Source organism: Paramisgurnus dabryanus, chromosome 21, assembly GCF_030506205.2.
Source record: "Paramisgurnus dabryanus chromosome 21, PD_genome_1.1, whole genome shotgun sequence".
NCBI classification, from domain to species: Eukaryota; Metazoa; Chordata; class Actinopteri; order Cypriniformes; family Cobitidae; genus Paramisgurnus; species Paramisgurnus dabryanus.
Window position 1 is genome coordinate 6,845,655 of NC_133357.1, and position 144,179 is coordinate 6,989,833.

At 39.6% G+C, this 144,179-nt stretch overlaps 4 protein-coding genes and 4 long non-coding RNA genes across 11 annotated transcripts; 6 read left to right on the forward strand and 2 right to left on the reverse strand.

Moving 5' to 3' along the window:
* The first annotated feature begins 10,793 nt into the window (after positions 1-10,793).
* Positions 10,794-19,629, forward strand: LOC135750273 (interferon-induced very large GTPase 1-like). Its single transcript, XM_065269065.1, has 2 exons — positions 10,794-12,362; positions 14,681-19,629. Exons 1-2 carry the CDS (start codon positions 10,923-10,925, stop codon positions 19,340-19,342), a joined length of 6,102 nt encoding a protein of 2,033 aa, XP_065125137.1. The 5' UTR covers positions 10,794-10,922; the 3' UTR covers positions 19,343-19,629.
* A 13,436-nt stretch (positions 19,630-33,065) lies between these two features.
* On the reverse strand, positions 33,066-38,447 carry LOC135750280 (uncharacterized). Its single transcript, XR_010532678.1, has 4 exons — positions 38,343-38,447; positions 35,746-36,071; positions 33,617-33,670; positions 33,066-33,505 (listed from the first exon to the last, which is right to left on the reverse strand). It is a non-coding gene; the product is annotated as an uncharacterized lncRNA (long non-coding RNA).
* An 11,892-nt stretch (positions 38,448-50,339) lies between these two features.
* On the forward strand, positions 50,340-93,498 carry LOC135750272 (interferon-induced very large GTPase 1-like). Its single transcript, XM_065269064.1, has 3 exons — positions 50,340-50,397; positions 73,743-76,306; positions 88,394-93,498. The coding sequence occupies exons 1-3, from the start codon at positions 50,382-50,384 to the stop codon at positions 93,053-93,055; spliced, it is 7,242 nt and encodes a 2,413-aa protein (XP_065125136.1). The 5' UTR covers positions 50,340-50,381; the 3' UTR covers positions 93,056-93,498.
* LOC135750306 (uncharacterized) lies at positions 60,342-63,089 on the forward strand. The gene has a single exon (XM_073813061.1). It carries the CDS (start codon positions 61,137-61,139, stop codon positions 62,853-62,855), a length of 1,719 nt encoding a protein of 572 aa, XP_073669162.1. The 5' UTR covers positions 60,342-61,136; the 3' UTR covers positions 62,856-63,089.
* Positions 77,143-78,547, forward strand: LOC141281358 (uncharacterized). Its single transcript, XM_073813045.1, has one exon. It carries the CDS (start codon positions 77,180-77,182, stop codon positions 78,545-78,547), a length of 1,368 nt encoding a protein of 455 aa, XP_073669146.1. The 5' UTR covers positions 77,143-77,179.
* A 10,089-nt stretch (positions 93,499-103,587) lies between the features above and the next one.
* Positions 103,588-109,994, forward strand: LOC135750296 (uncharacterized). The gene is made up of 5 exons (XR_010532684.2): positions 103,588-103,765; positions 104,561-104,607; positions 106,051-106,097; positions 108,486-108,622; positions 109,851-109,994. It is a non-coding gene; the product is annotated as an uncharacterized lncRNA (long non-coding RNA).
* Positions 109,995-112,185: 2,191 nt separating this feature from the next.
* Positions 112,186-121,072, reverse strand: LOC135750259 (uncharacterized). 3 transcript variants are annotated; one of them, XR_012335610.1, is made up of 9 exons: positions 120,935-121,072; positions 116,444-118,079; positions 116,129-116,212; positions 115,938-116,024; positions 114,882-115,109; positions 114,641-114,704; positions 114,409-114,511; positions 114,207-114,328; positions 112,186-112,806 (listed from the first exon to the last, which is right to left on the reverse strand). It is a non-coding gene; the product is annotated as an uncharacterized lncRNA (long non-coding RNA). The 3 variants fall into 3 exon arrangements; XR_012335611.1 differs by lacking the exon at positions 120,935-121,072 and having other exon boundaries at positions 116,444-117,579; positions 117,692-117,829; XR_012335612.1 differs by lacking the exon at positions 120,935-121,072 and having other exon boundaries at positions 116,444-117,001; positions 117,503-117,626.
* Positions 117,964-121,837, forward strand: LOC141281346 (uncharacterized). Of its 2 annotated transcripts, none has more exons than XR_012335613.1 (3): positions 117,964-118,101; positions 118,478-119,523; positions 120,963-121,837. It is a non-coding gene; the product is annotated as an uncharacterized lncRNA (long non-coding RNA). The 2 variants fall into 2 exon arrangements; XR_012335614.1 differs by having other exon boundaries at positions 120,966-121,837.
* The last annotated feature ends 22,342 nt before the right edge of the window (positions 121,838-144,179 follow it).

The following is a 144,179-nucleotide window of genomic DNA, read 5'->3' on the forward strand; positions in this document are numbered from 1 at the left end:
CAGCGAAATCAGGCCAGATTCATCACAGGTGTGCAAAGGAGGCAGAGATTATTGACTGGGCGGGTGATGTGATTAATGCAGACTTAAAAGACGGGCTGCAGAAGGAGTTGGATTTCGGGCGAGTGAACTTCCGCTTTGGGCAACACAGCAAACACCAGCCTCCGAAGAGTTTGCAGGCTCCGCTGATCCGGGGACCGCTAGAAAGCGGGCAGAAAGAGTGCGGGGCTGGTCCGGGCGAAAGGATGGCGTGGTCGTGTGAAGGAAGTTCACTTGCTGCTGGTTTGACCCGTTCGCTGTTCTATCATTCAGGCTGAGCTGGCGTGGCTGTGTGGGGACAAACAAACCGTGAGAGCTGGGAGACAACAGGAAATCGTCGGGACTGAAACGAAGCAGAAGGAAAAGCAGAGTTAGCATGAGTAGTCGCCTTATACAGTAGGAAGGAACCCCTCGTCGGGTATTGTTGGAACTGTTTACCTGTGTGTAGGAAGAGGAGAACATCGGAAAGGATTGTACAGCGACTGTGAGTATGCAATATTATTGTGGCCACACTGTGTGCTAACTCGTTCTGTGTTGTGAGACTCCAGTGAAGGGAGCGGCGGCCCTGCCACGGAGCAGAGTGGTGGGAGAGCCGGAGGAAGACGAGTTGGGCCCGCTACAGCGACGTGGACGTTACTGGCCCGTATTAACAACGCCAACGGGCTCCGGTGGAGTGGAGGAAGACGGGGGCGTCCTAAGTGTTCACATTGAGTGCTGCGGGTGAGTCTGTGTTTGCTGTGAAAGTACACTTTGAAGAGGTGCAGTGTGGCGCTGTGTGTGTATTGTCAGAAAACTCCCGCCTCTACCAACCTCGCCGTGGGAGAACGCAAGGCTGCGGGTACCAGTCATTTCAAACCTTTGTATATGCTGCGTGCGAGCCTAGCCAGCCGCCTGTGGAGAGATAAACTTGAACACCTTACCTGAACCGTACTTATTGTACGTCGTCCCAAGCTGGAAAGGTGAGAGTCAATACCAGTGGTTATTAACCGACCTTTTGTGCCCCAGTCAGCAGCCTGTGGAGAGAAAGCAGCCTGAATACGTTACCTGAGGGTTGATAGCCTGTGAAGAGAGAGAACCGAACACCTTACCTAAGCAGTACTTACTGTACGACGTCCCAAGCTGGAGAGGTGAGAGAGTCATTATCAATGGTTATTAACCGATCTTCTGTGCCCCAGCCAGCAGCCTGTGGAGAGAGAGAAACCTGAATACCTCACCTGAGAGTGGACCGCCTGTAAAGAGAGAGAGCGAACTTGAATACCTTACCTGAACCGTACTTACTGTACGTCGCCCCAAGCTGGAGAGGTGAGCGTCAATACCAGTGGTGATTAACCGAGCTTCTGTGTTCTAGCCAGCAGCCTGTTAGGAGAAAAAGTAGAATACCTTATTTGGAGAGCACCAACTGTATACCACCCCAGCATAATGTATAGGAGAGCCCCAGTCGTCGTCCAGCAAAAGGGTACGTCAGGGAAACAGTATTTCACACAGCACTTCTCTCAGTCGTTTTAATCTGCTCCAGGAGGAAAAGGAGGGCGCCACGAGATCATAAAGCAAGGCGGAGGAGCCCGAGCCGCACACCCCCACAGAGTCTTGGACCCCGGACATCTGGCCCCGTCTCCCCCCCCTTTCCCTTTTCCGATCACGGCCCACCTGGAGGGCAGGACAAGAACCCTTAGTTTTAAAACTCTTCCCCATTCCCCCATCTATTTTAATTAAATTAAATAAAATTCTATTTTTTTATACTTACGTGCACTTGTGTTGTCTGGTCATTGGGTTGGCTTTGGGACCTCCTCGAGGTGGAAACTAAGAAGGGGCGTAGCTTGGTTACACTAGTGGCCAGCCCCGACTTGTGACATACTCCTCTGCCATGGCGATCTGGTAGTAGCCACTATGTAAATCAAGGACAGAAAATGATTTGCTTCCACTTAAACAATCTAACGCATTGTCTATGCGAGGAGTCTTGTACTGGTCTGGAATTGTATGCCTATTAAGGGTCCTATAGTCAACGCACATTCTGATTTGCCCAGTCTTCTTTCTGGCTATCACAATTGGTGATGCATAATGGCTATGTGACTCCTTAATTATACCAGCCTTCGTCAAACATCGTCAATATCTGGTGGAGCTAAACGTCTTAAGGGTTCTTTCAATGGCTTTGCATCGGTCATCCTGATATGGTGTTCCACATCCTTTGCCAGACCAATATCCCACTCATGCAAAAAGAATACGTTTGCTCGCTCACATAACTTTTGACGGAGTCGTGCTTTCCATTGTGATGGTATGGGTGAATCGCCAAACTGGATCAGTTGAGGGTCTAACTCTGTTGGTACAGTCACTGCCTCAGTTTCAACTTTCAGAGATGGAACGACTGGATCAACGTGACACAGCTGGCCTAAGACAGTCCAAATGGAATGACGGTGTCTTTCATGGACTCATTCTGGATAAGGACAGTGATGTGATCATCCACTGCAGTACCATGCACGACCATAGGCTGCAACAGTACTCCAGATGGTAATGGAGAGGTGGGTGAGGCCTCAACCATCAACATGTCTTTACCCAAAGGCTTCTTTAACTCCACTTCACAGATGGCACAGCATTCACCACCAGACGTTAAGGTAAGGTTAGCCTGGACCCATCCACTTCACACATGCAACTTCATCCTCTTCATTCTCAAAGGTTGGTTGGTCGGTGTGAAAAATAGAGTTCTTTCTAGGCAATGTCCACTCCTGTGGTCTACCGACATAGCATGGACAGTCTCTGGAACAGGTTTGCATTTGTGCCTAGGATCACTGGGGTCTTTTCAGGACATTTTGAATTTGGGCAAATCAGAGCAAGGACGGAAAGTGTCTCCGTTGCACCGGTGTCCTTCTCGGGAAATTCCATCTCCACTACGACATATCACAGGTAAGGGTAACTGGTTTCGCTTAAACCCCATTTCGCCAACCCTGACACTGGCTGGATTGGGACATCAGGTAAGTGGTGCTTATACCAGGGCTCAGAAATAATTGTGATTTGAGAGCGACTAGAGTTTGAACTTTACAAGCATCAGGACTGACCTCTGGATCAGCAGTCCGCACAGCCTTTACAACAGCTAGCGCAGGACCTTTCAGATTTTCCATGATACGTCCATCAGGCGTGCATGTTTCAACCAATGCTCAAGAGACTCTTCTCCAACTGGAGTTGGCAAGGTACCTGAAAACACTCTCAATGGTTTTCCCATCTTAGTCAACAAATCACCCACCACTCAAATAATAGACTCTTCCGAGCCACTCTCTGGAAATTCTTCCAATGGGCTAGAAGGATCAGGACTTTCAGACGCAATAATAATCATCAATTTTTTAATCTTGGCCTCTGGCAACAGTTCAGGAGGGACTTTGGTGGGGTCCATCTTCTCTTTACACTCGCATAGCACCCTGTGGGTATCCATCTTCAGACTAACTGTCCATCCTCTTACTTGCACTCGCCCTAAAGCTTTGATAGTTCTGAGGGCTTCTTCAATCTGGGCATTCCAACGTCTTCTGGAATAAGTACCATGAGGGAATGGGCATCATCCAACTCTTCTCTTCTGCACCAGCCTTTGAGCTCTTTAACTAAATCTGCAGTGTTACACTTAGTCTCCATTTTCTTTTAGGATTTTAACTTAAACTATTTGACTTTTCTTGAAGAAGCTAATAACAAATTACAAGTTAATTGTTAACAGACATTAACTTTAATTAGAATAGTTTTTTTAGCTTCTCAGTACCCCAAGACTTAATTCCTTTAAGAAACTAGCAACTTTTTAACAACTATGTCCTGTAACATGCTTATAACCAGTATTGGGAAAGTTCACTTTCAACATGAACTAGTTCAGTTCCCTTTCAGTCGGTCACTACGACATCACGTCGTGACCGACGAATTGGGAACCGCTCCGCGGGTGACCTATCTACTTCGAGAAACTATAAAAACGCCAATGAACTTGGCATGCAGGTATTTGCATAATGCCGGCGCCGCCCCGCCAGGTGCGTATATAAGCCGCAGGTGCACAATACCAAATTAGCTTTATTGCTTCGAAGCCGGCAGACATCTGCTCTCGAGAAGCTTTCTATCTGATCTTCGTAGATCCTGTTCTGGAAGGGAAGAAAATAAGATCTCAGCTTGCTGAAGTTGGTTGGGCAAAGACACCTCAGCGGAGGCTCGCAGTGTTTTTTCTCCACCCTTTCTCTCTCTCTCTCTGTCTCTTTAATTTAGGACTTGAGTTCGAGTGAGTGCGTTGCCTCTCCCTGTGTGTTTCACCAGCTCGCACAAAAGAGTGATTTCCCTAAAAGAGCAGCACGTTTGAGCTTTGTGTCTTTTTAAAGACAGCCACTCATTCGTGTCACGGTCGGGGTCGTCTTTTTAAAGATGGATTTCCGTCCGTGTTCGGTTTCTGGATGCGGTGTGTTCATCGCCCCCCGGGATGGCCACCAGCGTTGTCTTTCGTGTCTGGGGCTCCAGCACGCAGAGGCAGCGTTGCGTGATAGTTCATGCTCCATCTGTGAGGGCATGACTATGGCGGATTTGCGGAGACGGGTGTCGTTTCTCCGAGAACGGCGCCCGCCTTCCAAGTCTGGTGCTGCTAAGAGCGCAGCTACCAGACTTGCGAAGGATGATCTCCGTATAACGGTGCTGGGTCGGTCTGCTGGTTCATCCAGCAGCTCCCAGCGCCCTGATCCGTTGCCAGCGGAGGTCCCGATGGAGACGAGCGGCCCGTGTTCTACGGTGTCCTCGCGCTTTGTCGAGCCTCCACCCGACGCGATGTCCACCGTAACATTGGAAGGGGGGTTGTCAGCCTCGGACGTCGATCCGGATCCGCTCCCGCCTTCGGGCCAGGTTGCGGCTTCTGTGTTCGACCCCGAGATGGCAGCCATGCTCGCTCGGGCGGCGGAGGCGGTCGGCTTGGAGTGGACTAAACCTCCCCCACCTGAACCGTCCCTCCTCGATGATTGGTTCTTCGGGGGTGCCAGGGCTTCTCAGTCCTCGCCCCCGGTGCCTTTCTTCCCCGAGGTGCATGAAGAGCTGACGCGGTCGTGGAAAACCCCGTTTTCCGCCCGGAACCGACCGTTTCAGCCTTCACCCCTCACCTCTCTCGAGGGTGGAGATGCCAAGGGGTACACTGGTATCCCGTCAGTGGAGCGGCCGGTCGCGATGCAGTTGTGTCCGGCCAGTGTCCCTTCCTCCTGGCGGGACCAGCCTACTCTCCCCTCACGGGCCTGTAAGCAGTCTTCGGCGCTGCTTACAAGGCTTGTGGGGAGGCAGCCTCTGCCCTGCATGCCATGGCATTGCTGCAGGTCCACCAGGCTAAGGCTCTGAGGGACCTGCACGCGGGAGGTCACGACTCGGCGGAGTTCTCTGAACTGCGTGCAGCTACGGATCTGGCGCTTCGTGCGACCAAGGTCGCCGCACGCGCCGTCGGGCGTGCGATGTCTACCCTGGTAGTCCAGGAACGCCATCTCTGGCTGTGTCTGGCGGACATGAAGGATGCTGATAAGACCCGGCTCCTGAATGCTCCGGTTTCCCAGACCGGCCTGTTCGGCGAGACGGTCGAGGAGTTTGCCCAGCAATTCTCCGCGGCCAAAAAGCAGACTGAGGCCATCGCTCAGATCATGCCACGTCGGAAGCGTCCTGCGCCTGCCCCGTCCACGTCGGCACCTCAGCCTGCTCCTCGCCGAGGGCGTCCTGCGGCGGCCGCCTCCGTTCCTCCCCGGGGCTCTTCTAAGAAGCGAGGAACCGGTCGTCAGCAGCCCGCCCCGCCCGCTCAGCCCGCTTCAAAGGGTGGAAAAAGAAAATCGAAGCGGCCCTGAGACGGGCGACCTAGAGATGGAGGGGATCGCTCTTCGGGAGATGGTGAAGGCACCACTCCCCCCACCGGAGGAGGGCCGGTTGGGGAATCCTTTGTTTCAATTTTCTGTTCCGCCGACTTTTCAGTCGGCACCCACAATTCCAAAAAAAGAGCGAATTCCACTTCCATCTCTAGGTCTTCAGATGAGCGCCGGAGACACGAGCGGGCTCATAACCCCCCCTCGTTCTCCGACTCATCAGAGGAGTACGAGAGCAACGCACGGGCTCATAACCCCTCCGCGCTCTCTGTCTTCTCAGGGGAGAGAAGACAATCACGGGCTCATAACCCATCGTCTTCCTCCCCCTTCGCCAGAGGGTGCATCGAGTGGCGTGAGGTGTCTCCAGCAGAGCCTCCCTTACTCACCCACCCAGCAGTGGACTCAGGTGAGTGTTATCATGCACAACACTGCTGTCGGTGCGGCCAATACGCACACACCGGCGATCACCTCCGTTGCGCCCGCCGCGGGTACACCGATCGTGCCTTTAGTCTCTCTCGCACGGTGTCTGGGGGCGTGGGAACAGCTTCCCAGCCCGTCGCGTTGGCTTTTACACACGATTCGTCTCGGCTACGCGATCCAATTTGCCCGGCGTCCCCCCAAATTCTCCGGCGTTCGTTTCACTGCGGTGAGAGCTGCCGATGCGCACGTCCTCCGTGCGGAGATCGCTGTCCTACTGGCGAAGGACGCGATCGAGCCGGTCCCTCCAGCCGAGATGAGGTCGGGGTTTTACAGCCCTTACTTTATTGTACCCAAGAAAAGCGGCGGCTTGCGACCGATCCTGGACCTGCGTTCGCTGAACCGTGCACTTCACAGAATGCCGTTCAAGATGCTGACGCCCAAGCGCATATTTCCATGCATTCGTCCAAACCATTGGTTCGCATCCATCGACCTGAAGGACGCGTACTTCCACGTATCGATTCTCCCCCGGCACAGGCCGTTTCTCCGCTTTGCGTTCGAGGGGCGAGCATACCAGTACAAAGTCCTCCCATTCGGGCTCTCTCTGTCTCCCCGTGTATTCACCAAAGTAGTGGAGGGGGCTTTAAAACCCCTGAGAGAGAATGGTGTGCGCATTCTCGCGTATTTAGACGATTGGCTCATAATAGCTCAAACGTGTCAGACGCTGTTCGATCACAGAGATTTAACTCTAAAACACCTCGCTCGTTTGGGTCTTCGGGTCAACTGGGAAAAGAGCAAGCTTTGCCCCGTGCAGAGAATCTCTTTTCTCGGGATGGAACTGGACTCGATCGATTTGACAGCTCGTCTAACAGAAGCGCGTGTACAGTCGATTCTGACTTGCCTGAATACATTCAAGAGCAAGAGCGCGGTCCCGCTGAAACAATTTCAGAAGCTCCTGGGGCATATGGCAGCAGCTGCAGCTGTAACTCCGCTCGGACTGCTTCATATGCGACCGCTTCAGCATTGGCTTCACGATCGAGTCCCGAGGAGAGCGTGGCTGCGCGGCATTCACCGTGTTATCATTACACCTGCGTGTCGTCGCACTTTCACTCCGTGGTCAGACCGTGCGTTTCTCCGAGCCGGTGTGCCTCTGAGACAGGTCTCCAGGCATGCAATAGTATGCACAGATGCTTCGGACACGGGGTGGGGGGCCACATACGATGGGCTTGCGGCTTCGGGGGTCTGGACGGCACCCCAGCTGCATTGGCACATAAATTGCCGAGAAATGTGGGCTGTATATCTTGCGCTCGTCCGTTTCAGCAACGAGTTACGGGGCAAAGATGTATTAGTTTGCACAGACAACACTGCGACCGTGGCGTACATCAATCGTCAAGGCGGTTTACGCTCGCGTCACCTGTCGCATCTCGCCCGTCATCTCCTCACTTGGAGTCAGAAGAATTTGAGGTCTCTTCGTGCCATTTACATCCCGGGCACGCTCAATGTAGAGGCGGATGCGCTCTCTCGGGCTGCGCATCCCGGCGAATGGCGACTCCACCCCATTGCGGTTCAGCAGATTTGGAGACGTTTCGGCAAAGCGCAGATAGATCTGTTTGCTTCCCCAGAGACGACCCATTGTCGCCTGTTCTATTCACTAGCCGACGACTCGCTCGGCGTGGATGCATTGGCACACAGCTGGCCGCGAAACATGCGCAAATACGCGTTCCCTCCGGTGAGCCTCATTGCGCAAACCCTATGCAAAATCCGGGAGGACGAGGAGAGCGTGCTGTTGGTGGCACCGTATTGGACAACCAGGAGTTGGTTTACAGAACTCTCTCTCCTCGCGACAGCCCCTCCTTGGAAGATTCCCCTGAGGAAGGACCTTCTTTCTCAACAAGAGGGCACATTATGGCACCCGCGCCCCGACCTGTGGAACCTCCATGTGTGGTCTCTGGACGGGGCACGGAGGATTTGAGTGATTTACCGCAAGAGGTATCTAACACTATTGCTGCAGCGCGAGCGCCGTCTACGAGACAGGCTTACGCGCTTAAATGGAACCTGTTTGTCGACTGGTGTTCTTCCCAAAGTGAAAACTCCCGAGAATGCCCGATTAGTGTTGTGCTTTTGTATCTCCAGCGTCGTTTGGAGAATAGGCTGTCACCATCCACTATTAAGGTCGATATAGCTGCGATATCAGCTCACCATTCACCCGTAAACGGTAGGACAGTGGGTCAGCACGACCTGGTCATTAGATTTCTTAGAGGCGCTCGAAGACTGAATCCTTCGCGTCCTCCCTCTATTCCTCCGTGGGACCTGTCCTTGGTGCTGAAATCACTCCAGGAAGCCCCATTTGAGCCTCTGCATAGTGTGAGTGTTACATTTCTTACTATGAAGACATTAACTCTCCTCGCTTTGGCTTCTGTTAAGAGGATAGGGGATATTCATGCATTTTCGGTCGACGATTCGTGCCTCCAGTTCGGGCCGGCTGCATCCAGACGATTCGTGCCTCCAGTTCGGGCCGGCTGCATCCAGCGTAACACTGAGACCCCGGCCCGGCTTTGTGCCCAAAGTTCCCACCACTCCTTTCAGAGATCAAGTGGTGAACCTGCAAGCGCTGCCTTTGGAGCAGGCAGACCCAGCCATGGCTTTGTTATGCCCTGTTCGTGCACTACGTGTGTATATAGACAGGACGCAAAGCTTTAGGACCTCAGATCAGCTCTTTGTTTGTTACGGTGGTCAGCAGAAAGGAAAAAGTGTCACCAAGCAGAGGATGTCCCATTGGATTGTGGATACTATAGCCCTTGCATATCAAAAGCAGAATGTGCCTTGTCCGTTTAATTTACGTGCCCACTCTACACGCAGTGTGGCATCATCTTGGGGACTGGCTCGCGGTTCCTCGCTAACAGATATTTGTAGAGCTGCAGGCTGGGCGACACCTAATACGTTCACAAGATTCTATAGTGTTCGTGTCGAACCGGTTTCCACTCGGGTTCTTTCTACTAACTAGTTAAGAATGCCGAGGGTCGGCTCGTGTGTCGGCTTGGAGCCTCTATTTTGGTGCTGCACATCTGCACCAATATGGAAGGCCATCGGGGCAAAAACGTCTCAAAAACTGTTTTTGCCTCTCCTCCACCGCCCTGATAGCTGGTGTTGCGGAGCATCCGCTGTCAACCTATCACTGATGTATTCTCTGTAAACCTGTGTAGGCTAGGCGTCCACATTTGTCCCCTACGTGGGGTTCATTTGTGTGTATACTCCGTGGGGTACTAATCCTCCACGTTTTCCTTAGCAGAGCCTGCTCTGCATCTCTCTGCATACTATGTTTTGTTCAGAGACTTTTTATGAGCAACCTATCGGTTGTTTCATATTTTATGTCATCCATTCAACCTTCTTAGGGGATGGCTTCCGCAGTGTTCTAGCTCCGCTCAGTTTAGACGCTTCCCCAGTTTGCTATCGTGGGTTAAGGAACAGGTAGTGACCGGCCTTCTGCATTTCGCCTTAGGTTCCGCCCCCTATGTGGAGGGCGGAGGGCTTTTACAGACACTGGAAGGGTTCAGCGGCAGTGGCGTTTTGGTAGGGATTCCCAATTCGTCGGTCATCACATGACGTCGTAGTGACCGACTGAAAGGGAACGTCTCGGTTACGTATGTAACCCTCGTTCCCTGAAGGAAGGGAACGGAGACGTCACGTCCCGTCGCCACAGTTTGCTGTTCCATTGCTGTTTTCAGGCCGGGCACTGTTGCTCGGCTTCTCAGCAATAATATAGCTAATTTGGTGCACCTGCGGCTTATATACGCACCTGGCGGGGCGGCGCCGGCATTATGCAAATACCTGCATGCCAAGTTCATTGGCGTTTTTATAGTTTCTCGAAGTAGATAGGTCACCCGCGGAGCGGTTCCCAATTCGTCGGTCACGACGTGACGTCTCCGTTCCCTTCCTTCAGGGAACGAGGGTTACATACGTAACCGAGACGTTCACAGTTCACAAATTTTAAAATGAACTTTAAAATTCTCCTGGTTCTCCCGATTACCCACCCCGGGATCACCCGCACCTCAGCTCTGCTTATTCGTGACCCTGAACTAATTTGCGCTGCTCTTAGTAGATTGCATTGGTAATTTTGCAAATCAGCTGTTGCGTCTGTGTGATTTAATTTGTGCCTTTTTAGTAAATAATCCGCAGATATTTCCACTCCTTTCGGCGCGTTTTTGGAATTATGCCCTCGCACCAATGTCGTCTCATTTAATAAATCTGTATTTTTGTGAAATTTTCTAGAATATAATGTTTTACTATAAATATTTTCTTTGTGCTATACAATTAAACATTTAAGCTGAATTCATTTAGCATTAGAACAGATTCAGTTTGTCGTCTTGTATTGTTATATTGTATATCTAATGCAGTTTTTTCTTTGCAGATGTTAGAGTTGGTTCAGATGATGTGAGGATTGTCCTGCTGGGAAAAACTGGAGTTGGGAAGAGTACAACAGGAAACACAATCTTAGGGAGAAAAGCGTTTATATCGGATGTATCTCACAAGTCCATTACTAAAGAGTGTCAGAGAGAAACAGCTGAAGTTAACAGCAGACGCATCACTGTGATTGATACTCCAGGACTGTTTGATACTGAACATGAAGAGATTCAGAGAGAAATGACCGAATGTATCTCAATGACACTGCCAGGACCTCATGTGTTTATTATTGTACTGAGTTTAGCTCAACGCTTCACAAAAGAGGAGGAAGAATCAGTGAAGATTATTCAAGAGATGTTTGGTGAAAACTCTTTAATGTACACCATGATACTCTTCACCAGAGGAGAGGAGCTTAAAGATGAAACCATTGAAAAGTTTTTAGGAAAACCTGGATCTCCTTTAATGAATCTCATTGAACAGTGTGGAAACATATATCATGTGTTTAATAATAATGAGACTGAAGATCACACACAAGTTTCTGCTTTACTGGAGAAAATAGACGACATGGTGACCAGAAATGGAGGGAGTTATTACTCATCTAAAATATTCAGAGAGATGGAGCGAGAAAAACATGAGAAAGAAATGAAGGGACTGGAGGACACAATAGAACAACTGAGCAGAGAGAAAGAAGAGGAGAGAGAGAGAATGAAGATGATGATGGAGGAAGAAAAACAGAAACACGAGCAAGAGAGACAGAAAAGAGAAGAAGAATTTATAGAGAGAGAAGAAAGATATAAAAAAGAAATGAAGGAGCAAGAAAAACAGCTGCGAGACGAGATGAGAAGAGAACGAGAGACATTAAAAAATGAAATAAAGGAAAGAATCAACGAAAACAAAGATCTCCAGATCAAATTTACAACACAAATAGACAAACTGATGAATACAATAGAGACTGAACGACAGAATAATGAAAAAGAGAGAAAGAGAAGAGAAGATGAGTTTAGAAAGACAGAAGAAAGATATAAAAGAGAAATAATGGAGCAAAAGAGACAGATGGAAGATGAGCTGAGAAGAGAAAGAGAAAAAAGTGAAATGAAGCAAAAGCGAGAGATGCAAAAAGAGATGAGAATGGAAAGAGACAGCTATGAGAGAGAGAAACCAGATGAAAAAATGAGAAAAGAAGAAGAGGATCAGAAAAGAAAAGAGAGAGAACAAATGATTTTGGACCATGAGAAAATAAAAAAAGAGAAAGAGAGAACAGAAAGAGAAAGAGAAGACCTTCAATTAAAACACAACACAGAGATGGAGAGGATGAAGATGACAATGGAGGAAGAAAGACAGAAACATGAACGAGAGAAGATAAACAGAGAAGAAGAATACAAAGAAAAGATGAAAGAAATAGAGAGAAAAACACAGAAACAGATTCAAGATTATGAAAGAAGGAGAGACGAAGAAAAACAAAGCTGGAGAGAAGAACAGAAGATGCTTGAAGAAAAAATCCAGAATGAGAAACATCTGAGAGAAGAAGAAAGAAAAATTCATGAAGATAAAATTCATCTGATTGATCAACAGTGTGAAGATAAACTCATGAGAGTAAAAACAGAGGAGTATGAAGAAGACACAAGAAGAGAAATAGAGAGAATTACAATCTCCTGCTCTCAAACAGACTCAAGTCATCTGGTAAGTAGGGCTGTGCAAATTTTTATTCAAACAATCACAAAAACAAGATATTTGTTACTTAATACACTTACTTAATTAAAAGGTTAAATAAATGCAAGTTTTCAAAGTAAAGGAGTAATCGTGTGTTAAATAATCATAATTATGATTTTGCCCATAATCGAGCAGCCCTACTGGTAAGTCATGAATAAAAATCATCATGAGTCAGATTTACTCTGTAGATCATATTCTGATATATTCAGTGTTTTAAGGGTTTCTCTATTATAAACTGTAAATAATATGATGTTTATACAACACACTGTCACTATTTATCTTTGTTTATTATTTATGCTTTTGGTAACACTTTATATAAAGAATTGAATTCATTAATTATATTTTGCTGTTAAAATTGAAGTTTCATCATTAGAGAGAAACTGAGGAAGCAGAAAGAGGAATGAAAGCATGGTAACACTTTATAATAAGGTTTATTAGTTAAAATTAGTTAACAACATTAGTTAACATGTTAGTTAACTAATAATGAACTGCACTTATACAGCATTTATTAATCTTTGTTAATGTTAATTTCAACAATTACTAATACTTCATTAAAATTTTGTTAACGTCAGTTAATGCACTGTGAACTAACATGAACCAACAATTAAAGCTTTATTTCTATTAACTAACATTAACAAAGATTAATAAATACTGTAACTAATTGTATTGCCCATGGTTTGTTCATGTTAGTTAGTACATTATCTAATGTTAACGGCAATGTTGTAGTACTCGAGACTCAGACTCGGTCTTGGACTCGGTCTCGAGACCTTATTTTAATGGTCTTGGTCTTGTCATAGACTCGTGAGCATTTTGACTCGATCTCGACTAGTACTCGAATACATTACGAGTCCCTTTTAAAATATATATTAATGTTTCTTTAAACTAATGTAAGATTGACACGAACAGTGATTGGTGATTTTTTGCGCGCATCAGACTGGCGCAAGGTCAGTCGGTCAGACCTGAGGAGGTTTTGCACTGCCACCCATCCAGTGAAATTTAAGCATTAGATAAGGCGCTGTTACCCAAAATTATAAAACGGTGGTGCTAAAGTTTTTAAGGTAAACTCCCCTTTCACTTGAGCAATAGCAGTACACTGCAGGATCTCTTAAACTTAAATAAAATTAAATCCTAATTTTAAAGAAATTAGTCTTTTTACTTCATTCTGCTCAAAAAGGCTTAAGATGTGTTTAGTGCCAAGGTCACACTAAACACCGACGGTGTATAAAGAAATTTAGTCCTGAAAATGTTTAATTTTTTTTACATATTTCCTGTATTTTCTGTTTTATAACATAGATTGAGAAATAAATATGGATGAACATTAAAACTTCTAAAACAACAAGTCTGGTGGTGGTAGCCTAAGACTTTTGCACAGTACTGTAGCTTATTAGCAATTATCTTTAGTTAATTAAAATATTATTTTGTTTCATAAATAATACATTTATTTTGTAAATTGGTATGCTGTGGTTTGTGTTACAGTGGACCTGTGTATATTGTAGGTCCTAATATTATAGAGTGGATTTCAAAATCATTCAACTGAGGGTGAGATCAAAAATGCCATAGCACAGACTACGACCTTAAGTCTTTTCTCAGACTCGGTTTTGACTCAGACCTTCTCTTGTCTCGGTCTTGACTTGGACTCAACCCTCTCTGGACTCTGTCTCGACTCGGACTCAACCCTCTCTGGACTGGGTCTCGACTCAGATTCGAATGAGCTGGTCTCTAATACAACACTCGTTAACGGTAACACTTTAGTATGGGGAACACTTATTGATTATTAATTATGACTTTTGCCTGAGTAAACTCCCAATTTACTGGTAATTAATAGCTAATGAGGTAGTTGATGTAGCTTTGGGTTAAGGGATGTACTATATGGTCATGCAGAACAAGGCATTAATATGTCCTTTATAAACACTAATAAACAGCCAATATGTAAGCTAAGAAGACACTATTTAAGAGGGAGAATTGGTCCATATACTTAAAGTGTTACCATGTTAACTAATGAACCTTATTATAAAGTGTTACCATGCTTTAATTCATCTTTCTGCTTCCTCAGTTTCTCTCCAATGATGAAACTTCAATTTTAACAGCAAAATATAATTAATGAAATCAATTCTTTATAATTAAGTTTTAACTCAAAATTCACTTATTCTACATAATCTTTAATAGAAATGTTTCTTTCCAATTGTATTGTGTATTTGAATATTTAATGCCTATACAAAACAAATATATTAATAATATAATATGTTTAATATATTGTTTAATATATATATTCATGTATGAATTTACAGATAGTTGAACCAAAAATCAGCAAACAGCCTGAGAAACTCTTCAATAGATTACATTTAACAAACAGACATCAAGATAAACTGAGAACAGAAGAATTTCTTAAAATCACAAAGTCTTCACTTCAGTCTCAGGAGCCACAGAAAGAAACTGAACTTGTGAACTCATTCCTACTTAAACTGTTGAACATGAACTACAGAGCAAGAGAAACTCACATAAAACACAGAGAAGATCAACACACACCTGCAAACTACAACCCTGAAGTTGACTTTGATATTCATGTGATGGATGTTCAGATGGCTGTGTTTCATTGTGCTGATAGTTTCCTAAAGCAGCTGATGGTCACTAAACTCTCACAGTGTCAGTTTGCTCTTCCTCTTCTCGTTCCTCATCCATTCACACAACAGATTGAGTTTCCTCTCTGGACATTCAGACAAATCCACAAGAGCTGGAAGATGAGAAATAATGACAATGAGATCATCAGTAAAGTCCAGCCTGTGTACAAAGCAGAAACTCCAATGGTGTCGTTCTTCAGGTTTGGCTCTTTGTCTTCATCAAAGTCTCAGCTGATAAACAGTTTGATCAATGAGAAACACAACACGTTCTTCCACAGAAACTGCTCAGGAAGCAGCAGAACCAGACTACTGATGGATGGAGTGGTGGAGATCGCCTGGTACTGTCCATCTGGAAAAAACACAGATACATTTACTGACTGTGTTGCCTTCTGTAATATTCACGGTGATGCAGAAGACAATGAGAAACAATATGAGATTTTAACCAGTATGTCTTCAGTCAATGTCCTTTTCTTATCTGATTTTGGACAGAAGAACCAGGATAAGAGTTTAGTGAAGTCACTCTTCAGATCTCCTCAACCTCTTATTTGTCTCCTCACAGACAATGACTGTAATAAAACTAAACCGACAGATGGAAAATTCATCTTTGGTCTTTTGAACAAAAATCAATCTGATCTATCAAATGAGATAAAAGAAACAATCAGATTCAGTCTGAAACAGCACAAGAAGACTTTTAAACTGGAAGAAGTGGCTGAACACACAGGAATTCAAGTAGATGAGAATAATGAAGAGTGTCAGAGAGGAAAAGAGACGGCGCTCCAGATGATGAGATCATTGGATGATGAAGATCCATCAACAGTTAAAGAATCAAATCTGCCCTGTCAGGGGAAACTGTGGCACGACTGGTGTAAAATAAACAAAGAACTTCGTCATCTAAGAGGAGAAAATCTAGAGGAAGATAAAAGTGCCAAACTGAAACTGATGAGAGAAATAAGAGAACAACAAGTGAAACAAGAATCAACAGAGTTTATGAGGATATTTTCTGAAGCACTGCGATCACTGAAAAATTGTGAAAAAAAGTATTTTCTGACATGGATGATAAACCTGTTGGATGGCTTCAATTCTAAAAAGCTTTGTGAACTTCATAAGGAGTATGATCAGATATGGAAGGAATTCTTAGCTATGAAACAAAAGCCAAACAAACAAGACCAACTGAAGAATAAACAAACCGAGCTTGAGGAAATATCACAACAAATCAATAAAACAACCTTTGGCTTGGAGCACATTGTAAGAGAGGGCAGTCAGATCTATGAATCATGGTCATCTGTAAAGAAAAACGATTTCTCTGATCTACCGAGTCTTGCCGCAGAGATGATGATCTCTGGATTTCCACTGGAGTTGATGGATGGAGATGCTGCTCAGGTTCCTCTCATCTGGATTAAAGCTGTTTTTGATAAACTCATCAAGAATCTGGGAGATCAGAGAGTTTTTGTGCTGTCAGTTTTAGGGATTCAGAGCTCTGGTAAATCCACTTTACTCAATGCCATGTTTGGTCTTCAGTTTTCTGTCAGTGCTGGTCGATGCACCAGAGGAGCTTTCATGCAGTTGATCAGAGTATCAGAGGAGCTGAGACCAGATCTGAAGTTTGATTTTATTCTGGTTGTTGATACTGAGGGTCTTCGTGCACCAGAAATGAGTGGAAGTTCCTCAAGAAATCATGATAATGAATTGGCCACATTTGTTGTTGGTCTTGGAAATCTGACATTGATCAACATCTTTGGAGAAAACCCATCTGAGATGCAGGAAATTCTTCAGATTGTTGTCCAGGCCTTCATGAGGATGAAGAATGTGAGACTTAATCCCAGCTGTATGTTTGTACATCAGAACGTTTCAGACCTCACAGCTGGAGAGGAAAACATGGAAGGAAGAAGACGACTGCAGGAGACACTGGATGAGATGACAAAACTCGCTGCTAAAGAAGAAGTCTGTGATGCAGAATATTTCAATGATGTCATTGCATTTGATGTTCAGAAAGATGTGAAATATTTTGCTCAGCTGTGGGAGGGAAGCCCACCAATGGCGCCACCAAACCCAAACTACTGTGAGAATGTTCTGGATCTAAAAAAATCTATTTTAACACATGCTTCAGAATCAGATGGTATAATGCTGTCACATCTAAGAGGACGTATTGAAGATCTCTGGGAGGCTTTGCTGAATGAACAGTTTGTGTTCAGCTTCAGAAATTCACTGGAAATTGCAACTTACAGGAGAATAGAGACAGAATACAGCAAGTGGAGCTGGAGTCTTCGAAGTGCCATGCTGGACATTGAAAACAAACTACACAACAGAATAAAGAATGAAGTAGTTCATGAAGTTAAGGATTCTGATCTTCAAAGAGAACTTCAGGTAAAAAGTGAGGAAGTAAAAAAGTCAATGTCTGAATTCTTTGAAAAAGACAGACATGCAGAAATACTGAATCAGTGGAAAGCTTCATTTGAAATAAAAATCAAAGAGATTCAGGAAAACATTGTGAGGGAGACAAAGAAGAAATTAAATCAGGTTCTTCAGCAGCGAGAGATGAAGAAAAAGATTGATGCTCAGCTGTCACAACATGAAAACAGTCTGTTTGAAAAGAGCAAAGATCTTGCCATGAAACTAAAAGACAAAGCAAATGATGAAAATATCATGAAAAAAGAGTTTGATTCCTTTTGGAAAGAGCAGATGGATGAGATCATCAGAGACACTCCTACAGTTAAAAACATTGACATATTAAAGGATGTGACAGATCTCCTCAGAAACACCTATGAAAGTCTCCCTGTAGACTATAAGAAAATAAGCAGTGAGTACATTGATATGCTCTCTCTGCGAAGCTATTCAGATTATGTACAGGTAAAGAGATCCAGTGGAGTTATGGGACCTTTAAAACATTTCTACAAAGGAGCTAAAAAGAAACCTAGCTTTGTTTTATCTCCAGACGATAAAGTTCAGGTAAGAACTTTAATCAATGAAATTGCCAATCAGACAGATAAAATGATTCAGTCATATAACATTGCAAAGATGGGCTACAACATTATCCACATTCAACAACTCATAGATTACATCAAGAAAAAAATATCAAAATATGAAGAAGAGCCAAGTGTGAAATATGTGTTCAAGAGAGAATTCTTCAGGGATTTGGTAGTTTGGATTTGTCAGAGAGCAAAAAAGACATTCACTGATCAACACAGATTATACAGAGAAGCAAATGATTCTGTTCTGTATTTTGACCTGAAAAGAGAGGAGTATTACAAGATTTTTCAGAAATACTTTCAAGGAGCAACATCAGCTGCCATTACTGCTGAATTTATGTGTAATAAACTTAAAGAAACCATTGAGCAGAATGTCTACAAGAAAACTGCCAGAGATTTAGCAGATGAAATGAAGACAAACCATGAATCACTGAATGGAAACAGATCAAATCTGGAGAAACACATCCTGAAGACACTGGCAAATAAAGAGGATTTTACAGCCTACATGAACTACATTGAGAATCCCAGAGATCACTTTAAAAGTTTCATCAGAGATGAAGTCAGTCAGTACATCACTGAAAGATTTGATGATAGTGTTCAACCTAAGATGGTGAATAACATTAAACAACTGCAGAAGAAGATCATAAACGCAGCACAAGAGTCCACCAAACACATTAAAGAGATCAATGGAGATCTTCATTCATGGTTGACTCATTTTACACATCTGCTGTCTGATGTTCTGGTTTTCTCTGTAAGTGACCTCACTGGAGTGAATATTGGTGATGTTGATATCACTGTCCTAGAACATGTGATAGTAAAAGAGATTCCTTCTGTAATATATGACACTCGCATTAAATTCACCACAGAAACATTTCCAGTGAAGCTGGAGAACACAGACAGACCAGATGAGCTTCTGATTGATCATCTCTGTCAGTGCTGTTGGGTTCAGTGTCCTTTCTGTGCTGCCATCTGCACCAACACCATAGAAAACCATGATGAAGATCACAGTGTCCCTTTTCATCGTAATGTTGGACTGTATGGGTGGCATTACAAAGGAACAAGAAACCTAGCTATCAACATCTGCACATCAGCAGTAGCCAGTGATCATTCATTTTATCCAGACCCAAACTCAGATGTTTTGTGCCTTTGGAAGGAATACAGAAAAGGAGGTCCTAAATATGCTAAGTGGAGCATCACCCCTGATCTCTCTGAGCTGCCCTACTGGAAATGGTTTGTGTGCAAATTTCAGAAGAATCTGGAAGAGTACTACAAGAAAACCTATAAAGGGAGCGGTAAGATTCCAGATGAATGGAGAAAATACTCTAAAGAGGAAGCCATTGAGAGTTTGGATAAATACATTTCATGAAAAACACAAAGACTTCAGGATATTGGTACACAATACAGTTTGAAATAAGTTTAATGTGAAATGTTCCAAATTAAATATAGCCACAAAACACTTACCGGAATCAGGTAAAATGTAATGTCACTGATCTATACTTTTAGATTTAGAGATTTAGATTTTAAGAGATGTTAGATGAGTATTTCAGAGTATATGTTAATATAATACTTACTATGTAAAGAAATGCAAGTCATGTTATAGTACCATATCTTCAACACAGTAATGAATAAATCTAAAGGTACAAATTATATACATAATGTCATATATAACATATTCAATTTAAAGATCAGTGATTACACATTTCAAAGTGTTGTGTTGTATTTTATTGCAGGAATAAAATAAGGAAAGGATAAACTCCAATATTTGGGGGGTTGTTTTAACCCACAATTGGGTCAAATACAGTATGGTTGTTTTATCCCATCCTAAATTCTGGGTTGTTTCAACCCATACTTGGCTAACAACAACCCAGCATAGTGTTATTTATAACCCAACAGTTGGGTTTGTCCGTATTTGAACCACTTGTGAGTTTAAAGCAGTGGCGGACGGTGACTTGTTTTTACGAGGGCGCTCAATGTGAAGTTCGTCATAACATGTATGTAGCCGTCATGTGTGTGGTTGGTAATTTCAAAATATGTGTTCTGCGCATCGAGAGATTCTGTGTGCATCACGTGTCTTGTGAAAATAAGTGCCTGCTGCAGATGCGTCTAATGGGTTTATGATAAAATCTGAGTTTATTTTTAAGGTAGTGTCTATAAACGGTTTTGACGCGTGTGCAGCAGGCACTTATTTTGACAAAACACATGATGCACATAGGATCACTCGACACACAGAGCACATATTTTGAAAACACAAGTTCAAGTTCCTTTATTTTATACCCTTAGGTAAATTAGGTTTCAGTGGCAAGTTCACAGTTCCTCACACATATAACAGACCAGTTGCATAGCTACAGGGGGGCCTGGGCCAACCCACCTGCCAGCAAGGCCTATCCAATTAGTTGCCTTACAAGGTATACACTGTAAAAAACATATTGTGAAATTCACAGTAATTAACTGGCAGCAATTGACAAGTAACTTACTTTAGAAATAGCACAGTAAGTTACTTGTCAATTGCTGCCAGTTAACTACTGTGTTTTTTTTTCTATAGTAAGTTACTTGTCAATTGCTGCCAGTTAAATACTGTGATTTTGCCTTACTGTAAGTTACTTGTCAATGGCTGCCAGTTAACTACTGTGATTTTTCCGTACAGTAAGTTACTTGTCAATTGCTGCCAGTTAACTACTGTGATTTTTCCGTACAGTAAGTTACTTGTCAATTGCTGCCAGTTAACTACTGTGATTTTTCCGTACAGTAAGTTACTTGTCAATTGCTGCCAGTTAACTACTGTGATTTTTCCGTACAGTAAGTTACTTGTCAATGGCTGCCAGTTAAATACTGTGATTTCTTTTCCACAGTAAGTTACTTGTCAATGGCTGCCAGTTAACTACTGTGATTTCTTTTCTACAGTAAATTACTATTGTCAATGGCTGCCAGGTAACTACTGTGATTTTTTTCCACAGTAATTTACTGGCAGTCATTGACAAGTAACTAAGCAGAGATTATATGTTTTTAATATATAGTTCATTGTGGTTTTCACTACAGCATTTGATTGGTTAGTTATTTTCTGTAAACATTCATCAATGTTAAAATAAAGTTGTAACGGCCAGCCTTAAAGGTTGAGTTACAATTATTTAAAAACTCAAGACTGTTAAAAGAAGGAAATACAAAAAACAAATCTAAAACAATATAAAAGTCCAAGCGTGTTAAAAGTCCAAATGTGCAAAGTTTCCACTGTGTATATAAAATCCAAGAAAGTGATATCCAAAGTCCATAAAACGTAACTGGACAGGTAAGCCCAAATACACAAACTCCACAACCCAGCAACCGCTTGTTTAAGCTATAGCGTCAGCTAACCATGTGCTCCTGCTCCTTCCTTTTATACAAAGTTCCATGTCATGTGACCCCTCACATGACAGGCAGACGAAGCAAAATAAAAGACATACACACATAAAATAGCAAAAGGATAAAATGGCTAAGAAAACACATAAAACTAATTTAAACTCAAATATACATAAGTCACAATATAATGAGTGGTAAAACATGTATCTTGTGTGATCATGTCACAACGTTAATGATCTAATTTAAATATGCTAAATTACAAAACAATACAATAAGTTTTCTGATTTGAGGGAAAATGCTACTATTTCACAGATATGTACTAAATTAAAAAAATTTTTTTACAGTCAAATACATTCAATAAATGCATGCTAACATTTGTAAAATAACATTTTAATTTGGATGAAAAAGTATGAATTCCCAAGAAATGTATCTTAAAACATCTTAAACTTTTGTTACAATCTAAAAATATCTAAATATAATTCAGTACAATCTGTAAATAAAACAAAATCATTAATTATAAATCAAAAGTACACTTCAAGTAAACTGTTAAAGTTTCCTCCAATTTTTATTAAACACAATATTACTGTGAAGTATAATAACTGAAATGCAAAACAAATTTATGTCTACAATATTTTCACTCCAAAATAAATAGTTCTAGTGCACAACACAACCATTGATTCTAAAAATGATTCTAAATTCAGAATCCTAATTTTACAGTGTATAAGTAACATTAAAATATGCCCAAAAAGGTCAGTGAAACCATACCACAACAGACAATGTTAAGAGATTGAAAAGCTGTTTTCATTTAAATTGCTAGTAATCTACTGGATCCTACAGTATGAATAAACATATTTACAAGATTTACTAAAAGTTAGAATTTATGTTTAATTCTATTCAACATGCTTAAACACATTATTGTTTAATTTACATTAAACGTGCCTGTATTGACATTTAAGTACGAAATAATATCAGCTTTGAGTGGACTAGTTATCAGATGTTTAAGTGAATCACCAAAACATGACTCCAAACAATGGACCTTTTCCAATAGATTATGTATCATATATGTGAACAAAGTTATTTATTAAGTTATTTATACACACTTCACTTTGATGAAACTGTGCAATTTTATTTCCTGTGTGCAGGTTTAGCCACTGGTAAAACTCTAATGGGCATGACTGCTCTCCATTCAGATGGCTTATGTGTTTTCATGTCTCACCAGCATATGGCCAAGATGATTTCAGTGTAATACCGTTTAAAGTATCTATTAGCCTACCATGTGTATTTTCTCTAAAATTAAATATTTTAGCAGCAAAAGAAGTCACAGAAGAAGAAGCTAAGCAAGTTAACCCACAAACGAAGAAGAAACAGCAACTTGTTGTGTATAATTTGAGAAGACCAGTAATGATGGAAGTAAATAAACATCGACTTTTGATGCAATTTAAGTTAAATCACTCCTCAACTTGGCTCATTTTTGTTTTCACCGTCACAAACGGAAATACCTATGACACAGTTTTTTTTACCTGACGGGAGGGGTTCTGGTGGACCAATCTGACGCGCTGTAGATAGACGCGCGTCAGTAGATCTGATGCGCTGTTAAAAATTTTGTGAGGTTCTCGTCAGGCTACGCAGAGCTATGCACAGGCTACGGACCTATGCACGACTATAAATCGCCCTTTAAACTGACATACTGGGTGCATCCCAATTCAGGGGCTGTGGCCTTCCAAGGCCGTATCTGAAGGCAAATGACATCACCGGGCTGTGACGAAGGCTGTCACAATTCGAAGGCTCATTCATATAAAAGCCTCTTACTGTGGCCTTTTCCCCACTGAAACCGAGTTAGGGCTGTAACGCTATAGCTTGTCCCATTATAAAGACCTGCCTGATTATGCATCAAAAATCATAATCATTCAAAATAAAACAAAATCATTCAAAATCATTCAAAATATTCTTTATTATCATGAAAATACCTGAAACTATTTGAAGAACAGCAATATAAATATTCTTGTAGACATTTCCTGGAACAGCGTTTGCAATGCTAGCCTACTTCTTCTGTGGCACAAAGTTAGTTTCTGCACGAGAGCGCCCCCTGGCTTTTGGATGTGGCGGCATTTCACTGTAATTCATGCAAATTCATTAATTGAGAAAACGCGCATTTGCACGATAAATCGTTACAGCCCTACCGAGGATCCATAGATGTATCCTTCACAGCCTTGGCTATCCCAAAATTCAATATGAAGTCTGGGTATTTTGAAATAAACATTCAAAACTGTAGTTAAATAAAATTGTATATTTTGCTAATTAAAGGTCCTTGTGTCTGTTTTACTATTATAAATGATGTTTTAGTGATGTAAATTAATATTATTGCTGCAATGTTGTGTGTTGCATTTTGCTTTTGTATATTTCTAAGGTTGGTGAATTTTACATACTGTTGGATAGTTTAATCTGCATCAATGTGTTATATTTTCTAAAGTATACAAAGAACAATTCCCGCACACTATCTGCTTGCTGAAAAAATGTATTTAATGAAAGTTGCGTTGCAACGTTTCGATCAACTGATCTTCATCAGGCAACTGATGAAGATCATGTTGCTCTTCATGTTGCCTGATGAAGATCAGTTGATCGAAACGTTGCAACGCAACTTTCATTAAATACATTTTTTCAGCAAGCAGATAGTGTGCGGGAATTGTTCTTTGTATATTTTGAGACTTTTTGTCGTCTTATCCTACGCACCCATCTATTGACTTCAGGTGTGCGACGCTAATTTGTTTGAATATTTTCTAAAGTAAAATAAAAAAATCTGCCACCATATTTATTTTTAAAAGTCTGATAGGTCTCAGCTTTTGTGTCCCAGTGACAAGCGTAGTGGGTGGGAAAAGCAAGTGATGCCCCCGTAGGCTAGACCGTCTCATTTCATTTCACTCCGTGGCGTTTAGAGGCTGCTGCCTTCAAATATTGAGCCTTGCCTTCAAAGTCCGCGGCCTTAAAAGGATCCAGACCCTGAATTGGGATGCACCCTTAGTTTGTTCAAACTAAACCAGTGCTCACACAGCAGTCATTGGCCAGTTTACTGAATGACAGTCATACAGTATTAACCAATTATACTCAAAGCAACATGACGAGTCAGCCAATACAATTTGGTAACACTTTTTTTCGATAGTCCACTTTAGACATTTTACTAATTATAAGTAACTTTGCAACTATTTATCCTACCAATCTTTACCGTATTAGTAGACTGTCTGCTTAATATCTATTCACACTTTATTGTGATGATATTGTGATAAGTATCTTTGCAGGTGCATGTCAACTTATTCCACTAACCCTAACCTCTTCCCTAACCCTAACAGTCTACTAATACTCTAAGGACAGTTACACAGTTAGTTGAGATATAGTTGCAAATTAGTGAAAGTTGGTTCACATAGTTGAAAACTTATTTATAGTTGTATAAGTATTAAGTGTAACCTACAATTTATTTCAGTGTGGTAGCATATTTAATGGAATGTTGTGTGTACCATATTGTAGACAAAACAATAATCATAGTGACTTTCTCCTTTAAAGAAATAGAAAATAAATCTAATTTGTCATTACTAGCATAATACTCAAATATAATATAATAAATATACTTTAAAAAGGAATTCCCAACAAAGATTATTGAAGAAATAATTTTCTTCAGTTTATTTTGAGTATCCTGAATAAGATTAGACATCAGCATGTTGCTAACAAAAATTGTTGTTGACTGGACTTAAATACATTTACTGTAAAATGTGCTGTAACACATCATGAAGTTTGATTTCTCAGAGTTTTTAAAAACTCAATCGGGTTTAAATGTCAGGAGTTCCTGTCGGGATGAAAGTAACACTTGTTACTCTTCTCCCACTGCCAATACTGTTGCATTATGTTGAAAATGTATATTTTTTTATTTGATTTAATTTTATTGTGTTCAAACTGTTAAAAATGTTTTTTTTTCAACAATTCAAGTTTGTACTGTCAGGTTGCTTCAGAAACATTTGATGAAACCAAAATTTAACCGAAAATACATATAAACAAGATCATAGTCATGTTTATTTACTAAAAACAAGTGTAACACAAAAATCTATCTTGTTCTGTTCTGCTTTTGAGCCACCTATGTGTTACTTTCGTCCCTGCTGACAGAGTCTAAGGCCATTTTGTTTCCAAAATTTCACCTGGAATTCATAGTCCACACTTGAGTTACTGATCACAGCAAAAATATATCTGTCTAAAACTTTATCTTTTAAAATTAAGTTTTTCTGAAAAATTGTACTTTCGCCCCTGCTCACCCCTACTGAGTCTCTACAGTACAATGTTGGTTACTGTGAGTCTCTACAGTACAATGTTGGTTACTGTGAGTATCTACAGTACATTGCTGGTTACTGTGAAACTTTGCAGGATATTTTATTTACTGTGATTTTCTACAGCACATACCTTTTTACTGTGATTTTTACAGTTTAAAAACACTACTGTGATTTCACACTGAATGCACTGTAATCCACTGTGAACTTTATTACAGTTATTTGCTGTGCATGAACACAGTTAATTACTGTAGATTTCACAAGCATTTTTTACAGTGTACTAACCCTAACCTTATGAGTAAATTATGTTGCAAAGTCCTGCAACGGGCAGATACCCCCATAATAGTGTCTAAAACGGATGGATTGTGAAATTCACGGGCGGGGATGCGGGGTATAATTAACTACGTGCGGGCGGGTAGTAGGGCGAAAGAAAATATGTGCAAAATTTGTATGTCAAGGGTTGTGCACAACAAAACATTTACACTCAGCCGAGCGCTTTTTAGCTGTGATACTTGAGCTGTGAGCCGGTTGGTTGTTGGGATAATTGTTGTGATTGGACGGCAGTGTGAGAACTGACATTGACTAATCTGAGCTTTTCACCCAAAGTTTAATCTCTTTCAACTCTCGACGCTCAGTGCAGAGCGCGGAAAAATCACAGAGCACCGGCTTATTTGAAAAACGACGAGTTTCCATTGAAATCAATTAAAAACACCCCCTAAATTACCATTACACGCGCAACATGCGTTGCAGGAGTTTCATAAAGTTTTTTCCGTTGATAGCCGGAAGCTGAACTTCTTCTATTAGAAAGCATTTCGAGACGAGACTTAGGAGCACAGCAGGGGTTTTCTTGGTCTTTTTTTATTAATAAGTCTATTTGTGTAGTTATCAGGATCCATTTGTGCCGATGGTAGGCCACTTGAATGGCGCAAAACAAAGCGTACTTTAGCCTGTTTCATTAGCCCATTTATGATGCTGTTGTGATGTTGAGAGAGGTACGAGATAAAAAATAAAGCACTTTAATTGGAAAGATTTTAGCGTGTGTGATTTATGCGTGTGCGGGTACGGGTCGGGTAACGGCCCAAATATTAACGGGTCCGGGCGGGTGCGGATTTAATTTTGATATTATCACGGGTGACGGGTCGGATCTGGTGCTGAACTGTGCGGGTACGGGCGGGAGCGGGTCTCCAATAATTGACCCGTGCAGGACTGCTATTATGATAAGGAATAAGCTAATTTTGTAAATAGTAGTGCAATAAATAGTGCATTTCGAACAACTTATTGCCACCCCGCCCCTAAATTTAGCTATTTTGGGGCAACTAAAATAGACACTGACCAACTAAAACCTGGTCTAAAGTCTTAAAGTCAATAGCGCAATATTTTTTAGCGCGTTAGTCATACGCGCCTATAAACGGGACGAAAATGCGCGTTTGCTTATCACACACATGGATGTGCAGCAGCACACAAACATTTAAAATATTAAATATCAAAGGATTAAAATGTAAAAGATTATTATTGAGTCTCTTGCACATAAATAAGGACCGATTATGAAACGTTAGAAGGTGTAAAGAGCTGCTTCACCTGTAGCCTGGTAAGTAAATAAATGTGTTGCTTTAAACAAATACAAACATTGCATTTATTTTTTTAATGCTACCCCACGGATTTATTGTATATGATGACTTGTAACTTGTACAGAGAGACTATTTTTATCCTCACTCTTTGTGTCCTGTTACTGTAGCTAAAAACTCTAAAATCCAACCCCTAAGTTATTGCTTAGTTTAAATTGTTCTGCAAGCCTACTGAGTAAAACATTTGGTTGAATTGTATTGAAGGCAGAAGAGAAATCATCAAATAACACTCTTGCATGAGTCCCGTTCCCCTCCAAATGTTTCATAAGAAAATGTATCAAAGTGACTGTTACATCCTCCACACCTCTTTAAGTTCTGTAAGATGCATTGGATCTAATAAACACTTGTCCTTAATATTTCACATTTCACAAATCTTTCTAGAATTTTCATTAAGACTGATATGAGAGCCACTGGTCTAAAATAATTTAGAATCTTGGGACAGCTCCCTTTTGGTATAGGAACAATCACTGCATCCTTCCACACACTAGGAACATGCTGTACCCTCAGACACATATAAAAATATGATGAAAAACAGGACTCAATTCTTTGGCACAGAACTTGAGAACCCGCCCACAGATATTATCAGGCCCAAAACTCTTGTTTACCCTTAAAGAGAGAAAGGCCCTTCCACGTCTCTTTGATTGATACACAAATGTTGGCTAAGAATGTGCCGTAGGTCCTGAATTTCCCCATAAAAAGCAAATGTATCAAAACGATTATAAAAACCATTTAGGCCATTTGCAAGTTCTAAATCATAGTTATACCCACCCAAGGTAATCGGATTATCATGCTTTGAAGTACCCTGCCCACTTATCATACTAGACCAGGCCGAACCCAACTTATTAGCAGCCATTTCACTCTCTAGTCTCACCTGATAATTATTCCTTGCCTGTAAAATTTCTACCTTCAGCTCCATTGTGGCTGCTTGTTTATTTAAATCAGTGGAATCACTTTGTTTAAACACCCGTCTCTTATTTTCTATTTTTTAATCTAACAGATTTGGTCACCCATGGTTTGTTATTGGGTAGACTTTAACCCTTTTACAGGGAATTATTATGTCTCTGCAAAACGCAACATAAGAACAAGTCACATCAGCCAGTTCATCCAAATCATCACCACATTTTTCTCTAAACACATTCCAGTCTGTGCATTCATAACACTCTAAGCAGAGTACAGATTCTTCAGTCCAGACTTTTACATCCTTCACTAGTACTTTCTCTCTTCTTAAAATAGTCTTATACACTCACCTAAAGGATTATTAGGAACACCATACTAATACTGTGTTTGACCCCCTTTCGCCTTCAGAACTTCCTTTATTCTACGTGGCATTGATTCAACAAGGTGCTGAAAGCATTCTTTAGAAATGTTGGCCCATATTGATAGGATATCATCTTGCAGTTGATGGAGATTTGTGGGATGCACATCCAGGGCACGAAGCTCCCGTTCCACCACATCCCAAAGATGCTGTATTGAGTTGAGATCTGGTGACTGTGGGGGAGATTTTAGTACAGTGAACTCATTGTCATGTTCAAGAAACCAATTAGAAATGATTCGCGCTTTGTGACATGGTGCATTATCCTGCTGGAAGTAGCCATCAGAGGATGTGTACATGGTGGTCATAAAGGGATGAACATGGTCAGAAACAATGCTCAGGTAGGCCGTGGCATTTAAACAATGCTCAATTGGCATTAAGGGGTCTAAAGTGTGCCAAGAAAACATCCCCACACAATTACACCACCACCACCAGCCTGCACAGTGGTAACAAGGCATGATGGATCCATGTTCTCATTCTGTTTACGTCAAATTCTGACTCTACCATCTGAATGTTTCAACAATAAATCAAGACTCATCAGACCAGGCAACATTTTTCCAGTCTTCAACTGTCCAATTTTGGTGAGCTTGTGCAAATTGTAGCCTCTTTTCCTATTTGTAGTGGAGATGAGTGGTACCCGGTGGGGTCTTCTGCTGTTGTAGCCCATCGGCCTCAATGTTGTGCGTGTTGTGGCTTCACAAATGCTTTGCTGCATACCTCGGTTGCAACGAGTGGTTATTTCAGTCAAAGTTGCTCTTCTATCAGCTTAAATCAGGCGGCCCATTCTCCACTGTCCTCTAGCATCAACAAGTCTTTTCGCCCACAGGACAGCTGCATACTGGATTTAAAGGCCTCCTTCACAGACCCATGTCTAGTGGGTCTACATACAGACAATTATCTCTAGGCTACGCATTAGGCACACCACCAGATTACATTTTTATCTACACATGACAGTTAAAAGTGAGACAGATGGGTGCATCCACTGTGGGGTGGCAGAAACAGTGGACCATGTGATTGTTCAGGATATTCTGAAAGCTCAACTTGTGGAAGAACTAAAGGAATTGAAGGTTTAATAAGCAATTAAAGATTTATTTCAGAGTGCACAGGAACATTAAACAAAATCTGAGCCTTGGCTAAATGATACGACTTGCTCTTTGAGGCGAATCTGCAGAAGGATAGACTCCAGGTTTCACTGCAAATACTCAGAGACTCACTAACTCAATATCAGAAAGCTGTAAAAACAGATAAATTAATATACTTCACTGAAAATATAAACAAGAACTAAACCACTGCTGTCTTAAGTAGCTTTACTCCTGTTACTGATAACCATTTTATAGAAATAGAGGATCACGTTAAAGCATCAGGTTCTACAACTGACATCGTGCCGGATGTGGTGGGTCCATATGTTTTGTCAATGAACTGTTTTAGCAAATTTTAGGCCCATCTCCAATTTGTTGTTCATTATAAAAAATTATAGAGAAAACAGTTTTTGATCAACTGCAATCTTTTTTAGCTGACACTATGATTTTTTAGGTTTTTCAGTCTGGTTTTAGAAAACATCACTCTGCAGAGACTGCATTGTTGAAGGTTTCAAATAATATACTATTAACATGTGACTCAGTTTTAGTGCTTTTAGATCTTAATGCCGCATTTGATACTGTCGATTATGCTGTAGTTATTGATTGATTCGAATATTGGGCAGGCATACTGGCAGTGCCTTGAAATGGTTTAAATCTTATCTTACAAATTAAACTTTTTAAGTTAAGTTGGGAGCTCATTCAGATGGATTGGATGCACTTGTGGCCTGTTTGAGTGATGTAAAGGCATGGTTGTCCCTAAACTTTTTGAAATTCAATGAGGACAAAACTAAAATGACTGTTTTTAAACCCTCTAATTCTTTGACTGTTCCAAATCCAAATCTTGGTGTACTATCATCATGTGTTAAGAAACATTTAAAAAAATGTAGGAGTGGTATTTGATGAACATATGAAATTTGATAGGCAGATAAACACTGTGGTCAAATCATCTTTTTTTCATCTTAATTTATATTATTATTATTTATTTATTTATTATGGTGAAGATTTTCCTCTAGGGGGCAGTAAAAGGCCACTTTTAAAGCACATTGAAAAGTTTTCCCAAGCCCCTTTTTCTACTGTAAATTTCCAGTAACAGGATGCACCCTTTGAATTTATATTAAGCATTATTTTTTCCAAAATCTACGTGTAATAAATACCATTGTGCGGTATCTAACTACAATGTGGGTTGCAATATATCAGATAAAAACAAATACAACACAATCTCTCTTATGGGATTGAAGGGGTGCCTATAAAACTAAACACAAAATAAAATAATGATAATAGTGTCTGATTTATCTTTGCCATCATCCTCTTCAGCTGGACACTTATGTGTACTGTACAGAAATTAAACTTTGTGAATTGATGCTCATTGCTTTCCAATTTCCCCTCACTTCTCTACTTCTACTTTAAAAACATAGAAATTTAAACAAACATACTTTATGTCATAATGCTAAAGAATCTTCTGATATTTTTGAGGCTGATAAATATCAAGCATAAGGCTTACATTTTTACAGTAACAGCATTATAAATAAAATGGTCTATGTAGTGTAAATAAGACATTTTGTTTTGTAAAAATTTTTACTGGTCAAATATAAAAAAAAAGATTGTGAGCACTAATTAGGAATTTTGCTTTGCAACAACAATAAACAAAATTAATACGAGGATGATTTGGATTGAGATGTGACTCTTGTGCCGTGTATATTTACTGGGCGGATATGTTTTGTTTGTTGTTAAAGTTGCTGCAGCTTTCCCTGATGATAAAATTGTGTCACAGAAGGTGATGGAAGGAAACAATTTCACAATTTCATTTAAACTCCCTAAACTGGATGAAGACCCCCAGTTTTTATTTACCCGTGTTAAAGGTGCTTCACATGTCCTACTCGCAGTTCACTTTTTCATTTAAAGAATTGTTTACCTGAGAACTACACACCTGAAGTTTCACTGGAGCTCAATGCAGAAAATTTTACGTTCATTCTGCTAAACATCAATCACAATCATTCTGGCTTTTACAAAGTCAAAGACCTGAGCAGCAAACAACCAAAAAACATGATTTTTAATGTTAGGGTTTATGGTAAGTGTAATACAATAACTCATCTTCTCGTCTGTGATTTTATAATGTCCTTTGGGGTTTCAGAGTCCTGTTTAAAGGTCTCATAGATTGTAAAACTGTATTTACCTCGGCATAGATGAATAATAAGAGTTGTGTTCATTCATGGTAATAATGACATCATGAGCCTCAAACACGATTGTTTCCTCCTTCAAACCTCATGCATGCAAGAGCGCTGGAAAACAGGCCGATATACAACTGTGATGTTACAGTCCAGATGAACACCCCAACATTAAAATTACACATTAAATTAATAACAATGTTGTTACTATGCTAAAAACAAAGTTGTGACTGCTGAGTTAGCGCTATAGCCTATGCTAGTTAATGCTATATGCTAGTTAATGCTATTAACAAATACAATCTTATTGTAAAGTTTTACTTCTTAAAGTTAGGATAAGATACATTTATTGGATTGTTACAAATGTGACGCTTTAGAAGTCAGAAGTCACTTTTTGTTGTTAACTACCTAAGGATAGTTTTGTAATGACTTGTTCATTGTTATAACAGTATGAAATTACTTATGGGGTACCTTGAGTAATACTTTATATTTAAAAAAATTTTAATACTTGCCTTCCACTACTAAAATCCATTAATAGAAAGACATTAAATATTTGTATTAATCTCAACATGTAATACTAATTTTAAGCTGTTGAGGGCGCCATTTCACACATTGCCAATTCCAGTGTGAATATATTACGCCATGCTTGTGGATGGTGCCCTACTTTACCAAAGTTTAATTTTCATAACTATTTGTATTCTTTGCCAAAAGACTTGAAAGATTGTAAAAACATTTTTACAAAGTTATGTTAATTTTGTGAATCTGGCCCCTGGTAACTGAGGTACAATACAGTGTTGCACATGATTATTGCTGCTTTATGTTTTTTATTACATTTATTTTTTAAATTCTGTTTGTATTCATATTTGCTCTGCTCTGGTTTGCTATTTAAGTTTAGTGTGTTGAAATGTTCAATCATAAGGTCAGAAGAGGTCTAAAACAAAACGGTTTAGGGTCCAGGAAAATGTGATAGTGTTCAAATGTAATGATGTGCTTGCGTGCATGTTTTTTGTTGTTGTTGTTGTTGTTTTATATATTTATTTATATATTTATTTCTGTTCATTTTTGTCACTTTGTTTACTGTGGGTTAAAAGCTGATTTATTTGTAAATCAGCTATATTAAATGTTTTTTTTTGTGTGTACTTTGTTAATGTACTTTGTGTAAACATTTCTTGACTAGATATGGATGAATGGATGGATGGACGGATAGACAGATATAGATCTAGATAGACAAACAGATATATAGATTGATATGGATGGATATGCTTTGTTAGTTGGTTTGCACAAGCAGCCAAACAGAACCCAACAATACAAAGAATATTTATATACATACAGATAAAAATGTATCCCAAAAGCATCTGCCAAATGTGTAAAATGTTTTAAGATCATGAAAAACATTTGTGTCAAGTGACCATAAATGTTTGAACTATAGCATACTGTGTATACACACAAACAATTTGCCTATTTTAACGTCTTGACCAGTACAGTTACTGTTAATAAGAAAAACTTTATAATGCTTTTATGTGTCATACAATTCACAGGATAAATCAGACATTTAAAAGACAATCAGATTTTTTGTGGTGTTAACAGAACTTATCACAGATATATTTATTAGCAGTGGTAAATGCTGAAGCAGTCAAGTCCCCCTTCAAATAAACCAAAAGATTTCAGATTTCACAGTACAAAAGCACCTGAAGGCAGAGAGATAAGCAAGCTATATCAGAGAGAGAGAGAGAAACAGAGCATTAGAGAAACAATAAATCCTAGATCAGTTTATCCACATACACTTTATTTCATCTCAATACAAAAAGACAGAAGATCTCACCTGGAAACTGGTGCACACTAACCAGTGAACTTGTGATGACGACAGGTACAGGAGCTTTTGGACAAGAGGACAATAACACAGTCATTTAAAGGTGCAATTTGTAAGATATTTGCAGTAAAATCTCCAAAAAACACTAGGCCAGTGTTATATATTTTGTCCAGCTGATTACTATCAATATCTGTAATGTTTTCAACTACTTGTAAATCGTGAGAAAATTTCCATTCAAAACATTGACACGGGGCAGTGCAGTCTCTTATCAATGACGTTAATATCCATGTGACCCTTTGTCAACGCCTTTACTGACGTAAACGACATGACAACAGTGGTCGAGCTCGAAAAAATAAAATGGCGGCCAAGGAAGCGGCTGGAGCACAAATGTAGTGAAAATAAACGTATATTTTCACTTTTTAAGCATTTTAATTGCATTTCTAGCGAGAAATTAGTATTGTAGTTTTCAAATATGTGATTAGTTATCACAAAGGCGCTCTCTGTTTATATTTCAAACACGCTGCCTTTGAAGTGCGTCGGAAAGCCTTTCTCTGAGCGGCCTTCAGGCCTCCGAAGCCGAAGTCATTTCCTCATGAGGCAGCGAGGCAACAAGTCCTCACTGCCTTGAGTTTTCGGACGCAGCGAGCCAGTGTTGTGGACAAATGCGGAACTATGCGATAGCGCCTGTCGGGCTACGCACTTGCTTATGAACTTATGGATATCTCTGTACCGTCTGCCGCTGGTTGTGTCAGCTCCTGTAAGCGTACGGGCCAACCAAACGACCCAAGAAGAGTTTGGAACAAAACGAGGGAGGATCAATTTGTTGTTGCATTATCTGGATGGAGAGAGCTTCACGACAACATTTAACAGACCGATATTCTGATCCTGCTTGTGTTTTACGCGATGGGTGAGTTGTTTTGATTCGTAACCCTTCAAAAAACGTATGCTATTATATTGATCACAACATTAGTGTGTAGACTGTAATCAGCGCGTCTTCCCGCGGATGATATGCACATCAAAAGGTATTGTACAGCAATCTAAATGGTCATTTTAAGACACTTCACAATAAGATTTGTACTGTCAATACATTATGTGAAAAATCATTGCAGATTGTAAGTTGAAAACTTAATTCTGTGCTGTGTTTACCATCAAATTTGGACTAATACTGTAATATATATGACTAACAATTTCGTTTTGAACATCACATATAAACTTACATAATGAAATAAACGATGTCATCATAGCAACATTTATAAGACTTGATTACCTTATCCATCAATTTGATTTCTCGTTCTCGTCTGATTGATGGCCATCAGCGGTTGAGTTAAAGACTACAAATCCCATAATTCCACGCTGCTTCAGAGCGTCGGTAAACAACATCATTGTTTTTGTTTGATCTGGCGCCATCTTGCGGCGCATAATTGCAAATTGTATCTTTAAAATCATGCGCTGTAAGGGTGTTTTCAAATCAGAAGTGAAGTGATCATCCCTATGCCCTGTTCCTTTTAAAGATCACAACTCTTGATATGTAAACTCTAGATGAAGTTTTGCAATTGTGTCTCATTGTGGCCGATTAAAATATACTTGCACTGTAAAAAGTGAAAAGTTGGATCAACTTAAAAATTAACTTAAAATTACTTAAATTGGTAAAACCTAAACATTAAACTAAATTAATCATATACGTTGGAAAAACATTTTAGGTGTTACCAATTGAAGTAGGCTATTTTTTTAAGTTGATCTAACGTTACACCCTTTGCAGTGCACAATGAAAAATTCTTGTTGCACTTAAATGTTTACATTTGAACTTGAAGTTACAATTTATTTCAACTTTTTTGACTAGTAAAGTGTTGCAAAAAATTACAAAGATTTAGTTTAATTAGCTTAAGTAATTTAAACTTTATTTATATAATTTAAACCAACTTCTGACTACTCAAAAAAGTTGAAATTAATTGCAAGTTATTGTAAACTGCATTTTCATATGCACCCTTAAAGGGGACACCAAATAAACAGTCGCTACATATAAACAGAAAGCATTGTTTTTATTGCGTTGTTCGCCATGAATCTCTGATATTAAACTCAATCCGCTGCTTGGTATATATATTTTTTGTTAAAATGTTGACAATTATGTATGTGTATCTTACCATATACATCAACTTTGTACTTCTTTTTTGTAATCCGTTTGTTGATAATTAATGCTTCATAAACTCCAGAATCATCAGTGTTGATGTTTGAGATGTTTAAAGCTCCAGTCTGTTGGTCCAGCTGTAATCTGTCAGTGAATCTTTTATCATAATGGGTGTAAATTTACCATGATGCATCTGGGCAATGCGAGAACTTTGACTGCCATTCAAAAATATCCACAGTATTTGATTTTCTTTGTTAAAAGCATAATGTCGTGGGTGGAGACTGAGGACACGTCCCTCCTCCAATTTTACTCTTTCAAAGTCAGTCATGTCACTGGAACAGACTGAAATAATATGAAGAGGTTTTGTAGATGGTGAATAAATATTTTATTGTGTATTATCAAACACTGTGTCAATCAAATAACTTGAGGTCTAGCACAAAATAATGTGTTACATCTTTAAACAATCTGCTCTTTAAATGCAAAATGCTTTAACTACAAGCACCAACACATTTGTGGGTAAACTATTCAACTAGTCAGAAAAACATGCTGAATTTGCTTAAGATTATTTTATCACCATTCAGATATTACATTATAGCAGAACAAATACTTGAACAAATATACCCTATATTGTATAAATATATATTTCTCAAAGTAAGGAATAATATTAACATGATGTAAACGTAATCGGATAAGTGTTAATATCAGATAAACATGGAAACATTTGTCTTTTGATGCTTAGAGAAACCACAAGAACAACAGTAGGAAGTCACTCTTTCTTCGAGAGTTATTTATGCATAATATTTCAAAGTGAAATCGTTTTCTTTAGAAATTTCTGATTTGTTTAATCAGTGAAGTGAGAGATTGTTTTCTTCATGAATCATTCAAAATAAACAAATTTGAATTTTAAAACCAATGCTAAAATGGAAATATGTTTCCAAGATTCATTTTCATGTTTACGAACAGTGTTTGGAATAACGCCGTTTAAAAGAACGGCGTTATGTAACGACGTTCATTTTTCAGTAACGGGCTAATCTAATTAATTACTTTTCCCGCCGTTACAACGGCGTTAACGTTACCAGACGTTAAATGCGGTGCGTTACTATGCACTGACTTAACCTGTGTGATCCAAACGCAACCCTGGCTCACACGGAGGTAGGTTAATAACGAGATAAGCGATTATGATTGGCTAAGGCAGAGTAATGTGTTTCATGGTAGCCAATCAGAGCCAGTGTTGTTATACACATGCCAGCGCACGCGACTGCGGCGACACACACACAGGGCGAATTCCAATCGAAAGTGATGATCACTATGCCCTATTCCCTTCGAAGATCAAATCTCTTGATGTATAAACTCTAGAGAAAGTTGCGCAATGTTGTCTGATAGTGTGGCTAATTAAAATACACTTGGTGGTAAAATACAGCGTCTTTTTCTGTTTATTTGGATTTTACATCCCCTTCGCGAAGTGCCCTTCAAGGGCGCACAAACGGCATTTGGAATTTACCCACACACACCGAACAGCTAAACAGAGATTCGCGGCAGCAGAAGAGATGGCGAGTCAGGAGGAGCAATCCGATGAAAAGTTGGCATTTTCAAGGTGGAGATATAAGCACTACTTCAAATTCATTATGGTCAAAGCAAGAACGTGCATGTAATGTGTACATTATGTCCGGGAGCGAAGACTTTGTCGACATCCGTTGTAAGCAACTCTAATTTAATGAATCATATTGTTAAACTGTTTACTTTTTTAATGAAGAAAACGAAATACAGCAGCCTATGTCTTCCAGACTATTTATCTCAGTTTGATTTATTTAATTTGCTACAGTTATTGCAAACACACTTTATATTATTTAACTGTTTACTTTAAAAGAAAATACCTGAAGTACAGAATGTCTACCAGACCAGTTGTCTGACATTGGGGGTTTGATTTATTTAATTAAGAATACGACTACAGAGCAAACACACTTTTTATTGTTTAAAAGTTAACTTTTTGTGAACAAAACACTTGGAAGTACAGGTTATTTACTTGACCAGTTGTCTCAGGTTGAGAGAGTTTTATTTAATTTAGTTTGCTGAAGTTAAATGCACTTTATATGGTGTAACTGTTTACTTTTCTTACAAAGATAATACTTGAAGTGTAGGATAAAACTCTTGCTGTCTGTTGACGTGCAATAAATATGGAAAGTTATGTATGAACACCTGTCTGTTCTACTCATTTCAACTGACATGTGAAAACTGCTAAAAAAATACAAATTCTTTGACATATAGCAACTTTTTTTTAACCGTAACGCAAATAGTTACTTTCCCTGGTAACGAGTTACTTTTATTATAGAGTAATTCAGTTACTAACTCAGTTACTTTTTGGAACAAGTAGTGAGTAACTATAACTAATTACTTTTTTTAAGTAACGTTCCCAACACTGTTTACGAATAACAAAAAGCAGACATTTATTTCACATATCTTCACTGGCTATTCACAAAAACATTGCCCAATTCAAGCAAGACATTTGTCTATGTGAAACAACCACATTTTAAAGTAAAACAATTTTTTTAAATCAATATAAAACAATTTCATGTTCAACATTACATAAACTGACTTATTTAAAATATGTCTTACCTATTATATTAATGAAGAACACAAAAAAGACCCAAATGATGCATTTAATGATCAACATGATGTTTCTATGAGAGATTGGAGAAAAACATTGACAGGAAGTGTAAAAGAGACGGAAAATATTCAGTTTCGTCACTCTTTGTCATTTTTTCCTCTGTTCATTTAAATTCTTTACACCTTCATTTAACATTTTTATGTAAAGTAGAGATTTTTCAGTGTTAGGGCATCTCAGTCGAGGCAGATGTATGAACTACACATTTAACTGTGAGTATTTTGTAATAAGTTTGAGATTTGAAATGAATGTGAAACAAGTTAGAGCTTATTTTGTACTTTACTCTATGGAAAAATATAGTTCAGAGAAATCACATCATGATCTATGTGTATCTTTTCTAGGCAGACTGTCAGATCTGGACTTAATAGGGACATTAAGAGACTGTAGATCTACTGAGTCAAAATTCAGTTCTTTATAGCATTTTTTTTTTTTTTTGGAACATGAACTTCAATGTTTAATTTGTGTGACTTTACCAAAGCATTTCTTTCCTCTAATCTCTCATCTTCAGCACACTTTGTAATGCATATCTTGACACCATCATTTAACCATTGAAGATAAAGTGAGAGCTTTTATGTCAGGGGTGACCAACCCTGTTCCTGGAGATCTACCCTCCTGCATATTTTAGTTCCAACCCAGCTTCAACACACCTGACTCTAATTTTTTGGTATTGATTGCCAGGTTCAGGTGTGTTTCAGGACAGTAGGGCTGTTTCTCAATTCCAAGAACACAAAGAACGGACTTGCGTTGTAAGACGCCACCCAATTGGCCCAACGTCGAAGTCCAATGCGTGGTGAAGGAATCACGTGGTCTTTCCCTCTGTAGCGCTTCTAGAATAGTAATTCCATTTATTACAGTGCATTGAAAATGCGCTGTACTGTTCTTACTGGGCTTTTTATTATTATTAGTGGTGCTTGCATTTATGCAAAGCATCACTATTACTATTGCTCAGGGATATTATTATATTTTATTCTTACATCCGGACACTTTTTTCGGCGATTAACTCGTCCCGCACGCTTTGTTGTAGACCCATGAAAGAGGGCTCAAATCGACCGGATTATTGAGGAGAGGTGTGCTATGACTTTTATAAGGGATCGGGTGCAGGATTTCCGAAAGGGGGGCGTAAAACCACCCCAAAAATCCCATTGACTTAACATTGGGCCCAACTTTGATGGGTCATAGCTCCGCTCGTGGATTTTGTAGAAACATGTGGGTTACAACATTTGAAGAGGGTGGTAGGCTCTGTAAAAACATAGATCACAATGGGGTGTAAGTTGTACCCCTGGGGTGTAAGAGGTGCCCAAAAGTGCCCCAATGAAAAGTCAATGGGGCAAAATCCCATAGACTTACCATTGCAAAAATTTTGACGGGTCATAGGTCCGAGCCAGGATTTCATAGAAACATGTGGGTTACTAAATTTGAAGAGGGTGCTAGACTCTGTCAGGACGTCCCCCACAATGGGGTGTAAGGTTACCATAGCAACCATTTTGGGCACCCTAGCAACCTATACCATAGACTGCCATTATAAAATGCCCGGATGGATATCTTTGCACCACAGTGTCATAGAGACATGGGGGTGGGCTCATTTTACTCAGGCATCCAATCAGTCTCTCAGGATCCTTACAGACTTACTAAGCCACGCCCCTAGCAACCACTTTTGAGCACCCTAGCAACATAAAATACAAACAGTTATATCTCGGCATCAGAACATCGTAGAGACACGGGGGTTGGACCGTTTTACTTGTGACTAGGGGTGTAACAATTGGGCACATCATTGGCCACTCCGAAGCCACGCCCCTAGCAACCAAATTTGAGCACCCTAGCAACCGAATAAACAAAGCCTTATATCTCCGCATCAGAACATCGTAGAGACACGGGGTTTGGACCGTTTTACTTGTGACTCGGAGTGTAATCACTGGGCACATCATTGGCCACTCCCAAGCCACGCCCCTAGCAACCAAATACAGTACCCTAGCAACAGAGTAAACAAAGCCTTATATCTCCGCATCAGAACATCGTAGAGACACGGGGGTTGGACCGTTTTACTTGTGACTCGGAGTGTAATCACTGGGCACATAATTGGCTACTCCCAAGCCACGCCCCTAGCAACCAAATACAGTACCCTAGCAACAGAGTAAACAAAGCCTTATATCTCCGCATCAGAACATCGTAGAGACTTGGGGGTTGGACCGTTTTACTTGTGACTCGGAGTGTAATCACTGGGCACATCATTGGCCACTCCCAAGCCACGCCCCTAGCAACCAAATACAGTACCCTAGCAACAGAGTAAACAAAGCCTTATATCTCCGCATCAGAACATCGTAGAGACATGGGGGTTGGACCGTTTGACTCGTGACTCAGAGTGTAATCATTATGGGATGCCAATTTTTCCCTAGCAACCAAATACAGTACCCTAGCAACAGAGTAAACAAAGCCTTATATCTCCGCATCAGAACATCGTAGAGACACGGGGGTTGGACCGTTTGACTCGTGACTCGGCGGGTAATCACTATGAGATGCCAATTTTTTCCCTAGCAACCAAATACAGTACCCTAGCAACAGAGTAAACAAAGCCTTATATCTCCGCATCAGAACATCGTAGAGACATGGGGGTTGGACCGTTTGACTCGTGACTCAGGGTGTAATCATTATGGTCTGCCAATTTTTTCCCTAGCAACCAAATATAGTACCCTAGCAACAGAGTAAACAAAGCCTTATATCTCAGCATCAGAACATCGTAGAGACACGGGGGTTGGACCGTTTGACTCGTGACTCAGATTGTAATCATTATGGGATGCCAATTTTTTCCCTAGCAACCAAATATAGTACCCTAGCAACAGAGTAAACAAAGCCTTATATCTCAGCATCAGAACATCGTAGAGACATGGGGGTTGGACCGTTTGACTCGTGACTCAGAGTGTAATCATTATGGGATGCCAATTTTTTCCCTAGCAACCAAATACAGTACCCTAGCAACAGGGTAAACAAAGCCTTATATCTCCGCATCAGAACATCGTAGAGACATGGGGGTTGGACCGTTTGACTCGTGACTCAGAGTGTAATCATTATGGGATGCCAATTTTTTCCCTAGCAACCAAATACAGTACCCTAGCAACAGAGTAAACAAAGCCTTATATCTCCGCATCAGAACATCGTAGAGACACGGGGGTTGGACCGTTTGACTCGTGACTCAGAGTGTAATCATTATGGGATGTCAAAATTTTCCCTAGCAACCAAATACAGTACCCTAGCAACCGAATAAACAAAGCCTTATATCTCTGCACCAGAACATCGTTGAGACACGGGGGTTGGACCGTATGACTCGTGACTCAGAGTGTAATCATTATGGGATGCCAAATTTTTCCCTAGCAACCAAATACAGTACCCTAGCAACCGGATAAACACAGCCTTATATCTCCACATCAGAACATCGTACAGACACGAGAGTTGGATCGTTTAACTTTTGGCTTGGAGTATAATCATATATGGTCCCCAGAATTTTGCCACGGCAAGCACCACTCACATTTTCTTCAGGAAATGTACCTATCTAGTTATTATTATTATTCTTCCAACCAAATTTCCGCAATTAATACGGCTCGAACCGCTTAACTTAGAAACTTCATTCAAACTCTCAAACGTGCGGACTATTCGGGAATAGTGTGCTATGACTTTTATAAGCGATCGGGGGTACGGTCTTTGCCCCAGGGGCGAAAAAGCAGCCGAAAAATCCCATTGACTTAACATGGAGACAAACTTTGACGAGTCGTAGCTCAGACCTAGAATTTCACAGAAACTTGTGACTTGCCACATTTGAAGAGGCTGGCAGGCTCTGTAAGAACATACCTCACAATGGGGTGTAAGTTGTACCCCTGGGGTGTAAGAGGTCCCCAAATTTCCCCATAGACTTATAATGGGGCAGGAATCATGCCCATATAAGGAACTAAAAACGTCCCGGATGGGATATCTTTGCAGCGCAGTGTCATAGAAACATGGGGGTGGGCTCATTTTACTCAGGCATCCAATCAGTCCCTTAGGATCCTTATTGAGCTATCAAGCCACGCCCCTAGCAACCATTTTGGGCACCCTAGCAACATCTCCCATAGACTGCAATTATAAAATGCCCAGATGGATATCTTTGCAGCACAGTGTCACAGAGACATGGGGGTGGGCTCATTTTACTCAGGCATCCAATCAGTCTCTCACCATCCTTATTGAGGTATTAAGCCACGCCCCTAGCAACCAAATATGAGCAGCCTAGCAACATAATAAACAAAGCCTTATATCTCTGGATCCGGACATCATAGAGACATGGGGGTTGGGTCTTTGGGTCATATTAGCTTCATGCTAGCTTCATGCTAAGTCATGCTAGCTTCGTGTTAGTTTCATGCTAGCTTTATGCTAATTTCATAATAAATCTTGCTAACTTAATGCTAAATCATGCTAGCTTCATGTTAAATCTTGTTAGCTTCATGCTAAATCATGCTAGCTTCATGCTAATCATGCTAGCATCATCTTAATCATGCTAGCATCATGCTAATAATGCTAGGATCATGCTAATTTCATGCTAAATTCATGCTAACTTCATGGTAATCATGCTAGCATCATGCTAGCTTCATGCAAATTATGCTAGCTTCATGCTAATCATGCTAGCATCGTGCTAGCTTCATGCTAATCATGCTAGCATCGTGCTAGCTTCATGCTAATCATGCTAGCATCGTGCTAGCTTCATGCTAATCATGCTAGCATCGTGCTAGCTTCATGCTAATCATGCTAGCATCGTGCTAGCTTCATGCTAATCATGCTAGCATCGTGCTAGCTTCATGCTAATCATGCTAGCATCGTGCTAGCTTCATGCTAATCATGCTAGCATCGTGCTAGCTTCATGCTAATCATGCTAGCATCGTGCTAGCTTCATGCTAATCATGCTAGCTTCATGATAATCATGCTAGCATCGTGCTAGCTTCATGCTAATCATATTAGCATCGTGCTAGCTTCATGCTAATCATGCTAGCATCGTGCTAGCTTCATGCTAATCATGCTAGCATCGTGCTAGCTTCATGCTAATCATGCTAGCTTCATGCTAATCATGCTAGCATCGTGCTAGCTTCATGCTAGCTTCATGCTAATCATGCTAGCATCGTGCTAGCTTCATGCTAATCATGCTAGCATCGTGTTAGCTTCATGCTAATCATGCTAGCTTTATGCTAATCATGCTAGCATCATGCTAATCATGCTAGCTTCATGCTAGCTTCATGCTAATCATGCTAGCATCATGCTAACGTCATGCTGAATCATGCTAATCATGCTAGCATCATATTTCATCATGATAACTTTTTTAAATCATGCTAGCTTCACACTAAAACATGTCAACAGCCAGGTAAACTACTAGACTAAATTTCTTTTACATTTCTGTCAATCAACTTTTTGCATTTTCATGCACTGGTAATTCCTTGGGAATTGCATATCTAGTTTAATTTGTTTCTTTGACCTCTGTGGTTAAATTATAATCTGACTCCAATTTTTTAGTTACCAATACTATTCTGATGCTGATCATAATTTATAAAATTATTATTATATTTATTTAGAGTGAATTATATTCACATAGGGAATAAGGTGTAATTCTGAAGGTGCTAAGGCAGTTCCATACAGCTGGGCATAGAGGCATTCTCCTTCTAACTTAAGTTAAAGTTAGAGGTTTCTCCAAACACATTGAAAATAAGAGGATCCATCTATGTTTTAGGTTGAGGTTACTCCATCTAACCTTAAAACGGGGAGGCAATTACTCCAGTAATATTTTCAATAGAGGCAATTCTCCTAATCTATGCCCCCTTCAATACATTTAACTTAAACCCTGAAAAGATAATAAAGATTTGACAAGTTTTGGAATGAATAAAGATTAACAATTTATTTTTGCCAGGCAGGTTATACTTAAATCAATCATTTGGTTATTCAAATCAACCAATCACAAATATATCAAAACATTCACTAATAGATCAGCATAGAAAAATAAACAGTACACATAAAATAAAATCATACCTGGCAATTCAAGACACACAGCAGTGCGGGAAGATCTGACTACAGAAAGCTTCCATAAGGTTTGAATACACACAGAGTGTGGGAGCTTCTGAGTACAGAATGGCTCCTCGAATGTTTTACCAGGCCACCTTTTATACACAGCTTGAGAAAACTACCAAAATCTAGTTTGACCTGTACCAAGTAATACTAAAGAACACCTGGTCAAAATCCAGTTTGACCTGTGCCAAGTGATACTAAAGAGCACCTGGTCAAACTAGCCAGGAGTATCTTGGCAACTGGTCAAACTAGCCAGAAATATCAAGGCAAAACCCCACCTCTACAAGAAATGCATCTTCTATCCAAAGTTCTAAAACCTTAATCCATCTTATCTTAGACTTATAGAAATGAGACCTTTTCACTCATCGCACCATGACCTTTAAAATAATACTAAACATTAATATAAAATTACAATCTTAGAACCACATAAAATGTATACATTACATCATATATTTCAGCAGATACTCAGTGATATGGGCCTAAAAGCTAACAGTGCCGAAGCCTTTGTGATGAAGAGATTAGGAGAACAGAGAGTTGCATATCTGTAAACAGTTTCACCTGAGAGTCAAATTTGGGTTAGCAACACCACCTGAGGTTTAATTGTTTTATAATGTCTCTTCAGAAATAAACTTAAAGTTGATTATTTAACATCCAGTATTACAGCATCCTCGTGGAGATCAAACTTGCCAGTTGACCTCGGAAGAACAAACTCAGAAGGTCACGAGAACACAGAACGCACTTATGAGAATTGAGATGTCTGCGATCTTCCTGTTGGTCACCTGACCTCTGCCATTGTTTTGCCGCAATGACTTATGGGGCGTGAAGCGATTTCAGCTCGCAAGTCTGGACTCAATGCATCCTCGATATCAAGAACACATCCGGGTATTTTCATGCGTCCTCCGTCCTTGAGAATTGGAATGAACTTCAACTGTTGATGATGACGTAGAGCAAGGACATGAGAACGCAAGATCGCTGAAGAACGCATATTGAGAAACAGCCTACATCTCCAGGAAGAGGGTTGATCACCACTGTTTTATGTTGGCATCTCTTTTAGGCCAGGGGCAGATCTAATATCTGAATATTTTAACCATGTTTTTTGTGGTAAAAGTGTAGTAACAATGACTTTTGCAAATTTGTGGTTTTACTACAGTAATTGTGTTTTGTTGTTGTTTTAACTGTAGTTAAAGCATGGTTAATTGCGTCATCACAACAGGGTGTTTAACACAACACCGTTTCTGTTTAATAAATGTTGTGCAACGTTTTGTCGTGGCTGAACGCAGCCCTGATTTGGTACTGCACCTGCCTCATGTTAAATACTTGCACGGTGGAGCGGCACCAGCAGATGCAAGTAACAGCATGCCAATTCATTGCCACTTTAATCGTTCCGCAGAGTAGATTGGTCCCCGCAAAGTGGTTCCCAATTCGTCGTAATTACCTACTGAAAGGAAACAAAATAGATTTTGTATTTCACTTTTTTTAGTAAATATACATGACTATGGCCTTAATATGTAACTGCAAACATATTTTGTCATTTTTATTTGCAAAACTAATGAAATTACATTTTTGTGAGACTCAAATTGACAACTCTTGGGCTACAAGCCACTAGACTACGATTGCCTGTTTTAGTAGGGTTTATAATTTGATAGAGTTTGTGCTAACTTGAGATCTGTAAAGTGTTTTCTGGGATATGATATGGATTAAAGGAACAATATGTAGGATTGTGGCCAAAACTGGTATTGCAATCACAAAACTTGTGGCTAAAACTGGTACTGCAATCACACAACTGGGGTGTATTCCAGAAAGCTGGTTATGTGGCTTACCCGGGTAAGTTTAGGAGTAAGTAAGCGGATAACCTCTGCTTTCGGTTCCAAAAACGGAGGTAACTTTCGGGTTATGTAAGTAACCATAGCAACTGACTCTCTGAAGATAACCTGCTCCGGAGCAGGTTATGTTGCAGGGTAAGTTCATTTTAGTTAATAAAACGAGGCTTCGGAGGAAGTCTGCGCATGCGTGCACTTATGACGAGCGTACAGCGGGCGTGGAAGCATATATTTTGCATAATATTACAATGTTAAAGCATTTATTTTATTTTATTATATTTACAGTCGCGAATATTTATTGCTGTCTTAAAAAATGTGTGATATGAATTTTTTTTAAAGAAACTATTTTTTTAATAACATGGATTGTTATTGGTGATTGGACTAATTACTATAAATTTTATTATTAATTAAATTTAATTAAAAATTTATTCATATTTGTGTTCGGACTAAATACTATACATTTAATTATGTTCATTAGTAATATATCTCCAAATATCAGTGGATGTATGAAACATAATTCCATCAGTTAATTAATGTTAACAATAAAGTACATTTCCATATCAATTTTGTCAATTCATAAATAACCTCATCTTTCACTTACTAGATAATTTGAGATGAATCTAAAGTTATAATAAATGTGTGTGCAAATACATTGTCATTAATGAATCTTAACCTATGTTACTTAAGTGACAATGTGGCAATGTTACAGTAAATGGATATAACAAATAGAAACACATGATGCCTATCATAATAATAATTACTGAGGGATAGAAGTTACCCCTGCCTGCAGTCTCTGATAGGCATGTGCATCTGACCTGGCCCACAGAATGACACCCATGAAGCACAGGCATGATTTAACACTGACCCACATAGTGACACAGGTGAAGCACAGACTTCATTAGATGAAACACCATTGAATCACAGACATGGCATAGTGGTCAGAGATTTTCTATTATATCAGTTAGAATCATGTACACAATGAAATGAAATTATAAATATATATTTCATAGTATAATATTTATTTCTTAAACATGCACTTCAGATTCTTAGCCCTCTCTCTACATTTGATCTATAGTTGGTGTTTTTCTAAATCACCTTTATTTCTTTAAAATTGACCTTTTGTAGCTGCTTTCCTGAGCTATCATTTTTGAGCAAAGGGAAATTGAGATATTTGCATATATTAGATGATACAGGACATATATTACAACATGTTACTATTGACACTAATGTAACATTTCTATTCTCCAATTCTGTCACAGCAGATCCTAATCGTCCAATGCAAATGAATGATCATTCTTAGTGTAGTGTAATCAAAAGCATTACACAACATTATTGAAAATCTGTAAGGACTGTAAGGAAGCTTTACAATTAAAAGAGGGTGCATTAATCTATCAGCTATCAGTAAATGTTAAAAAAGATGGTGACACAGTGTCATACAAGGAAAGTCCTAAAACTAAACAGGGTCACCCAAAGGAGCAGAAGTAAAATAAGTACAATATAGTGAATATTATCATAGTGCATTTTATGCCTACACAATACAATCATATCTAAAAAAAAAAATAAGCCTTTAAATAAGCCTTATGATGTATTTGCACTTTATGTGCCACAACTCTTATGAAATTAACCATGGTTTTATTGGTGTATAGTTGTAGTAACCATGTTTTTTTGTGCATTGATTACTATCAGCAGAACCATGGTTTTACTACACTAACCATCGTTTAACTATGTTTTTTTGAAAACCATGGTTATTTTGTGGTTACCATGGTTTTACTGTAACCATGTTTTTTACTGTAGTAAAACCATTGTTACTTTTCACAGGGGAAAATATATTCATAATTCATATGTTTACAATCATATATAAAATCTATGATTATTTTGACTATATTAATTATTTTAGATTGTTTTAGATTATTTTAAATAAAATTGTGTGTATTTTCGTTGAGACACATATAATATTGGACTTAAATGGGGTAAAATGGGTTCGTATTAATTATTTAATTAATTAATTTGATCTGTTTTGTAATCACGCACTTCTAAGCCGATTATAAAACGTTGATTTTGCCAGAAAATATTAGTTTATAATGTTATTTCTCATTTAAAAACTTTTAAATTCTCTGACTTTTCCATGGTGACTCGTGAAATCTGCGATCCATTGACAATGCCTTTATGTTGTTACCGTGAGCGCGCGTTAACTCTGGGTTACTTTCAGCGAGTTGATTGACCTAACTCTTAAACTGTGTTTTGGAACCGACATACCCCGAGTAAGCAAGTTTGGGGTTGATCAACCCAAAGTTCGGGGTTAATCTGATGGTAAGTTAACCCTGCTTTCTGGAATACACCCCTGGTGGCCAATACACAACATGACAACATAAACATCAGTTGAGGAATGACAATATCCTGGCCAGACCGCTGTTGTCAGTGATATAAATATTTGAAATGAAAATGATTTCTTAATGTCTAGTGACATATCAGGGCCATTTTATGATTAATTGATATACATTTCTTACATACTGTTCCTTTAAATTCAATTATGGTTTTTATTGGTATCTCTGTTCATGTTTTGTATTTAGACCATATGTACATGGAGAAAAATAATGTTTAATTAACAAACACAATATAATCACTTTGAATCTCATAAACATAAATATCTTCACATTAATAACTAGAAGGTTAAAGGGATACTTCACCGATTAAGCATTCAGCTTTGTATCTGTAGAAACCCGGCAGTATTACTGAATGACCATGTTTCCCTCCATCATTTCCCCCTGAGAGGAGAGATATCTGCATTTTGGTTCTGCAAAAAAGTCCTCCGATGATGCAAAAATCGTCATATTACATCATCGGAGGACTTTTTTGCAGAACCAAAATGCAGATATCTCTCCTCTCAGGGGGAAATGAGGGAGGGAAACATGGTCATTCAGTAATACTGCCGGGTTTCTACAGATACAAAGCTGAATGCTTAATCGGTGAAGTATCCCTTTAAATGTTGATTGTTAACTGATTAAAAAGTAACCACACAAACCACTCAAAAGGATATAATGAAAATAATATATTTTATAATATCTTTAGTTTGTATAGCGCCTTTAAAACTCCTTTATCAAAGTGCTTAACATATAAAAAAGTAAGATATATAAAATAGACATGGTGATAAAAACACATAACATAAGTATAAAACAATGGAAGTAAAAATTAATGAGAAGAATAAATAAAAGTAATAAAAAAAACAATTAAAAGTAACACTTAGAAACCATAAAATAAAACACTTAAGATACAACCATAAAAACCACAAGAGACACTATATCCTACCCAGTCTCACAAAGTTTCGTGATATAGTCACGTATTTTTTTGATTCTTTTTTCGTGCTATTATCACGAAATTTCGTGTTTTTTCGTGATCGTATAACGAATTCCTGTTTTCGTGTGATTATCACGTATTGGTTACTCAACTGCTTTTTCCTATTTTTAAACCATTGTCGCTTCGGTTTAGGGTTAGATTTGGTGCTTGCATTAGAATGTCACTTTATATATTGGTTTATACAATTTTTTATGATTTATATTTTTATATGTCGCCTGGCGTTGGGGTTAGAGTTGGGTTTGGTTAGGGATGTCATTTTATGTAAATCTAACCCTAAACCGAAGCGACAATGGTAAGAAAATAGGACAAAACAGTTGAGTAACCAATACGTGATAATCACACGAAAACAGGAATTCGTTATACGATCACGAAAAAACACGAAATTTCGTGATAATAGCACGAAAAAAGAATCAAAAAAATACGTGACTATACAACGAAATTTCGTGATGCTTCCTTAAAATAATGAGTTTTAAGGGATGTTTTAAACCTTTTCAGGGAAGCCGCATTTCTGATCTCAGAAGGCAAAGAGTTCCATAACTTTGGGGCGACAGATAAAAATGCCCTATCACCCATTGTTCTTAACCGTGTTACCTGAACAACTAAAAGACCAGCATCAGCCGAGCGAAGATCACGTGCCGGATGGACTGACCCACCATATTTAAACCACAGTTTCTCTTTCTGTTTAACAGACACACATCAGTGATATCAAGGTCACTTGAAGAGGCATCAGATGAAATTGGAGATGAAATGGCGTCAAGTTTGGGTAAATATAAAACCTAACAGAAACAAGCTAAAGATATGTTTAATTTTGTTGTATAGACATTGGTTTACTTTGTTTAGTTGAAGTTTGATTTCTTTATTCACTTTTAACATTATAAGCCTCTTGACTTCCACAGAGGGTAGACTCAAATAACAAAATATAAGTTATTGCAGATAAAAACATGAACAGCTGTAAAATCAGTAATGTGATCATTTTAATGAATCTTTTAAAAGCTTGGATATTTATAATATAATATGGCACTTTTTTAGCAAGTACAGTCAGACACAAGATTGTTTCAAATTAAAGTACTGCTAGTTTCAGGCACTTTATAGAAAGGACAACTATTTGTACATAATGAAGTGTTTACAGTTAAGTGTAAAATAATGCAAAACAATGTGGATAATAGAAAAATGCAAAAATATATATAAAATAATGAAGACAACATTTGAACTAAATAATAATAATTAGAGTAATAATAAAAGTGTGGTGGAGACTGGAGTCTGATCATCACCGTCTCTTTTGGTGGCAAAAAGACACAAACTGTATACTGTACTACTGTCACTTTTGGTTTGATTACAGGGTGTAGACACAATATCGCTTTCTGGATCTGTCACTCTGGATGAGGATGTGTTTACTAGGTCTGAACCTTGTCAAACAGGTTCTTAGTCTCTGTATACAGATAACACAATTGTCTGTTATGATACAGTATAGTACAGTCTTTATAGGGCTTTCTGGCCTTAGAAAGACAGTACTGTACATTATAAGCAGACTATTGTGTTATCTGTATATAGAGACAGGTAAAAAATTACTAAGAACCTGTTTGACAAGGTCCATACTCATTAGACACATCCCCATAAAGCAATGTTGCTTGAGTAAAAGTCTGCTTAGGGCAGATGCTGAAGGCCGCAGTAATAACGGGCGATGACTGACTTACATTTTTTGGTTTATTGTAGTATTTATGCTTTTGTTTTAGGTTTCTGTGACATAAATAAACTACAATAAGTGTAACCGTCTGCTCAGTTTTCATGAATTCAGTCAAAAATATGTGACTGTATGGCTCAAGTGGTAAAACAAGCCTCTGTTACTGCTTCTATCAAGAACCAGAAAGAACTGTTGTATAATATATGTAATATAAGAATGCTCACATTTTTAGGATATCCTGTGGTTTTGACAAGAATACAAACAGCTGTTGTAAATATACTATATTATCTGGTCAGTATTTCTAATAAATCTTATTACTTTGGATCTCATAATCAAAATAACTAATGACATCAAATAAAATGGGAGATGAAAATGTTAAAAAAAACATTTGATCCGAATGGCACAAGGCTCAAAGAGTGTGCTTCAACCAGCAACAATCAACAAATAAAGAGAAAAAAAGTTGGCACACCACAGCTCCAAACAAAACGTTTAATATGTTCTCACCACAGGTGAAGTTTCGAGCCTAATGGCTTTTCATCAGGAAACTAACAAAGTAAATACCACAAGCCATCACAAGATCGACAATGTAATCAATCACATGACCACATACCACACAAAATATAAAAAAGAAACTGAAAGTGACAACAACTATTCCATGTAAAACTAATCAAATATTATAAGACAAAACACAGCGAACACCTATATGCAAAACATATCTAAACAAAAATATTCAACATAAGATACATTATAAGAAAGTGCGTATATCATTTTTATAGGGAAAATCCTAGCCCAGGAATAAAACCTGGATCATCTCTTGAAGAAGTCTCTAAAGAGACACTGAAATAAAACAAGGCTTGTAAGTAAGTGCATGATAATATGCAGAGCTGCTACGTAAATAACGTTACTATTTTTTGCAGTATTATGATTTGTCACACATGCCAGCAAATAATAACGTTACAGAGTTTATGAAAAAGTAAACTGCACAAACCTCGATTACAGCTCTTCCTTTTGAGAGCTTTCACCCTTTCAATATCCTTTCTTGTGCCATCTTTTAGGGTAACGTAAGCGCCTCTCCATCTTCTTCCTGTTATCTGCGGTAAATACTCTGGTTCTCCATGACTCCGCAAATGGGAATAAACGTTTGCTAACGCTAAATCGCTGTCAGAATAAACGTATTTACCAATAGCTAGCTGCTTCACTATTCTTACCCTGTACTAATAGCATGCCAAAAGCTAGCTAAAGTCAGAGAATAAAACACTGACAAAGTAATAAACAAGTAATAATATTACTCCCAATAACATCGTTTTGCTGAAAAATTAACTATAAACAATTATAATTTATCTTTTAAAAGAAATCTCATTGTTTGGCACTTTATCATGTGATGAATATTATTACTGCTTAGCTAAAATGCTGAAAGTTGAAGTCAACTAAAGCATGAAATAAATGTACTATGAATCTATAAAATCTGAGTATATTCATGTGGGTTTATTATCAGTAATGAACTAATCAATGAATCATTCACACACACACACCACAGTTTGCGTTAGACTTTTTCACTTTTAAAAATCCCGTCATAGTCAATTATCCGTCATTTCATGTTTTAATGATAATAATTGTTTTTGTTCACCTGTCCATTTTTAACCATGAACTTACAAGATAAGCATTCAATATGTTTATTTATTTGTGAAGAGAACAAAAGAACAGAGACTTTGCATCACTTTACGTGTTTAACATCACATGAAGCAGATTAATGAATTAATTTTTCTCGCAGTGACAGCTGAGGTGATAAAAAACTTGAACTTTGCGCTGAACAGGCAAATATGAACAAATCAAGCAGACGTGTAAAAATCTGAATTGAATTAAACTCATGATGTTGTGTATCTGAAACCATCTTGTGTAATAAACACTTGAAGGCAGATAAATGCAGACTCTTGTCATTAGATTTTGTGTTTTTACCTCAGATAGATGACGACATACAGTTTTTGTTCTGGAGATTGATCTTGTGCATTAAACTTAGGTTAAACGCGATCTGACACACACACGCACGCATACGCACACGCACACACACACACACACACACACACATATACACACACATACACACACACACACACACACACACACACACACACACACACACACACAAACACACACACAGTAAAGTTGATGTCACGGGGTGACTGTTTGAAAGGGCAGAACGAAAAGCGGGTGAAGGTTAGTTCCGCCTGGACGCTATTCTTCAAACACCAGCCACTTCCGGGAACCCCGCAAGACCGAAATTTGGGCAGGATTGATCACAGGTGTGTTAGTAAACGTGGCGATCTATGATTGGACAATCAAGCCGGGAAGAGGAGTATAAAGGGCATAAGGAAGTCATTGTTTCCGGTAGAGTCTGAGGATTGCAGTGCTGTGCCGTGTCCCCGGCGTCTGCACTTACTCCGTTAGGCCGAGGAGGGAGATCCTGAGGGAAAGGACGGACGCTACGTCAGCAGAGATCACCTTTTTATATACGCCAGCCAGTGGCGGATGCAGAACGTGACATATGGGTGGGCATGGATTAAGTCCGGGTGGGACTGAATCTATGGGTGTCACTTTTGAATAAGAAACTATAACAAGTCTATAAAATTCGTCAAAACTTCAGGAATCACAAGCGTATTGGTGAGAACACTAATTTAACAGCATACACACACCCCCGAACTGCACGTCACATTTTTGACATTATTTATATACTTTAAATTGTAATGCAACATGACATTAATTAAGCCTTTTTGGTAAAAACAAATTATTGGGGTGTCATAGCCTACAAAAACGAACCTGCACACAGTGACAAGAAATATAAATGAACACAAAAAACCTAATACGTTTACAAATAGCCTATTACAACTGTTTAAATAAATTAAGCTACTAGATGCTTAAAATGAAGCTTCTAACATCATATTCTCTTCATGCAAATCACTAAAAATAGATTTTCGTTCTCACATATGTGACCAGTCACGGAAAGTAGGGACACAAGTCGGATCTGGGGCATTTTGAGTTATTCATAGATTCTGAAAGTGCAGTTTCTAAGCTTTCTAACGATGTGTAACACATGGAAATCTGATAAGATTTGGAGAAGTTGTGGCCGTTTGAATGTAACACATTCAAGAAAGAGAATGCTGAGAAATTTGAGAAAGAAAAAAGTTAACACTTTCCCTTTTCCCTGGCTGGAGAGACAATAGGGCTCATTTACATCTCATTTAGCTAAGACATACCCCCTGTAAAGACGTTTTGAGGTACATATGTTCTAAGCATCATATGTAGTATTTTATTACAGAAGTCCGAATGAACAACATGCAAAAATAAACAGGACTTTTACCTTTGTGGGGATCACAAGTCGAATCAGTCTGTTTCAGATGTGTGAATCATCCAATGATTTTTGTCCACAAATGGGTATAATCCGTGAAATATAGATATATAGGCTATTGTTTACATCAGATTTCGCATGAACTTCTGGTAATACAATATAATATACAATTTGAGGACTATTTACATCGTAACATGTAAGGGTATATCAGATTACACTCCGGTATTTGCGTTCCGTTAAACACATGAACCCGCCTTCAAATTTTGTATTTAAAATAGGGTCTCTGTGTAACTTATGAGTTTGACTTCATGCTGCGCTGCAAGACGTCAAAGTACCGCGAGAGCGAGTCGATATTAAACTACTCCGTAAGATTTCTTGAAGAGCTCTCGCGGTACTTTGACGTCATCCAACTGTGGCGCCCCATAAAGTCAGTGATGCGGCTGACGTACGATGCGGCTGACTGTTATTTGTTCCGCCCCAGCTTCTTTTATCTTTCTTTTGTTTTGTGCGCCCGAGCTTCATTTATAGTCTGGAGAGACGCACACTATAAGTTTGAAAAAAATAAATAAAACTAAGCAAACATGTCTGAGGAACAGGGCAGCGCGTCACTACAAGTCACGTGACTTCACCCTCGAGCCGGAAGAGAAGACAATGCTGAATAAAGTCGTAATTCTGCTATTTTTGGACCAAACTGTATTTTCGATGCTTCACCACAATCTCACTGACCCACTGATGTCACATGGACTACTTTGATGATGTTTTTATTACCTTTCTGGACATGGAAACCGTACATAGATTTTCAATGGAGGAAACAGAAAGCTCTCGGACTAAATCTAACGATAAAACATCTTAAACTGTGTTCCGAAGATGAACGGAGGTCTTCCGAGTTTAGAACGACATACGGGTAAGTCATTAATGACATTATTTTCAGTTTTGGGCGAACTATCCTTATTCAGTAGTCACGCTGTTCCCTTTGGGGGCGGAGGCGAAAACACAAGCTTATACAGTATGTAAATATACACACAGACAATGACGCCCCCCCGCTGCACGCTAGAATCTCTGGAAAAACAAGCCTATTTCAACCGCAAAATGTACGCTTTTAAATATACATAAACTGCTATCTCAAATATGGAGAGGCTTCTTCGTGATCTCAACTAACAGATTCTGCAATTAAACGAGATTCACAAATTTTGAAAAAAAAAACTTTGATTCTCATTTTCTCGAAACTTGTGCTGCCGACTTGTGCCCCTGGTTTCCGTGACGGGTCACATATTTAAGTTAACTTACTAAATAAAGAAAGGAAAAGGGAATTGCTAGAATAATGTTTGACTCTGAGGTTAAACGAAATGACAAATAAATAAACATTTAATATACTTTTTGATGAGCATAAGAGCAAGCGGGTAGCCTACTCGTGAAGAGCGGAGCCGAGGAGCGCACATATCAGACGTGAACACGAAGGGAATTATGGGTTTAATTATGCTTTCATTTCATTTCCTGACAGTTTCACTTGTTAGTCGGGATAGTAATGACTAACAAGATGACACCGAATTACATACAATATAATTACCTAACTAAATCTGAGAGAATGCAAACACATTACAATATTTTTTCCTCCGCCCGACGGGCAGGGGGCAGATACATTTTTGTAGCCCGACAGGAATTCGCCATAGCCCCGGGACATTGAGCAATTTTGCGAGCCCTGCATAGGTTTGTTTTGTAGAATGACTTTCTTTAAAGTGAATTTTGTTTTGTATAAATTGTATCTTAATATTAATCAATGTTTAATCAAACAATTGCCTTGATTTAATAAATAAGAAGCAAACCAAGAACGTCTGTGGTGTGGATTGAAGTGAACCCACTATATTTCCGCAGCCTACGTCTTTCTGCTTTTAATGCATTTCTTAAATTAATGTCTCAATTACACAGTAGGCTTATAGGTTTTTATGATAGGCTATTTGTTGCTTAAAAGCAATAGGCTATATTGTATAAAGTGTAGCAATAAACGTGGCGTGACTTATAGTGCTGAGTTAGAGAGCTGATAGGCTATCAAACAACAACAGATCTTTTCTTTCTATTTTTTACCCCGCTGTCATATTTTTTGTGTGTTTATGTTATTGAGAGGAAAGCACGCAGCACATATTGATAATGTGTTGTTATTCAAAATACGTTTTCCACTTGCTTGCAAAAAAGTTCTCAAAGTGATTATTGCTGAAAGCTGCTCGGGAATATTTTTCTCATAAGAACCATAATGTAACGCAACATTCAACTTCTTTATAATAGTTTTTAAATAGTTATCAGGCTTACTTATAATTTTACTGTTTTTAACATAACATGTAATAGATAAAATACACCATATTAAGTACTATCCATGTCTAACTATACAGAGTAGTATTTTTTTACATTTCTGATTGGGCGGGCCAGCTGTCAATCTGGGCGGGCCTAGGCCAGCAATGAGGTGAGAAAAGCACATAAAATACATCAAATAGTGTGAAGATCTGTGATTCAAAGTGATTGCTATGTGTGTGTTGACTACTGTGGAGTTCTTCTGGAAAGTGCGCCCCTGTCTAGATCTCTTGCTCTGTGGATTGAAAGAGAGGAGAGGGAAGCGTCACAACCCCTGTATCGTCAGCATACAGACCTGTGGTACATGCTACTGTTCTGAATCCACCTGGAGAGGTGGCCGCGGCCTGGTCGTGAGTATAGTTGAGTAACTGTTGACTGCTATCCTTGCAAAGTGGTGTGAAGGTTCGACATCGGCGTGGGAAATAGACCCTGGAAAAGAAGACGCCTCCTGCGAGTATCATATCTTCGCCAGTCCCCTATTCAGGTGGACGACTTTCTATGGTGGTAAGTTTTCAACAGGTAAGTGGCTCTCAGTACGTAGTACACAGGGGATGTATTCGGATGGACGACTTTCTATGGTGGGGGCTTACAGGTAGGTATCAACAGGTAAGTGGCCCTCAGTACATAGTACACAAGCTGCTTCCAACTTACGGATTTTGCTGAAGATGGATGGCGATACCTTATGGAGCGAGATATGTGTCTTTATTACATGCGATAAATTAAATGATCTGAGAGAAATAAAACTATTTGAAAGAAAAAGTTGTCACACTGATAGCAAAGAAGCTTTTCATGAGAAAAAAAATAATATTTGAGAGGAAAAGTTTTCATACCAATAGCAAAAAATAATAATATTTGAGACTAAAAAAAAGTTTTGAGAGAAAGTATTTTCTCATGATAGAACATAAAAAATATAAATTTGAAATTTTTAAAATTATTTCTGAGAAAAAAAATCTCTCAAGTATATATTTTTTGCTATATATGTGAAAACATTTTCTCTAAAAAAAAAGTGTTTTTATCAAACTCACCTGGTTTATACTATTTTAAATCAAATGCCAAATGAATGTTTTGATTTTGACTTATTTAGTGAGTAGTGATGCTAGCCTCAAAGCACCTGAAGAGTAGCTGCTTGTTCATCATATACAACCTCCTGTACAACTTTCAATCAACGTTAGTGTGCATGGAAGGTGGCAATGCCACCCGTCCCGTGAAACACGGAATCGTCCCGTATTTACAGGCAAAATGAACCGTATCAAATCAATACGGGACGCGATTTGTCCCGTATTTTACATACACTCTTAAAACGAATGTGTTAAATTGAGACATCTTTCTTATAAGGACAACACATTTAGTGTTTTATTTACATGAACTCAAAATCAACACGAAATAACACATAATGTGTTGAATAGTTTAACACACAAAAAAAAATGTGTTAAAATGAACACACCCAGTGTTGTTCCAAACATAACACATTGATGTGTTAAGGACAACACTAGCTGTGTTTCGTTTTCAGAGTAGGTCAACATTATGCATCCCATGCAAATCACCCCACCCGATTTGTGTGAAAACACGTCCTATTCTGCCCCTGACTGGGTAATACTTGCTGCCATCGTTGGTTTGATTGGTTTTGGTACAGGTACATGGGCCGTGAATCACGGCCAATAAGAGTCAGAGGAGGGCGGGACGCCATCTCGACGGTTCTTTTGGTAGTCAGAGTTTTGAAACAGCATCTCGGGGACAAGAATTACACTTAGGAGTAGGCTACTATGAAAAGTTGCCTGTTTCCATTTCTGTGTCTTTAAACGCTCGTTTTTTGAAGTCGAAAGCTTATAAAAACGTATTTGGGTTTTTTGGCTTGTTAGCTGTACATATTGTCACACAGCAGGTTTTAGGCATTATTCAGTTTTTTGGTATAAGCCAGAAATGACAAGGAGGCGGCTTCTCGCAATACAAAGTCAATGGAGACGGTTGGATTGCGCCCCCCCCCCCCCCCCGGTGGGCGTGGTTTTCAAATTTGCATAACTGTGCTCTGTCTCTATTGTTTCGGCTTCTTGTTCACACAGAGGGTTTTCCGTGTATCTGACTAGGTCCTCTTTCTGGCAACGTTCCCAGCAGATTAACGGGACGAGTTTGTGTTCACACAGACGCTTGTCTGGCAATTTTACTGGTATTTTCTAGGACCAAAGGTCTGTGTGAATGGGGTTTTACTGTGCTTTTTTCTAAAGTAAGTTACTTGTCAATGGCTGCCAGGTAATTACTGTGAATTTTACAATATGTTTTTTACAGTGTGGACTATAGTCTGTTAGTGAGGGATTAATGTAATGTACAAAAAGGAAACACCAAAAGCCTAATATATTCTAAAAATGTAATTATACTCCATGTATTTCTTTATAAAACTATACAATATCAGAACTAAACCCATTTTATTATTTTTGTTTAATTTATGAATTATTTTTAATTGTGTGATCCTAACTTAAAAACGAAAGTAAAATATGCTTGTCCGCACGGACATTGAAAATTGTGAAGTTTAATTAATATTAAATGTTGTTATAATATTATATGTTGTATGTAAATATGTTGTATGTATGTATGTATGTATATCTGAAGTTGTAACGAAAGTAATCCCCCCTGGGATTATTAAAAGTATTTCTGCTTCATATAGCGCATATATTTATCTAAAAACTGATTGTCTTTGTGTTTCAGACCCTGGCTGTGTGCACTGAAGTGTATATGACAATAAAGTAGTGAAACTCAATGTGAGGACTCTGCCATAATCTGGTTTGGTAATTATATCTAGTTGTGTATGGCAGGGTCCTGACAGTGCAATGTTTTGTGTGGGAGAGCGTGGTTTTGATATTGTCATATCGGACCACGTTTGTCCCATGTCTTGTGACTTTTCCCCGCTCCCTTGTATTCTCTTGTCATTGTGTGTTATTTTTCCCCGCTCCCTTGCATTTTCCAGTCTTTGTCTTTTGTGTCTTGTTTAGTCTAGTGTTCTGTTTTCATGTATGTATGTTTGTATGTATGTATGTATGTATATATATATATATATGTATATATATATATGTATATATGTATATATATATATATATATATATATGTGTATGTGTGTATGTGTATGTATATATGTATGTATATGGCATCCATGCATATATATGTATATGTGTATATTGTATGTATGTGTGTATATGTTTTTATATATTTGTATATATTTATATATATAAATATATTTATGGTTTTGTCTTGTTGGTACTGTGGTTGTCTTGTGTTTGTATGTGTTTTACAGGTTCACGTGTGCTTCCCTCACAGGTGTTCCTGTTCAGTGTGATTGTCTCCTCTCGTCTTCCTCACCTGTTGCTTGTTATCCTCTCGTCTGATCTGTGTATTTAATCCCTGTGTGTCTAGTGTGTCTTTGCAAGTCCGTTTGTCGATGTACTCGTCTGTACTTGTCCATGTACTCACTAGTTACTAGCTCTGCTAGTTTGAAGTCTTGTCTTGTCAATCTTTTGTCAGTTTTGCCCAGTTTATTGTTTTGTTTATTTGGCCACGCTAATCTGTGCTTTTGCTGCCCAGGATTTACTCTGAGACTCTGTGTTTTCTGACGGCTCCCTGGACTTTTGTCATCTGTTCAGACTGCTGCTCTTTCTGCCGGCTATTTAGGACTGCTATTATTATCTGCAGCAGCGGACGCTCTCTGCGGCATTGCCACTGCCCAGGAGGAGGATTCAGTTGGAGGGTCCTTCCCCACTGGAGCTGTCCAGCCTCTCCCGTCAGCACCACTAACACTCTGTCTCTCTCTCTCTGCCCGTCGCAGGATCTTTCCTCCTCGTCTGCCACGGGTGCCGGTTTGCCGGACTGTCTACGGATTTCCCTGTTGTGTCATTGTGGTCATAGACTTATTGTTGTACAGAATCTCTCCCACCGTTCGTCTGTCTGGCCGGAGCCCGAACGTGTGTGGTTCGTCGCCCCCAGTGTCTGTGTGTGTGCTCCTCGCCCCAGCCGTCTGTCTCGGAGTGGCCTTTGCGCCCAGACGTGCTTTTGTCTGTTTACATTCATTATCATTTAAATAAACATTTTCTGTTACTCTGCTCTGGGATCTCTCCGTGTGTTTATTCCTGACAGAACGGACTTGCCATAAATGGATCCCGCAGATACAGAATCTGGCTGTTCAGCGACCGCTCAGCTCTCCACTACTGCCCAGGAGGAGGATTCGGCTTTCACTGCCCACCGCAACCACCATGCCCGTTTACTCTTTGGCATGCGGCAGAGAGGAGCAGAGGTCCGGTCCTTCGCCTCCAAGTTCTTGGAGGAGGCTCGTCTTGCCGGTCTTAGCGGGAACGAGCTAAAGGTCATCTTCTATGCCTGTCTCGATGAGCCTCTCAAATCCAGTGAGGTGGAGTTGCTCAAGCCCTTAGACTTCGTTGACATGGTGAGCTACGTCATGAACAAGCCCGAACCCAAGTCCAGACCTCTGTCACCTGTCCCAGAGGGCCGCGTTGTCGGGAGGATGGTCCTGGAGAGCTCAGCACCCACCACATCTAGCTCCATAAGCTCCGCCCCGCCAGCCAGCCTTCGGGGTAGTCGTCTGGCGATAAGGGGAAGGGGCATTCAGACCGGGGCGATCAGGTTGGGGAGGTCGACTTTCATCTCTCCAGCGCCGGAGCCTACGCCCGCACCCGATCTCCTTCCTGCATTACCGGTCTCCGGACGGAGGAAGAAGAGGAAGAAGGACTCCTCCGCTCTTCAACCAGCTACCACCCCTCAGTTTTCTGAGAAGCAGCAGCCCCTGCCGTCTGCGCAGCCTCCGCTGCAGCCCCTGCCGTCTGCGCAGCCTCCGCTGCAGCCCCTGCCGTCTGCGCAGCCTCCGCTGCAGCCCCTGCCGTCTGCGCAGCCTCCGCTGCAGCCCCTGCCGTCTGCGCAGCCTCCGCTGCAGCCCCTGCCGTCTGCGCAGCCTCCGCTGCAGCCCCTGCCGTCTGCGCAGCCTCCGCTGCAGCCCCTGCCGTCTGCGCAGCCTCCGCTGCAGCCCCTGCCGTCTGCGCAGCCTCCGCTGCAGCCCCTGCCGTCTGCGCAGCCTCCGCTGCAGCCCCTGACGTCTGCGCAGCCCACAGCAGCAGCATTTATCTCTGTCCCGTCTCCGCGGCCGTCCGCAGCGGCCCCTGTCACTGCCCCTGTCTTGTCTCCGCTGCCGTCTGCAGCGGCTCCTGTGACTATTCCTGTCTCGCCTCCGCAGCCGTCAGCTGCGCCCCCTGTCACGGTCTCCATGTCGTCTCCGCCGCCGGATGCGGCGCCCCCTGTCATTGTCCCTGCCTCGTCTCCGCTGCCGTCTGCAGCGGCTCCTGTGACTATTCCTGTCTCGCCTCCGCAGCCGTCAGCTGCGCCCCCTGTCACGGTCTCCATGTCGTCTCCGCCGCCGGATGCGGCGCCCCCTGTCATTGTCCCTGCCTCGTCTCCGCTGCCGTCTGCAGCGGCTCCTGTGACTGTTCCTGTGTTGTCTCCGCTGCCGGCCACAGCGCCCCCTGTCATGTTTCCTGTTTCCCCTCAGCCTGTCAACCCTGACCTAGTTGTTCCTGCCTTGCCCCAAGCTGTTTCCTCCCCACGGAACCCTGTTAGGCCTGCCCGGCCTCCACGTACCCAACCCTCAGCTACTCCCCGGGGTCAGAAGGCTCGCCCAGTTCCCAGTCCCATCCCTCCTCCTGTGAACGTTGTTGTTCCCCCGCCCCCCCTCCCTTGTTTGTTGTTCTTGTTGTCCCACCCGAATCCTCTAGTTGTCCTGTCTTGTCTTCCCTTGTTAGTGTTTGTCATGTTTTCGTGGGTGCTGTCCAGTGTCCAGTCTGTCTTGTCCTGTGTCTCTCCTTGAGGGCCGCCAGGTGGCGTCCCTTGAGGGGAGGGTCCTGTGAGGACTCTGCCATAATCTGGTTTGGTAATTATATCTAGTTGTGTATGGCAGGGTCCTGACAGTGCAATGTTTTGTGTGGGAGAGCGTGGTTTTGATATTGTCATATCGGACCACGTTTGTCCCATGTCTTGTGACTTTTCCCCGCTCCCTTGTATTCTCTTGTCATTGTGTGTTATTTTTCCCCGCTCCCTTGCATTTTCCAGTCTTTGTCTTTTGTGTCTTGTTTAGTCTAGTGTTCTGTTTTCATGTATGTATGTTTGTATGTATGTATGTATGTATATATATATATATATATATATATATATATGTATATATATATGTATATATGTATATATATATATATATATATATATATATATATATATATATATATATATATATATATGTGTATGTGTGTATGTGTATGTATATATGTATGTATATGGCATCCATGCATATATATGTATATGTGTATATTGTATGTATGTGTGTATATGTTTTTATATATTTGTATATATTTATATATATAAATATATTTATGGTTTTGTCTTGTTGGTACTGTGGTTGTCTTGTGTTTGTATGTGTTTTACAGGTTCACGTGTGCTTCCCTCACAGGTGTTCCTGTTCAGTGTGATTGTCTCCTCTCGTCTTCCTCACCTGTTGCTTGTTATCCTCTCGTCTGATCTGTGTATTTAATCCCTGTGTGTCTAGTGTGTCTTTGCAAGTCCGTTTGTCGATGTACTCGTCTGTACTTGTCCATGTACTCACTAGTTACTAGCTCTGCTAGTTTGAAGTCTTGTCTTGTCAATCTTTTGTCAGTTTTGCCCAGTTTATTGTTTTGTTTATTTGGCCACGCTAATCTGTGCTTTTGCTGCCCAGGATTTACTCTGAGACTCTGTGTTTTCTGACGGCTCCCTGGACTTTTGTCATCTGTTCAGACTGCTGCTCTTTCTGCCGGCTATTTAGGACTGCTATTATTATCTGCAGCAGCGGACGCTCTCTGCGGCATTGCCACTGCCCAGGAGGAGGATTCAGTTGGAGGGTCCTTCCCCACTGGAGCTGTCCAGCCTCTCCCGTCAGCACCACTAACACTCTGTCTCTCTCTCTCTGCCCGTCGCAGGATCTTTCCTCCTCGTCTGCCACGGGTGCCGGTTTGCCGGACTGTCTACGGATTTCCCTGTTGTGTCATTGTGGTCATAGACTTATTGTTGTACAGAATCTCTCCCACCGTTCGTCTGTCTGGCCGGAGCCCGAACGTGTGTGGTTCGTCGCCCCCAGTGTCTGTGTGTGTGCTCCTCGCCCCAGCCGTCTGTCTCGGAGTGGCCTTTGCGCCCAGACGTGCTTTTGTCTGTTTACATTCATTATCATTTAAATAAACATTTTCTGTTACTCTGCTCTGGGATCTCTCCGTGTGTTTATTCCTGACACTCAATGTATTTATTTTTAAAATGTATTTTAAATAGGCCTATAGGCTCAGGTTTTTTGTAAAAAAAAATAATAATAATAATTCACAGCACCCCCTGTTCAAAATGACTTCCAGCGGCCCTTTGCACATAATAAAAAAAAACAAAACTGCTTTGTGGACTAGGCGTAAAAGTTTTTTCAACAAAATTAAAACATGAAACGGAACATGTTCTCTTCACATATAGTTATGGATGACTAGTGGTTCTGTCAGTGATGATGATTGATGGTGAACTGATTATTGCTTTGAGTAAAATTTTAAAGGTTACAGTCAAATCCCTGCTTACATATGGAGCTCATTCCCTGCCTCATATACCGCCCTATACACACCCATTTTTAACCATAAATAGTCAATGCAAAATCATACTTATGCTAAGGCGTAGCCGTGGTGGCATAGGTTCTGTATTGATTTTCATTTATACTTTTGCGTAGTCATCCGCGTCGACGTGCAAACACACACGCAGACCGCTGGTAGGCAGTATCCAGGTGTGTAACCACAGTAGCAGCGCGACCGTCAAAGAAGAAGAAGGTTGGCAAGTTAACCCACAAACGAAGCAGAAACAGCAACTTGTTGTGAATGATTTGAGAAGACCAGCAATGATGGAAGTAAATGAATAGCGACTTTTGTTGCAGTTTGAGTTAAATCACTTCTCAACTTGGCTCATCTTTGTTTTCACCGTCGCAAAAGGAAATACCTATGACGCAGTTTTTTACCTGATGGGAGAGGTTCTTTTGGACCAATAACAGCTCTTGCGGTCCACGTAGAACTGACGCGCCGTTAATGATTTTGCGAGGTACAAACCAATCGGAGATAGTGAAGGGCGGACCCCTCCCTCCCTCCCTCTCACTCACAAATATGAGCCGCGGTTGGGGAAAAATGTGAAGCAAAGAGAGAGCCAAAGTGCATGATAGATACAGAGTCTGTGCGTGCAAGAGAGAGAGAGAGAGAGAGAGAGAGAGAAAGAGACAAAAAGAGTGAAAGAGACCGAGTCTGTGCAAGAGAGAGAGTGAGAGAGAGAGAGAGAGAATGCGCAAGTGTGTGCGAAAGAAGGAAACCTAAATACATTGAAACACCTTGTACCTTTACCTATAACCATTATATCGACTAATATTTGATTAATACTGAATTCTCTATCGCCATATCATTTAAATTAATCTGAATTAATCTGAACATTCCTGTCATTGTCCTGCTTCTACAGCCAAAGGAATTATGAGTGTCCTTTAGCTTAAACATTTGAAATAATATAAACAATATTATATTCAAACTTTTGACTTTTTTTTAATAACTACATTTCACAATACTTGTACTTTCAGTACTTGAGTAGTATATTTTAAAATAAACTACTTGCAATACTTAAGTACAAAACATGTTTAAAGGGGACAGAGAATGAAAAACCATTTTTACCTTGTCTTTGTTGAATAATGGTAGTCTACCCACATTCACAAACATACAAAAAGTGCTAAACATGCTAAACATCTCAGTCTCATAGAAATTCCTCTTTTAGAAATATCAGCCAGAAAACGGCCCAATCTGAAAAACTGATGTTTATGACATCACAGGAGGCATGTGCAGGGGGCCCTTTACCCCTGGATGACCAAAGTGCCCTTTTTGTCAAGGCATTTTTTTGTAATTAAATGCCCTTTTGTGAAGGCCTGCCCAATCTAACTATTAGTAAAATTAATAAAAAATAATTTTGCCGTGAATAAAATTAGTCACATGATGACGTATTGACCTTTCATAGGACGTCTCTTTCGGGACGATCACTAGCTCACAGCGCTAGCGGCGCGCCGACACATGCACGACACAGTGCACAGCACAGGGAGGATCCCTCTCGAGCCGGCATTCAACCGAAGCGGTATGCTTGTTAACCTTACTTATTATTATTATTTTACAAGAACAACGTGAGGAGAGCATGCACAGCTTTTGTTTATTGCTGTCTGTGTGTATTAACATCTCTAAAACGTTAGATGGAAACAGGGCATTCGGCGTGAGACACACGCATTTCAGCCAGTTCACACGCCACACCTTGTATTTCTCACGCTGAAAATAAAAACATTCTTCCCATATAAAAACAATGGATGAGGCAAAGGCAGGGATGTTCTCTGCTGGGAGTTCATACAGGTAGCTGTCTCTAGTTTTTAGGTGTGCTCAACTTCACGCAGCACTGCAAGAACCGAAACGCACATGACATCAAAGTACCGAGAAATATTCGGGAAATCATACGGAGGAGCTATTCTAATGTCATCCACCTGTCACGCAGAGTTTGTTGGAAGAGCAAGATCCGATGAATACGGTAAAAAACTCTTTGATAAAAGACAATGGGAGCTGATGTTGGGTAATATAGCCATACTCATGCTAAATTATTAACTCAGCCAAAAATTCTCCACCAGTTTTAGTTTACCTGAAAATAAAGAAAGTACTAGAGGCTTCATGAAATGAATGAAAGGAGAGATGAATGTCATTATTATTGCCCTGTCATCAAGGCATCAAAGTGTCCAAAAACACAACACAAACACCATTCAAAAGCTGAAATATATAGGCTACTCTCTTTGTACAGAAATTCCGAACAGGATTAGAATAGAATAGAATAGAATAAATAAATATGACAATAAAAACACAACCCTGTAAACGTAATAATATCTTAATGTCACAATGCAATATATAATATCATATAATTTCAAAACTGCATACTGTTGAAACACACAAACACAAAATGTGTACATTGCAATGCACTGTAAGTCGCTTAGGATAAAAGCAGCTGTCAAATCCTATATAAATATATAATTATAAAACTCTGTCTATATAGATTTTTTTGTATCACTCTATTTGCAAGGAAAATAAAGAAAAACGTTAGACTTAAAATCGTCTTTTCTATTCTGTATTACTTTATTATTTGTTTCAATTGTGTGCTTGCGTGTCAGCGAGCAAAGTGCCCTTTTTATTCTTTGAGCGCCTGCCACTCCAATGGTCTCTGCACGGCCCTGATCACAGGCATCTAACTGCCCCTCCACTTTAAAATAATTGGCTACATTTTTTGAGTGGCAGCAAAGTCAGCCAATCAGTAATGAGATTCCAAGTTAAGCCAGTAGGGGGAGCCAAATAGGTGCAAAACCACTTGTTTAAAATCCCCCACCCTAAAAGAGCTATCTGAGAGAGGTTTTTAGGAAGCTTCTAAGGCATTACAGACCCAAACAAAAAAATTTTGTCTACATGTCACATCACAGAACAAGGATGAATACTCTGTTCAATCATTCTATGTCACCTTTAATACTTTAGTACTTCCACTTTAGTGTGGTGCTTAAGGAGCACTTCAACTTCTACTCAAGTCACTTTTTTGATAGAGCACTTGTACTTTTACTCAAGTCCAGTGGCGGCTGGTGCTAAAAAATATGGGGGGGGGGGCGCAAACACACAAAATCAAACTTTAAGTATGCAGTACTCTTAATAGCTTTATCAGGTGATGGGTATCATTAGGCTACTACTTAGCTAAAATGCTGAAAATGTTACAGTTGAAATCAAACGCACGAAATAAATGTACTATGAATCTGTAATGAACTAATATCAAGGTAATCATTCACACACAAGCACACGCACGCACGCATGCACGCACGCACACACACACGCACACACACGCACTCTGGTTTCCATGTTCCATCAAAATGTCCCCACAAGGTCACAAAAACACTGGTATTCCTATCTTTGTGGGGACAATTGGTCCCCGCAACGTGATAATTATCAGGTACACACACGCACACACACACACACACACACACACACACACACACACACACACACACACACACATGATAGACTTTTTCAATCTCCGTCGTTTTTTTGATAAACAGCGTTGTAAAGAGTCCTTCACAGTCAGTTATTATCCGTCATTTCATGTTTTAATTATTTTCATTTTCGTTCACATGTCCATTTCTAATCATAAACTTACAAGACGAGCATACAAGTCAAATGTGTTTATTCATTTGTTTAGAGAACAGATAAATGGAGACCAATGCATGAGATGGTAATGCATCACTTTACCTTCACATGAAGCAGATGAATTAACGTTTTTTCTCACAGTGACAGTGGAGGCAATAAAACACGGAGCTTTATGCTGAACAGGCAAATATGAAAAAATCAAATAACAAAATACTACTGCGATTAAAATATCAACAATGTAAAAATCTGAATTGAACTGAACTCATCTGAATCCATCTTATGTAATAAACGCATGAAGGCAGATTAATGCAGACTCATGTCATTAGATTTTGTATCTTTACCTTTGACAGGCGTCTTGTTGCATCGCTCCTGTAGTGTTTAACTTCAGCAGCCATGCGCAGACCAATCAGTGTATGACATCAAAATATCGAGCAACACACTGCCACCAACTGGACATGCCTAGGAACTACATTCTCAAGTTAAGTTGCATGGGCAATCTGCCAAAATGGCGTTCAGATTTTTCTTTATCCTGCTTAAATTTTCAAAAAGAGACACTAAAGTTGCCTAATCACAGGCTCGTACGTTTCTTTTTGCTTTTATAGCAATAGCACAAGCACATTTTTCCCTCACAGACTAAGTACATACAGTCCATCAGCACAATATGCACGGTTCGTGAAGTTTCCTTAAAAACAGTGGTTTCCTCGTGGGTGCTTTTTTAAACTCTACAACAACAAAACTAACAACAAAGTTGACCAAGCCACGGAATTATTATGAGCTCTCGCTCTCAATATGTCCACGCAACACAAGCTCAAACGCGCCACAAAAGTAATCCTTTGATTACTTTTATCCTTTGAATTAATCCTTTATTTATTCATCAATTAAATACCTTGTATAGGGTGATTTTGTAAGGATAAAAGCATATTTTCCTTCATCTCAAGATATTTCACTTGCTTTCACTGATCTGTACTGTAGCTATCAGTTAACACAGCAATCTCCAACACGGTTATGAGACTCTTCAAACGATCCAATCACAGGAGGTAAAAAACATTAAAAGCAATATTGATTCGCTTACAACATAAGTGGGAGGATTTGGGGCGCACAGTCCTGCGCCCCAGGGCGGATCCGAAACCAGCCACTTAGAGCTCAGCCTCAGGTCACATGTTTTTACCCTTTTTCCTGACCTAAATAGACACCCATTAGGGGTGTGCCCCTGACACAAAAACATGACACACACATAACGAACTCAGTTTTGATTTTTAATTGTTTTAAATAAATTATAACATGATTAACAGTGAAAAAGTACAACTTAATGATTTTATTTTGTATTAATTTGCACTATATATTTAACTTTTTGATAACATGTTAAAATAGCTGTCCTCTCTGGCCAGCTTTAAGGTGGCGGCGCCCCCTAGTGACTAGCCATCACTGCTCAAGTCTGGTCTATAGTACTTCATACATGTCTGGCCCTGGGCCATGCAATGACCTCTACAATAGTCCAGTTAAGCCTTTTTTGCCTTTTCTTGCCCATTATATCTGCTCACTATGGTGGCCCAGAGGGGCATTTTTAGTTTTTGCTTATTGTGACGGTGGCTTAGCAAAGCCATTTTTTTGTTTTTGCCCACTATAATGGTTTAGCAGTGCCAATGGTTTAGCAGGTTTTTCCTGCCCCTGTAATAAGCCATTTTTGGGTTTCTCTTGCGGTTGGAGGTAGTTGGACGCGCTGCACCTCCCAGAAGTCAGGCCTGCTGTTACTGTCCTCCCCCCACCTGGATGGTGGGTGTAACTAAAACCCCATTCACACAGACCTTTGGTCCCAGAAAATACCCTTAAAATTGCCAGACAAGTGTCTGTGTGAACACAAACATGTCTCGTAAATCTTCTGAGATTGTTGCTGGAACGAGGATCTAGTAAGATACATGGAAAACCCCCTGTGTGAACAAGAAGCCGAAACAATGGCGTAATGGGCATGTCGTAGTGAGAACGTGTGCGTCATCACAACAAAAGTTATGGTTCAGCTCTTTCAAACGAGAGATTTACATGTATATCAACATTCACCACAAGAAATGTCGCAAACTAGATTGAAGCAGTTATCAGGAAATGATAAATGAGATGCATAAACAATGACGCGTGTGTTATGGCAACATGAAATTGGTTCATCTTTTTAAAATGAGGGATTTACGTGCAATACAACATTCACGACGAGAAACCTCAGCAAACTGGACTGATGCAGATATCAGGTAAGTTAGCTTGTTAGTTCATTCAGCAGCATAAAAGAATATCGCGTCAAACGGCAAAAAAATCAAACGATCCCGGAAAAAAAATTCACGATGCATTTTCCGTGTATTTCCGGAATGTTTGTGTGAAAAGGGCTCATGTGAGCCACCTTCGGTGATGTTGTACCTCTCGAGTTGATGCATATGTGCGCTTCAGCAATGTCCTGACGACCAAATCCTATGGTGACACAGCAATACACAGAGAGTTTGTACTCTGCAGTGTGCTGCTGTTTTATCAGTCAGTCTGTGGTCAGACTCAGCTTCCGGCCCCTTGAGCGATTCTGCAGACGCAACATGGTTCTATTGATGCCTCAAGCAAGGGCTGGGGGCTGGGTGCTTCGTGCGATCTTTTCAACCTATAGTTTAGGGTGAGCATGTGTTGGTTCATCCCGACAGCATGACAACGGTAGCTCAGAGCTTTTTGAAGAATGCCTTCTCAGTGAGCCTGCTACATCTCTTCTTGCTACTCAGGGAGTGTTAAGAGCAGGTTGGCCCTTTTTTAGGTGTTAAGAGCAGGGTGACCCTCCTAGGTCTAGCCTCGTTCCCTCTTCGGACCTTTCTGATGTCCTTTTGGGCTTCCAAGGGAACCCTATGAGCCTCGTTATCAGTCGAGCTTAGCGTCCTCTCTCAGAAGACGGCCTTCCTGATCGCGCTCAAGAGATATGGGGATCTGCAAACTTGTACACAATAAATCCAGATGCATGCACAGTAATTCACAAATGTGTGCAGGAGATCCACACGCACACAAGGGAAATTCACAAATGCACGCAGAAGATTCACACACTATATTTGTTTAATATAAGAGAAAAATCCAAAGATCCATCCCAGATTATGTCATCCATCCTATTTTTTTGGTTAAAAAAGTGTGTTTACTATTTACGCGATGCACCTGTGTGTGCTAAGGAGCGCTACGTGGAGAAACAGAGAAAGTGAGAGAACAGAGATTCCAAAACAAAATATCTACTCCATTTTGGGCCACTTTAATTTTAAATGTGAAATACTGTAGATTACAAACGGTCCTTTGGAAACCCAGTGTACAATATAGCATGCAAAAAACATAGAAAATGCACAATACAGACAAGCAAACAGTATATAATATGTATGTCTAACATGTAAACATTGTATGTAAATATGCTTTTTACAATATTATACTCACATTCCAAATGGGTTATCATATTTTTGGATTTTGTTGTGTTACTTTTTTTTAGGCATTTGTGGATTTCAGTGTGTGAATTTTTTGTGTGCATTTGTGGATTTCAGTGTGTGAATTTTTTGTGTTTGCATTTGTGGATTTCAGCCTGTGAATTTTTTGTGTGCATTTATATATTTCAGTGTGTGAATTTTTTTGTGTGCATTTATGGATTTCAGTTTGTTAATTTTATTGTGTGCATTTGTGGATTTCAGTTTGAATCTCCTGTGTGCATTTGTGAATTACTCTGTGTGCATTTATATTTATTGTGTGCATTTGTGGGAGGTTTTGATACTGTTTTCATTACATATCCAAGTCCTTTCTACTGATGATGCAACTCTTTTATGTCCGGTAGGTGAACTTTGCACCTATCTGAACCATACTCAAAGTTTTAAATCTTCTTATCAGCTCTTTGTCTGTTTTGGAGGTCAGCAGGAGGGAAGGCTGTCTCCAAACAGAGGCTCGCTCATTGGTTCGGTGATGCCATCTTCTTGGCATATCGTTCCCGAAATTTGGCCTGTCCACTGTGGGTACAGGCTTATTCTGTTAGGGGCATAGTTTCCTCTTGAGCACTGCCTAATGGTGCATCTATTTCAGACATCTGCAGAGCTGCGGGTCCGACTACTCCTAATACCTTCGCAAGATTTTACAATCTGAAGGTATAAACAGTATTGTCCCGAGTGGTGTCTGCTCCAAACACCTAACCAGGTTGACGAAGTTCACTTTAACAATAAAAATGATCTTAATAGATCATTAAACAAATAAGAAAATATATAAATTAGAGGGAGTTTGTAATCTAATTTATCTGGCCAGTTTGTAGAACCCTTTAACTGATATCAACAGAGTAGCCCTTGACGCCTCTACCACGGCTGGTGTGAATGCAGAATTAGGCTACAAAAAGAAATTTTTCTATAATATCATGTTTTACTGTAAATATTTTCTTTGTGCTATACAATTAAACATTTAAGTTGAATTCAATTTGCATTATAACTGAATTCAGAGCTGGCCCAGCCACTAAACGACACTTGCAATTGCAAAGGGCCTCGTGGCCAGCAGAGGGCCCCCTAAAGTCACTTAGCTAGTGGTTGAAAAAAATCATTCATCAAAAGTAACATAAAATAAATATAAATATTCATTTTTTATTATTATGGCAATGTTAAAAAGGCTGTTACTTGTTATTATAGTTATTATGAAAGTTCGCTAATAAGATCTCTTTCTTGCCGAGATTGATTGACACACAGCATCCAGCGCAGCAGCCAATCAATGCCCGCGATCAGAACGCAATGTTGAGTTGAGCCGGATCGCTGATACAGACACGAACTTTTGCTGTTGTTTTAAGGACAATTTCTTTAATGTTATGTTTGTTTGTGCGTAAATGTGGATCTTATTTGACTTAGGTAATGACCAAACCTGTGTTCTATTTGACTTCTCTTTCTTATAAATTAAACTAGTCCTAGACTAAATATAAAAGAAGGCTAAGAGCTGTCCAAACTGAAAAAAGCTTGCACTGACATATCTTAAAATACACCAGTGCCCTTTGTTTTGCCTCAAAATGCACACAAGTAATGTTTTTAGTAAGGCATTTTTGTTAAAATTAGTTATGTTTTCTGTTTAAACTAAGGCCGAGTCTGTCTTAAGATATTCCCTGTCCGGGACCACCCCAAGGTCTTTTATTGTCATTCTGTAGGCTACATGTTGCCACATAAGAACGAAATACGTACTCAGGACCAGTAATGTAAAAAAGATCATTAACATACAGTATACATAGAATAATTCAAACATAATTTAATAGACACATTTAAAAAAAATAACATAGTAGATATAATATGTGCAGTATAGTCATAAGGTAGTCATTGCTTTTCTTTAGGCTTTACTTAAAACGGTCAAAGGGGCCCCCGACCAAATTTTGCTTAGGGCCCCCAAAGGTCTAGGGCCGGCTCTGACTGATTCAGTTTGTTGTCTTGTATTTTAAAATTTTATATATAATGCAGTTTTGTTTTTTTCTTTTGCAGATGTTAGAGATGGTTCAGATGATGTGAGGATTGTCCTTCTAGGAAAAACTGGAGTCGGGAAAAGTGCAACAGGAAACACAATCTTAGGGAGAAAAGCATTTAAATCAGCCGCATCACAGTGGTCCATTACTAAAGAGTGTCAGAGAGAAACAGCTGAAATTAACAGCAGACGCATCACTGTGATTGATACTCCAGAACTGTTTGATACTGAACATGAAGAGATTCAGAGAGAAATGACCAACTGTATCTCAATGACACTGCCAGGACCTCATGTGTTTATTATTGTACTGAGTTTAGCTCAACGCTTCAAAAAAGAGGAGGACGAATCAGTGAAGATCATTCAAGAGACTTTTGGTGAAAACTCTTTAATGTACACCATGATACTCTTCACCAGACTAAAGGAGCTTAAAGATGAAACCATTGAAGAGTTTTTGGGAAACTCAAAATCTGCTTTAATGAACCTTGCTGAACAGTGTGGAAACAGATATCATGTATTTGATAATACTGAGACTGAAGATAACACACAAGTTACTGATTTACTGGAAAAAATAGATGTCATGGTGACAACAAATGGAGGGAGTTATTACTCATCTAAAATATTCAGAGAGATGGAGCGAGAAAAACATGAAAAAGAAATGAAGATACTGATGGAGAAAATTGAACAACTGAGTGAAGAGAAAGAAGATGAGATAAAGACAATGAAGAAGATGATGGACGAAGAAAGACACAATCACGAGAAAGAGAGGAAGAAAATAGAAGCGGAATCTATAAAGACAGAAGAAAGATGTAAAAGAGAAATAATAGAGCAAAAAAAACAGATGAAAGATGAGATGAGAAGAGAACGAGAGACATTAAAAAATGAAATAAAGGAAACAAACAAAGAAAATAAAGATCTCCAGAACAAATATATGACACAAATAGACAAACTGATGAATACAATAGAGACTGAACGACAGAATCATGAGAGAGAGAGAAAGAGAAGAGAAGATGAGTTTAGCGAGAGAGAAGAAAGATATAAAAGAGAAATGAAGGAGCAGATGGAGGTCAAAATGAAAGGAGAACAAGAAAGATATGAAATAGAGAAACAAGTTGAAAGACTGAGAAAGGAAGAAGAAGATCAGAAAAGAAAAGAGAAAGAAGAAATGATGTTGGACCAGTTTGAGAAAATAAAAAACGAAAAAGAGAGAACAGAAAGAGAAAGAGATGAACATCAGTTCAGATATAGCAAAGAGATAGAGAGAATGAAGACGATGATGGAGGAAGAAAAACAAAATCATGACAAAGAGAGAAAGAAAAAAGAAGAGGATTTTCTAGAGAGAGAAGAAAGATATAAAAGAAAAATGAAGGAGCAAGAGCGAGAGATGCAAGATGAGATGAGAAGAGAAAGAGAAAGCTATGAGAGAGAAAAACAAGATGAAAAACTGAGAAAAGAAGAAGAGGATCAGAAAAGAAAAGAAGAAATGATGTTGGACCAATATGAACAAATAAAAAAAGAGAAAGAGAGGACAGAAAGAGAAAGAGAAGATCTTCAATTAAAACACAACACAGAGATGGAGAGAATGAAGTTGATGATGGAGGAAGAAAAACAGCAACATCAGAGAGAGAGACAGAAAAGAGAAGAGGAGTTCCTGGAGAGAGATAAAAGATATAAAAGAGAAATGAAGGAGATGGAAGATGAGATGAGAAGAGACCGGGAAAGATATGAGAGAGAAAAACAAGATGAAAGACTGAGAAAAGAAGAAGAAAATCAGAAAAGAAAAGATAAAGAAGAAATGATGTTGGACCAATATGAAAAAATAAAAAAAGAGAAAGAGAGGACAGAAAGAGAAAGAGAAGATCTTCAATTAAAACACAACACAGAGATGGAGAGAATGATGAAGATGATGGATGAAGAAAGACAAAATCATGAGAAAGAGAGAAAGAAAAAAGAAGAGGATTTTATAGAGAGAGAAGAAAGATATAAAAGAGAAATTAAGGATCAAAAGAAACAAATGGAAGATGAGAAGAAAATAGAACAAGAAAGCTATGAGAGAGAGAAAGAAGACGAAAAACTGAGAAAACAAGAACAAGATCAGAAAAGAAAAGAGAAAGAAGAAATGATGTTGGACCAATATGAAAAAATAAAAAAAGAGAAAGAGAGAACAGAAAAAGAAAAAGAAGATCTTCAATTAAAACACAACAAAGAGATGGAGAGAATGAAGAAGATGATAGAGGAAGAAAGAGAGAAACATGAGCGAGAGAAGAAAGACAGAGAAGAAGAATACAAAGAAAAGATGGAAGAAATCGAGACAAAAACACAGAAACAGATGCAAGATGATGAAAGGAGGAGAGAGGAAGAAAAACAAAACTGGAGAGAAAAACAGAAGATGCTTGAAGAAAAAATCCAGATTGAGAAACATCTGAGAGAAGAAGAAAGAAAAATTTATGAAGATAAAATTCATCTGATTGAAAAACAGTGTGAAGATAAACTAATGAGAGTAAAATCAGAAGATTATGAAGAAGACAGAAGAAGAGACTTAGAGAGAATTAAAATCTGCTGCTCTCAAACAGACTCAAGTCATCTGGTAAGTCATCAATAAAAATCATTCAAATTTATACTGTAGTTCATATTCTGGTATATTCAGTGTTTCTATTATAAACTGTGACCTGCTGTTTAAACAACACACTATGGGTGGGTTGCACCAACAAGGATTAAATTAAGCAGATCTTAGAGCTAATCTAGGGTTTGTTGATCTCAGTTTAATTTTAATTCGAGTTGTATTGCACCACTAAAATTTAAACACAGATTAACAAATCTTAGATTAAAACTTTAACCTGTATTAAATCCTTAAAGGAATAGTCTACTCATTTTCAATATTAAAATATGTTATTACCTTAACTAAGAACTGTTGAATCATCCCTCTGTCATCTGTGTGTGTGCACGTAAGCGCTGGAGCGCGCTGCAACGCTACGATAGCATTTAGCTTAGCCCCATTCATTCAATGGTACCATTTAGAGATAAAGTTAGAATTGACCAAACACATCAACGTTTTTCCTATTTAAGACGAGTAGTTATACGAGCAAGTTTGGTGGTACAAAATAAAACATAGCGCTTTTCTAAGCGGATTTAAAAGAGGAACTATATTGTATGGCGTAATAGCACTTTTGGGAGTACTTCGACTCGCCTGAAAAGTCCGCTCCCCTTCTCACTCTCATAATGGGAGAGGGAGGGTGTTACTGCGCCGAGTCGAAGTACTCCCAAAAGTGCTACTACGCCATAAAATATAGTTACTCTTTTAAATACTCTCTTGGTTACTCTTTTTGTACCACCAAACTTGCTCGTATAACTACTCGTCTTAAATAGGAAAAACGTTGATGTGTTTGGTCACTTCACCAGACTAAAGGAGCTTAAAGATGAAACCATTGAAGAGTTTTTGGGAAACTCAAAATCTGCTTTAATGAACCTTGCTGAACAGTGTGGAAACAGATATCATGTATTTGATAATACTGAGACTGAAGATAACACACAAGTTACTGATTTACTGGAAAAAATAGATGTCATGGTGACAACAAATGGAGGGAGTTATTACTCATCTAAAATATTCAGAGAGATGGAGCGAGAAAAACATGAAAAAGAAATGAAGATACTGATGGAGAAAATTGAACAACTGAGTGAAGAGAAAGAAGATGAGATAAAGACAATGAAGAAGATGATGGACGAAGAAAGACACAATCACGAGAAAGAGAGGAAGAAAATAGAAGCGGAATCTATAAAGACAGAAGAAAGATGTAAAAGAGAAATAATAGAGCAAAAAAAACAGATGAAAGATGAGATGAGAAGAGAACGAGAGACATTAAAAAATGAAATAAAGGAAACAAACAAAGAAAATAAAGATCTCCAGAACAAATATATGACACAAATAGACAAACTGATGAATACAATAGAGACTGAACGACAGAATCATGAGAGAGAGAGAAAGAGAAGAGAAGATGAGTTTAGCGAGAGAGAAGAAAGATATAAAAGAGAAATGAAGGAGCAGATGGAGGTCAAAATGAAAGGAGAACAAGAAAGATATGAAATAGAGAAACAAGTTGAAAGACTGAGAAAGGAAGAAGAAGATCAGAAAAGAAAAGAGAAAGAAGAAATGATGTTGGACCAGTTTGAGAAAATAAAAAACGAAAAAGAGAGAACAGAAAGAGAAAGAGATGAACATCAGTTCAGATATAGCAAAGAGATAGAGAGAATGAAGACGATGATGGAGGAAGAAAAACAAAATCATGACAAAGAGAGAAAGAAAAAAGAAGAGGATTTTCTAGAGAGAGAAGAAAGATATAAAAGAAAAATGAAGGAGCAAGAGCGAGAGATGCAAGATGAGATGAGAAGAGAAAGAGAAAGCTATGAGAGAGAAAAACAAGATGAAAAACTGAGAAAAGAAGAAGAGGATCAGAAAAGAAAAGAAGAAATGATGTTGGACCAATATGAACAAATAAAAAAAGAGAAAGAGAGGACAGAAAGAGAAAGAGAAGATCTTCAATTAAAACACAACACAGAGATGGAGAGAATGAAGTTGATGATGGAGGAAGAAAAACAGCAACATCAGAGAGAGAGACAGAAAAGAGAAGAGGAGTTCCTGGAGAGAGATAAAAGATATAAAAGAGAAATGAAGGAGATGGAAGATGAGATGAGAAGAGACCGGGAAAGATATGAGAGAGAAAAACAAGATGAAAGACTGAGAAAAGAAGAAGAAAATCAGAAAAGAAAAGATAAAGAAGAAATGATGTTGGACCAATATGAAAAAATAAAAAAAGAGAAAGAGAGGTTTTAAAAACGTTGATGTGTTTGGTCACTTCTAACTTAATCTCTAAATGGTACCATTAAATGAATGGGGCTAAGCTAAATGCTATCGTAGCGTTGCAGCGCGCTCCAGCGCTTACGTGCACACACACAGATGACAGAGGGATGATTCAACAGTTCTTAGTTAAGGTAATAACATATTTTAATATTGAAAATGAGTAGACTATTCCTTTAATCTGTGATTTATTTTGTCCGCCATGATGGATTTTCTGGTGTATTCAACAGCAACATTGTTGACATTGTCATTCAAAAAGGAAATAAACAGTTTATGCAGGCAAAGGTAATGTAATTTTTGTATTATAAATCACCTACATACATCTGTAATCTAAAGGGCTGATTCAAATTAAAACATTTGATGATCTATTAAAGCAATCTATTGTATTGATTAATGGAGCAGTGTGGCAGAAAATATTGCGAATCTCAGATATTGTGCTATAAGCAACAAGATGTAGGCTACCGATGCATTTGTCATGAAGCGTCGCCGTATGTTTATGTACTGCCCTTCAGTTTCTGACTGGAGTGCGCGTGACAGAGGAGAAGCGCATATGAGCATCGGTAGCTGTCACCGAGCTGTTAATAATTTTTTGAGCTGCCAAACTCACTCTTATTGAGATGTTATAATAAACGCATCTTTCAATTGCACCACCACGCTCGCGGTGTCTGTTTAGCCACACATTTAGTTTGAAAAAAAAAATTAAACCTCCTCATATGCAAATTTAATATTAATCCCTAACTGAGATTTAAAACAGAGTTTAAATTAATGGAGCAACAGGATTAAAGATAATCTAGATTAACTGTAAGATTTAAACCTGGATCAAAATAACAGTTTAATTTTAAACCTGTTTATTTTTAAACAAGTTTAAAGTTTGGTGCAACGGAATTATTAAATAAGCTTTGATTTAAACCAGATTTAGGCCTAATCCTTGTTGGTGCAACCCACCCTATGACTGTTACTCTGTGTTTATTATATATTGTATCCGTTAGTTTTCTTATTATTATTTTCTTATTAGCCTAGAAACCAAATTCGTCATTTTCCGTCATGAACATTTTCCCACCATTTTGAATTATTCGTAAAACCTACTTTTGCAAATTCGTCCTAGAGCTTTTGCCCGATTGTCAAGAAAATCTGTATGTAGCATCTATAGACCCTCAAGGCAAAAAGTTATGGAGTTCATGGTGATCAATCTGTTTCCGTAAAGCGTGTCAACAAAATTTACGGAGAGCGCTAAAAAACGGATTTGAGGCTGTATCTTCGCCAAACTTAAGCCTATTGACACGAGACTTGGTACTTGTGATGGTGGTCAGGACCTGAGGGTGCATGCACAGTTTCGTCACAACAACACCTAGTGGTCAGACAAATGTTTACATGCCTTTAACTTAGGCTGCGATCGACATATTTTAGTGGGATTACCTTGTAGTCCTGAACTGTTACAGAGTCCAACGATACTAAACATGCCAGGTTTTGCCTTACGCTTAGCCCTGCGCAGCAAAATAGCACTTAAAAAACACACGCGAATATCTCGGCGAGCGTTATTCCGATCCACTCGAAAACGCTATAGGAAGAACAATACATTACCTTCTGAACAAAAAGTTATATTGGCGTTATATTAAAATTTCCATCAGAAATGGACGAAATTTGCGAAAAACTAAAAATTACCTTTAAATTTTGTGTTTTTACAGACAATTGGTTATAACTTTGCACTGAAAAGAGATTTTTTCACCAGATTTGATACGCTGATGTATGACCACAGTCTGAGGCTACACAAAAAAATGTGTATGCTTGCACCACTAGTTGGCCCTATAATTAAACAAAACCTTTGAAATCAAGCAACCCTATGGTCATACAACTGTTTCTTCACTAAACTAAAGTGTATAGTCATAAAACTAACTAGATGCAACACAGTTATGATCTAAAGGTTGCATGCGCAATTTCGTCATTGCGCCACCTAGTGGTTTTGAGATAGAAATATGGTCTGTTTTGCCTAAAACTACTGCTACAATACAATTAAAACCTTGAGTCATCATGGATTAAGCCTGTAATGTTTTGAAGTATAATCATTGGTGCATTCCATTTCACTCCCTAGCAACCAATGAGAATACCTTATCAACCATTTTTGCAAGAGGTATATTTCTGCATAAGAACATCGTAGAGACATGGGGGTGGGCTCTTTTGACTCATGACACCACTGTAACATTTTGTGAGCTGAGTATTGCCACTGCAAGCACCACTCACATTTTCTTCAGTGTTGTAGTTGTCAATGCTCTTCAAGAAGAAAGGAAGAGATTACACTGAATGAAAACACAGCTTTTTTGCTGACAACTCTTATAATATTTTGTCTGAAATAAAGAGATTTTTATAGGTTCTTTAAAATGCACATCTGAACTCAACTTTACTTTCTCCTGTTCCCTTTTTGGCTTGACCGGCAATTGCTGCTTGCAGCTACATTTGTTATTGTTTTGGCGAGAGGTGAAAGTTAATAAAACTATGTTTATATACTATTGCTTTTCCATTTAATCTTAACGCATTACAAGCACTTGCTTTATTATTGGACTGTGTTCTTGGCAGTACTACATAAAACAGTATTATTATTGTCATGGATTTTCTTCAGGAGAATCAGAGACGGTTGAGATCTTTTAATTAAGCTACACTGCGTATGATCTACTCTCATATAGCGGTGAAATTCTAATGACAACCAACTGAATATTACTTTTAAAGCCTTCAGCGAATGGCCGGTTTGGACTACAGCCCTCTATTTCCTGCTTATGTCACTAGAATTTTTTTTTTGACTAAGCTTACGGCAAGCTAAGCTGCTATCGAATCACAACAAACTAAACAAACTACACAATCAGAACTAGTTACGTATTTCTGAAGGAGGGACTTCATTGAACAAGGAAGACATCAGCCTGTTTTTAAAACAGTGAAAACAGCACTATACAGATAAGTAAATTATGCTTTTTTACACGTGAAACATGAACACATGTTATATCTCACACTATAAACACAATCAAAGCTTCAAAAACACAGAAAGAACGGGACCTTTAAGATGTGTTTTTGTAGATCGGCTCACAAGTTGACGAGAGAGACAGATCAGGTTTACACTTGGTATTTAAATCAGTCTCTTTGTCCATTTTCGACCGCTTTTCACCCGATTACTGGGGGAATGGTCTGTGGATGAGCCCCTCCCTGTCATTTAAACATGAGTGGGAGTAATGACGGGTTTAAATGGATGCAAACTAATATTAGCCTATGTCAGAGTCCACTGCTTGTAGTGTAAGTAAATATGCTACACAATGTTTTGTCTGTGTATGTGTAAGAGCTTTCTCTGATATTTTAGCGCAATTGTTGAAATAAGATTGCGCAACTTCCAAACGCTTGTAAAATGAAACTAAAGAAAGACGCGCAGATCAGCCGCTTTAGTTTTATCAATGAAAGGCTAAAAATAGCGCTGTACAACATGTTTTTGCGCTTGAGGTCAGAAAAGATGTAAAACATTGATCTCAGTACCGCAGATTACATTAAATGGGCGGAGAGACCGCGTGTGGCTGTTCGAACACATTTAACCACATGCGCGTTTACATTAACAAGACGTAGTGTTATGCATAGGCATGCTACAGGTCGCATATGTCATCAAGCCTGGTTTATTTAAGTTAACTGAGCATTACATTCGCAAGTCATAAGCATATTACACCAATTTACAATTAACTAAGAATAATTGTCAGCTTTATAATTGTTAATATTCTGAAATAAGACTGTCTTGATGATGTTTGCCGCCTACACATGCAACCTCGGGAGGCTTCAGCTAGCGGCCAGTGTGAGTGCAGTCTGAAGGCACGAAAAGGAATGTCCCTCTTTGGCAAATGTATTTCAAAGGTGTAGGCACAACATGGATTCAGCCAGTCGATCGACTTGCCCGTATGTATTCTTAATAGCAGATTCTACACTTACGATAATACTTTGATTAGTAGGTGGAAGTAATTACACATGAGTGAGCACATACTTTTGAAAAAAATACATGGGTGTTTGCCAAGAATTAGCTCAAAAAACTACACAGTGTAGCTTTAAAGAATTGTGTCAGACAGCTTGAAACACAATACTGGTCATATTGTGTACATCTGCATTGGTAAAATGACAATGACAAAAACCAAAAATAAAATGACAAAATGACCCCATTCTGAGTTTATCAGTATATTATATAGTGGCCCAATAGCCCTCCCTTTCTGTCACAAGGCTCAGCAAACTTAGGCCTTCAGGCCCCATCCTCAGTGAAATTTCCCCAAACTCCTTCTCATAACAAGCTGCTTTGTGCTGTACTTCTGACTTTGTAATCTTTAAGTTGCTACACAAAAAAAAAAACATTCAATGATGCTAAAACACAGTGCCTTTGTTTTCTAACGCATCATACAGCTATCTTGCTATTCTTACCAAGGTCACACGTCCCCCATCCAGGCCTAGCTGTGGAAAACCACAGTCATGTGCAAGCAACAGAGAGAAAACCCAATTCATTTAAACCTAAACCATAAAACACACATTAAAAGTATACAATATAAAGCATTTATACTGCTCTTATTATAAAACACTCAATATTTCTCTTCCACATTATAAGTCAGAGATATGTTTATGCTTATAAATATCAGTGGTGATATCTCACAACATGTTTTAATAGTCACGTCAAGCGAAAATAAATTATCAATTGTCCCAATGTAAAAGCTGCAGTGCTTACCTGGAGTTCCAAACTGTGTTTTTACGTCCTTTTAATGGGAGGAGAGATGTGTTAAACAGATCGCTCCAGAAAAAAATATTGTTTTCATTGTTTTATTCCAAGTGTATTTTAATCATCCACATGTCGTGCACAAAAGTTTATATCCAAGAGCGCTGATCTTCGACGGGATTATCACTTCCGACTGGGATTCACAAATTCTCGAGCTAGTGAAATTATTAGACACACGAGAGTGTTTAAAAACAGTGCATGTGTCCGTGTGTGCGTGCCCTGTTAGCAGCTTTCGAGTTAAAGATGAGCGAATGGCTCCTAAAAAAGCCCCACTCACTAATACTAAAATGACCAGTAGGTGGCCGAATGATACTAACGGTGAAGCGGTTACTGTTTTGTTGTCAGTAGAATATTGCATGCCTGGGAAGAGCTCTTAGCCAGTCAGATTTGAGAACCAGAAAGAACTGTTATATAATTTATATATAATATATAATGTATAAAAATATATAATGTTTTAGTGCTGTTAGACCTTACTGCAGCCTTTGACACAGTGGACCACTCAATTCTTCTGGCACGTTTGGAGAGTTGTGTGGGAATCAAATTTACTGCGCTGAGTTGGTTTCAATCTTATCTAACTGACAGGAGCTTCTCTGTCCAACTCTGTGATTTTTTATCTGAGATGGCTCCATTTAGTTGCGGTGACCCTCAAGGTTCCGTCTTAGGCCCTATTTTATTTTCTTTGTATATGCTGCCCCTGGCCTCCATTTTTGAAAAGTACGAGGTCTCCTTTCACTGTTATGCAGACGACATCCAAGTTTATTTGCCCTTGAACGGAAAAAGCCTGCAGTCCCTGTTTGATTGTATGAAGGACATTAAAACATGGATGAATTTAAACTTTTTAAATTTAAATGAGGATAAGACAGAGATTATAGTATTTGGAAACCCTAAACCTCTTGATTCAAATTATCTTGGTCCCTTGGCTTCAAACAGTCGTTCAACTGTGAGGAGTCTTGGTGTTGTGTTAGATAGCGAATTTAAGTTTGATAAACAAATATCCGCCACTGTCAGATCATGTTTTTTCCAGTTGAGAACTATAGCCAAGGTAAAGGCATATCTCCATCCTAAAGATCTGGAAAGGGTAATAAATGCCCTTATAACCTCTCGCCTTGCCTACTGTAACTCGTTGTACGTGGGATTAGATAAGTCATCGATTCAGCGTCTACAGTTAGTCCAGAATGCGGCTGCTCGTCTCTTGAAAGGAACGAGGAAGAGGGACCATATTACACCTGTGTTGCGTCACCTCCACTGGCTCCCTGTTCATTATAGGATCGATTTTAAAATTGTATTATTTTTTTGTGATCAATTCTTGATTTATATTATAACTATGATTATGGAGATGTAGGAGGTGACAACACCACCTTTACAAGAAGGAAAAAGAAACAGAAAAAAAAAGGGGGAAACATTACAATAATTATACATCATTATCATTGAAAAAGAAGAAGAAGAAGAAAATATATATATATATATATATATATATATATATATATATATATATATATATATATATATATAATAGAGACAATGAAATATTGCTTAATGCAATGCCTGTTTCCTTCACCTCCTTATATTCTCCCCCCATACCCATCCTACCCAAGCCCACTCTCCAACCCCTGAACAAGATTAGCTCAAGGTATAGAGCCCTAAAAAAATAAAAAAAATAAAAAACACAAAGCAAAAAACAACAACAACAACACACACACACACACACACACACACATCTCTCACCCCTCTCCCCTTGCCACCCAACCATCTTCCATTTTGGAAATATCAAGTGCATCCTGTGTTCCTCCTTCACAACTATGAAATCCATACAAATCCATTCAATATTCTAAATAGTAATCACAAAGCTAAGTAGAGTGTATGTACAATATAACGATCATTTCATTTATACATGACACATAATATGCATATCCATTCCAAAGAGAAAGAAAGAAAAAAGCAAAAATAAATAAATAAATAAAATTTAGTCTTATCTACATCATTTCATTCAACTTCTCTAATAACTCTGACCAACAATCAATATTAGTAGCTTTAGCATGATGTAAACGTGCTGTTGAAAGCTCTAGCTGGACAATATCCCGGTAAGAAGAAAACCATTTCTTCACTAATAATGTATGTGGTGGTTTCCAGCGAGAGACTATCATTCTTTTAGCGGCTGTCAAACCAGCCAGAAGACGACGCCGATTGTTTATTGTTAGTTTAAGAGATGATGTGTCATTAAGCAAAAACAAACAAGGCGAAAAAGGGATAGGTTCCTTTACAATATTAGACAGAATGGATGAAATGCTATACCAAAATCTATTGACCTCTGGACATTGCCACACCATATGGTAAAAAGTAGCAACGGTATTGTCTGTACAAAAATCACAGAATGGATTATCTCTAAAATTCATTTGCTGCAATCTTCTCTAAGTTAGATAAGACCTATGGACTAATCTATAATGTATAATTTGATGGTCAGGATTCCGAGAGGATAATAATATATTTGACCAGACTGTACACCAGTCTTGGTCCTGGGAGATGTTAATATCTGTCTTCCAGAGTCTAAAAAGAGGTAATGGCTTATATGAAGCTTTTGTTATAAACTTATATAAGACTGAGACAATACCATTCATTTTACCCTTGGTATCAACAATTACATGAAGGGGATGATTCTCCAACTCAATACCCCAAGGAACACCTTGAGCACGCATCGCAGCGCGCAACTGTAAATAAAAATAAAAAGTGCCCGTTAAATTATAAGATCTCTCCAGGTCATGGAATGCACGTAGACCATATGGCAAACGAACGCAAAACAAAACACCAAGAATATCACTCAAAATTGGGCAAATTGACACCTCCTGATGATCTATGTCTTTGTAATGTAGATGCTTTGATTCTGGTTTTTTTTTTTTTTTCCATAAATAAGAGCTAATGATTCCTTGTAGCTTCTTCCAGTAACCATCCGGTGGAGCAAGGGGGATCATACTGCTTACAAAATTAATACGAGGTTGTATATTCATCTTAATTACCGAAAGTCTGGAATGAAAAGAAGTAGGAAGCATACCCCATCTATTTAGGTCCCCTTCCACATTTTTTAGAGCATTATTATAGTTTCCAGCAATTATTAAATTAAGTGAAGGAAAGATGTACACTCCCAAATATGTAAAAGTACTAACAACTGGAATATTAAGAAGAGGTCTTTGATCATTCGGTCCCCCCAACAACATTAAAGCCGATTTTGTCCAATTAATTTTGTACCCTGAGATTCTGCTAAAATGCTCAAAAATATTAAGTAAGTGTGGGAGGGATTTAGTAGGATTACTTGTAAAAATTAGAATGTCATCTGCATACAAAGAGATGCAATGTGGTGTATCATAAATAATAATTGGTTCTAAAACCTTTGACTGCCGTATTGCCTGGGCAACAGGTTCCAAAGACAGAGAAAATAAAAGTGGACATAAGGGGCAACCCTGACGAGACGATCTTGTAACTGGAAACCTAGTTGAACAGTTGCTTCCCGTTATGACCACTGCAGAAGGATTAGTATATAGTAGCTTTATCATAGAGATAAAACCATCACCAAAACCCATAAATTGGAGTACAGACCACAAATAACTAGGGGTTAAATTGGGATTTGTTATGTGGGGGGGCTCTGCGGGGAGGGGTACTTCAAGGGGTAACATGTAATACTGATGATAGCAAAGCCACTGGTGTGTTTCAATGACATTCTGGACCTCTGATAGGATTTGATAAGTTTCAGCTTTAAAGCTGTGCCAGAGGTTGACCCCAAATATTTTAAAAAGAGCATCTGAATTTTAAATGATGCAAATCTATGAGTTTGACAATTTGTTGCACATGTCATTATGCACAACTGATCAAACTTTAAAGGAAGTTAAAAGAATCAACCTCCTTGAATAATTCTAGGCATAAGATAGGGTACCCCAAAAGACTCAATTAACAAGAAAAGGTACAACACACAGTACTGTATAGCTACATGTCTTATAAATTAGCCATAGAGATTCCCTATGCTGGTCAGCAGCTAAAACAATCATATAGTTAGGTTTGATTTGTGTAATCAAGATACATTATTTTATTAAACTATACAATAGTTATATCCAGTGTTATCCAGTTAACATAATGTAATTAGATGAGTGACATACATACTTTAATCCTTTACACGTTTCTAGTCTTCTATGAAGTTTTCTCGACGTGGGCACCATTATTCTCTCTGTGTCTCTCTCTCTGTCTCTCTCTCTCGTCAAATGATCCTGCGTGAGAGCGCGTTCTTGAAGTTCTGAGTTTTTTCGCTTGAGTTGCATAACTTGCGCGAAGACGCATTTAAAGGGAAAAGCGTGTGTTTTCGCGGCAATTGCGGCGCCCAATTCGCGTCATTCTCATCGCCCCGTGCGAGGACGCGCCTGGTTGCGTCTTTACATTGACTTTGTATGTAATCTGCTCGTGCAAATCGTTGAACTTGCGTTGGTAAGTATGCCCCATAATGAATGAAAACACATTATTCCCTTCGCGTCATTGCACACGCACCAGCGCAGCGAGTACACACGCACAAGCGCAGCGGATACACTGGCAAGAGCAGAGACTTTTAAATGTTTAAATGGCCTGGCTCCACTATATTTAACGGAGCTTCTGTACGCTCATATCCCGGCTAGAGAACTAAGATCCGCTAATCTTGCCCTTTTGGATATACCGAGAAGCAGACTAAAAACCAGAGCTGATCGAGCCTTCAGTGTAGCTGCTCCTAACTTGTGGAACAACTTGCCAGTCCATATCAGAACTTGCAAAACTCTGGAATCCTTTAAATCATTGTTAAAAACTCATTACTTTTCTTTGGCATTTTCTTCGAGTTAGGCTTGTTAATTTCCTGGTAATTTTATCTCGTTTAATGTTTATTGTGTATGTTTTATTGTTGTAAATGAATGAGTAGTAATTTGTTGTTTTTTTAAACCTGTGAAGCACCTTGGTCAACCATGGTTGTTTTAAGTGTGCTATATATAACTAAACTAAACTAAACTAAACTAAACTAATTATATTCATGTATCTATTTACAGATAATTGAACCAAAGATCAGCAAACATCTAGAAAAACTCTTCAGTAGATTAAATTTAACAAACAGACATCAAGATAAACTGAGAACAGAAGATTTTCTAAAAATCACAGAATCTTCACTTCAGTCTGAGGAGCCACAGAAAGAAACTGAACTTGTGAACTCATTCCTACATAAACTGTTGAACATGAACTACAGAGCAAGAGAAACTCACATAAAACACAGAGAAGATCAACAAACACCTGCAAACTACAACCCTGAAGTTGACTTTGATATTCATGTGATGGATGTTCAGATGGCTGTGTTTCATTGTGCTGATAGTTTCCTAAAGCAGCTGATGGTCACTAAACTCTCACAGTGTCAGTTTGCTCTTCCTCTGCTTGTTCCTCATCCATTCACACAACAGATTGAGTTTCCTCTCTGGACATTCAGACAAATCAACAAGAGCTGGAAGATGAGAAATAATCACAATGAGATCATCAGTAAAGTCCAGCCTGTGTACAAATCAGAAACTCCAATGGTGTCGTTCTTCAGGTTTGGCTCTTTGTCTTCATCAAAGTCTCAGCTGATAAACAGTTTGATCAATGAGAAACACAACACATTCTTCCACAGAAACTGCTCAGGAAGCAGCAGAACCAGACTACTGATGGATGGAGTGGTGGAGGTCGCCTGGTACTGTCCATCTGGAAGAAACACAGATACATTTACTGACTGTGTTGCCTTCTGTAATCTTCATGGTAATGCAGGAGACAATGAGAAACAATATGAGATTTTAACCAGTATGTCTTCAGTCAATGTCCTCTTCTTATCTGATTTTGGACAGAAGAACCAGGATAAGGGTTTGGTGAAGTCACTCTTCAGATCTCCTCAGCCTCTTATTTGTCTGCTTACAGACAATGATTGTGATAAAACTAAACTGACAAATGGAAAATTCATCTTTGGTCTTTTGAACAAAAATCAATCTGATCTATCTAATGAGATAAGAGAGACAATCAGATTGAGTTTGAAAGATCACATAAAGATATTTAAACTGGAAGATGTGGCCAAACAAACAGGAATTCAAGTAGATGAGAATAATGAAGAGTGTCAAAGAGGAAAAGAGGCGGCGCTTCAGATGATGAGATTACTGGATGATGAAGATCCATCAACAGTTAAAGAATCAAATCTGCCCTGTCAGGGGAAACTGTGGCACGACTGGTGTAAAATAAACAAAGAGCTCCATCATTTAGTAGAAGAAAATCTAGAAGAAGATAAAAGTACCAAACTGAAACTGATGAGAGAAATAAGAGAAAAGCAAGTCGCACAAGAATCAACAGAGTTTATGAGGATGTTTTTTGAAGCATTTCGATCACTGATAACCAATGAGAAGAAGTATTTTCGGACATGGACAATAAATCTGTTGGATGACTTTACTTCTAAAAAGCTTTGTGAACTTTATAAGGAGTATGATCTGAAATGGAATAAAGTCTCTGCTTTGAAACAAATGGCAGATAAACAAGACCAATTCCAGATTAAACAAACAGAGCTTGAGGAAATATCAGAACAAATCAATAAAACAACCTTTGGTTTGGAGGACATTGTGAGAGAGATCGGTCAGATCTATGAATCATGGTCATCTGTAAAGAAAAATGGTTTCTCTGATCTCCCGAGTCTTGCAGCAGAGATGATGATCTCTGGATTTCCACTGGAGCTGATGGATGGAGATGCTGCTCATGTTCCTCTCATCTGGATTAAAGCTGTTTTAGATCAAATCATCAAGAAACTGGGAGGAGATCAGAGTGTTTTTGTGCTGTCAGTTTTAGGGATTCAGAGCTCTGGTAAATCCACTTTACTCAATGCTATGTTTGGTCTTCAGTTTTCTGTCAGTGCTGGTCGATGCACCAGAGGAGCTTTCATGCAGCTGATCAGAGTATCAGAGGAGATGAAACAACAGCTGAAGTTTGATTATATTCTGGTTGTTGATACTGAGGGTCTACGTGCACCAGAACTGGATGGAAGATCAACAAGAAGTCATGATAATGAATTGGCCACATTTGTTGTTGGTCTTGGAAATCTGACATTGATCAACATCTTTGGAGAAAACCCATCTGAGATGCAAGATATTCTCCAGATTGTTGTCCAGGCCTTCATGAGGATGAAGGAGGTGAGACTGAATCCCAGCTGTATGTTTGTACATCAGAACGTTTCAGACCTCACAGCTGGAGATAAAAACTTGGAGGGAAGAAGACGACTGCAGGAGACACTGGATGAGATGACAAAACTTGCTGCTAAAGAAGAAGTCTGTGATGCAGAATATTTCAGTGATGTTATTGCATTTGATGTACAGAAAGATGTGAAATATTTTCCTCAGCTGTGGGAGGGAAGCCCACCAATGGCGCCACCAAACCCAAACTACTGTGAGAATGTTTTGGATCTGAAAAAATCTGTTTTAACACATGCTTCAGAATCAAATGGCATAATGCTGTCACACCTAAGAGGACGTATTGAAGATCTCTGGGAGGCTTTGCTGAATGAACAGTTTGTGTTCAGCTTCAGAAATACTTTGGAAATCACAACTTACAGGAGAATAGAGACAGAATACAGCAAGTGGAGCTGGAGTCTTCGAAGTGCAATGTTGGACATTGAAAACAAACTACACAACAGAATAGAAAATGAAGCAGTTCATGAAGTTGAAGATTCTGATCTTCAAAGAGAACTTTATGAAAAAAGTGAAGAAGTGAAAAAGTCAATGTCTGATTTCTTTGAGAAAGATGAAGATGAAGGAATACTGAATCAGTGGAAAGCTTCATTTGAAATAAAAATCAAAGAGCTTCAGGAAAACATTGTGAGGGAGACAAAGAAGAAATTAAATAAGGTTCTTCAGCAGCGAGACCTGAAGAAAAACATTGATGCTCAAAGGACACAACATGAAAACAGTCTGTTTGAAAAGAGCAAAACACTTGCCATGAAACTAAAAGACAAAGTAAATGATGAAAATATCATTAAAAAAGAGTTTGATTCCTTTTGGAAAGAGCAGATGTATAAAATCATTAGAGAGACTCCTCCAGTTAAAAACATTGACATATTAAATGATGTAACAGATCTCCTCAGAAACACATCTGGAAGTCTCCCTGTAGACTATAAGAAAATAAGCAGTGAGTACATTAATATGCTCTCTCTGCGAAGCTATTCAGATTATGTACAGTTAAAGAAATCCAGTGGAGTTATGGGACCTATAAAAAATGCCTACAAAGGAGCTAAAGAGATATTTGGCTTTGTTGTTTTATCTCCAGAGGATGAAGTTCAGATAAGAAGATTAATCAATGAAATTGCTGATGACACAGATCAAATGATTCAGTCATATAACATTGCAAAGATGGGCTATAACATCAGCTACATTCAAGAACTCATAGATTACATAAAGACAAAAATAACAGATCATGAAGAAGAGCCAAAAGTGAAATATGTGTTCAAGAGAGAATTCTTCAGGAATTTGGTGGTTTGCATTTGTCAGAGAGCAAACAAGACATTCACTGATCAACACAGATTTTACAGAGAAGCAAATGATCCTGTTCTGTATTCTAACCTGAAAAGAGAAGAGTACTACAATATTTTCCAGAAATACTGTCAAGGAGCAACATCAGCTGCCATTACTGCTGAATTTATTTGTAATAAACTTAAAGAGACCATTGAGCAGTATGTTTACAAAAATACTGCCAGAGATTTAGCAGATGAAATGAAGACAAACTGTGAATCACTGAATGGAAACAGATCAAATCTGGAGAAACACATCCTGAAGACACTGGCAAATAAAGAGGATTTTACAGCATACATGAACTACATTGAGAATCCCAGAGATTACTTTAAAGATTTCATCAGAGGTGAAGTCAGTCAGTACATCACTAAAGGATTTCATGATAGTGTTCAACCTAAAATGGAGAAAAACATTACACAGCTGGAGCAGAAGATCATACACGCAGCACAAGAGTCCACCAAACACATTCAAGAGATCAATGGAGATCTTCATTCATGGTTGACTCATTTCACACATCTGCTGTCTGATGTTCTGGTTTTCTCTGTAAGTGATCTCTCTGGAGTGAATATTAGTGATGTTGATATCACTGTCCTAGAAGATGTGATAGTAAAAGAGATTCCTTCTGTAATATCTGACATCCTCAGTAGATTTACTAAAGAAACACTCCTACTGAAGCTGGACAACACAGACAGACCTGATGAGCTTCTGATTGATCATTTCTGTCAGTGTTGTTGGGTTCAATGTCCTTTCTGTGCTGCCATCTGCACCAACACCATAGAAAACCATGATGGAGATCACAGTGTCCCTTTCCATCGTAATATTGGACTGAATGGGTGGCATTATAGAGGAACAACAAACCTAGCTATCAACATCTGTACATCAGCAGTAGCCAGTGATCGATCATTTTATCCAGATGCATCAGATGTTAAGTGTCTGTGGAAGGAATACAGAAAAGGAGGTCCTAAATATGCTCAGTGGAGTATCACCCCTGATCTCTCTGAGCTGCCCTACTGGAAATGGTTTGTGTGCAAATTTCAGAAGAATCTGGAAGAGTACTACAAGAAAACCTATGAAGGGAGTCGAAAGATTCCAGATGAATGGAGAAAATACTCTAAAGAGGATGCTATTGAGAGTTTGGATAAATACATTTAATAAAACACACAAATACTTGAGGATCTTGATACATAAGACAGTTTGAAATAAATGTATGTAAAATGTACAAAATTAAATATAGCCACAAAACACTTACATGAAATGAAAATTAAATGAAATAATTTCACTGATCTATACTTAAAGACAAGAGATGTTAGATGAGTATTTCAGAGTATATGTTAAAATAATATAACAATTAATATGTAAAGAAAGTGTCTCATGTTATAGTACCATATTTTCAAAACAGTAATGAATAAATCCAAAGATAAAAATTTTAAGCAAAATGTTGTGAATTCCAATTAAAGTGCAGTGATTACAAACTTCAAAGTGCTGTGTAGCATTTTATTGCAGAAAAAACAGAGGATACACTTAAAATGTTGGGTTGTTTTAACCCATAATTGGGTCATATATAGACAAACCCAACAGCTGAGCTCATTTCAGCCCAAATTCTGGGTTGTTTCATAGTTGGGTAACAACAACTCAGCCTAGGGTCACTTATAACCCATTGGTTGGATTTATATATATTTGACCCAATTGTGGGTTGAAATAGCATTTTTAGAGTGTATTGAGTAATGTAATGTTTTTAAATAAAGATTTGGTATTAGCATGTCAATAACATACAGGGACAAACAAAGAAAAAGCATCTCATCTCAATGTTCAGTTCATCTCGCATCAGGCTTCAGTTTCTCATCCAAACTGTTTTCAGGTATCTTCATGTAACCTCCTCAATGCTTCTAAATGTAGTAGTCACACTGTAAAAAATGCTTGTGAAATCTACAGTAATTAACTGTGTTCATGCACAGCAAATAACTGTAATAAAGTTCACAGTGGATTACAGTGCATTCAGTGTGAAATCACAGTAGTGTTTTTAAACTGTAAAAATCACAGTAAAAAGGTATGTGCTGTAGAAAATCACAGTAAATAAAATATCCTGCAAAGATTCACAGTAACCAGCAATGTACTGTAGATACTCACAGTAACCAACATTGTACTGTAGAGACTCACAGTAACCAACATTGTACTGTAGAGACTCACAGTAACCAACATTGTACTGTAGAGACTCACAGTAACCAACATTGTACTGTAGAGACTCACAGTAACCAACATTGTACTGTAGAGACTCACAGTAACCAACATTGTACTGTAGAGACTCACAGTAACCAACATTGTACTGTAGAGACTCACAGTAGGGGTGAGCAGGGGCGAAAGTACAATTTTTCAGAAAAACTTAATTTTAAAAGATAAAGTTTTAGACAGATATATTTTTGCTGTGATCAGTAACTCAAGTGTGGACTATGAATTCCAGGTGAAATTTTGGATACAAAATGGCCTTAGACTCTGTCAGCAGGGACGAAAGTAACACATAGGTGGCTCAAAAGCAGAACAGAACAAGATAGATTTTTGTGTTACACTTGTTTTTAGTAAATAAACATGACTATGATCTTGTTTATATGTATTTTCGGTTAAATTTTGGTTTCATCAAATGTTTCTAAAGTAACCTGACAGTACAAACTTGAATTGTTGAAAAAAAAAACATTTTTAACAGTTTGAACACAATAAAATTAAATCAAATAAAAAAATATACATTTTCAACATAATGCAACAGTATTGGCAGTAGGAGAAGAGTAACAAGTGTTACTTTCATCCCGACAGGAACTCCTGACATTTAAACCCGATTGAGTTTTATTTTTAAAAACTCTGAGAAATCAAACTTCATGATGTGTTACAGCACATTTTACAGTAAATGTATTGTCCAGTCAACAACAATTTTTGTTAGCAACATGCTGATGTCTAATCTTATTCAGGATACTCAAAATAAACTGAAGAAAATTATTTCTTCAATAATCTTTGTTGGGAATTCCTTTTTAAAGTATATTTATTATATTATATTTGAGTATTATGCTAGTAATGACAAATTAGATTTATTTTCTATTTATTTAAAGGAGAAAGTCACTATGATTATTGTTTTGTCTACAATATGGTACACACAACATTCCATTAAATATATGTAGGGGACCTATATAATTTACTTATTTACCTGTATTAATTTACCTATGTAAGTGTTTTTGAGAGAGACTTTTATTTTGACACTTGCCATGGGCGCCGCCATTTTGTGCCCCTGTAAAGTGCGTTCGTTTTACGTGTTTCTAGAGAGTTACGCGAGTGAGCTGGAAGAAGCAACTACACGCTGAAGAAGTGTACGGTTATGGCAAGCGAAAAGGGTCAATAAATGAATCGCGTTTACATCCAAACGCCGTATTTAACGGCGTTTAAAACAGAATTTGCGCCGCTAAATACGCCGTCGGGATTCCAAACGCCGTAAAAACCGCGCGAAAATCGGCAACAACGCCGTTTTATAATCCAATCAATGACGCCGTTTTGAGACGCCGTTTGTCTTGCCATTTACGCCGTAAATAACGGCGTTATCTTCTGTCAAAGACGGCGTAAAAAGCGGCGTTTGCTAGTGGTATAATGAGCCCCTCCCATCAATTTCCACAGCCAGTAGGTTTGAACCGTTCTTACCCAATCAATGATGAACTGAGTCAGGCCAGAGCAATTCATACTGATCATCCATGATGAAATAAGTGTTTAAAGATTACATGCATGCGCAGCATATCATAAATGGGCAGCAAATTATAGTTTTTTCTCTAACGTTACTAAGATTAAATATATTACTATAGTAGCTTAAGGAAAATACTGCATCTCTGTATCATGTTAAAATAGGAGCGGTAATAGCACACCAACCTCAATAAGGTGTCCCAATTATTAAGTAAATACCTCGACATTAAGTAAGGGGTTGAAATATTTCACAGCTTTGAGTAAACATGAAATCCCACCTGGTGTAACAGAGCCCAGATCAACTGTATAAGTCGATTAGTTATGAACCGTCTCAGTTAGCCTGGTGGTTAGAGCATTCGGTTCAAATGTCGAAGCTGCTGCGGTTCAAGTCCAGTATGGAGCGGATTGAAATTCTTATAATTTTGTTTTGTTTATCAACATCGCTTATTTTTTTATGAGACTGTCAATAAGAAAGGAACGCATAGAATAAGTATAATATAGTTTGTATATATAAGTGATATTTCAAAAATATGTTATTTATCATACGCAAAAGTTAAGGCTACTGTCCACCGACATATGCTGTTTGAAGACAATTGTACGATTTTTGGAATGAAATACTTTTGTTGGTATTGCTTATTTCTTATGGATCTTAATCTCCATACATAAAGCCGTAAGCCGTGTGAAAGAGAGAAAGAAAGATGGAGAGAGAGCAAGCTGTGTTTACATGTGTTTGTAAGAGGCTACAAACTTTGTATAATAATATAATGAGAATATTTATAATATTTATCTGCGGCAATAAATAATCCATTTGAAATATATCAACATGTATTTATTCATTTGCTGGATGGTATCAGCACTAAGCGAAAAATTACTAACACTGAACTGCAATAAGTAAATGAACTAGTGTGCCCCGGCTATCAGTGGTTAATTCGGTCTCTTTTTCTATTAAACAATTTTATTAATTCACTGTATTTATTTCTATATTTGTTTTGGAAATGCTTTATTTTATCAAATGAATCTGCATGTTTTTATTGATTTTAAAGTTTGCCATTTAAATGGAACGGGCGGACTCGCAGTATTTCTGTCATGTCAGTTAAACTTGATGGAAATATGCGGTCCAGCAAAAAAACTAAATATTTTTAGATCATGTAGGCTAATATTTTAATTATTAAGTGTATTTGTTAAATAAATGCATTATCTGACAATCAGCATTTGTGATGGGACGCATCTTGGTTACTTTAATCATTTCCGTAAGTACAAATTATTGCTACAACATGATATTTCACACATCGTATGTGCTTCTTATTTTATAACAACAATATATGGCCCTTTTCTATTCTAACACGGAAGGTTCTATTATACAAGATTTAAATTTTTAAAAAGATAAAAAATGTGATTGATTGAGTCTGTGAAGAAATGACATTCATAAAACCCAGCCCTGGGCCGAAGTTTAATCGATCAGCGCTGCGGATTATTACTGCAAAGTTTTGAGATTTTCCAAAGAATAGCCATTTGTGTAATAGTTTTAAATATCATTGCATAGAGCATTTTGTATTATCTAGCAATTGGATGGAAATGTGAAAATATTACTCGTGTATTACTCGGAGAGCATTAGAATATAACAAAATATGTTTGCAGTTACATATTAACAATGTCATAGTCATGTATATTTATTTACACTCTTGTGAGTTATTGACAACAGCAAAAATATTCTCTGTCTAAAACATTTTCTTTTAACATCACGTTTTTTCTGAAAAATTGTACTTTCGTCACTGCTCTCCCCTAAATAAAATCCAAACTTCATTGAACTATTTAAAAAAAAACACAGCAGACTGCTCACAATATGGATAATTTATGAAGTCCACCTGTTTAAATACTGTTAAAATACATGGGTTATTATTGTACAATAAAGTAATACTTTTTGTCCACATATCTTTGGTCTTTCCGGGCAGTTTACTCGATTACTTGTAAAGTACATTTCTTGTATTTTAATCAATATATTTGAGAATGTCACACTTAGCCTATTTAAGTTTTAAAAACTGTAATAATTGCTTATTTAAAATCAATATTATTTGTATTTAACATCAACTTAAAAAAACTTTAACTATGATTTTTATTAAATATTTTTGGTTAAACATGTTAACATTTTATTATTTGAGTAAATGAAGGAAGCAAAAAAGTAGATCATATGTTAATTTAAAAATCACATCAGGGCCAAAGGTTTTTAATCAGCAGCAAACTGCGCCTCTTGCTGGACAACAAACACCGCAGGAAAGTAATTTTACCCTTACAAAATGTAGTCTATTTTGTTAATGAAATATTGTCTGTTTCCTTGCATATACAACATAAGGTGCATTTATCTAAATACTTTCGGATTCTGTAATATTACCTGTACAGTAACAAGCAGCTTTTTTGCACATACTGCTAGAATAATCGTTTTATTTTACGTATATATTCAGGTCACCAAATTGTTAATACAGCTGTGCTACTTAAAATGTGTGTCAAATAATCAATTTCTGATCGTTTTATTACTGCACAATGTGGCTGTATGCAGCTTAAGGATTTTGGACAAATATGTTAATGTTAAACTGTGAGAGTGGCGCTCTGTGGCGCTACAGGGATTTGAGCAACGTCCAGAATCACAACAGACAGCCGCCGTCAGTTGCCCCCAGTGTGTGTAGGCTATATATAGAAAATAATGTGTTTGTATTTAAATTACATTGCGCTTTTCGTCTGGTGTGCCCTTCAGACGCGTTTCACTCCTGCTTTGCGACAAGCTTTGATCTCACCCGTCTCTTCATGACTCTCCACTGACTGCATTTAAAACATGTTAATTGAAATAACGTTACCTTTTCAATGTGTGCAGGTGCATGTGTTTAACTTGTCAAATTTGACAAATAAATGTTCAATAAAATAACCTGTCGCTTTGTTTATCATTGATAATTGATGGTTCAGTATGAAATTAATAAGCTTCACATTAAGTAAATCAAATTAGTTAAATAATACTCACAAAAATGTCTACATCTATTTAACATTTCTTTAGGATTTTTTTTGATTACATATACTCAAATTGTTTGTGATAGAAAATACATTTAATTATTGAAATATACTAAATGAACAGATTTCAAATTTACTCCATATTTTTAAGTGTATAAATGAAAAGTTTTTAAAGTGTATTACACAAATGGCTATTGTTTAAAAATTCTTAAAACTGTGATCACTTTTAGTAATAATCTGCAGCGCTGATCGAAAACTTTAGCTCAGGTCTGAGTTTTATGCAGACCAGTTCTTCACAGACTCAATCAATACTTTTTTTAGACCTTGGTTGTAATATAACCTTCCATGTTGGAGTAGAAAAAGGCCATACATTGTTGTTATAAAATAAGAAGCACATGTGTGTGAAATATTTTGTAGCATTAATTTGTACTCACGGAAATTATTAAAGTATAGTCAAACCTGTTCATTAAGGAGCGTGCCAATACTTTGTCATGACAAAATTCTAAGACTTTTTTTCTGCGTATTACAAAAGTGCTGAGTGTCAGATAAAATGCATCGTTTTAACGAATGTGTAACCCACACAACACACAAGGTTACTGGAGTGCAATTCTCTTTATCGCCTGCAGCTAGCGCAGGGAAATCACTCTGCCTGCAGGTTGCCAGGCAACCTACTAGTAAACAAACACACTTTCCTCCGGTTGAAGACGTTGCTTGAAAGTATCAAGAACTGTTTGAAAGCTGTGAGAGAGAAAGTTAAGCTGCAGGATGTTGAGTTTTTCAAGATACCTCCGATTGGTTTTTTAGAAAGGGATAGATCTGAATCTGACCCTGGCGGTCAGTGGTGAGCCAACCGCAGAAGTGAATGGACCAAGAGCCTGGTGTGGCCAGCCGTGGCATCTTTGGACCTATCATCATCATCCTTTGCCTTCATTTTAAAAACAGATAGTGAAGAGAACATATACTTCAAGAAACACTGAGAACTTCCATGGACTCATTCTTCATTTGAGTTATTTATTTTGAGTTTATTGTGCACTGTGCACTCAGGAAGCCGACTTAGGTAGGCAGGGAATGTAAATAATTAATTTATTTTTTATAATACACTTTATAATAAATTTTCAAATTTACCTGTTTTGTGTTGTCTGTTTTCTGCTAACCTTTTACTATTTCAGGCTCCGTAGAGCTTCTGATACTAGCCCAGATCTCATTTCCTAATACTTAAATTAGTTATTAATTACACTAATTTGAGACAAGGGGTTACAAGTGCACATAATAGTCAAAATATTAGCATACATTTAGGCCTACACGTAAACTGAATATATTTAGTTTTGCTGGACCGCATATTTCCATCAATTTTCGCTTAGTGCTGAATGCTGATTAGTGCTGATACAATCCAGCAAATAAATAAATACATGTTGATATATAGTTCAAATGGGTTCTTTATATATTATTGCAGATAATTCATATACGAATATAGCCTACCAATATTTGTTCTGTCTCATTATATTATTATACATGTAAACACAGCTCTCTTGCGCTCTCTCCATCTTTCTTTCTCTCTCTCTCGCTCTCCACATGGCTTACTATGGCGTTTGAGATGCATTAAAAAGCAATACCAACAAAAGCATTTCATTCCAAAAATCTTACAATTGTCTTGAACCAGCATATGGCGGTGGATAGTATAGCCTAAACGGAACAGCAGTCGATCAAATTATTAGAAACATGCACACCCGCTGGCCGTTCGTCCAAGAAAGTCAGCGGAGGTGTGGGCATTCCCGTAATTTCGGTGGTTTTAAATATGCATAAATATAAACATAAATATAAACACATAAATTTGCCTATTGAATTTGCCTAAATTACTTTTCAAGTACAATGCACTCAAAATGAACAAAAATGACTAAGGAAGAACAAAAAGTTAGTTAAGTCCAGTAATTGTCCGCATACTTCATGATGAGCACTGAAGAAAGCATGGATTGAAACGTCTGCTCTCTAGTCTGTTTTTTATACACTTTGCACTGTTGTCACTTTTGCATAAAATATTTTTGAAATATCACTTATAGACTATTTACGAAATTTGCTAAATTGCATGAACATTAAAAATCTCTTATTCTATGCGTTCCTTTTTATTGACAGCCATTAAAAAAATAAGCGATGTTGATAAACAAAACAAAATTAAAAGAATTTAAATCCGCTCCAAACTGGACTTGAACCGCAGCAGCATCGACATTAGAACCAAATGCTCTAACCACCAGGCTAACTGAAACAGTTCATGACTAATCGACTAATACAGTTGATCTGTTAGACCAGGTGGGATTTCATGTTTATTCAAAGCTGTGAAATATTTCAACCCCTTACTTAATGTCTTGGGTAAATGTATTTACTTAATAATTGGGACACCTTAAATGAGGTTGGTGTGCTATTACCGCTCCTATTTTAACATGATACAGAGATGCAGTATTTTCCTTAAGCTACTATAGTAATATATTTAATCTTAGTAACATTAGAGAAAAAACTATAATTTGCTGCCCATTTATGATTTGCTGCACATGCATGTAGGGGTGGGCGATATGACCAAAATCTTCTATCACGATAGGATTCATTTTATATCATGATAACGATATGTATCACGGTAGAGTTTTTTATGTTTTAATAAGGTTTAAATCTTTAATACCATAGAAATGTTCATAATTCTCACAAAAAAACATATACAAGCATAGAAAGAAGATAAAAACAAACAAAACTCAAGCTCTCTGAAGATACACAGTCAATAAGAATGATAATAAATAATTATGCATGTATGTATAGGCCTATATATATTTTTATTTAAGGTAGAAAAGTGATTTAATCAGGAGCGAGAGATTTTTTTCTCAATGCTGTTTGATTAACACGAGTGACAGACAGGAGCAAAATTAGGTAACTTCCCCTTTAAGACCAAAGTCCGGATCCAATACACTGTTACACATGCGCTTTCTCTTTTAGCTGTTTACTTTCTCTCAAGACCTTACTGGTCGTGTTTATGATGATGCTTGCAAAGACGGGAATTTTGACGCATATGTGTATTTAAGGCCAATAAAGCGGGAAAAATGCTCACGAGCGTAATAAGCAGAGGTCGCGCGACTTGCGCGCTCCTCACAGACAGAAAGAGCAGCGGTTGCGCGACTTGTCCGCTCCTGACACACAGAAAGAACGCACGCATACAGATCTGTTGTCTGTGTTTCAATGGCTTAAAATAACTTGTTTTAAAACTGCAGTGCTTAAATACGTGTACAAACGTTACGTTTTCGCGACCACACGCACAGGAGCGTGACGTGGGCACGTAACCTCGATAGAAACGATAGTCTAAAATCTCTACCGGTTGACAAATTTCTACCGGTTAATTTTGTCTACCGGTTTATCGCCCACCCCTACATGCATGTATCTTTAAACACTTATTTCATCATGAATGATCAGTATGAATTGCTCTGGCCTGACTCAGTTCATCATTGATTGGGGGTTCAAACCTACTGGCTGTGGAAATTGATGGGAGGGGCTCATTATACCACTAGCAAACGCCGTTTTTTACGCCGTCTTTGACAGAAGATAACGCCGTTATTTACGGCGTAAATGGCAAGACAAAGGGCGTCTCAAAACGGCGTCATTGATTGGATTATAAAACGCCGTAAATAACGGCGTTGTTGCCGATTTTCGCGCGGTTTTAACGGCGTTTGGAATCCCGACGGCGTATTTAGCGGCGCAAATTCTGTTTTAAACGCCGTTAAATACGGCGTTTGGATGCAAACGCGATTCATTCATTGCGTAAATGTGGACCTTCTGGCTTGCCATAACGGTTGGTGTGATTAGTGTTTATAACGTTAAAAGTGAAAGTAAACAACGTTTTAAACTAGTGATACACGTCAGAACCGTATGATGTTGTTTTTGAGTTTTGAATCGCGTTGATTATTCAGTTATTTAACGTGATGCAACAAGTTTTCCGTCGTGTCAGACCACGAGGAAGAGAGAGAGAGTTTGTAAAGAGTTAACACGCTACGAGCCGTGTAATTTGAATTTACCCGTGTTTTATTTCGTGTATGTTACACAGTATTTGTTTTATTTGTTCAAACGAGCAGAAAACATAGTGGATGTCACAGTGTTATTTGAGGAAAGCCTTCTGAGTCGTCAGACAGGGCTGTGTATCGTTCGTCTTCTCATGCGTCGCCTGCACGTGGTACTGCAGTCTCGTGGATCGTGCTGTTGTTGTAATGATCACGGGTACAGTCGCAGAAGAGCATTGAGTGAAGAAGCTTTACCCTGCCATCCCTGGACGTCATTCAGACCCAGGTAGCCAGTGCATTCGGGCCAGATCCGGCTGAGTGTCGGCGCACACGGCTGTGTTCTGGCTGCGGCTTACCAGCATTAAGCCAGCACTGGCCCAGCAAAAGTTGCCAGATTCGGCTAGGCTGTGGATATGCGGATTTGGTCCGATTTTGGCTGACAAATGGCATATTTTCCACATATTGGCTTTCACATTTCACGTTTGTTTTAATAAAAATATATTAATTTAACAATTGATATGCATATAATTGTTTCTATTTAATGTTTTGATAATTGTTTTTTTAGTTTTCCTGATTAATGGTAGCCTATGTCAATAAGTGAAAAGTAGTGTGAGGAAAAGTTAAGCTTAGAAATTTTTCCCTAATAAAATAAGGGAAGGGGAGAAGCATATTTTAATGTTAAGAATAGGTTTGAAGAGGCATAAAGTGCCATTAGCCTATTGAATGTTAGTATCTGGGCTATTAAGTTTATACTGAAATATTTTCTATGTATGTAATATTTCAACAAACATATATTGTATTAATTAATGGTCAAATACTAAATTGAAATTTTATAAAAATATAAAAAAAATTAATAAGCTGTAAAGCTTGTCAATTTGTTTACTTTATTACAACTACAATTTTCAGCCCTTTTCCAGAATTTGAACTAATTTGATCATAAAGATTGATCTATTTATAATTTATCGATTACAATTTTTAGACAATTAAAGCTGGTTAAAGGAACTTTTATTTTGGAAAAAGAACTGCTGCTGTTTCAAGACATGCGCACTAGCTGCGACATCTAGTGACGACATTTACCGGGCTTTAACGGTTGTTGCTGCTTGAAGTCTGCTGCAATTTCTCTGAGGTAAGACTTTTTGGAAGTTATTTAACATATTTTTAATGCATAAAATATTTATACTCTGCACATATTAGATATATGTAAACTTCATTTAAAAGAAGGACAAACTGGTGTGACTGATATAGTATACGTAATTTTTTAAATGACCACAATCCCGCTTCAACAAATATGTAAATTAGCATTTTAATTTATTATTAAAATACTGAAGTCTTTCTAGATAAATTTGAGTAGAAAATCGATTTTTATAATTTATCTGACAAGGAGAATTCGGACATAAGAAATGAACTCTGCTCAGTTTAATGAACTTACTTAAACAGTAATATTTCGTTTAGCAAAACAAACAAATAATATTTCGCAACTCATAAAACTGGTCTGAGGATTTGCCTCAGCAGTCTATGCAGCAGGCGGGAGTAACTGAGGGATCGTGAAGCTATTCTGCTAAACACTCGTAGCCACCTCAGCCAGTTCCGCTATTATACAGCTGACTGAGGTATTTTTTTTTACCAATGGATAACTTTGTCTGGTACAGAAAACGTTTAAATTTCACAGAATAGAGAGCATTGCAGCTACAGGACACAGCTGGTAGTTAAACTTCTTTACTTAGGCTAAAGTGCACCTGCAGTAAAAATATTTCCACCTCACTGTTGCACAGCATTATAACCGATTTCATCTATTGAAAGATGCTTTGTAGAAAATGAGTGAACCTTAATTATGTAATTATTACTCAACATTTTGTATCTATGATCTGTCTGTCGGTTATACAACTTAACAACTTATTGTGATTGTTTTTGTCACATTTAGATTTCTCAAGATCATCAGTTTGGACAGAATTCATTTGAAGAATTAATGTAAGTAAAAGTACAATATTGGACGGGGCATGGATATTTCTTGGGAATCAGTTTTGTTGCATTGTTAATGTCAGGACTGTCTGAGGGGTCAATTGGGGCCTGAAGTATGATAGGGATTTGTTTAGGGCTACAAATATATATTACAAATAACAAGTCTTTAAAAAGTCTTTACATTAAGTAGTCTAAACTAAACTTTGATATGTAAACGTTGTTATGTAAACTATAATAACAAGATATTTTATTAGATCACAATTCCAGTTAATGGATTTGGCATTTGCAGTCATTTTGAAATATAAATATAATGGTAGAGAAAACACAATTATCTGTGGATGTGTGTGATTAAGAGTAAGGAAAACTTACTTTTTTATATAATTGAAAATTAAATTTTGCTGCATCTTGCAAATATTACAATTTTAAATAGGCAAGGCTTAAAAAGGTATAAAAATAATAATGAACTTTCTCGATAATACAACACTGGCACAATTGGGCATGTAACCGTTTTTTTTTACCTTAGTGGTGTGCCCTTATTCTAGTACTTATGTTTCTAGTAGCTATGTTTACATGCAACCAATTAATCAGTTTGTAATCGTATTGATGGCTCAATCGTATTAAAAAGCCGTCATGTAAAAACCTTAATCAATACGATTGAGGTAGATTGGATGCAAATTTGAATCGTATTGAAAGGGGTGGTGTAGTCCAATCTGTGATCCGATCAGCAGGAGAAAAGTATGCAGTTAAATGCGTGAATCGAAGTATTTTGTCGGATGCAAAAATACATTGTGCATGTGCACAGAAAATTTGTGCTCAAGTTCACGTCGTATATTTACCTCTTATTTGCTTTGGTTTGGCTTTGGGGTGGCATTGCCAAGTCCTCTCTTTTTTTCGTTCAGATTTGGGCTACTGTTTAAACTGTCTTTGCGAGTTGTTTTTTCTGCGGGTCAGATATGAAAGGATTTTGTTCATTAGTTATTGGTATTTGGGCTGTGATAAGTCATTGGGAGGCTTTTGGGCTAATTTTGAATGTCCATGGGGATGGTTTTGATATGTGAAGCTGCCAACCCTGGCTGTGCGCTTGCACAGATGTTCGGTTTATATAAAATGTACATGAAAACAAACATTTTGAGGTGCAAACATTTAAACATGTTTAGGGTGCATGTAAACTGTATTGTTGTAACCTTTCATCGGATTAAATTCAGTCGGATTGACAAAATTTTGTGCATGTAAACATGGCCCTTGTGATGACAGTTTGTTCGAGGATAAGAAAACTGCCATCTAGGGTTTCAGAACGAAGCAAGAGCCATCAATATTATATATGTATTGTATGTTTATGTATATATACATTAGCAAGTAAATGTAATGGTTTTCTTAATAAATATACATAAATAACATAATGTGTCTAAAAATTATTACACAAGAAATTCAGATCTTTCATGTGTTTTTCAGAGCACTAGCAGGTTCCAATAAAGGCTGGAACAGAACAGACAGAAAAGGTACAGTATACTTTCTTTCCATGTCCGCCTTGCCCACGCACACGTCCGTACCGCTTTAAAAAGTATATATTATTTACAGGACATTCACAAATTTAGAAAAAATGAAGAAAAGTAGCAGCTCCACCACTGCATTGAATATACTGTTCTGTATGAGTGTGCAACTCAGCGTTCCCACAACGCGCACGCTTGACATTTGTTCCTCAGACATGAGGGCTCGCGAAGCATGCACACAGCACGCAGTCAACACATGCGTGATCACTAAACTAAGTTTTCTTTCTTGTTTAAGTGAACATAAACAGCTAGATGTGTCAGTATCAGTATATTAAAGCAGTGCAGTCTTAAAGCTGTTCTGGGTCTTAAAGTGACAGTAGCCTACTGCTTTTTGTGTCAGAAATGTTCTTTCCACCCAAAAATGAAAATCACTCACTTTTCTTAACTGAACAACTTTTGCAGCTGCACATTTAATTCATACAGTGAGGACTGTGCAGTGTTTTGTGTGTATTTATTGCTAATGTTAAATCATAGATTCTAATAACTAATATTTTTACATTTAATACAGATGCCTGAAAAGTAAAACAAGATGTGTATAGTGTTATGATTAAAAAAACAAAAGATTTGGTTGTTTGTCAGTAGCATTGTTGTAGTGACAGCCAAAATACATCGGCCTAGGGCTGGGCAATATGGCAAAAATCCATATTGAACGATAATGATATATATTTCCATGTAAGTTGTTAATGCTTCCAGCTTTAAAACAGTATGCCAACAATGACTGAAGCCACAAAAATAAGAGGGTTCATTATATTTTAATCTGCGCCTTGTCAGTTTTTTAGCTAGCCAAACCACTTCCATATAAAGGAATTCGTGCTACCTTTTTGTCCACAATTTATCATCTTTGGATATTCGTTGCCACTTCCACTCATTTTTGTTTAGTTTTTTTGCTGTTGTGTCGAGTTTGCAAAGTAGGAAATGGACTTTGTACTACTCATGTTTATTACATATAGGCCAATGTATTTTGGCTGTCACTACAACAATGCTACTGAAAAGCAACCAAATTTTTAATATTTCCACTTAATCATAATACTATACTCATCTTGTTTTAGTTTTCAGGCATCTGTATTAAATGTAAATATATTAGTTATGAAATTGTCTGTCAACATGATTTTAACATGAACCTTAGCAATAAATACAAATAAAACACTGCACAGTCCTCACTGTATGGATTAAATGTGCAGCTGTGAAATTTATTAAGTTAATAGTAGTGAGGGGTTTTCATTTTCTTTGTATAATGAACATTGAACACTCAAGACAGCTTTGAACACCCAAGACAGCTTTAAGACGGCACTGCTTCAATATACTAATAAACATACAGCTGTTTATGTTCACTTAAACAAGAAAGAAAACTTAGTGAGCCCTCGTGTCTTGAGAACCATATACGAGCTATACATGCTGGTAAACAGGCACGTCACCTTGTGGAAACGCACAGTCGCACACTCATACAGTACAGTATATTCACTGCAGTGGTGGATCTGCTTATTTTCTGTTATGTTTTCAGTTGATAAGATGTGCTTTTTGATTACTGAAATTTAATTTAACCAGAATCCAGAATAAAACGAAAAACACGGAATTTGAGAAAAAATTTAACTGAATCTGGGGAAAAAACAATAGGGCCATAGCTGTGCTAAAACCTGACTCCAATTGGCTTTTTTGAGGTCATTCAATTAAGGGTTCACATTTTTTTTCACAAGCACTAAGATGTTTTTTGGTAGTTCTCAATAAAGACATGAAAGATCAGAATGTTTTTGTGTAATTATTTTTAGACACATTGGGGCGGTTTCCCGGACAGGGATTAGACTAGACTTAAACAGTTTTAAGAGCTCTCCAAACTGAAAACAACTTACACTTACATATCTTAAAATACATCAGTGCCCTTTGTTTTACCTCAAAATGCACACAGGTAATGTTTTTAGTAAGGCATGTTTGTTAAAACTAATTATATTTCCTAATTAAACTAAGGCCTAGTTCTGGATTAAGCTAATCCTGGTCCGGGAAACCACCCCATTACGTTTATCAATGCCCTTGACTTAGATAAAGTTTAGATTGCATTTTATGACAAATTTGTTCAGAAAACTGTGAAATTCACATACTTTTTCTTGCCACTGTATATAAAGCCATTACAATGTTAATCTATGAAGCTATAAGTCTTCCACCCTAAAGTACCTGTCATTGTATTTGAAGCAGAATAGCTTGTAGGTAACATTTAACCCTGGAGAACCCACGGGTCTAATGTAGCCAGTGTTAATTGATTCTAAGAGAAGGGTTCTTGGGTTCTCCAGGGTTAAACTAACATGCTTGCATTTACCTAATTAAATAATTTTGTTTCTTTTCAAGAATCTGTCAGAAGAAATTCAACTACTGTTCGTGCACCAGATGGTGAAGTAGAAAAGTTCGTAAAAACTTCTGCAGCTTGCATCTGACAGAGATGCAAAAAGAATAAGAGAGCGGGCCTGAAAACAAGCAAATTCAAGGTATTTCAATTGTTGTTAAAGGGATAGTTCAATAGATATTCTTTCATCATTTACTCATCCTCATGTTGTTCTAAATCTGCATGATTTTTTCTGATGAACACAAATTAAGATGTTTTGCGTAATGATGGTAAAACCACAGCACATTGTAACCATTGACTTCCATAGTAGGAAAAAGTATTTTGAAAGTATTGTGATATATGATGAAGAAAATATTTTGATAAATGATGGTTAGCACACAGGTGACGGTACCCATTAAATTCCATCATATTTTTTTATTCCTTCTATGGAAGTCAATGGTTACAATCTGCTGTGTGTTTACCATCATTACTCTAAATATCTTCTTTTGTGTTCATCAGAAAAAATTCATACAGGTTTAAAGGTAGGGTAACACATTTTGAAAAATGCTAACGGTAGCCGCCTAGTAATGAAATCACGATCCCACCCTTAAGTCAAATCGCCATCCAAAGTCACGCCTCTTTCATGAACATGCACAGATCAGACGGTCACATTTCATGTCTCATTCACCAGTGAGAAAACTTTGCAGTACAAAGTGAATAACACTTCCAAAATAACCAACATAAACAACTGGTTTATATCAGAATTAGTTTAAGCACACGTTCGGTTGTGTAGACGTAGTAACTATATCGTTATGCCAATCCGTAAACGAACACAAATTTCATAAGCAACACAATGTTTCATCAAAGTAGAATATCTGAATCCATCTCAATACAAACATATCGCGTACCTACCTTACCAAAATAAACAACGACCCTTTCAGACCCTTTGCCTCCTGCAGCTGTTTCATCTCGTGGTAAAGCAGTAAAGTTACAGATGTTAATTTGGGTTTTTGCTCTTGCTGATCCAGGCAGTTTTTGCTGTTGTTGTTATAAAAGATGCCTTTCGTTTTGTGGCTCCTGTACAGGTTGTCAATTCAGCAGAAAAGTTTGCTTTTCTTGCTGTTTACAGACAGGAGATGAGCGCACGTGAACACGCATCTTAATACCAAGTGTAAACAGCCTCTTAACCAGCATAACTAAAAATCTTTCAGGATCAAATCTGTTACCCTACCTTTAAAACAACATGAGGATGAGTAAATGATGACAGAATTTTTATTTTAGGGTGAACTATTCCTTTAACATTTACCCAATTTAACATTAATGCCTTCAGTCTATCTGATGAAGTAACCATGAGTCATTTTCTGTTCCCCCTCTTATCTCTTTTCTCTCAGTCTTTCCTTCTTTTAGGGTACACTTGAGGAGTGTCCAGATGTTTATTAATGTTTTATTAATGTAATGTTATGTTTCAAATAAACATGTAAACATACTGTATATTTTTCTTTCTTTTTTAAACACCTACAGTAAAGTGTGACACTTAACACATTAAAAGCATCACAAACATTGAGGATAGAACTTCTAATGTGCAGTTTAACTTTTTTTAACTAAATATAATAAAAGTTTTTTTTAAGAAGGGATAAGTACATGCCATCTTAAGGGCTAAGGTTATAAAGTATTGTTTTGTGGAAAAAACACTTTAAAAAATTTTTTGGGCTAGTTTCGTCTGAGTGTACAGTTTAACCTGGCATGATTCTGGCACTTTGCTGGCAGTGTCGGCTGACTTTAAGCACCCGGACATTGGCCAGTTTTGGCTGAGTGTACAGTTTTAGCTGGCGTGATTCTGGCACTGTGCTGGCAGTGCCGGCTCACTTTAGGCACCCGGACATGGGCCAGTGTACTTGGGCCGATTCTGGGGCGTCATTCATCCCAGAGTTGGCCCTTTTCTGGCAGCCGGAACTGGGCCGTGTTTTTTTTTCTGGCCTGCCGGATTTGGGCCATTATTGGGCCAAACTGTTTTGGCTACCTGGGGAGTCTTGTCCACAAATTGAGTGGTGATGTACATATTTCTATTTTTCTACTGAACACTGGTAAGCAAATCATTGTTTTCAGTGAGTGAACTGAATTGGATGGTTTAACTATCATTTGTGAAACTGTGATTAGTGCACATTTTTGCCAAGGAAATCAGAGACTTTTTCTGTGCACAAGTGCATTATTCATCTTTGAACCCATGGACATGGAAATGGAAGGGGTTTAAAAAACTACTTTTTTTCCTGGAACTGTTAACTGATTTACACATTCCTAAAGGTGGATTGGACTTTATAATCAGTTGCCTGATGAAGATCAGTTGATCGAAACGTTGCAACGCAACTTTCATTAAATTCATTTTTTCAGCAAGCAGATAGTGTGCGGGAATTGTTCTTTGTATACTTTAGAAAATATAACACATTGATGCAGATTAAACTATCCAACAGTATGTAAAATTCACCAACCTTAGAAATATACAAAAGCAAAATGCAACACACAACATTGCAGCAATAATATTAATTTACATCACTAAAACATCATTTATAATAGTAAAACAGACACAAGGACCTTTAATTAGCAAAATATACAATTTTATTTAACTACAGTTTTGAATGTTTATTTCAAAATACCAAGACTTCATATTGAATTTTGGGATAGCCAAGGCTGTGAAGGATACATCTATGGATCCTCGGTAGGGCTGTAACGATTTATCGTGCAAATGCGCGTTTTCTCAATTAATGAATTTGCATGAATTACGATGAAATGCCGCCACATCCAAAAGCCAGGGGGCGCTCTCGTGCAGAAACTAACTTTGTGCCACAGAAGAAGTAGGCTAGCATTGCAAACGCTGTTCCATGAAATGTCTACAAGAATATTTATATTGCTGTTCTTCAAATAGTTTCAGGTATTTTCATGATAATAAAGAATATTTTGAATGATTTTGTTTTATTTTGAATGATTATGATTTTTGATGCATAATCAGGCAGGTCTTTTTAATGGGACAAGCTATAGCGTTACAGCCCTAACTCGGAATCAGTGGGGAAAAGGCCACAGTAAGAGGCTTTTATATGAATGAGCCTTCGAATTGTGACAGCCTTCGTCACAGCCCGGTGATGTCATTTGCCTTCAGATACGGCCTTGGAAGGCCACAGCCCCTGAATTGGGATGAACCCAGTATGTCAGTTTAAAGGGCGATTTATAGTCGTGCATAGGTCCGTAGCCTGTGCATAGCTCTGCGTAGCCTGACGCGCACCTCACAAAATTTTTAACAGCGCATCAGATCTACTGACGCGCGTCTATCTACAGCGCGTCAGATTGGTCCACCAGAACCCCTCCCGTCAGGTAAAAAAACTGTGTCATAGGTATTTCCGTTTGTGACGGTGAAAACAAAAATGAGCCAAGTTGAGGAGTGATTTAACTCAAATTGCATCAAAAGTCGCTGTTTATTTACTTCCATCATTGCTGGTCTTCTCAAATTATACACAACAAGTTGCTGTTTCTTCTTCGTTTGTGGGTTAACTTGCTTAGCTTCTTCTTCTGTGACTTCTTTTGCTGCTAAAATATTTAATTTTAGAGAAAATACACATGGTAGGCTAATAGATACTTTAAACAGTATTACACTGAAATCATCTTGGCCATATGCTGGTGAGACATGAAAACACATAAGCCCTCTGAATGGAGAGCAGTCATGCCCATTAGAGTCCCAGCAAACAAAAAAAGGTCCCCAGGACGTCCCCTAAATGGCATCTGCGAACGTCCCCCGGACGTTATCGTGTAGGGTTCTTTTGACGTCCTGCGAACGTCCGCAAAAACGTCTTCCGGACGTTCAAAATGACGCTTTGGGGACTTTATTGACTTTTAGGGGACGTCATGGGGACCTTTTTTGTAAGCTAAATAACATGCTAAGCACTTTAGGCGAACGTCCCCCGAACGTCATCGTGTATGGTTCCCGTTACGTCGAGCGGACTTCCGCGAGGACGTCCTCCGGACTTTTGCGAGGACGTTCGCGGGACGGTCAGCGGACTTTCGGGACTTTTAGGGGACGTTCGCCTAAAGTCCTCAGCACGTCGTTTTATTTCCTTGCTAACCAATGAAATCAGACACGCTAAACATTGTATACCACAAAGTTCTTTTATTTTAATTAAACAGTTGTAATTATCCTGTGCTCCGTGTTTGTGTGAGCGTGCGCGAGCTCTCGTGCGCGAGCTCCCGTGCGCGTGCCGGATCTCCCGTACGCGTCAGTCAAACGCGCTTCAGCTGCGTGTGTCTGCGTGTCTCTGGCTGTCTGCTGGACTCCGATGTCAAATATTTCCGTGGTCTTCTAACCTAAAACAACGAAACGAACACATTCAAAAGTTAAGTATTTATTGGGGTGGTTTCCCAGACAAGGAGCTTAAACCAGGACTATGCCTCAGTTTAATTATGAAATATAACCAGTTTTAACAAACATGCCTTACTAAAACATTACTTGTGTGCAATCTGATGTAAAAAAAACAAAGGGCACTGATGTATTTTAATATATGTCAGTACAAGTTGTTTTTAGGTTGGACAAAAATGTCTTGCAAAAAATCTGTAGCAAACATTTAAAAGGGAGACAGAATTCTGTGCTAAAACTAGAAAGCATGCACAACTCTCTTTTACCTTAGTATTGAATGTTTATGGCATTATAGTTGCTGTTACAGTTCACTCAAAGTAAAGGTGGCTAAATGTGGACATACAGTTCTGTGCAAAAGTCTGCATGCTACCATTAGATTTGTTGTTTTTGCAATTGTGTAGTGATCATATGTTTATTTCTCAGTCTCTTTATTAGAATACAACCAGAAAATACAGGAAATGTGTATGTAGTATTAAAAAACAGTATAAAAGTTTAAGCTGAAGTTTAAAGTATTTAGGGTAAACTCACCTTCAACTTGAGCAATAGCAGGCAACTGCAGGATCTCTTACACATAAATAAAATTTTATCCTTTCTAATTCTAATCGAATGACTTCAGTCTCCTCAAAAAAGCTCAAGATGTGTTTCGTGCCAAGAGAAGTCACACTAAATACTGACTGATGTTTTTAATTTTGTGTACATATTTCCTGTATTTTCTGTTTGTATCTTAATAAAAAGAGTAAAAAATAAATATGGATGGACATTTAAATTTAGCTAAAACAACAAAGCTGGTGATGGTGGCCTAGACTTTGCACAGTACTGTATGTTACCTATTTTATGTGTAAATGCAAATCGATATGAATATGAATACTCAGTATGGTTTCAGCTGGTCAGGCTGGTGTAGCAGGATTGTTTTACAGAGGTTTTGGACACTTTGTAGCTGGTCAGGCGGGAAGACCAGCTGACCCACCAGCATATACCACCTTGGCTAAGTTGGTTGGCTGTCTTAGCTGGTTTAAGCTGGTCCTTTAACCTGGCAAAACTGGTACGTCAGCTGGTCTTCCACCCTGACCAGCTACAAAGTGAACATACACATCTCAGAGAGAGCATAGGTCACACACACACACACACACACACACACACACACACACACACACACACACACACACACACACACACACACACACACACACACACACACACACACACACACACACACACACACACACAATATTTTACTATGACATAAAATAATATAAGTTGTCTTATTATATTGATCTTTGATATTATTGTAGTTTTTTGTGTTAAAGGCATATTGAAGTATAATATGTAGAGTATATTCACACAGACTCACTTTAACTCAATGTTAGTTGCAAGTTTGAAACTGAGCTGCTGAAATTTGCCCTGTGTAACTGTAGCATCCTCCTAATTCCCATCTCCCAAACTGCCTCCCCTCTGAAGAAACAGATAACGAATCTACAAACAAAACAATCCGTAGTAAACATGGGTAAAAAGTCAGCAGTGACTAGTAATGTTGCGTGTGTTATGGCACATACCATCTTTTGAAAGTCAGCTTGGCTTGCTCCATTTTTCCGACCACTGTTGTGATGTTGTCCTGGATTTGGTCTACTTTCAAAATGATTCTCCACTCCAAGATTTCTTTCAAGAAGGTGTTTTGAAACATTAATAACATTACTAACTATACCAGTAAAATAAATGAACAACAAGTCTGTCTGGAAGAAAACCAATGTCAATAATTTAAGATAAAAAAATAACAAAATAGTGTACCTTGATTCGCTGGTTGGAAGAAATTGATTGATGTGCTGCATTTGTGATTGTGCATGAAATGGAACTGTAAACAATAAAAACAATCATTTGTAAGTCACTCAAGGCATATAACAATTAATAAATTTAAATCAAGTAATCATCATTATACTACAAATACTGTAGACTGAGATTAAATATATTGTTTCTTAATTCCACAGAAGTATAACAATTTAAATGACTAATAACATTACAATGTACTCACAATAAGGTGCCTCAGGCAACATCAAAACATCTTTTTGCTTTTTCTTACTGGTTGCTCCTCATCTAACAAAAAAAACACAGGGAAAAAAATCTGAAAAGAATGATAATATGAAAGTGAATCATAGTGACCTTATAGTTTCACCTGGCTTTTCAGCTGAGAAATACTCCTATTTGCTGTTAACAATGATTCATTTTCTTCACTTTCAAACTGGAAATCTTATCCTCAGGTCTAGAAACAACAAGACAAAAAAGAAGTATTTGATATTATTAAGAAACTTACACAATGATTCCCACTGTTTTAAATCATGTAACAATGAATGCAGTGACAATTAAATCACCTTCAATAATGATTTTACCCTTAGATAATTTACTGTCCTACTGAACTGTGAATAAATGTGCATTTAAAGAAAATATGGATAGACAACATGCATTTTTCTTGATCATTCCAACTCTTGGTCAATATACATTACTGTACAAGTGTCTTAGGCCACCATCACCAGCTTTGTTGTTTTAGCAAAGTTTTAATGTCCATCCATATTTATTTTTCACTTTTTTATTAAGATACAAACAGAAAATACAGGAAATATGTACTCAAAATTAAAAATAATTTTTTTTTTAGAACTAAATGTCTTCTTCAGACATCAGTCATATTTAATGTGACTTCTCTTGGCACAAAACACATCTTGAGCTTTTTTGAGGAGACTGAAGTCATTGATTAGAATTAGGATTTGATTTTATTTAGGTTTAAGAGATCCTGCAGTTGCCTGCTATTGCTCAAGTGAAAGGGGGGTTTACCCTAAAAACTTGACACTTCAGCTTAAACTTTTATACTGTTTTTAATACTACATACACATTTCCTGTTTTTTCTGGTTGTATCCTAATAAAGAAACTGAGATATAATGATATATGATCACTACACAATTGCAAAAACCACAAATTTAATGGTAGCATGCTGGCCTAAGACTTTTGCACAGTACCTCATACAAACATTGTATATTTGGCTTGACAGTATTTGTTGAGGTTAAAAAGAAGTTTGGTATTACTTTGCATACTTTACCTGTGTGAGAAAATGGGCTACTCTGACTGCATATTGTCCACAGCTGTTTGTCCAGAATGGCACATTGTTTATTTTGGTCTCAATACCCTTCAGATAAAAACAAGCATGTTTGATTATTTTTATTTTTTATATGTAGCTGACCATGTTGTTCATGTTTATTTGTATTTTATAAAACATGGATAAAATCTTACCACATTCTTTCACTCTAACCACAAGGATGGTGCTACCTCAGCCTTATTTTGTTCAGTAAAATGGAGCAAAACAGCACAGGAAACCTGTAAGTAAAGTCCATATAAATCTGTAAGTTCAGCTTGCAGTCCTCAAAGGCAATATACACAGTTAGCCTTAATAGAGAACCATTGGCTTTATTCTCAAACCTTAGGCTAAAATTGTTTTCCAATGTTTTTTCCTTTTTCCTGGAAACATGTAGGATGTTTAATCTTAGTTTTTCTCAAACCAGTATCAATATTACAGTATAAGATAAGCTGATCTGGTGCTGAACTTACCTTTTTGGAGGACATGTTTAGATGTTTAAAAGCTGAGAAAACAAAATAAAGAAAGTAAATATATATATATACACATCAAAATATATAAAAGAATTAAAAAAATTAAGCTGCTTAAATGTTACCCTGATGTACCCCCAACCGTCCCAGAGATTTTATGTATTATTATAAGAGATTTGATTCAGTTTAAGATTTGTATTCAATTGCTACCATCATAAGGTTTAACCATACACCAGATAAAGGTTTAAAAATAAAGTCTAAACAATATGTTCACAGGCTACATGCATTCAGGCTGATTCATTATGCTGCACATTAAAAATAATTGAACCACATCTACAAACTTATTTTGGTGATTTAGCCCACAAGTTACTTGAACTGGCATGTCCATTGTTTTTACAATGAATTAAATGGCTTTTTTTTTTTTACTGCGTTTGGCACAGTATTCAATCCTACACGTTATTGTACTACAGTACAGTAGGTGGCGGTATACTGTAGTATGCTGTTCATGTCCGCATCGTCATACGCGCCAGCACCCCTGAAAGACTGCAGGAACAGAAACCCCTGGAAAGGTAAGTTAGGCGTTTTAATTTAAACTTTAAAATGCGTTTAATCACCACGACAGTAAATTTTTGCTTTGCCATTACTAAAGAATCAATTCAGACAGAATCTCGCGCACGCTCACACTTGTAGGCCATTTCTGAAACGGAAGGCTGCATCCTGCGGAGGTCGCATATGCAGGCTGCATACGTCATCAAGCCTGGTTTATTTAAGTTAAATGAGCATTACATTCGCAAGTCATACGCATATTACAACAATTTACGATTAACTAAGAATAATAGTCAACTTTAGAATTGTTAATATTCTTAAATCTGACAGTCTTGATGACGTATACAGCCTACATATGCCACCTCCAGTAGCCTTCGGATTGAGAAACGGCCGTAATGAGCTCGCGCAGTAACTTATATTAATTATTACTTAATAACATTATACATTTACTCAAACACTGAAACAAAGTAAGCGAGTTACTTAAATATGGCTACAAACCTCGAATAAGTTATTTACCATTTACAAACCTCGACTGAGTTATCAAACTGCCCTCTTGAACCAATATTTACTGTATATGGTAACGAAATCTTACCCTGTAACGAAAAATTTACGAAATTACTAACTTATCTAACAATTAACTACAAAATAAACGGGATGTGTATAAAAAAAATGACGAAATTTAAAGGAGCTTTTGCTTATTCCTACCATCGAGACCGTTGTGTCAGTTGAAGTATGACGTGTGAGGCCTCGTGCCAGATAATTCAAATGTTCTCACGTGCAGTCAGGGCCTATACTGGCACGTGATAAAGAGATATGCTGTCATCCTTTCTTTTACAACACAAGTTGTTTCTATATATATATTAGACACAACAATAAAATTAATAAAATCTGTGATTGTTTGTCTAAATCCTTATTGCTGTGTGTTGTACAACTTGATAATTCATAAAAGTATAACAAGTGTTTGTTTTTATAGATGAGTTCCCTATTAAAGAGAGGCTTGATGCTGTTTACTCCACACTCTTAGGCTGATTTTGGATTATTTGTCTGTGAAGACACAGTAGTTCAGTTTCTGAATCCCATCAAGAATGAAGACCTGCAGGCCACCATATTGAGCTGTGAGTCAAAATTTATACTTTTATAACCATACCAGTATATGACATTTCAGTGTAGTGCCATTTAAGTTTCCCTGGCTAAAATAGTTTAATTTGGTAATATTTGTTAATAAGATTATTAATAAGTTATATTTGTATATTTGACTTGTATAGCAGGTTATATAGTTATATTTGTTTGAACAAATAAGTATATTGTTAATAACAAGCTGAGATGGTGGGTTTTCTGGCTATGGTTTTACAGGATGTATAAGAAGGGGAAAGCCAGAATAGGTAGCTTGGTTAATTTCGTTTACATGCATAGTTCATGGGGAATTTGTTCAGAGAAAGCATTCAAACACAACCAAACATCTTTACTGTCTCATGCTTTTCTGTGTTCCAGGCAGGGTCTGATGTCATAATATGGCGCTTTTCCAATGTAGAGTACAACTTGGCTCGGCACAATGCAGCTCATACCGCTTTCATTGCTTTTCCAGTACAGTTTAGTATCGCTTCAGAGTGGGTGAGATTATAGGCAGGGGTGCACATAAGGGTGTGTATGCGCGATTAGAAACAATTCCAGCGTACCAACGTTGCTGAAATTTTGTTACATAGTTAGCTAATTTACTGCAACATAAGGGATTTCATAACATCTCGATCACTCCCCAGTGACTGGTCCCAGTATAGGTCATAAACCCCGCCTTATTTAATGGGACTTAAGACCAAGCTGTTTTTTGTCATTTACTGTAGGTTTTATCATGCTGATGTAAATTCAAGTGTTTGTTTTTAAAATAAGTTTGTTTTTAGTTAGTTAGTTAATGCTATAAAACGGTGTTGTCACGTCATGATTGACAGCTGTGTATGCACATTCTGGGAGAGTGAGGGCGGGGCCTTGATTTCGCGGCTTTACATCCTGCTCACTACTGTGCAGGACTGGTCCCGAAATTGCTACTGCGCAGACTCAAGACCCAAGATGTCAGCGGCGATTATAGGCTTATTGTTACAGTTGCGTCCCCTCTACTGCCGTAACATCATCGTAAATGTGATACAAACACACACACAACATGGAGCAACATAGCATATTAATGGAATGTAGCCACAAAATCAAAATTGACAGCCACAACTACATTTTCCACTACCTCTCTCACATGACAGGTTCTGTACAAACACCCGTGTCATCAGTATCAGCTCTCCGCGGACAGAACATTTAAGCCATGACGCCTATATTTTTGGTGCGTTTTGGATGCGGAGCCATGCGCAAAGTTACAAAAATGCCATGCAGACATAGGCATGGTGGTGTGCTCTGCATTTTTGTAACTTTGCACATGACTTCACATCCGAAACCCCATCCCATTACTCCTCCCCCAAAAGTGAGCTGTGCTGAACTGGGTTATACTATGCAGTGGAAAAGCGCCAAAAGTGTCCTACTTCGTGGCTTGAAGGATTTAGGTAAGCAAATTTATCTGACACATCACAACCTAAAACCTTATAAAAAAGTTAAAAAAAATTCTTGATCTTAACATTTATTCACATTTAATGAGATATGGAGATTTTTATCTTTCACAGATGAATACATTTGAGTAAGCCGTTTTTATGTCTAAACACCGCGGTCCACCATACATGAAAGTCATCATGTTTCTACAGTAGCCCAAAACGGACAAACTGTTCTACAGAGCGTGTTTCGTCCATACGTTGTCTCAAGGGCTCATTATAGCATGCAGACCGCTGGTAGGCAGTTTCCACGCGTGTAACCACAGAAGCAGCTTGGCCAGTTTAACTCACAAATGAAGAAACAGCAGATTGTTGTGTATGTTTTGAGAAGACCAACAGCAGTGGCGGCCGGTGACTTCTTTTTTTGAGGGCACTCGATTCGGAGTTCGTCACAACATGTATGTAGCCCGTCATGTGTGTGGTTTCTTTTTTCAAAATATGTGTTCTGCGCTTTGAGAGATCCTATGTGCATCACGTGTCATGTCAAAATAAGTGCCTGCTGCAGATGCATCTAAAGGGTTTATGATAAAAGAGACACTCACGATTGCCAGATACTCACATAATCTCATGTGTAATCAGAGTTTACTGTTTTGGGAGTGTCTTGCATGTATTTTGTGAACGTGAGCGTCTCTTTTTTATCATAAACGGTTTTGACGCGTGTGCAGCAGGCACTTATTATGACAAAACATGTGATGCACACAGGATCTCTCAACACGCAGGACACATATTTTGAAAAAGGCACATGATACTCTGTACACTTATTTTGAATTAGCGGCCCTCGGATGAGGAGTAACGAACGCCACTGATGGAAGTAAATAAACAGCGAATCGTTGCAGTTTGAGTAAAATCACTCCTCAACTTTGCCTATCTTTGTTCTCACCGTCGCAATTGGAAATGGCTATGATGCAGTTTTTTTCCTGATGAGAGGGGTTCTAATGGACCAGTAACAGCGCTTGAAGTCCGCGTAGAACTGAAGCGCTGTTAAAAATCAGGCTACGCAGAGCTACGCTCAGGCTAGGGATAACCTACAGTGTAGACCTTACGCACGCACTATAACATGGGCTTCAGACGATGACATTTTTGTCCTGTGGCAGCTACCATAGAATCTCATTGCGTTTCGAAATTGAGGTTGATTGCAATTTCACCGCTAGATGCCACAACAAAATATAATACACATTTAACATATATAACTTTTCATTTTAAATATGGATTAGCAAATGCTGAAATTAACATGAACTAAGATTAATAAATATTGTAGAAGTATTGTTTATTGTTAGTTCATGGTAGCAAATGCTAACAAATACAAGCTTATTGTAAAGTGTTACCATTGCAATTTGATACTAAACCTAAAAATGTGTAAATGTCTTACCTGTATCTTTTTCACTGTTCTTTTCCAGCAGTTTCAGCGTTGGACTTGTAATTCTGCGTGTTTGGCTTCTTTAGCACTTGCTGTTTGAAAGTCATTGCTTGCAACAGATTGAGCGACTGTCATTCTACATTTCTGTTTGCATTGCTTTGCTTGCATTTTGAATCCTTCGCAATAATAACTATGCAAAAAGTTTTACATTTGAACTGTAGTTGTAGATTTAAATTAGTTTTTCCTTGATATAATGTATGTATATAGATTTTTACAATTATTTATCATGCAGTGCTTCATATATGAGAAAGACAACGCTTGAAGAACCACACAACACTCATATTAATGTATGTGTCATATTAATAAAAATAAACAAGTCTTTGCACTTCATTTATATTTAATTGAGTGATATGTAACTTCACAATGGTGGATTCTTTAACTATTACATGAATATGTGCATTGTGATTTCGATTTATTGACCATAGTTATTATGTGTTAGGAATAGTGGAGAAAATCATTTACTAAAAAAGACAAAGGTGCCAGATCTTTCATTTACTTTAAATGCAATAAAATTATAGAACAATTGTAAGCAGCTTTAATGGAATCTATGTAATATAGTCAGTAAAGCATACTAAGTAGTTTATAAATTAAGAAATTCTTAATATTAGATACTATAAATTACGATTTTCATTAGTAAAGCCATAGCAAAAACAGCATTTTTACTTTGATGTTGCATAAAAGGGTAACTCTTATGGTTAAATGTGTATGGGTTTATATTAAAGCTTCGAGTGGTTTCACGTCCCCGGAAGGTCCGCCAGCGAACGTTGTCTAGCGGACCATATGCGGACGTCACCAGAAGGTCCGCCAGAAAACGGTTTTTAGCGGACTTTGTGCGGACGTCCCCGGAATGTCCGCCAGCGAACGTTATTTAGCGGACCATATGCGGACGTTCCCGGAAGGTCCGCCAGCGAACGTTATTTAGCGGACCTTATGCGGACGTCCCCGGAAGGTCCGCAAGCGAACGTTATTTAGCGGACCATATGCGGACGTCCCCGGAAGGTCCGCCAGCGAACGTTACAATGCGGACCAATTGAGGACCTTATGCGGACCTAAGAGGACGTTCGCGACGTCCGGGGGACGTCCCCTGTTTGCTGGGGTTTTACCAGTGGCTAAACCTGCACACAGGAAATAAAATTGCACAGTTTCATCAAAGTGAAGTGTGTATAAATAACTTAATAAATAACTTTGTTCACATATATGATACATAATCTATTGGAAAAGGTCCATTGTTTGGAGTCATGTTTTGGTGATTCACTTAAACATCTGATAACTAGTCCACTCAAAGCTGATATTATTTCGTACTTAAATGTCAATACAGGCACGTTTAATGTAAATTAAACAATAATGTGTTTAATCATGTTGAATAGAATTAAACATAAATTCTAACTTTTAGTAAATCTTGTAAATATGTTTATTCATACTGTAGGATCCAGTAGATTACTAGCAATTTAAATGAAAACAGCTTTTCAATCTCTTAACATTGTCTGTTGTGGTATGGTTTCACTGACCTTTTTGGGCATATTTTAATGTTACTTATACACTGTAAAATTAGGATTCTGAATTTAGAATCATTTTTAGAATCAATGGTTGTGTTGTGCACTAGAACTATTTATTTTGGAGTGAAAATATTGTACACATAAATTTGTTTTGCATTTCAGTTATTATACTTCACAGTAATATTGTGTTTAATAAAAATTGGAGGAAACTTTAACAGTTTACTTGAAGTGTACTTTTGATTTATAATTAATGATTTTGTTTTATTTACAGATTGTACTGAATTATATTTAGATATTTTTAGATTGTAACAAAAGTTTAAGATGTTTTAAGATACATTTCTTGGGAATTCATACATTTTCATCCAAATTAAAATGTTATTTTACAAATGTTAGCATGCATTTATTGAATGTATTTGACTGTAAAATTTTTTTTTTAATTTAGTACATATCTGTGAAATAGTAGCATTTTCCCTCAAATCAGAAAACTTATTGTATTGTTTTGTAATTTAGCATATTTAAATTAGATAATTAACGTTGTGACATGATCACACAAGATACATGTTTTACCACTCATTATATTGTGACTTATGTATATTTGAGTTTAAATTAGTTTTACGTGTTTTCTTAGCCATTTTATCCTTTTGCTATTTTATGTGTGTATGTCTTTTATTTTGCTTCGTCTGCCTGTCATGTGAGGGGTCACATGACATGGAACTTTGTATAAAAGGAAGGAGCAGGAGCACATGGTTAGCTGACGCTATAGCTAAAACAAGCGGTTGCTGGGTTGTGGAGTTTGTGTATTTGGGCTTACCTGTCCAGTTACGTTTTATGGACTTTGGATATCACTTTCTTGGATTTTATATACACAGTGGAAACTTTGCACATTTGGACTTTTAACACGCTTGGACTTTTATATTTTTTTAGATTTGTTTTTTGTATTTCCTTCTTTTAACAGTCTTGAGTTTTTAAATAATTGTAACTCAACCTTTAAGGCTGGCCGTTACAACTTTATTTTAACATTGATGAATGTTTACAGAAAATAACTAACCAATCAAATGCTGTAGGGAAAACCACAATGAACTATATATTAAAAACATATAATCTCTGCTTAGTTACTTGTCAATGACTGCCAGTAAATTACTGTGGAAAAAAATCACAGTAGTTACCTGGCAGCCATTGACAATAGTAATTTACTGTACGGAAAAATCACAGTAGTTAACTGGCAGCCATTGACAAGTAACTTACTGTGGAAAAGAAATCACAGTATTTAACTGGCAGCCATTGACAAGTAACTTACTGTACGGAAAAATCACAGTAGTTAACTGGCAGCAATTGACAAGTAACTTACTGTACGGAAAAATCACAGTAGTTAACTGGCAGCCATTGACAAGTAACTTACAGTACGGCAAAATCACAGTATTTAACTGGCAGCAATTGACAAGTAACTTACTATAGAAAAAACACAGTAGTTAACTGGCAGCAATTGACAACTGTGCTTTTTCTAAAGTAAGTTACTTGTCAATTGCTGCCAGTTAATTACTGTGAATTTCACAATATGTTTTTTACAGTGCATATGAAATAAGATATGAGCTCAGGTGCAAAACCTGCTATCTGACACGTTTTCTTGTAAATGAGCATTTTTTATCAGACTCTTAATGGATTATGACAATAAAATTGTATTTCTGAATGACCTGATGCTGGGATTAAGCATTTGAAGCAAAGGTATTTGTATATAACACATGCTGAGAGCATTCATATTATCTCACACTTTTTACAGAGGTGGCATTTACAGTGTAGCAGTTTTTGCATCTGAGCTCCTCAATTGCTCCCTTGACTTACCTCTAAATTACACAAAAATGAATTTCTTTGTTTTACACTCACAACATACTGTCTGACTGTAAAAGTAAGTTTTATTGTAAGTCAGAAGTAATTAAAGCTTAGCTAGTTCTCAAAAGCATTTTTTCTGTCAAATTATTTAAACATGTTCAGTTCAGAGTGCAATTGCTGGTTAGAAAGTCACAATTAAAAAGACAATTAAAAATATTCCTGCTGTTATGGCATGCTATAGTGCGGTAATAGCAGACAAAAATTTTGAAAAAGGTTTTCACTTGATTTATATACAGTGCATTTCTCTAGTGGTTTATTTGCCAAACTTTATTAGTTAAGCAACCACAGTTATAAAATATTATGTGTTTACATTACTTTTACAGAAAAGTCTAAATTAACATATTTTTAAATCACATTTTGGATTAGATTGCCAAACACTTGAATCATAGACATAATAAATACCAGTCGGGTATTGTACACGCGGCCACATTGGTCCAGACATAAGTATCACAAATACACAAATGATACAAAGCACAATAACATTTATTTCACAACCAATTTCAATGGTTTAAGATGTATGTGGAGTACAGAATGTTTTATTCAGGAACTACTGTATAAAACCCACACTTGTTTCTGGGACAATATCTGTTCAAACGGTCCTAATTTGTATTAAACATATTTGGTACCAATTTTTACCTTTGAGGTACTAATATACACCCTTTAGGAATAAATGTGAACTTTTGAAATGGTACTGTACTACCCCAGTAACAACTTTTGTATCTTTTTCTGCATATGGATGGCACTATGATTATGTCATTGACCATAGACTGTGTAGATTGTGCATTTGCTGCAGCATTGTAGTCAGCACATAGCCTCGTCCAACCAGACTCTCGTACATTCATTTCATTTGTACATAGAGTCTGGCCACGCTCCATTGCAAAGCGTTACTTCCGTTAAGGAGGGTCCTCTGTTGAAGTTTAAAACTATTGGATCTGCCCAGAGTCTCTCTGAATCTGCCATAACCAATCGCTAACGTTTGGTCGTGATGTATATCATGCACCGAAACCGGACGGAAACAACAAGTCAGAATAATTAGACAAACAAAACTTAGCAAACCTGCTTCTTGCTCCAGCTTTACATTCTGTATATTCGGCAGTTTTGCAACAACGGACCGAATAGCTTTTCTCATGTCTTTCTCCGCTGCCATTACTGAACTACAACTCAAACTGATGCCCGACCTCAACGTCATCGTTCTTAGCCACCCCCCATCTGTTCGCTGATTGGTCCTGCAGATTTTTGCAGGAGAAAACGAAACTCTACAGAGCAGTCCCTGACGTAGTACTGAAGCTAAATCAAAATTAAGTGGAAGCACATAGTAGGGCGGAGCCAGGCTAGTCAGCACCACCATATGAAGTATTTATTATGTCTATGTTTTATGTCTATGCTATTCCTTTGAGGATCCAGTAAAACATTTTACAGTTACAGTGGTAAACATTTTTATGATATTGTAGGAAGCTCCTGTAGGCAGAGGATCTATTTGCAAGTTTATTAGTAAATCATAGTCAAACATGCAGGGTCTAACACCAGCAAACACAACAGCACGGATAAAGCAGTAATCATAAAGGTAAGGCAGGCAGAGAGCAGGGCAGGCAGCAAACAATCAGAATGAGTAAACAGGCAAGAATCAAATACGGGTAAACAATAACACAGTAAACACTCAGTAATGATGGCCAGGGCAAATCAAGACTTTGCAAGGAAGTAGAGGAGTGCAGCAAAATATAATGTGTTTCTCAATGTCAAGGATACTTCCTTGGCAGGACTGGTCTTTTCAAGTAACTTCCTTCAGAGGCTAGGCGAGGCTCCTCTTTAGCATTCGGAGAACACGTAAATGGAACAGGCTAGCAAGTGCACGTCATTGCGTCATTACGTCAGTAAAAAGGTGTGCTTTCGGCGCTGCGCGCATAGGATTATGGGTTATTTGAGAGCGCAAAGGATACACATATGCATCCTTTCCTGTATATTGTTGTGTAAGATGCTAATTATCCAGCCTTTATAAGCCAAATAATACACCTAATTTTATATGTATTTCTTCTGAGCAATATAAACCTGTGGTTTGTTATTTTATACTCCTTTTACTATGTTAAACTCTTTATGTTACTTAATACGCTTAGGGTTGCTTTGATGTAAAGTATTATAATCATTGAGTTGGGAGTATATTTATGACAGCTCTTAAATTGCATGTTTAACAAAGTGACACATATGGTTTTGTATTTACTTGTTTATTAAGAGTAGAGAGATTGATGCATGTATTAGATAGAACAAAGCTTAAGGTATACATTACAGTTTAAAGCATGATTTAAAGACCTGTCTTCGTGGGAGAAAGCGCAGAGGAGGTCGGAGAAGAACGACAAAGAGACTTTGTCGTATATTTAAGATAAATTATAATTAATAATTCCCAGTAAACGTAAGGATCAAAGGCGTGCCATGAGGCCCTGAATATGATTCCTGGAATTCGGACCTGAGACCGTGCCTATAAATTTATGCTGGTGCAGAGCTTAGGCAGATCTGGAGACCGCGCAGCATCCAGCATCTCCGTTGTCTCCTTGTGTGCTCTAGACTTAGTAATTTTTAGACTTTTTTGTATTTTTGTCCTATTACCTTTAGTTAATGTCACAAGCCAGGGGCTGGCTGCTAGTGGTTAAGCCACGCCCCTTCTAAATTCCCACCTCGAGGAGGTCCCCAAAACCAACCCAATGACCAAACCACAACGAGGAACAGGTAAGTATAAAATGTTCTTTATTGAGTTAAATAATTAAAATATAGGGGGAACTGGGAAAGGGGAATTAAAACTAATGTCTGGATCTGTCCTCCAAGGGGCCACGAGCAAGTGAGTGACAGGGGGGGTGAAAGTTGCGTCGGGGAACGGGCTCCCGCCTCTGGTTCCCTCTGCCCGTGGCGCGCTCCTCTTCCTTCCTGGAGGCAGAATAAAATCACAATGAATATGGGTATGTACTGTTTCCCGTCCGTGTACCTGCGTGTAGTTCACGGCACTCCGCCGTCTTCCCACGCAGCTCCTTGGTTGTCGACTCACTCTCCTTTCCTGTTCCTCTTGCTCTCCCCAGGCTACCGCTGGGACCCGAAGACACAGTGGATTGTTCTCCCGAGAGTCTCCTCACCTCTCCACCGACTACAGCTGCTGGGTAAGTATGAATTTTTCCTCCTCGACTCGTTACTTTGGTGCTCACACTTGTACTCTCTCTTCTCCCACAGATGACAGCTCGTCGCTGATTACAGCTTCTGGTACGTATGGTTCTCCTTCACAACGGGTCTCCTTGGAGCTCACACTGGTTCTCTCTCTCTTCCTCCACAGACAACAGCTGGGACACAAAGATACAGTGAATCGTTCTCAGTTAGTTCTCTCACCTCTTCGCTGATTACAGCTTCTGGTACGTATGGTTCTCCTTCACAACGGGTCTCCTTGGAGCTCACGCTGGTTCTCTCTCTCTTCCTCCACAGACAACAGCTGGGACACAAAGGCACAGTGAATCGTTCTCAGTTAGTTCTCTCACCTCTTCGCTGATTACAGCTTCTGGTACGTATGGTTCTCCTTCACAACGGGTCTCCTTGGAGCTCACGCTGGTTCTCTCTCTCTTCCTCCACAGACAACAGCTGGGACACAAAGGCACAGTGAATCGTTCTCAGTTAGTTCTCTCACCTCCTCGCTGATTACAGCTTCTGGTACGTATGGTTCTCCTTCACAACGGGTCTCCTTGGAGCTCACGCTGGTTCTCTCTCTCTTCCTCCACAGACAACAGCTGGGACACAAAGGCACAGTGAATCGTTCTCAGTTAGTTCTCTCACCTCCTCGCTGATTACAGCTTCTGGTACGTATGGTTCTCCTTCACAACGGGTCTCCTTGGAGCTCACACTGGTTCTCTCTCTCTTCCTCCACAGACGACAGCTTTCTTCCCTATTGATGGACAGACTGAACAGGTTATGCTCTACTTCTCGGGGTGGCGGACTTACGATCACGGCTAGGCGTACTGCACCGACCGACAGTGGTTTCCAAGATAGCGCCGGGGACCAAACCCTCTCGGCTGACTCGTTGGTTCCCCAGAGGGGCGGGAGTGTCACGCCGTCACACCGGGTCGAGCGCTGCCCTTTCCTCGACGCCCGTTGGCAATCGAACACCGGACCGGGGCGCCCCTTTGTAGAGACCTCGGGACAGCGGATCTCCTTCGCCTCTGTCTCTGTGATGATAAACGGCACACGGGTAAAGTAGCAATGAAACTGGTAATACTCACACCGCCTGTCGTACAGGTCTTCACCGCCACTCCTAACACAAGTCCGCCAAGCGTCTGGCTACGAAAGTACTTCAGGAACTACTCCGGGGTTTTCTAAGGCTGAAACACACTCACAGCATAATCGTACACAGGTTTATTCTAGGATCCGTTTTCCTCTTCAGCGCCCCTAGCGAGTGACTGGAGGCGGGGTACGTCAGACACGACACAGCAATCTCACTGCAATATACACAGCACCACTTCAAAGTGAAATTTCTACATCCAAGACTCACCCACCACGCTCAGTGCACACAATAGACGCCCGTCTTCCTTCGCCTCGCTCTGGGCAAGAATGTGGAGATGGTAACACGGCCTAGCAGTTGTTTTCCGTCACTGTGGCTGTCTCACACAAAGATCCGGCGGTTCACCCACCACGCTGACTCAGGGGCAGGGCCACCCACTCTTGCTGGAAAGCGCTTAAAAGATATCCAGATCAAGTATATACAAGGTACACTCAATGAATGAATTCGTTTACTCCCGACTGTGGTGCTTCGGTTATCTCACGTTTCCTTAGGTTAACTCCTCCGTATGATGATTCCAGCTACACAGATAACGTTTTCTCCAGTCGTCAATACCACCACTACACAGATGGGTACTCACAGTAGCACGTTCCGTCTTCTCTCACTTCATTCCTACAAGGTCAGTCTCCGTTTACTTTCCAACCCGTAAGGTCTTCAATATCTGCATCAGCCGAAATCCCACGATGCACAAGAGAGAGAGAGCGAGTCCAGCAATCCGACTGGCGTAACCGGTGAGTTTAACTCAGCGCTGCAGCACACACCAACACTGCTCCTAACAACAACACAACTGTGGTTTAAACTGCTCTTAAGTATTTGCCTGGGTGTTGCCTTCGTCCAATCACCCGGCGCTCTTGTTAATCACTCACAGCTGTCCGTAGTTTGGCTGATTACAGCCCTCGCGGTGCTACCGGATGTCCGGTGTTTTCTCTCCCCGGTCCGGGCGGAAACATCCGGGCGGAACCAAAACTTTCCAAATTTTTGGTTCCGCCTAAAAGATCGTCACTCCTGTGACATCCTCCCCCGCCAATGCATTCTAGTCCCTGGAATGCCTCGGTGTCGTCCACTCACCGTACCGGGCCGGGGGGCGTCCTCGGTTCTCCCGTTGGGAGCGTCTCATGGGTGAATCGGGTTCAACGGGCTCGGGTGCTAACTCTGGTTGCCTCTGGGCAGCTGGAGGTTCAGCCGGTTCAGGCGCCAGCTCTGGCTGCAGCTGGGCAGCTGGAGGTTCAGCCGGTTCAGGCGCCAGCTCTGGCTGCATCTGGGCAGCTGGAGGTTCAGCCGGTTCGGGTGCCAGCGCTGGTTGCATCTGAGCCGCCGGGGGCAGCGCCACCACAGGTCGACCCGGTACCACAGCCCATCCCTCCGTCCAGGGGGCCGCCGGTACTGGTTCCATGGGCCCTTCCTTCGCAGCCTCGGGGTAGTTCGGGCAGGGGCGAAGCATGTTTCGATGTACCACCCGTTCGGGGCCAGGTTTTCCCTCGGGCCGGATGGTATACACCGGTTGTCCCGGCCTCTGCTGCTTACAGACCACATACGGGATAGCCTCCCAGCGGTCGCTCAGCTTTCCTTTTCCCTGTCGCCGGTTATCCCTCGCCAGGACCCTCTCACCTGGTAACAGGGGGGCATCTCGAGCAGTCCGATCGTACAACCGTTTGTTCCTTTCTCCCGCTGTCTGTATCTTCTTTGACACTTGCTCATATGCAAAATGTAAACGCTGGTGGTGGCGCCCCACCCACTCCGTCACACTCACTTCTTCCCGGTCCGCGGCCACTCCCAGGACCAGGTCAGTGGGCATCCGGACGTGTCTGCCGAACATCAGGTAAGTGGGGGCATACCCCGTCGTGCTATGAACACTATTATTGTATGCTTGCAGAAGATTTGGTAAAGCACTCACCCAGTCGCTCTGCTGTCGTTGATCCAACGTCCCCAGTAGTCCCAATAGGGTCTGATTAAACCTCTCACAGCTTCCATTTCCCTGGGGATGATATGATGTCGTATGGGTTTTAGTGCATCCATACAACTGGCACAACTCACGGATTACTTTAGATTCGAAATTGGTCCCTTGGTCGGAGTGCAGAAACTCGGGACACCCAAATGTCTGGAACACATTGCGCCATAGAGCTGTGGCGGTGGTGTTGGCTGTCTGATCAAGCGTCGGGACCGCCCAGGCGTACTTAGTAAACAGGTCTGTGATCACCAGGATGTTCTGATAACGGTCCTGGGGACGGCCCAGCGTCAGGAAATCCATTGCCATTATGTGGAGGGGGGCCTTTGCATGGATGGGTACCATCGGTGCTCGGGCCTCTCGTCTAGATTTAAACAGTGTACACCGGGGGCAGGCTTGAATTGAGTCATGCACAGACGCCTCCAGCCCAGGCCAGTAAAAGAATCTCCGTAGTAGGGATACGGTCCTCTCCTGTCCCTGGTGTCCCAACTGGTCATGATAGGCTGTGACTAATGCGTTTACCTGGTCGGCGGGTACCACGATCTGGCTCACTTCCTCGCCCGACTTCGGGTCGCGGGTCTTCCTACAAAGCACTCCTTCCTGTAGCTCCAACTTCTCCCACTGCCCCAGTAATCTTCTCCCAGTCTCCGTCTGGGCCAATCTTTCCGCCGACGTTGGCCGTTTGCTCTGCTCTACCCACATTTTCACCTGGCACACGTCCCGGTCCTGGGCCTGCCTCTCTATCCAGCGGCGGGGGTCCCACCCCCAATTCCCTGGTGCAGCTTCCTGCTGACCTCCTGGCGCCTCCACGGCCCCGATCATGTAGCCCTCCTCACGGCTATCCTCCCTTTGATACCCCTGGCGTCTGGGGCTCTTTCCCTCAGGTAGTCTTGAGAGGACGTCCGCGTTCGTATGCTCTCGTCCAGGCCGATACTGCAGCTTATAATCAAAGTTGGCCAGCTGAGCCACCCATCGCTGTTCCACGGCCCCCAGCTTCGCCGTCTGCAAATGTACTAGAGGGTTGTTATCGGTGATGACTGTTACCTTAGCTCCCCAAAGGTAGTCCTTGAACTTTTCGCTCAGGGCCCACTTCAGGGCCAGCAGTTCCAGCTTGAAGGAGCTGTAATTTGCGTCGTTCCTCTCTGCCGGATGGAGACTCCGGCTCGCATAAGCGATCACCCGCTCTGTTCCTTCTTGCCGTTGGGCCAATACTGCCCCCAATCCCAGGTTGCTCGCGTCTGTATATAAGACAAAAGGTTCAGAAAAGTCAGCATACGCCAAGATGGGGGCCTGTAACAACTCCTGCTTCAGCCTCTGAAAAGCCATCTCACACTCATTGTCCCAGTTAATAGAGGGCGATCCATGGCCCCGGCTTCGTCCCGTGCCAACCAGCAACTGGTTAAGGGGCCTGGCAATCTTCGAAAAATCCTTAATAAAGCGCCTATAATATCCCACGAACCCCAGAAAGGATCGTACTTGCCTCACAGTCTTAGGCGCGTCCCAATCCTTAACTGCGGAGACTTTCTCGGGGTCCACGGCCACCCCTGCTGCGCTGACCACATGGCCCAGGAACTTCACTTCTCGCCGCAACAGGTGGCATTTGTCCGGCTGCAGCTTCAGCCCGTACCTTTCCATGGCTCGGAAGACTTCCTCTAGGTGCTGGAGGTGGGAATCGAAATCTGGGGAATACACAATCACATCATCCAAATACACCAGTACTGACTCCATCAACTGACCTCCAAGACAGCGTTGCATCAAGCGTTGGAAGGTGGCTGGAGCGTTGCAGAGTCCGAAGGGCATCCGGTCCCATTCGAATAGTCCGAACGGGGTCGTGAAGGCGGTCTTCTCCCGGTCGGCCTCGGCTACTTGCACCTGCCAATATCCACTGGCCAGATCTAAGGTGGAGTACCAGGCTGACTGCGTGAGGCTAGCAAGGGAGTCTTCGATTCGAGGTAAGGGGAAGGCGTCTTTCTTGGTTACCAAGTTCAGCTTGCGATAGTCCACACAGAACCTCCAGGCTCCCGTCTTCTTTTGTACGAGCACGATGGGGGCCGCCCAGGGACTGCTACTCTCTCGGACAATGCCCCGGCCCAACATGCCCTGCAGGAGTGTACGTACTTCCGCATACAAGGTAGGTGGAATCGGTCGATATCTCTCCCTACTCGGCCCTGCATCCCCGGTGGGGATGTGGTGTTCCACCACCCTGGTGCACCAGTGCCGGCGCCAGCGGAACGCTGATGAGGGGGCGTCTAAAATACCAGAGGGGGCGATCAAATGAATGCATATAATTCCCCCAGCTAGAAAATACATAGGTTTGGTACATTAAGTTTTAAAGTGTTATAAACAAACATCTCTGTATACAACCACAAAAACTACAGCTATAGTGAGCAACGTACAGAGCTCTGAACAATACAACAACAACAAAAAAACGCATACCTAACGTCACATATTAGCACAACACTAACGTTACTCATTAGAAGTTCAGACCCAGAGGTAGAAATAAATTTTACGTAATGGTGGGGGGCAGTGTTGGCAAATAGAGTTGATGGTTTTCAGCCCAAAAACGGTCCAAACGCAACATTTGATCAACATTTTGGTTCAATTTGATCATATAACGTAGTTATTTTAACTGCCACAAGTAATGCACCATAAGCTAGCGATTAAGCAGCTACAGAACCACAATAGCAAAATGACAATAACTCGTTTACATATACAGCTATGCTGTAGGATAGGCTAATTCAAATTCGTTAATTATACATTTAACAATGTCTGTTTTTTTATCTATTTACTCCTGATAAACAGGTGTGTGTGAGAGAGAGATCGAACAGGCTTACCTTTAACGTTAAATGCAGAACAATAATAGGCTGTTGGTTGTACGTTGACTTGCAAGGATGCTGAAGAACATGAACATCTGAACTTTTCAAAACTATGTACAGTCTGGCTGAAGTTCATGGTGCCCGAATTGACTTAATGACAGCCGAACATTTGGATCTTTGCACCTGAAATGCTCCGATAATTCATCCACGCCACGGCATTAATTGATGTGTGACAATCCGGAGTCCGGTTTGTAGAACTTCCAATGTTATTTTCCATATATCCATTGCTACAGGGCAGGCCCAGGTCACTCTCACACTCCTGTCTGTAAATTTTTATATAATTTCCCACTTCGACATCTTGATTTCCCTCTGAGACTCAGAACGCGGGCTCATTGTCGGCGTGCCTCAAGCCGTCAACACAAACTTGTTCAACTTCAGGCGCGGCTGCAAGAACCAACAACCACATGACGTCAAAGTACCGCGAGAACGATTCGAGAAATCATACTAAGTGTCGTTTCGTCTCGCTCTCGCGGCATTTTGACGTCTTCGCCTGAAGAATTCGAACAAGCCTATAGGCTACACATGAGTGGGCGTGTGTCACGGTAGAATACATGCACACTTGTTTTTTTGTTTTGTTAAATAATTAGACTTTAAAATTCACTTTAGGAAGACAATACACAAGGCAAACGTGATTTTTAAATAGCGCATTTTATCATTAAAATCCCATTCAACATTAATGGTTATCTAAGGGGGCGGGATAGTGCCAGTGAGGGGGCGACGCCCCCTCACGCCCCCTCGTGGCGCCGGCCCTGTGGTGCACCCGTAGTCCTCATCGTGCCTCGCAAACACATGTTGCCACTTTCGAAGGAGTGCCTGCAGTTTCTGTGTCTGTACCTGTCCCAGGTTGTCCCCTTGCAGTGACTCACCCGCTAGGTGCCTTGGCACACCTCCCTCCTGGCTACTCGCCGGGGCATCCAACTGGGTCAGGGCCACCTCGATCACAGTGGGGCACACCTGACGAAAACTGACGTCTCTCTCTTCCCTCACCTGGTGGGGTGTGACCGTCGTCAGCCGAGCCAGTCGTTGATGCCGGTGTAGCTGTACTGCATAGGGGTGCTCGTTCCGTACCCTTACCGGGATTCTCCCCCGGTGGACCGCCGCTAGTCCCCGTGCTACCTCCACTTGTGGGCAGTCTGTATGTGGCTCTACCAACACCCATTCCTCTGGGCTCGCTTCTCGAAGGGGCACTCTTGCCCATACGATAGCCTCACTCCTAGGGGGAATAGACAAAGCAAAACGACACATTACTCTTCCCACTTCCTCCCGATTTCTACGCACCTGGTTCATTTGGACCCGACGGCAGTCGGCCACTACACGCTCCCACTTGGGTCTCTCAGTGGGTGAAATCCTCGGACCAGGCCTAGCCTGGAATATCTCCTCCCAGCATTCGGAGAGGACATTCATGCCCAATAGGGCTCGGTGGGCGCCCAAACACCTATCTTCAACAATGATCACACCTTACTGGGGGACGGCCACCCCATGCACTTCAAGATCCGCCAGGCGATAGCCAATGTAGGGGATTTCTAGGCCATTAGCGCCTTTCAACGTCAGCCAGGGGGCCTCTGTTCCTCGTGTTCCTTCCTGTCCGAATATCTCCTTGGAGAGGCTTTCTGCGAACATCGTTACCTGTGAGCCCGTGTCTACCAGGCACTGAATCCATTTGCCACACACTTTTACTTCTGCCACCGGGCTATGCCCGATCATCTGCTGCCTAGAGCTGTCCCTCCTTCCCGGGCCTTCTCGAGGGGTCCCGGCCACACGACCCACTGTGGCCGGTCGTCCTAAAAACCCCCTTCAGATGCCCTGCGAGGCCCACACTGACGACTGTAATGTCCAGGCTCCCCACAACGATTGCAAATTGGTCGTCCCTGGTCATCCCATTCGAAACGGGGTCGATTATAACGGTTTGGGCGTCCCGGCGGCTCTCGGCTCCTCTCCGAGTATACTCGCTCCCGGGGTGCCGGCCTTGGCTCCTCCCGCGCCCTACCTTGGCGCAGCTCTCCCAGAAGAGTTTTAGATAGTTCTGACATCTGCTCCCGGACATCCTTCAACAGTTCGACTTTTAGAGCCTGCTTCCAATCCGTGCGTTCTGGTGGTGGTGGCACACTCTCATTTACCGCTGCACATACTGGGGTCTCACTCACCTCGACCTCGTCGCCCTCCAAGGCTAACGCCTCCTTCCTTAGATCTTCAAATGTGAGGTCGGGGTCTCTGCGAAACTGGACCCTCAAACTCTGTCTCACGGGGCCCTCTTTCATCCCCAGGAGGAATTGGTCGCGCAGCAAAGTCTCGCCATCTCCCAATCCATGGTCGCGGCGGACCTGTAGCCGGGTGAACTGTTCTCGCAGTCTCAGGGCAAAAGCTCTAATGGGTTGTCGGGGGCCTTGTTTACTGTTGAAGAATTGGGAACGGAGGACAGCTACGGGGGGGTGGTCACCATATTGCTCGGTAAGGAACTGAAATATAGTTTGGGCACTGGCTCGGACAGCTTCAGGGGCGGCCTGTACTTCTCGCCGCGCTTCTCCCTCTAAGGAGTTTAACACGAACTGGAGCCGCTGGGCTACACTAAGGCTTTGCAGGTCGGCTAAATACTCCAACTGGGCCTTCCATTCCGTTAGTCGTATTCCCGACTCTATCCCTCCATACTTTTGGACCCAAGGGCTACCCATAAAGACAGGCACCGCACGGGGTTGGGCTGCGGGCCCCGCGTTGTCGGTCATTGGGCTAGTCTGGTTACTCAACTCGAGGTGGGATCCTGCCGACTACGCCAAAATCTGTCACAAGCCAGGGGCTGGCTGCTAGTGGTTAAGCCACGCCCCTTCTAAATTCCCACCTCGAGGAGGTCCCCAAAACCAACCCAATGACCAAACCACAACGAGGAACAGGTAAGTATAAAATGTTCTTTATTGAGTTAAATAATTAAAATATAGGGGGAACTGGGAAAGGGGAATTAAAACTAATGTCTGGATCTGTCCTCCAAGGGGCCACGAGCAAGTGAGTGACAGGGGGGGTGAAAGTTGCGTCGGGGAACGGGCTCCCGCCTCTGGTTCCCTCTGCCCGTGGCGCGCTCCTCTTCCTTCCTGGAGGCAGAATAAAATCACAATGAATATGGGTATGTACTGTTTCCCGTCCGTGTACCTGCGTGTAGTTCACGGCACTCCGCCGTCTTCCCACGCAGCTCCTTGGTTGTCGACTCACTCTCCTTTCCTGTTCCTCTTGCTCTCCCCAGGCTACCGCTGGGACCCGAAGACACAGTGGATTGTTCTCCCGAGAGTCTCCTCACCTCTCCACCGACTACAGCTGCTGGGTAAGTATGAATTTTTCCTCCTCGACTCGTTACTTTGGTGCTCACACTTGTACTCTCTCTTCTCCCACAGATGACAGCTCGTCGCTGATTACAGCTTCTGGTACGTATGGTTCTCCTTCACAACGGGTCTCCTTGGAGCTCACACTGGTTCTCTCTCTCTTCCTCCACAGACAACAGCTGGGACACAAAGATACAGTGAATCGTTCTCAGTTAGTTCTCTCACCTCTTCGCTGATTACAGCTTCTGGTACGTATGGTTCTCCTTCACAACGGGTCTCCTTGGAGCTCACGCTGGTTCTCTCTCTCTTCCTCCACAGACAACAGCTGGGACACAAAGGCACAGTGAATCGTTCTCAGTTAGTTCTCTCACCTCTTCGCTGATTACAGCTTCTGGTACGTATGGTTCTCCTTCACAACGGGTCTCCTTGGAGCTCACGCTGGTTCTCTCTCTCTTCCTCCACAGACAACAGCTGGGACACAAAGGCACAGTGAATCGTTCTCAGTTAGTTCTCTCACCTCCTCGCTGATTACAGCTTCTGGTACGTATGGTTCTCCTTCACAACGGGTCTCCTTGGAGCTCACGCTGGTTCTCTCTCTCTTCCTCCACAGACAACAGCTGGGACACAAAGGCACAGTGAATCGTTCTCAGTTAGTTCTCTCACCTCCTCGCTGATTACAGCTTCTGGTACGTATGGTTCTCCTTCACAACGGGTCTCCTTGGAGCTCACACTGGTTCTCTCTCTCTTCCTCCACAGACGACAGCTTTCTTCCCTATTGATGGACAGACTGAACAGGTTATGCTCTACTTCTCGGGGTGGCGGACTTACGATCACGGCTAGGCGTACTGCACCGACCGACAGTGGTTTCCAAGATAGCGCCGGGGACCAAACCCTCTCGGCTGACTCGTTGGTTCCCCAGAGGGGCGGGAGTGTCACGCCGTCACACCGGGTCGAGCGCTGCCCTTTCCTCGACGCCCGTTGGCAATCGAACACCGGACCGGGGCGCCCCTTTGTAGAGACCTCGGGACAGCGGATCTCCTTCGCCTCTGTCTCTGTGATGATAAACGGCACACGGGTAAAGTAGCAATGAAACTGGTAATACTCACACCGCCTGTCGTACAGGTCTTCACCGCCACTCCTAACACAAGTCCGCCAAGCGTCTGGCTACGAAAGTACTTCAGGAACTACTCCGGGGTTTTCTAAGGCTGAAACACACTCACAGCATAATCGTACACAGGTTTATTCTAGGATCCGTTTTCCTCTTCAGCGCCCCTAGCGAGTGACTGGAGGCGGGGTACGTCAGACACGACACAGCAATCTCACTGCAATATACACAGCACCACTTCAAAGTGAAATTTCTACATCCAAGACTCACCCACCACGCTCAGTGCACACAATAGACGCCCGTCTTCCTTCGCCTCGCTCTGGGCAAGAATGTGGAGATGGTAACACGGCCTAGCAGTTGTTTTCCGTCACTGTGGCTGTCTCACACAAAGATCCGGCGGTTCACCCACCACGCTGACTCAGGGGCAGGGCCACCCACTCTTGCTGGAAAGCGCTTAAAAGATATCCAGATCAAGTATATACAAGGTACACTCAATGAATGAATTCGTTTACTCCCGACTGTGGTGCTTCGGTTATCTCACGTTTCCTTAGGTTAACTCCTCCGTATGATGATTCCAGCTACACAGATAACGTTTTCTCCAGTCGTCAATACCACCACTACACAGATGGGTACTCACAGTAGCACGTTCCGTCTTCTCTCACTTCATTCCTACAAGGTCAGTCTCCGTTTACTTTCCAACCCGTAAGGTCTTCAATATCTGCATCAGCCGAAATCCCACGATGCACAAGAGAGAGAGAGCGAGTCCAGCAATCCGACTGGCGTAACCGGTGAGTTTAACTCAGCGCTGCAGCACACACCAACACTGCTCCTAACAACAACACAACTGTGGTTTAAACTGCTCTTAAGTATTTGCCTGGGTGTTGCCTTCGTCCAATCACCCGGCGCTCTTGTTAATCACTCACAGCTGTCCGTAGTTTGGCTGATTACAGCCCTCGCGGTGCTACCGGATGTCCGGTGTTTTCTCTCCCCGGTCCGGGCGGAAACATCCGGGCGGAACCAAAACTTTCCAAATTTTTGGTTCCGCCTAAAAGATCGTCACTCCTGTGACATTAACTTGGTATTTTTATTTCTTTTCTTTTTTCTTTTTAAATTCGACAAAACTTGTAATCGCAACTAGCTAAATTGTATTAATAAATTTTATAAAAGACAAGAAGAAGTGTGGTTGCGTGAACTTAGCTCAAATAATCAACCACGGGGAAGTCTTCTGACAATTATGTGAGTATAATCTAATCTGTCGAATTCTACCTTATTTAAGGCAATGTGGGATTGGTATACTTAGGGAAGTAATTGTTAGATTTGACTGTCCTTGCCTACCCTGAATAGAAAGAATAGGCAAAAGGTACAAATTTTCGTACTATAAAACAATATGGAATATTTTTAGAACGAAGGACTCAGTCCTTGGTTAAAATTCCAAGGATCCTCGACATTGGAACAGTCCTTCAATGGATGTCGATGACGTAGCATCTTCAAAATTCTGGCTTCCGAGGATTCTTCCTTGACATTGAGAAACACCTACAGTGTCGATTTAATGATGATCAGCTGGCAGAGTAATCAGTCCTGGTATGTGGGTAGATGGGAAATGCAGTTTGGTAAAGCTAATCAACAGGTGATGATTCCCTCTGGTGGTGATCAGGAAGCAGAGCAGGTGTCACATTCGTGCCAGAACCCCCCTTGCGAGCGGATCCTGAAGCGAGAAGGTGAACGACGCCGGGGTCTTCCACAGAGTTGAGGGGCCGGCTTCTCCGGATGGTTCCTGTGGAACTCCATGGTAAGTGAGGGGTCGAGGATGTCTCCGGCTCCCACCCACGAATGTTCCCCTGGACCATACCCCTCCCATTTGATCAAATATTGAAGGTTGCTTCCCCAGCATCTGGAATCAAGGATATCACGGACCTGGTATGCCTCCTCGCTGCCGATCAACAGGGGAGGTGGGCCTGGGATGGTGGCTGCCTCCTCTCGCTCCCCTCTCGGACCAACAGCGGGTTTCAGCAAGGACACATGGAAGGTGATACTAGGCAGGATAAGATGGTAACCCATTGTCCCGGGTTATATTCGAGATGAGGTCTGCGGTGGCGTTGGGCTTGGCATTTCTGTTTTTTGGTGGCTTATTGAAGGTGCCATCAAAGCATCGAGTTCTTTAACGGACATGATGCCTCTTTTTTCCTTAAACAAGTACTGGATGTGGTGGGTCCATATCTTCTGTCACTTATATATCGCTGCCTACAAACTGGCACTATCCCAGAGCTGATAAAACATGCAACAGCTTTGCTTAAAAAACAGGACATGTATCCTATTGTTTTGGCAAATTTTCTGCCCATCTCCAATCTGTTGTTCATTACAAAAATCATAGCGAAAACAGTTATTGATAAACTGCAATCGTTTTTAGCTGACAATATGATTTTTGATGTTTTTCAGTCTGGTTTTAAAAAACATCACTCTACTGAGACTGCATTGTTGAAGGTTTCAAAAGATTAACATGTGACTCGGAACTATACTGTTTTAGTGCTTTTAGTTCTTACTGTTGGATTTGATACTGTCGATCATGCTGTACTTATTGATCGATTGGAATATTATGCAGGCATTACTGGCAGTGCCTTGAAGTGGTTTAAATCTTATCTTACAAATATAACTTTTTCAGTTAAATTGGGAGTTCATACCTCGAGTAAAGCTGCAATAACATGCGGATTCTTGCTTCATTCTTTTCTCTTTTTATATGCTTTCACTTGTTTCCATTTTTAGAAAATGTGGGCTGTCTTTTCATTGTTAAGTTGATGATACACAAGTTTCTGCCTTTAAAACAAAATTCAGATGCATTGGATGCACTTGTGGCCTGTTTTAATGATGTCAAGGCATGGTTGTCACTAAACTTTTTGAATTTTAATTGTTTTTAAACACTTTGATTCTTTGACTGTTCCCAATCCAAATCTTGGTGTACTATCATCATGTGTTAAGCAACATGTTAAAAATGTAGGTGTGGTATTTGATGAACATCTGAAATTTGATAGGCAGATAAACACTGTGGTCAAATCATCTTTTTTACAATTGCGGCTACTAAAGCAAAGACTTTTCTTTCTTTTAAAAATCTTGAGAAGGTGATCCATGCTTTTATCACCTTCAGATTAGATTACTGTAACTTACTGTATGCTGGGATTAGTCAGACAGCTTTATCTGGCGGCTGCCAGACTTTTGACCAGGACTCATAAACGGGATCATATCACTCCAGTTTTACAGTCTTTACATTGGCTGCCTGTGTGCACTACAGAGTGGAGATTAAAATTATATTTATTGTGTTTAAGTCTTTAAATGGTCTGGCCCCTTCATATATATCTGACCTATTGATTGAACACAGTGAAATTAAATCTCTCCGGTCCTCTAACCAGAGACTCTTATTTATCCCTAACACTATAGTCCAAAGTAAAAACGTATCTGTTTGACAAAGCTTTTTTTCTGATTCAAGGACTCTGTTTTTATCCTTGTTTTATATATTTTGTACATTGTTGTTGTGTTTTTTATTTAGTACTTTATTTAGTACTTTACTTTTTAGTGTTTTTTTTATGTTTTTTTCTGTGTTACTCTGTTGGCACATTGGTCAACCTGGGTTGTAGAAATTGTGCTATTTCCACTGAAAGGAATATACTTTTATTATTGAAGTATTTGAGAGATACACCTTTGACACACATAATGTGAGGGATTTATTTAACTCTTTTATTTTTGTAGATAGTATTTCCTTTCTATCACCCCATAGATGCCATCATCCTAGGTATTGGGGGGTACCAAGATACCAAGAAGAGTAGGTAGTTGTGTTTTTGAGAGCTCTCTCCAAGGAAAGTTACTCTACCCAAATTGAAACAATGAATATTCAGCAGATTCTTGAACCAGCAATACAAACAAACGCATACAAACTTGAAATTAAACTTTTACTGTGGTAATGCAGGTCTGTAGCCGTTTATCAGGTGATAAATATCATTACTGCTTGAAAGAACTTAAAGAAAACGCATGTTTTTATTTTGTAAAGGGCAAAAATCTTCTTTTTTTTTTTACAAGAAACTCATTCCTCAGAAGCTGATGCATCATTCTGGTTGAATCAATGGGGCAGAAAAATCCTGGATCCGGAGGAGTAGTGATTTGTTTTAATAAATTTCCGGGAAAAGTTATAACACATTGGATGGACTCAGAAGGACATTGGTTGACAGCTGTGGTGAAAATTGAAGGTTCTTTCTAAATTCTGATTACGTATATGGATATATTAATGAATTAATGATAATCATAACAAATCAATGTTAGAAGATATATCAAAGGTGATTCCTGAACTTAAAGGTCCATATCTTACAGATTATATTTTATGTGGTGGTGACTGGAACATGACTCCAGATGAGTGGCAGCTAGAGTAAGAAAGCCTCAATATAATAGTTTAATTAATAACTTTATGGCGGAAAATAATGTTAATGACATTTGGAGAAAAATGTATCCAGGAATAACAGGTTTTCATGGTTTAGACCAAATGGAAGCTGCAAATCGAGAATTGATTATTGGTTAACAGTATAATGAGTCATGTAACAAAGATATCTATGTCAAGTGCACCTTTATCAGATCACCGTTTCATAGCTTCGAACCTACAAATAAATTAACATGTAGGAAAGTGTCACAGGTGACGTTTTATTTGGACGACAGGCGGAACCCGGCTTCCACATTTTATTTGGACGACGGGCGGAACCCGGCTTCCACATTTCATTTCCGGGGTTTCCCCGAAGCCAAATTAAGCCTGATCACGCTCAGGTGGGGGAAATTAACACAGCGGTTGCTAATAGGCTGACAAGGAGAAGAGTCAGGGTATAAAAACACCTTGCAGACATCAAACGGGGTGCTTGTGGTATACGTTGTGTACGTTGTGTTGCTGCTTTGCAGACGGACCACGCTGGTCGGATCACTCTCCTGGGGAAGAGAGTAAGAGACAGTCAGCGGACGAAGGGATATTGTGGAGTTTATGTGAGAAGGAGTGGACACAGAGCCATCGAGAGCACCGTGAACAGAGGTTATTGGCAACCAAGCGTGAGTAACCGCTGTGATACTTCTCTGCAAAGGTCTTGTATGAAGAGTTATCCTGGTGTGTGTTCTTGTGTTTCGTGAGGTCCCTGGCCCCACTGGAGAGGAGAGCGTGGGTGAGCCGCGGTTGACCAGAAGCACGGACGAAGCACCGCCCGCCAGTAAGCCAGTGGCCCTGTGGGAAAGAGGAAGTACAGGTGAGCCAGGGAAGTGATAACCGACACGCCGGGCCTGTGAATACCATACCTTTCTCCCTCCTTTGTGATTCAGTTGTTGCCCAACCAATCTCTCGAGGTCGTCGTGGTCAGGTGGCAAGGACGATCTAAAATTCACGTGACGTGGTATAAGAGTGCTGTGGGTGAGTTTCACTGATTGATGGTGTTTACGCTTGACTTGCTGTGCGTATGCTGTGCTTGTAGCGTTCGAACTGCCCAGCCTCCGACGAGACACGAGATGGTGACATCTGTTGCGGCCTGAATCCTATAGGGAGAGAGAGAAAATCAAGCTTGTGCCCGGGGTGTGACGGCGAGAGCTTCGTCTACTACCTGAACCAGTGGAGCTCCGTGTGGGAACGAGGATCCCCCGGCCCTGTGAGTAACGCAGCCTGTGGAATAACCTGTTCTGTGCTTATAGCAGCTACCTACCTGAACCAGTGGAGCTCCGTGTGGGAACGAGGATCCCCCGGCATTGTGAGTAACGCAGCCTGTGAAATAACCTGTTCTGTACTTATAGCAACAACCTACTTGAATTAGTGGAGCCCCGTGTGGGAACGAGGATCCCCCGGCACTGCGAGTAACGCGGCCTGTGGAATAACCTGTTCTGTGCTTGTAACAACTACTTACCCGAACCAGTGAAGCTCTGTGTGGGAACGAGGATCCCCTGGCACTGTGAGTAACGCAACCTGTGAGATAATCTGTTCTGTGCTTATAGCAACGACCTACCTGAACCAGTGAAGCTCTGTGTGGGAACGAGGATCCCCCGGCACTGTGAGTAACGCAACCTGTGAGATAATCTGTTCTGTGCTTATAGCAACGACCTACCTGAACCAGTGAAGCTTGTGTGGGAATGAGGATCCCCCGGCACTGTGAGTAACGCAACCTGGAAATAACCTGTTCTGTGCTTATAGCAGCTATCTACCCGAACCAGTGAAGCTCTGTGTGGGAATGAGAATCCCCCGGCACTCCAATACCTACCTGAACTAGTGGAGCTTGTGTGGGAA

Bases quoted from the DNA above. Each gene is read 5' to 3' on its own strand.
- LOC135750272 (XM_065269064.1), top strand. The intron at 76,307-88,393 runs GTAAGTCATCAA...ATCTATTTACAG, and splicing joins AAACAGACTCAAGTCATCTG to ATAATTGAACCAAAGATCAG.
- LOC135750273 (XM_065269065.1), top strand. From the start codon at position 10,923: ATGACCGAATGTATCTCAATGACACTGCCAGGACCTCATGTGTTTATT. The intron at 12,363-14,680 runs GTAAGTAGGGCT...ATGAATTTACAG, and splicing joins AAACAGACTCAAGTCATCTG to ATAGTTGAACCAAAAATCAG.
- LOC141281358 (XM_073813045.1), top strand. From the start codon at position 77,180: ATGAACCTTGCTGAACAGTGTGGAAACAGATATCATGTATTTGATAAT.
- LOC135750306 (XM_073813061.1), top strand. From the start codon at position 61,137: ATGGATCCCGCAGATACAGAATCTGGCTGTTCAGCGACCGCTCAGCTC.